Raw genomic sequence first — 144,179 nt, 5'->3', positions numbered from 1 at the left:
CTACCTCTCTTCAAAAAAATACCCAAGGAGTGTTATGCTATATTAGAATCTTGTGAGTCAGAATTTAGCTGGTAAACCCACTTCTCTGCCTGCTGGCTATAAGAACTTGGACAAATTTCTTGGTAGAGTAATTTTCAATGTCTTCATCTTCATTCTCCATGTCTCTCCCCCCACACACACACCATCCATCTGTTTGTATGCAAACACTGTATCAGGCCCTATCTATATATTGTGATATATGTAGATAGTGCCTGCAACATAGTAAACACCCAACATCAGTCACTTACTCCTCTCTCATGTTCTAGTCCACATACTCATTTATTTAAGCCATTTTCCTCTTTTAAGACCCAGATAAAATCCTTCATTTTCCACTTGAATTTTGCCAACACTCCCACATCATAGTAATCTTGCCTCACTTGCCAATTAGCATTCACTTTTTGACAATGTTTGCTGTGTTTGTCTTGGATATATAAATAATCACTCTCTGAACTCCATTCTAAGCATCTTGAAGAAAAGGTTTATATATTTTAAAATTCATATAGCTTAGTCTAATATAGGACTTAAGGTAATTGCTCAGTAAATATTTGAGACTGAATTTAAAGAAAAGTTTACTTATTTGTACGAAAGGATCTATATGGAGCTTAGACCAAGATCTCTATTGTGCCCAGACCGAGGTCGTGTCTTTCTAGATTTACTTTCTTATTTGACTCACTATTTATTCAATGGTTTCTAAATATCAGCATAATGAAACTAGTTAACATTTACTGAGCTTCTACTATGAGCCAAGCCCTTTGCATGTATCATCTCATTTAATGATCACGGTAATCCTATGGGGATCATTAATCCCACCTGCAAATCAAAACTCATAGAGGTTAACAAAAATTTCTCAAGGGCCCTAGCAGTAAAGCCTGAATTAGATCTCAATCTGCCTGACCTCCAAGCCCAGGTTCTTCCCACCATACTGCAGTACTGCAATGTCTACTTATACTCTGGTTACCCAAGTCTGTTTTCATTCCAGGTTTCTTATAAGTGTGATTTGCACAGACTTCTTAATTTTACAGTTGTGCAGCTCTGGGTCAAATGCACTTAAGTACACACACACACACACACAATACACATTCCAAAGGTAACTATTTGTTCTCAAAAACAATAGAGTAATAAGAAGGTAAATATTTACCTGAAGATCCCCAAAGTTTACATAGAATTAGAACGCATAAGTATGCAAATTATTTGTACCAAACCCTTAGAATCTCATTCTCGTTTCAGCTAGTATTTCCTTTGCCATGCTGAGAATGAAAAATAAGCCAATTGCTATACCTCATCCTTCTTCAGTGCTACTCAAATATCAACAGAAAGTTCCAGTCAAAATGAAATGATTGTTTGTGCTGTTTCCACATCTTAGTATCCAGCCTACTTTCAGGTGTGTGTGGGGGAAGTAGGGTTCACTGACCCTAGAAACCATCGTTTTTTTACCGTCTCCATAGTTTTGCTTTATCCAGAATGTTGTATAGTTGGAATCATACAGTATGTAGCCTTTTTAGACTGGCTTCGTTCACTTAGCAAAATATATCTAAGGTTTCTCGATGTCTTTTTCTGGCTTAATAGTTCATTTCTTTTTATCATTGAATAATACCTCATTGTATGGATGTACCACAGTTTGTTCATACACTCACCTATTGATGGACATCTTTTTTTCCAGTTTTATTGAGAATAATTGACATACATCACTGTACAAGTTTAAGGTGTATAGCTGAAGGACATCTTGGTTGCTTCCAATTTTTGGCAATTATGAGAAAACTGCCATAAATATTCATGTGCAGGTTTTTGTGTGAACATAAGGTTTCATCTCCTTTTGGTACGTACATACATAGGAGCAGAATTGATGAATCATATGGTAAGACTAATTTAAGAGATTGTCAAACTGTCTCCCAAAGTGGCTGTACCATTTTGCATTCCCACCAGAAATGAATGAGAGTTTCTGTTACTCCATATGCTCACCAGCATTTGATGTTGTCAGTGTTTTGGACTTTAGCCATCTGACACATGTGGTAAGATGGAGTTTTTATATATATATATCTTTGTTGCTTAAAGCATTTTTCAATGCTATCTTCACTGTTGAGGGTCTAAAAATACCTGTCTCTGCCAATATTTTAAAGCTCTGAGTTTCTGGGATATCTAGTCCTGTTATTTATTACTTGCAGAGCCAACAAATTCTTTTTTGAGCGCATGTCTTTCTGCAATTCCTGGGCAAATGCAATCAACAACAACCAATATATACATTGGCATTCTGTTTTCTGACTTCTTCCCCTCAAGCTAAGAGTTCTCTGTGTACATGATTTGCCTCCCAAGTTTCCTCAGGAGACAGATTTACCAAATATTTTCCCACAGGATAACATGAATTGTCACCACATAACATTGATCGCCTTCTTAACCACCAGCTGCTAAGCCAACAACATGTATTACTTTTTAGTTTTTATGGAGGACTCCTACTACTCATGATCAATTCCTATATTAGTAAAAATAGCTAGTTTCTTCTTTTTTAAATGAATCTCCAAATCAGAGTGATGTAAAAAAAAAGTTTATTTCACTCATGCTGCTTGTCTGTCTTGGGTGAGCAGGGGGGTTTTGCTCTACTTCATCCTCTTTTAGGGTTGTAGGCTGCTGGAGATTCCACCTCCTGAAATGTTGTAGTTTGCCACAACAGGAAGAAAAGAACACAACAAACGATATCTCAGTTCTCAAAGGCTTCTACTCTCAGGTGACGCATGTCACATCTGCTCACACTTCATTTGCCAAAGGAAGTCATATGTCCATGCCTGTCATCAAGAAGGCTAGGACATAAAAGCCTACCCTGTGTCTGGAAGGAGAGCCAGAAACATTGGTGGACAGCACCAATTATAATCACAGCAACACAGGCTGAATTTAGGGCAAGAGAAAAGCCCCACTTCAAATTATATTAAATGCTATTAATTTTTAAAATTACAAATGTCTTTTCTTATCTCAATCTTGTTTCTCTAAGATAAATGTAAATGTATTAGGGTGAAACAGAACCAATGGGATATATATATATGTATATACATATGAGATTATTATATATAATAATATAATTATTATTATATTAATTATAATCATCTCTTATACATATATAGGAGATTTATTATAGGATGGCTTAGGCTGCTATGGAGGCCAAAAAGTCCCACAGCTTGCCGTCTATAAGCTGGAGAACAAGGAGAGCTGGTGGTGTAATTCAGTCTGAGTCTAAAGGGCCAGGAACCAGCAGAGCAAATAGTGTAACTCTTAGTCTGAGACCATAAGCTTGAGTAAAAGGAGCTCTGATGTCTGAGGGGAGCTCAAGAAGAGAGGAAAGAGAATTTGCCTTTCTTCCACCTTGCCCTTTTGTTTTTTAGACCCACAAGGAATTGATGATTCTCTCCCATATGGGTGAGGAGGACCTTCTTGCTAATCTATTCCAGGATAGATTGCTAATCTGTTCTGGAAACACCCTCACAGACATAACTAGAAATAATGTTTTACCAGCTATGTGGACATAGCTTAGCTCGGTCAAATTGGCACAGAATCAACCATCACTGTAAACTCTCCCTGACAGGTGCCCCAAAGAAACTGTATTACCCACTATAACTTTGGTTTCTGCTCTAAGCGGAGGCCAAGTGCAATTACAGTAACAAAATTACACTTCTTTTTATCTACTTCCTTATATTCTAAAGGATCTCCAACACTTTGCAATTTGAAAAGAAATCTTTAAGGAGTTTGCTTTTTTATTTGTCAGAAAGGGCCTATCAAACAGATACAGTACTGCAGGATGGTTTAATAATAACAGGAGATAAAACCAGACATTATGAAAAAATTCAGGACCAGGGTAACCTAATAGACATACAATAAAATAAAGCCCATTCTAGATAGCTGCTTCTGCCTGGCTTAGATTAATTTTCCAAGAGAATTAGGGAACAAGAATTGTTCTCTGCCTGATTTAAAGAAGAAAGGTGCAGAAAGTGAACACTAGCATTTTAAAAGCATGTGTATATGTATTTTTTCTAAAAAAAAAAAACAAACCCAAAGGTGTTGATCAAACAGAGCCACATTTTAATTGTAGCAATGTAAATAAGCCACTTTGTTTTCAAACCCAAGATTATTGCTTTAATAGTCATGCTTAGTTTAAAACTTGCAGCTGTTAAAATCATAACTTATTTTAATAATGTTGGTTGTTCCAAAATAAGAAAATTGTGTCAGACTATTTCAATTAATTCACTTGGAAATGAAAATTAGAAGTAAACATTGAAAGATATTCCCTATTATTGTAATTCTTTATTCACACAGAACACTATTCTTAGAATTTAAAAGAACATCAAATACCTATTATCTGATTCTCTGTAGTGTGTGAGGCAGAATCCATATTGTTCCTTTCCCTGCAGAATAGAAAGGTTTCAGCAGAAAAAACAAGTTCCTCTTCCTGAAAATGTGTCCTTCCTCTTGTACTCTGGATCCTGCCCTCTCCCAAACTGGCATAAATTATCCACCTGTTCATTCATTTATCCATTCTTTCACATATTCTGCAAAATTGTATTGAGATCCTACTATGTACTGAGCCCTGTGCTTGGCATTGAGAAAACAATAATCCTAGAGAATATGCTTGAGAAAACAGGAGAAACTTGCCATACAGTGGAACCTGGCAGTCGGCTCCTGTCCTCCATCCAGCTGCCCTTCTCAAACTGAAGCAGATCAAAGCTTTTGTTTCCTGGGGGGAAGAGAAGTATATGGAAGGTGGTTGGAGTCAGGCAGGTAAACTGCAGGCACTGCAGATTTTTATGTTTTCAGTTATTTTTCAGTCCCGGTCTCTCAAGGGCCAGATGACTAGGAATATTGGAATTGCAAGTGCTGTCCTGGAAGTCACAGCCAGATTCAGGTCCTAGAATCATCTTCATGCATATTTAAGCCAGAGTAGAGAGCAGCTATAAGATGGTACCAAACGATAGCCAGAACAAATTGGATTTGGACCTTGCAGACAGACCCCTGGAATTTAGGATGGTTGCTGTGCAGGCTGGGACTTCATTTCATTAATCTTGCTACAAAGTGACCCCCACATATTAGGTTATTTAATTTGGGGATCTGCTTATAATATTAAAGTCGGGTAAATTACCCAACAGACACATTTTTCCTTTGTGACACGATGCAAAGAAGAACAAAGGAATGAATGAAGATGCTGATAGTGCCAGCATTGGTGGCAAGGAATTGAGGAATTTTCTATCTACTGAGTTCTATTTTCTCTGTGATTCAGGAAGCAAGTTCATCTGATGAGAATGGGGAAGCAAATATATTAAAACATACTCAAGTCTTTTACAACTTAAAAGCAAAACAAAACCAAAACTTTCCCAGTCCCTATGCTTTTCCTTCCTCAACCTTCTCCAACAGATGCTTCTTTCCCTGCTGAGACTCTTTAAACTCTTCTACTTCCCGACTTGTCCCTGGCTTTATTTTTACTTAATTTGTTTTACTTGTTTGCTTTGACTCAGCATGGCATAAGTGGTATCTGTGTCTCTCAGTTCTAAATTTCAGTTTATTAGAAACAAGAACCTGACAGGGCCAGCTTGGCTCAATTGGACCCACTAAAGCATTCAGCTGTGGCCGGAAGTCAAGTTATATAATCCTGGTGGCCATACCTGAGTATAGAGACTATTTCTGGAAATAAAAGAAATTGTTGTAAATCAAATAGCCAGAAAATGTATATCTATGGCACATTCAACCTTTCCCATGGCCTCTGTGTTCCTAGTATTATTTATTTTCAGGAGATTCTCTCTCAGTCTTTTTATTGGGCTCTTTTGCCTCGTCCTGAAATGCTAGTATTTTCCAGGATTCTCTTCAAGGTTCTCTTCTCTTCTCACTCTGGGACCCTCTCCTGGGTGATTTCATCCTTTCTCAGGGATACAATCAACACTAATCCAGTGATGATGCCTAAATCTATACCTCTTTTACAGATCTCACTCCTAAGTGGCAGGCTGTAAAACACCACCAAGAACAGAGCTGAGAGGTTGTAGAGCAAAATCTTGATGACATCAGAAGGGTCAAAACCCTGGATTTAGCTGGCCTGAAACTAGAGCTGTCTCTAGGATGTTTTGTAATAAGAATTATTCTTGCTTAAGCCAGATTGAACTGGGTTTCTGTTACTTACAACCGAATAGTTATTTGACTGATTCAGCGATATTGTTTTAAGCTGGTTTCTTCCTCAGTGCTTCCTCTTGCCATTTGTCCAGAGATCCTTTCTTGGTCATTTCTTTCTTTTTCTCCCAAGGTCAGGCTAATAGCAATCACAGAAAACATTCTTAATGCTCTTCCAAAAACATTCTCACTTTCTTATTATCATGATCTTCCTTTCCCAAATCAGCACACACATTCATACACACACTCAAAATGCTAGTTATCATTTCGCTCTTAATTAATAAACAGTTCATTTGAGAATGTGTAGCTATCAAAGTTAATCTAAACACAGTTCTCTGTTTTCACTAGAGAAAGAGATAAGGTTTTAGCATGACCTGTAGTAAAACAAAAACTCAAGAAACCTGAGACTCATCCCACTTATTTTGACAATAAAACTAGATGGGAAAATACATGTTTTTAAAAGTATTTGTGCCTTTTTAGTTCTTCCCTAATAAAAATTATAATACCTACTCCTCATAGTGTTGTTACAAAACTCTAATTAGTAAAAGCTGTGAAATGCTTTGAACCATGAGAAATTGCTCTTTGACAATGACATCTTAAAAAATGTAGATACACATTTAAAAGTAAAATTAGGTGATATTAAATGAACAAGATCTTAAAATAAATACACATATAAATACTTACCTATATGCCCTTTTTATCTTGAAATATACAAGAATATTTGCATTCTTGTTCATCTAGACCATAATTTTGTAAATAAAACTTTGCAAGTTCTTTTCATGTATTTACAAATATAGCAAACTGCAAACTGTATGGAATTCATATACATTATAGCACTTCAACATGTGTACAAATGATTTAATTTAAAAGGAAAGGAACTCCGCCATTATTTAATACTATACAGACATATTTGTATCTTGACTGCATGAATATTGATCTAGCCAGAATTGCAAAGTTGGATTGATCATAAATATATCTGGTTTCAGTATATAGATTTATTTTGTTTTAGATACTGAGTGCAACGTAATAAGAAGTTGTAAGCAGATCCAGAACAATGCTTTAGAATACTCCCAAGCGATTCCTAATGCATCAAGTAAAAATAAAATTCAATACAAATTAAAAATAGACAATACATTTTACTTCCAAAATATGTCTTGCCTATAGAGTATATCCCAAAATAACCTCTCAATAAAACTTACAATCTTCATAGCAACATTAATTAAATATTAATTTCTTTTTTATTTATGTAAAATACTGTCAAAAAGAGAGCTTTTTAAAATTAGGACTGGATAATAATTGTCTTGCATTATAAACAAATCCTTCTTAAAACTAATTTCATTAAGCTAAATTTCTCATTGCTTTTAAACTGTATAGCTACCTTTAAAATAATTAATTCATAAGAATTCAGAAAGATAACACCAAAAGAGCACGTAGAATAAAAAATATATTGATGTAGTGGAAAAAATAGAAAGAGACTGAAATCTTAGTACCTGGTTTAGTTCTTGAATTAGATAGCTTTGTCGACTGAAAAAAAAAAAGTACAACCCAAAAGTTGAGAATTATATTTTATTTTGCAAACTTACTGAGGACTTAAGCCCAGGATACTGCCTCTCAGATAGCTGTGAGGGATTGTTCCAAAGAGGTACAGAGAAACCAGGATACATAGGAGTTTATGATGAAAAAAAAGAAAGTAGTCAAACATCAAAAGATTACTATTAATCACAAAAACAGACATTTAAGATTAATGATTTTAGTGCTTTTCTATATATGGGAAGATGCAAGATTCTAAGCTTATTGAAATTATTCCCTTGATATGTACCTTAACTATCTAGGACCAGTATTCTGCTTTTCTCCATCCTGAATTTCCCTCAGGGTACATCGTCAGGGGCAGCTGCAGTGGCTGATGGCTTTATGGCTGCAACATCCTTTTTTTACTGAAATGACAGGTGACATTCTTTGTCCACAGTTGTATGACCTTGTCCTAGTCACATGCTTTCCTTGGGCCTCTGTTTTCTCACCTGAATAAAGAGGATGTGAGTTTTCATCAAGAAAACCTCTACTCATCCTAAGTTGCATTTTAAGTATGTCAGTTATTATTTAGTGCAGTAAGGAGAGGAATTAATACACGATGAAAGCACATGCTCAATCTTAGGTAACATTACAAAGAAAAATAAAAGATAAAAATTTTCCCAGAAGAAGTTCACTCGTCTTTTGAAATTATCAAGTGTATTTATGAAAGGATTAGCTCTAGTTTAATCTTAAGAAATGGGGAAATGTGCTTACTCACATATTGTGGATTATTTTTGATGTTCTGCTGTATTTTTCTTTACTAAATTATGTGCTTTTTTGTTATTCTTCCTCTAAATAGTTAAGAATTTAGAAATTTGGCCTATAGCTGGGAAAAATGGAAAAGCCCTAGGTGACCTAAAATTGTTTAGAATGCATGTGTATTCCACTTTAAGAAAGACAGTAAATCAAGGAAGAGTAAGTAAAAAGTGGCCTGGGGCAACTTTAACTGATGCACCAATGGCACACACAGGATTCACGAGCTGCTTTGTACAACTATCATTTTTCTTTCTATTGAAAAGCAAATGCTGCAGGATCCACTTAAACATTAGTCTTATCAAATCGATGCTGGATTTCTCTTTTCCTGGAGGCACTTATACTAACAAAATATCATTATTATTATTGAAGAAGCTGAGACTGGCTCTGTGCTCAAGATGCCAAAGTAATTTAGTCACTACCAAATGAATCGTTTGGCATCATACAAACATAGATTTATTTGGGGTAGTCTAAGTCTTTTGAAATTGTTCAGGAATAAAACATAATCCACCAGTCAAAAAGAAATGAAGTCAAGCTTTAGTGCAAAAAAAGGTTAGGACAATAGTCATTTGGGGATAGAGTAACACCAAGCTTACTACCAAGAGTTATTTTAACAACAAAGAAAGTCAATTTAGTCCATTTAGTGGGGGAAAACTCTAATGAGACTTCAATAATAGAAGAAATATACATCTCCAGGCTTAAGTGGGATACTCCATCAAATTCCTGGCAATGAATTTTAAAGCTACACTTCCTCCATACCTGCTATCCTGCCTGTGTTCATTCACATAGTAATTATGAAACATCTACTATATGCTAGATGCTTGCAGGTCATATGGAGATGAAAAACGTAGCATCTGATTTGTAGGTTGATAATTGTTGTGACATGGTTATGCACAGTATGCTAAGAGATAAAAAGAGTGACATTTGGCTAATGTTGGAACTTCAAAGAGGATGTCCTAGAGAAGGAAATTACTGACCTAAGCCTTAAAGACAGGAGTTTCTCCAGTTAAATAAGGGACATCTGGCTATTCCAAGGGAAAAGGACATCTTTCAGTAAATAATAATTGAGTCAGAAAACTCCTGGAAGATAGGTTACATGTACCAGAAGAGTGATAGATGAAGTTTCAGAGGCAGGAGTCAGATCATGGAGAGCCTTGTAGATTAAACTAAGAAACTTAAATTTTATTTTGAACACTGTGGGGAGCCACTGGAGGAATATAAAGAAACAGAGTAACAAGATTTTGATTTTTCTAAAACTTTATTTGTATGCAGAGTTTAATCTTCTGTTCATACACTCAGCAAATATTTGTGGAACATCTGTGAGAATGTACTGTATCAGGAAATAAATATGCAACTATAAATCAGAATGTCAGGGTCCCTGCCCTCATGGAGTTTATAGTTCCTCAAAAGAGATAGATAGCTAGTTGCTTATTATTTAAGAGGTTATTTCAATAAACATGGTGAGAAGTGATGTGGGGGGAGTCACAATTCAGTCAGTAGCAACAGGCGTTGTTGAGAAGATAGAGAAGAAGAAGTGAAAAATAGGAGTAAAAGTAACAGAATTTGGTTATCCTGATGACCTAAACACAGGTAAGATCTTTAACAATAATTATGAAGCTGATAAAGAGATGTCTATTGGGTGGCTACTCTTTGTCAGGCACTGAAACAGACACTGTATTTTACTCAATGCTCATGAAAACTCTGTAAGGTATATATCATATGCTAATTTTATCAAAAATTAAGGATGTATAGATTTCAAAAATAACCTCAATACTTCGCAGCTCCTCCCCTTAAGAGATGAAGCTTATTTCTCCACAAGGCTTGGTCTTGTGGCTTTCTTTGACCCGTAGAAGGCAATGGGAGTGATGTCATACCAGTTCAGAGCCTGGACCTCTGTTTTGTGTGCCCCCTTCATCCATATGCCCGTGACTCAAAGCAAACATTAAAGATAACAGGATGAATGAACAAAACTGGGAATGGACCCCAACCATGAAGCATTCCTAAATTTGGATTTGGTGGACTTACTTTCAGATTCTCAGAAAAGATCCTAATCTTTGCACAAGTTTCAAATCTCATATCTTTTGTTTCTGGGCACACTCCCCGCCTTTACCACCATAGCATTTCATTCTTCAGGCAAATTCAGAGACCATTTGGATCAGGAGCAAATGTTCATGCATGTGAATAAATCAAGATTTACTAGCATTTTTTAGGATTCTCTGCGAAGTTCTTGTAGTACAAGTGTCTCTCATTGACAGTGAACCTCTGATGGTGTTTCACAGACATTTTTAAATGTAATTCTCTGGTCATGTAATTGTTTACCATAATAACTGTGAAACAAGAATCATGCCACAGAGCCATTCATAGAAGAGTATATCAGAGCTAGAAGGGTAATTAAAGAAAATATATTGTAATTCCTTTCACAGATGAGAAAACTGTGAGGAGTTTCAGAAAACAGATGAGGTTCAGAAATACCGTCACCAACCCAAAGTCATACAGTTCATTAGTCAGAGGGGTAGAATCAAATACAGGTCTTCCGAAGTTCTGTCCAGTGCTTTTTCAACTATAAAAAGTACTGCTTCTAATCAATGATTGGTTAATAAAAGGGGAAACCAAAACAGGCACTTTCATTTCCCTAGGAAATTTTCAAGCCCTACAACATTAAAGTACAACTAAATGAGAAGAATCAAACAATGCAAGAGAACATGGGGAAGGAAACAAAATGAAACAGTCCTTTCTTAACAAGCTACATTTTCAACCCTTTTCTTGAAAAGCAAAAATCAATTTTTATATAGGTCATGAGAGAGGTAAAATTCAGTCAAGACTTTTTAAACAAAATCAAATATTCAAGAGTGCAGTTAATACACACTTTAAAGAATTTTTTAAAAATAAGTGTTATAGAGCAATAATTAGTGCCTAAAAATAATCATTATTGAAATAAAATGATTGTGATTATCTTTCCCAAGGTCATATTACCTGCAATAATCATTCTATGTTTTTAAAAATAGTAACAACTTTTGAAGTTTAAACAACTACTCCTATTTCACCTGAATTTTCATATATACAATTGAACTACCTAAAAATACAATGAAATGAGCTTTTCCTAAAATTCTCAAAATGGTGCATACAATTATCTCATTTATTTTTACAATGAGAATTTTTGTAGTTTTGCAATTGTGGGATGAAAAGTTTCAATGGCTTTTTGAAGGTTACTTAGAAGACCTGGAATAAATATAGAAATAGAAGAAAGCTGGTGATTCTGTAGGTATACTATGGGATGCCTTCCCAGCCAACACTTCTCTGAGAAGCATCCCCAGACCCAGGCTCTGATAAACGATTGAACTGCCCTCTTATGCACCTGTGACTTCCCTGCAAACACAATTAATGGGAACAAAAATGGGCATATATTCCAAAATAACCTAATCTTATTGTTTCTCTTGGAAATTTATGTTTTCTGATTCAGGGACTTAGTTTGTGGGTATTGATTCTTTAAGTTATAAGGTATTGTTCAGTTGGTGTTTAAACCGGTGCCATAGAAACCTAGAGTCACCATGAGCTACAAAGAGACTCATCGACAAGCTTGTCTATCTAAAGAGAAAGAATGAAGCCAATGTGCAGCACACAGCCTGAGAGAAATAACTAGGAGAGAGAATTCAAGTGTAAGAAAGAGAGAATAACAAAAGAACAGGAGGGAGGCTACTTATAAACCTAGCACGTATGAAATTAGCTGTATTCTTTGCAACTGGGTTCTTTGAGAGTCCTCTGGTTCCTAAGTGCTTCACAGACATATCAGTTAGGATTGTACAGAGCTAATAAATTGGGTGCCTAGTTTGGAACCAGTGGAGAGACAACCTTGGAAGCATAACAGAGATCAAATTGTCAGCTTTAATTAGTGATCAAATCTAAGTTGGAGAAGGGCAATCTTCTAATAACTTATCCTAAATTTGTCAGATTTACATACCCAGTCACAAACCTAAAAGGAATTCTGCAGGTCTCACCCACGAGTACCTGATCCTGAAGAAGGCGTAGATAATATAGTTCTCTGTACTCAGAGGGCAGGAAGCAGTGGGTGATCTGCATACATTCAATGTGTTCTTCCAAATTCACTAAATAATGTCATGTCTACTTCTCTGTGATGTTAGGTCTCATCCAAGATATTCTTCTTTAATTAGCCTGGGTGTTACCAAGGCACTGGTACTATCTAAAGCTCCCCAGGTGATTCTAATGGACAGCCCATCCTAGGAACCTCCTTTCTAGGGAAGACTTGCTAAAGAAAGGAGTGGCTATTGTCAACCTCCGAGGACTTATTCAATCTCAGCTATAGGACTTGATCATTTGACTTATGATCTACCTAGGATGTGATTTTCCCTCTCAGGTGAGCACATCAGCATTTTTCTCAGAATTATCCCACTGCCATAACCAAAAGGCTCCAACCAAAATACCAATGGCTCCTTTTTGGACTATCTTTGATCTGGTGATGGGTAAGATATATCCCACAAAAAGCTGCACAACCCATCCTAAAACTATTTTAATATATCAGTCAAATTACCTCCAAGTGTTGCTCAATCCAGTGTAATACCCTTTACTATTTCCCAACCCAAATTATGTCAGTTCACGTCATTATAGTTCATCAGTTTCTGCAATAAGATTAAATGAGTTTAAGTTTACTAGTGATAAGATAACAACTAAGATATGCTCCATATTTGAATATAAATCCCTTCCATTATTAATTCACGGGAAGATATGAAAAAAGCAGTCCAAAGAAATTTTATGTTCAAAATTGAAATAATTTATTCATATGAAAGAATTTAAAGGCTGATGAATTTAAAGTCCTACCCAATTTCTTATTCCATTTAATCTCTGCAAGAAGAGGTCTGGATACTTGCAGCTATAGTATCAGTTTTTGTCTACTGAGAAAACTATAAATCCCATAGCACCGATAAAGTTGAGCTTATCTCCGCCAAAGTCTCCAATGTGCCTTATTTTAAAAAATGATATGTATCCACCATTATAGTATTATACAGAATAGTTTCACTGCCTTAAAAGTCCCCTGTGTCCCACCTACTCATCCCTTCTTTCCTCCAACCACCCCCTGGAGACTGCCGATTTTTCTACTGTCTCCACAGGTTTGCCTTTTCACATGAATACCCTAGTTGGAATCATGCAGAGCATAGCCTTAACAGATTGGCTTCTTTCACTTACCATTATGCATTTAAGATTCTTCCATGTCTTTTCACGGAGCTCATTTGTTTTTATTGAAGAATAAAATTTCAACATATAGATATATCACAGTTTGTTTATCCATTTACCTATTGAAGGACATCTTGGCTCAGGGTATTTTAATGTCCAGTCAGAGTTAAAAATCACTGCTGTAGACCACAGAAGAAATTCAATGGTTTTTGAAGGAAGGAGAACAAATGGGAAAAATATTTATTTTAGCTATGGTGAGAAGTCAGACACTCAGTGTCAGTGTATATTTAAACATACTTTTAAGAAACACAATCAGGAGAAAGTTCTCATTGAGGAGTTAATGTTTTTCACTAAATGTTTTTCATTTGGAGCTGGGAAAACCACCTACTCATACTGTTTTCTCATGCAACATTTGAGCTATTGTTGCCTTCTTACAAAGTCTAGAAGTTTGCACTGCTACCAGTTCCAGCCACCATATGCTGTTTTACTCTCTCCCCATCTAGCCTTTAAATTTAATTCAATCCTTTCTAATTTATTTCTCTTTGGAGCTCTATGCTTTCACACTATTATGTCAGCAAGCATTTTAGTCCTGTGCTTTAGGTCATTTAATAAGGGTAGAGACTTTTGAAATCTGTGGCATAAGAAAGGCTTCCTCTAGTCTTCTCATTTGTTTCAACTGGAGAATCACCGTCAGCATATTTCTAAGGTAAAACACCTCTGTTTTCTTCTGTACCTTGTGACCCCAGAGGCTTAGGATGGACCAATTTCTGTCAAGTGATCTTAAATACATTATCCTGTACAGCTTCAGAAAGTCCCTGGCCTTGTATGTCATTGCTCTTTTTGTTGTTGTTTTTGTTTTCAAACAGCTTTATTGAGATTTAATTCGCATACTGTATAATTTATCTGTTTAAAGTATACAATTCAACATTTTTCAGTATGTTCACTAAATTCTGCAACCATCGTGAAAATCTAATTTAGAACATCTTCAATCCCCCTGCTATATAATGCTGTTATGAACATTCATATACAAGTTTTTGTGTGGCATATATTTTCATTTCATTTGAGTGTGTATCTAGGAGTTGAATTTCAGGTCATGTGGTAATACTGTGTTTAAATTTTTGAAGAACCGCCATTCTGTTTTGCAAAATGGCTGCACCATTATACACTATCCCCAATGATGTATGAGTTCCAGTTTCTCCACATCCTCGCCAAACTTGTTATTGTCTGTCTTCTTTATTATAGCCATCCTAATGAGTGTAAAGTAGTATATCATTGTGCTTTTGATTTGATTTGCATTAATGATGCTGAACATCTTTATATGTGCTTATTGGTCATAAGTATATCTTCCTTGGAGAAAATGGCTGTTTAAATTATTTGCCCATTTTAATTGCATTATTTGTCTTTTATTATTGAAAAGTAAGTCCTTTTAAAATATCTGGATACAAGTCCTTTGTCAGATATATGATATGCAAATGTATTTGCCAGTCTATGAAACTTATTTTACTTTATTTTCTTGATGGTATCATTTGAAGCACAAAAGTTTTAACTGATGTAGTCCATTTTTTTTCTTTTAGCATTTGTGCTTTTGGTGTAGTACCTAAGAAACCATTGCCTAACTCATGGTTGTTAAAATTTACTCCTATGTTTTCTTCCAGGAGTTTTATAGTCATAGTCCTTACATTTAGGTCTATGATCAATTTTGAGTTATTTTCATTTTATTGTACTGTGTTGTATTATATTGTATTTTTTTGCATGTGATTTGAGGTGGGGTCCCACTACACTCATTTGCACATGGTCATCCAATTTTCATAGCAACATTTGTTGAAATGACTATTTTTTTCACCATTTAATTTTCTTGGCACACTTTTCAAAAAGAAATTGACCATATGTTTATAATTATGTCAGTACCACTGGAATAACTAACTGTCTTGATTACTATAATTTGCAGTAGGGTTGAAATCAGAAAGTTTAAGCCCTCCAACTTTGTTCTTCTTTAAAGAGTTTATTGGGTGTACACACATGCACACGCATGTGCGCGTACACACACACATCTTCTTTATCCATTCATCTATTGCTGAGCACTTGAGTTGCTTCCATTTCTTAGCTATTATGAATAGTGCTTCAATGAACATGGGGTACATATACATTTTTGAATTAATGTTTTCATTTTCTTTGGATAAATTCCCAAGAGTAGAATTACTGGATTGTATGGTAATTCTATTTTTAATTTTTTGAGTAACTGCTCTACTGTTTTCCATAGTGGCTGCACCAACTTATATTCCCAGCAACAGTACACAAGGATTCTCTTTTCGTCACATCCTTGTCAACACTTATTTGTTATCTTTTCGATAAAACCCATTCTGACATGTGTGAGGTGATATCTCATTGTGGTTTTGATTTGAATTTCCCTGATGATAAGTGATGTTGAGCATCATTTCATGTGCCTGTTGGCTGTCTGTATGTCTTCATTGAAAAAATGTCTATTCGGGTTGTCTACCCTTTTTTAAATTGAGTTGTTTGGTTTTTGATATTAAGTTGTATGAGTTTTGTGTATATTTTGGATATTAACCCCTTATCAGATATATCATTTGCAAACATATTCTCCCAGTTAGTAGGCAGCCTTTTAATTTTGTTGACTTTTTTCGCTGTGCAAAAGCTTTTTAGTTTGATATAGTTCCATTTGTTTGCTTTTGCTTTTGTTTCCCTTGCCTGAAGAGACATATCCCCTAAAATATTGCTAAGACTAATTTAAAAGCATGTACTTCCTATTTTCTTGTAGAAGTTTTGTGGTTTTAGCTTTTAAATTTAAGTATTTTATCCATGTTGAATTTATTTTTGTAAATGGTGTGAAAAAGTAGTCCAGTTTGATTTTTTTACATGTAGCTGTCCAGTTTTCCCAACATGTATATTGAAGAGGATGTCTTTTCCCCGTTGTATATTCTTTCCTCCTTTGTCATAGATTAACTGACCATATAAGTGTGGGTTCATTTCTAGGCTCTCTATTCTGTTCCATTGAACTATCTTTCTGTTTTTGTGCCAGTACCATATTGTTTTGATTACTGTAGCTTTGTAGTATACTTTGATATATCCATTGATGTAACTGGGGTGTTAAAGTCCTCCAGCTTCTTCTTCTTTCTCAAGATTATTTTAGCTATTTGGGGGTCTTTTGTATTTTCATACAAATTTTAGATTTGTTCTAGTTCTGTGAAAAATGCCATGAGTATTTTGATAGGGATTGCATTGAATCTATAGATTGCCTTTGGTAGTAGTATGGTAATTTTAACAAAATGAATTCTTTCAATCCATGAGCACAGTATATCTTTCCACCTGTTTGTATCCTCTTCTATTACTTTCATCAGTACCTTATAGTTTTCTGAGTATAGATCATTTATCTCCTTAGTTAGGTTTATTCCTAGCTATTTTATTCTTTTTGATGTAATTGTAAATGGGATTGCTTTCTTAATTTCTCTTTCTGATGGTTAATTGTTAGTGTACAGAATAGAAACAGATTTCTGTTAATTAATTTTGTATTCTGCAATTTTGCTAAATTCACAGATAAGTTCTAACAGTTTTTTTGCGGCATCTTCAGGGTTTTCAATATATACTATCATGTCATCTGCAAACAGTGACAGTTTTACTTCTTCCTTTCCATTTGGATTCCTTTTCTTTCTTTCTTTCTTTCTTTTCTTTTCCTTCCTTCCTTCCTTCCTTCCTTCCTTTCTTTCTTTCTTTCTTTCTTTCTCTCTCTCTCTCTCTTTCTTTCTTTCTTTCCTTCCTTTCCTTTCTTTCTTTCTTTTTTTTATCTGATTGCTGTGGCTAGGACTTCCAATATTATGTTGAGTAAAAATGATGAGATTGGGCATCCTTGTCTTCTTCCTGATCTTAAAGAAAATGCTTTCAGCTTTTCAGCTTTGAGTATGATGTTAGCTGTGGACTTAGCATATATGGCCTTTCTTATGTTGAGATGTATTCCCTTTATAGCCACCACTTTTTTGAGTGTTTTTGTCATAAATAGATGCTGAATTTTGTCAAAAGCTTTTCTGCATCTGTTGAAATAATCATGTGATTTTTATTTTTCAATTTGTAATATGGTATAACACATTGATTAATTTGCAGATATTGAACCATCCTTAGTTGTAGGTTTTTTCCTTTCATCACTTTAAACATATTGTTTCACCTCCTTCTGACCTGCAGAGTTTCTGCTGAAAAGTCAGCTGATAACCTTTTGAGAGTTTCCTTGTACATAACTAGTTGCTTTTCCCTTGCTGCTTTTAAGATTCTCTCTTTATCTTTAATTTTTGCCCTTTTAATTATAACGTGTCTTGATGTGAATGTCTTTGGTTTAATCTTGTTGGACTCTCTGTGTTTCCTGGACTCAGATGTCTGTTTCTTTTCCCAGGTTAGGGAAGTTTTTGGTTATTATCTCTTCAAATATGTTCTTTGCCCCTTTCTGTCTCTCCTTCTGGGACCTCTATAATATGAATTTAGTACACCTGATGTTGTCTCAGAGATCTCTTAAACTCTTCTATTTTTTTAACTCTTTTTTTCTTTTTTCTGTTCAGCTTGAGTGATTTCCACTACTCTGTCTTCTAGTTTACTGACCTGTTCCTCTGTATCATCTAATTTACTATTGATCCTTCCAGTGCACTTTTTATTTCAGTTATCACATTTTTCATCTCTGTTTGATTTTCTTTATATTTTCTAGCTCTTTGTTAAACTTATCATTGTGTTCATCCATTCTTCTTTTGAGTTAGTTGAGCATCTTTATGATCATTACCTTGAATGCTTTATTGGGTAGATTGCTTATCTCCACTTTGCTTGGCCCTTCTTCTGAAATTTTATCTTGTTCCTTCATTTTGAAAATATTTCCCTGTTGCTTCATTTTGCCTGATTCTCTGTTTTTCTTCCTAAATATTAGGTAGGTTGGCTACTTTTCTCTATCTTGGAGAAGTGGCCTTATGTAGAAGATGTCCTATGGGGTCCAGCAGCACACTCCCCTCTGTTCACCCAAGCTATATTTCTAGAGGTGCCCCTTATGTAGGCTGTGTGGGCCCTTCTATTGTGGTGGGGCCAATTACTATGGGTGCACTAGTAGTTGTGGCTTATCCCTGGTCCTGTTGGTTGTCTAGTATATAGGTTACCAGCCACTGGTGTTTGAGGCTGGTTCCTGGGGTGGCTGGCTATGGGGCTCAGGATCTCCCAGAGCCAGCCCACTGGTGGGTAGGGTCAGGTCCCAACATGGCTAGATACAGGGTCCTGGAGGTTCCAGGGCTAGTACTGACCCACTCATGGGTGGAGCTGGGTCCTGGGCCATCTGGTGGGCAGTGTTGAGTCCTAGAAGGGTGGGGGTCTGGGGAGGGGTGGGCTGTGACTGCTTCTGGCCTACTGATGGGTGGGTTTGTGTCCCTGTGAGGCTAATTGCTTGGCCTGGAAAGTCTTAGAATTTGTGCAGATAGGCTGGTGGGTGGTGCTGGATTCTGGCACTAATAAGCTAGAGGGAGAACTCCAAAATGTCACTTGCTAGCACCAGTATCTTCATGGTAGAATGAGCTTTCAAAAATGACTACCACCAGCATCTGTGTCCCCAGTATGTGTCCCAGTTGTCTCCTGCCTCTCCAGGAGGATTTCCGAGATCAGCAACTGGGGCTGACCTAGGCTCCCTTTGAATTACTGCTTCTGCCCTGGGTCTCAGAGCATGTGAGACTTTGTGTGCACCCTATAAGAGCAGAGTCTCTGTTTCCTACATCCTTCTGGCTCTCTCCAAAGCAAGTCCCACTAGCCTTCAAAGCTAGACATTGTGGGGGCTCATATTCCCAGTGCAGAACTCCTGGGCTGGGGAGGCTGATGTGAGGCTTGAACACTTCAGTCCTTGGGGAGAACCTTTGAAATTGTGATTATCCTCCTGCTTATGGGTTTTCTACCAGGGGATATGGATCTTGACTATACTGCATCTTTGTCTCTCCTGCCTGTCTTGTTGTGGTTCCTTCTTTATATCTTTAGTTGTAGAAGATCTTTTCTGTTAGTTTTCAGGTATTCTCATCAACATTTGTTCTGTAAATAGTTGTAATTTTGACATGCCCATGGTAGGATGTGCACTCAGGGTCTTCCTACTTCCATCTTTGTCACTCCTCTATTGACTTCTTTTACATTAAGCAGATTTTGTTTAGTGTAACATTTTTAATCTCAAGCAAATTTTAATTACAATTTGAGTCATTTAAAGCAGTTTCTCAAGGATTTACAATATACATCTTAACTTATCAGAGTCTACTTCAGATTTATACTGACAATTCTTATAATATATAGAAACTTTATTCTTATATAACTCCATTTCCTCCTTATATTTTATACTATTACTGTCATATATAATCCATTTATACATTTTACAAACTGAACAATACAATGTTATAATTATTGCTTTATATAATTTATATATTTTAAGAAAGCTAAAGAAGTAAAAGCATGTATATGTGTTTAGAGTTTGTTGTATGAACTTTCTTATTTACCCTTTCTGGTTTTCTTTATTTCTTCTACCTGGTGTAATTTCTTTACTTCACCGTAGTTTTGTTCCCATCCCCTTCCTTCATACTATTATTGCCAAATATATTACATTCCTCTGTGTTATATGCTCAATAATATAATCATATACACGTTGTGTTATGCAATTGCTTTTTAAATCAGTCAGGAGAAGAAAGGAGAAAAACTATACAATTATACTGTATTTTATAATTACCTACATAATTACCTTTAGTGGCACTGTTTTTTCTTATGGCTTTGAATTACTCTCTGTCACTTGCTTTCAGTCTTTTAATATTTCTTTTAAGGTTGATCTACTCACAACAAATTCTCAGTTTTTGTTTATCTGGGAATGGCTTTATCTCACCCCCATTTTTGAAAAATAGTTTTACTAGACATAACACTCTATGTTTGACAGTTGTTGCTTTTGTACTTTGAATATGTCATCCCACTGCCTTCTGACCTCTATTGTTTCTGATGAGCGGTCAGCTTGATGTTATGATTCCTTTTTCTCTTGTAGTTTGTTGAAGTTCTTGACTGTCATGTATGCATATTTTTCATCAAATTTGGGAAGGTTTCAGCCTTTATTTCCTTAATTGTTTATTCTCTCTTGCTTTCCTCTCCTTCTGGTAGTACTATTACATACATTGGTGTGTTTAATTGTGTTTCGCATTTCTCTTGAGACTCTGTTAATTTTTCTTTTTGTTTTTTTCACATCTTTTAAAAAAATTTTATTGAAGTATAGTTGATTTACAAAGTTGTGTTAATTTCTGCTGTGCAGCAAAGTGATACAGTTATGCATATATATATTCTTTTTCATATTCTTTTCCATTATGGTTTATTACAGGATATTGAATATAGTTCCCTGTGCTATACAGTAGGACCTTGTTGTTTATCCATCCTATATATAATCGTTTGCATCTGCCAGTCCCAAACTCCCAATCAAACCCTCCCAGACCCCTCCCCCTTGACAACCACAAGTCTGTGCTTTATATCTGTGAGTCTGTTTCTATTTTGTAGATAAGTTCATTTGTGTCATATTTTAGATTCCATATATAAGTGATATCATATGGTATTTGTCTTTCTCTTTCTGACTTACTTCACTTAGTATGATAATTTCTAGGTCCATTTATGTTGCTGCAAATGGCATTATTTCATTCTTTTTGATGACTGAGTAATATTCCATTGTGTGTGTGTGTGTGTGTATATATATATACACCACATCTTGTTTATCCATTCATCTGTTGATGGACATTTAGGTTTTTTCATGTCTTGGCTATTGCAAATAGTGCTGCTATGAACATAGGGGTGCATGTATCTTTTCAAATTATAGCTTTGTCTATGTATATGCTCAGGAGTGGGATATCTGGATCATATGGCAACTCTATTTTTGTTTTCTGAGGAACCTCCATGCTGTTTTCCATAGTGGCTGCACCAATTTACATTTTCACCAACAGTGTAGGAGGGTTTCCTCTTCTCCACACTCCCTCCAGCATTTGTTATTTGTAGACTTTTTAATGATGGCCATTCTGACTGGTGTGAGGTGGTGCCTCACTGTAGTTTTGATTTGCATTTCTCTAATAATTAGCAATGATGAGCATCTTTTCATGTGTCTATTGGCCATCTGTATGTCTTCCTTGGATAAATATCTATTTAGGTCTTCTGTGAATTTTTTGATTGGGTTGTTTGTTTTTTTGTTGAGTTGTATGAGCTATTTGTATATTTTGGAAATTAAACCCTTGTGGGTTGCATTATTTGCAAATATTTTCTCCCTGTCTGTAGATCGTCTTTTTATTTTGTTTATGGTTTTCTTTGCTGTGCAATAAGCCATTCTGAGTTTATTTTTGTTTATGGTGTGAGGGTGTGTTCTAACTTCATTGATTTGCATGTGGCTGTCCAACTTTCCCAACATCACTTGCTGAAGAGACTGTCTTTGCCCCATTTTATATTCTTGCCTCCTTTGTTGAAGATTAATTGACCATAGGTGTGTGGGTTTATTTCTGGACTCTCTATTCTGTTCCATTGATCCATATACCTGTTTTTGTGCCAATACCACACTGTTTTGATTACTGTAGCTGTGTAGTATTGTCTGAAGTCTGGGAGGGCTATGCCTCCTACTTTGTTCTTTTTCCTCAGGATTGCTTTGGCAATTCTTAGTCTTTTATGGTTCCGTATAAATTTTAAGATTATTTGTTCTAGTTCTGTGAAAAGTGTCTTGGGTAATTTGATAGGGATTGAATTAAATCAGTAGACTGCTTTGGGTAGTATGGCCATTTTAACAATATTAATTCTTCCAGTCTATAAGTGCACTTCTATAAGTGCATGGGATATCTTTCCATTTCTCTGAATCACCTTCAGTTTCCTTTATTAATGTTTTATAGTTCTCAGCAAATAAGTCTTTAACCTCCTTGGTGAGGTTTATTCCTAAGTTTTTTTTTTTTTTTTGATGCAATTTTAAAAGGGATTGTTTGTCTACATTCCCTTTCTGATATTTCATTGTTAGTCTAAAGAAATGCAACTGATTTCTGTATGTTAATCATGTTTGCTGCTACCTTGCTGAATTCGTTTATCAGTTCTAGCAGTTTTTGTGTGGGAGCCTCTGTTAGTTTTTCTTAATTCCTTATTCTCTCTTTTAGATTACGTATCTCTATTGCTCTTTCTTCAAGTTCTTTGATTTTTTGAAGTTCTGTCATCTCAAATCTATTGTTGAGCCATTCTAGTGAAGTTTTCATTTCAGTTATTGTATTTTTCAACTATAGAAATTTAATTTGGTTCCTTTTAAAAATTTCTATTCCATTATTGATGTTCAGTGTTTTATAAGATATAAAAGAGATACCGTCTTTTAATTCTTTAAGCTTTGCTTCCTTTAGTTCTTTGAATATATTTGCAATATCTGCTTTGAAGTTTTTCTTCTGCTCAGTCTACTCCCTGGGCAATTTCAAAAACCTATTCTACTGCTAATTTTTTCCTTATGTATAGGTCACACTTTCCTGTTTGTTATCATGTTCCATTATTTTTGTTGAAAACTGGACATTTTTTGATAATATATTGTACAAGTTCTAGATACTTATCACCCCTGGGAATTGTTACTTGCTAGGTCATTAGTTTATTTGTTTAGTGACTTGAAAAAAATGATTCTATAAAGTGTATTTCCCCTGCAGTGTGCAGATTCATGTTTGTTGCTCATGTCCCCCAACCCTTTATTTTCTTAAGCCTGGCCACTTGGGTCAGCATAACCACTTATTGGACAAATGTTACACATAAGCCTCCTTAGCCAGTTAGGTTTTTGTTGAATGTGTTTGTGTGGTTTGGAGACTATCACATTTCAGGGAGTTTATATTTCTTCCCATGTTCAGCCAGGAATGATAGCTTGAAGTTTCTCTCTCTGATCACTACTAAGAGAATGCAGCCTTGGGCATGCACATGGTCTTTGAAATTTCCAGGGATGACTGTGATATTATTTTAAAACTTGGCTTTTGAGGAGTCACCCCTGGTTAGAGTAACTTATTCTGTCAGTGTTCAGTCAGAAGTTGTGTTTTAGCCCCTGTGAAACTTCAGACAGATACTGTTGATCTGTGTGAGGCTTGGGGTATGCTTTCAATTCTTGCCCTGACTGTTCTTGAGTGGGCTCAGCCTAGTAGTATATGTGCTTTCCAAATCCTAGTGTTGTCTATGATCCCAGGAGGGCTTTTATTGACTGCCTCTTTCCCTAGTTCTCTTTACTAAGCTTCTGACTACCCTGCCATTTTGTTTGTATGAGAGCTACTGGTGTCTTATCCTTGAAGCTTGCAATAATGTTATTGTGTTTTTTTCCACTATCACAGCCCTGAAAGATGGATTTTTGTTAATAATAGGAAATTATTTCCTTTTATTTGTTTACAAATAATATCTATCACTTCATTGTGAGTGGAATGACACATTGAGGCTCAGATATCCAAAGCTATATTCAAAATTCAGTAATTACAATTCCAGAGCAGGTTGGTTGAAGGTTACTCTTGACTTTGAGGCATGTATGCCTGGCATGAACAATCTTAGTTTAAAATGTCATCAGAGCTCTATAGCACTACTTGGAACTCAACTCTCTTTATGAATAAAAACTTAGGCCTCAGTTTGTAGATTCAGCTGAGAAAAAATTTAAGAAGCTGAAAAATTATTTCTCACCTTAATGTCTAAAGACCTATTTAGGAGAGATTCCCTGAAGTAAGCAGAAATGATAAGAGTAAGATGGCCTCTCCCTGACTCCAAGATTTCTGACCCCTAATGTATACAACTTCTCTCAGTTATTCAAACACTAATATAAGTGCTACTGTGAAAGGATTTAGCAGATAATTAAAATCCCTAATCAACTGGCTTTAAATTGGGGAGATTATCCTAGGTGAGTCTGACCTGATCAGGTAAGTCCTTTAGTAAAGTGAAGTGGCAGAATTTCCTTTTTATTTAAAGGCTGAACAACATTCCATTAATGTATATGCCAGATTTTCTTTATCCATTCATCTGTTGACAGACATTTAGGTGGTTTCCATATCTTAGATATTGTGAATAATGCTGTAATGAACATAAAAGTGTACATGTCTCTTCAACATCCTGATTTCAGTTCTTTAGGACATATTTTCAGAAACAGGATGCTGGCTCATATAATAGTGCCTTTTTAAAATTTTTTGAGGATCTTCCACATAGTTCCCATAGCATCTGCACCATTTAATGTTTCCACTAATAGCATTTAAGGATTCCAGTTTCTTCATAAACTTACCAATACCTGTCTTTTTTATATATATATAATTACTATCCTAACAGGTTTGAGATGATTTCACACTGTGGTTTTGATTTGCATTTCCCTGAAGATTAGTGATGTTGCGCACCTTTTCATACACCTGTTGGCCATATGTACGTCTTCTTTGAAGAAATATTTATTCAAGGCCTTTACCTATTTTTCAGTCAAGTCATTTCTTTTTTTTACTATTGAGTTTAAGAGTTCAATTGTATATGTTTTGAAAATTAACCCCTTACCATGTACATGGTTTGCAAATATTTTCTCTCATTCTGCAGGTTGCCTTTTCACTTTGTTGATTGTTTTCTTTGCTATGCAGCAGCTTTTTAGTTTGATGTGGTCGTACTTGTCTATTTTTTCTTTTGTTGTCTTTGCCTTTGGTGTTATATCCAAACCATTGTCATAAGGCTTTCCCCTGTTTTCTTCTAGGGGTTTTACAGTTTCAGATCTTATGTTTAAGTATTTAATCCATTTTTAGGTGATACTGTGTATGGTATAAGACAAGGGTTCAGTCTAATTCTTGTGCATGTGAATATTCAGTATTCCCAACACTATTCACCAATGGATGAACTTGGCGGACATTATGCTGAGTGAAATAAGGCAGTCACAGAAGGATAAATACTGCCACTTATATGAATATCTACAAAAGCCAAGCTTAGAGAAACAAAAAGTAGAATGGTATTTGCCAGGGGTGAGGAGAAGGGGGAAATAGTGAGTTGCCAGTCAACGGTTGTAAAGTTTCAATTATTCAGTAAGTTGTAGAGATCAGCTATACAGCATTATGTCTGCCATTAACAACACTGTATTGTGCACTTCAAAATTTGTCAAGAGGGTAGAACTCATGTTAAATATTCTTACCACAATAATAAATAGGTCACAGATAGATATATACGTAGATAGCAAAACAGATAGCTGGATGGATAGATTGATATATGATAGATAGATAGATAGATAGATAGATAGATAGATAGATAGATAGATAAATAGATATATAGATACAGACAAAATAAGGTGAGGTGTGAGAGAGACATTCTTCTGGGTTGGTCTAAAAGAAAAATGGAATCTTCCATGAGTTCTGCCAACAAACTGAATGATTTTGGAAGAGGTCCTCAAGCCTCAGATATGAACACAGCCCCTGCTTCCACCTGACTGCAGCAGTGGGAGACCTGAGTAGAAAATCCAGCCAACACTTGCCTGGACTCCTTACCATGGAAACAATGAAATAGTATTTGTATTGTTTTAAGCCATTAAGGTTATGGAAATGTGTTACACAGCCACAGAACTCTAATACACTTTTTCTCTATAACCAAATCCTTTGCCTCTGCCATGCATGATTGCTAAAGGCAGTACTGTCCACCTACATTTGCTAAGGCTGCTGCTGTAGTCCTACTGATTTAAAAATAGCCAATTGCCTGCATAAAACTTGCTCACCTAAATAAAAATTGCTACAAGCCTGTGAATAAAGCTTTCATAAAGGGTAGTAACCTGGCAAGTTCGTAAATTCATGTGGCCAAGCCTTACAAAAGGCTAAGATCAAAGCAACCTCCCCAGCCTACATGGTAAATAGTCAACTGCAAAACAGGAAACACTGACGTCAAGAACCACATAGGCTTCTGAATACTATCAAGGTCAAAAACTACCACAACTCCCACTTACTAACCTAAGGCTTAAAACTGCAATCAAGGCTCAACCAGAAGACGTCCAGACCTTGGGAAGCGTACAAATCTTAAACCTAGTAATACAATAAAAAAACAGATCTTTACAATTCTTAAAGACTGAGTTAACAGTTTTAAGCATGATTACATTCATAGGTGTGTATATATACGTATGCGTATATGTGTGCATCAGCAAATTTGTTGGGAAGGAAGTAACCACTGCATATGTAATTAGGCAATAATTCTTAACCTTGAGATCAGATATCTTATTTACCATTCCAGAAGAGTATCCATTAGATTTTAAAATGACCTCTGAAGAAGCTCATTTTACTCAGGTTACACATTAAAAAATCATTTGGCAGATGAATCCTTTGAACATCCCTATAATGTGAATATATACACAGTTTATTTTGAGGAAATAGTCCAATTTTAGTATTTAAAAGTGTTTTCCATACATTATCAAACTTCAGAAAAATTAAACTATATGAAACAAACTTGTTTTCTATACCTCTTTAGAAATTTGTGATACCTGCTTTTCCTTAATAATCCTGACGTTATTAATTAGAGCACAAGCTAAACTACTATAACAAAGAAATCCAAAGATATAGAAACAAAGAAACAAAGAAAATAGATGGTTCTTATATCTCTCATAAATCCTTACCTCTTTGGAGGTAAGGAGCCTGAGATTAGAAGGCAATCTGTAGTCCTGAATACATGACTTCCATCCTTGGAGCAAAAGATGCTGTTCCAGTACTTGCTATCTGCCACAAGCAGGAAATAAGAAGGCAAGGGACCACGAGTACATTTCATTTTATGAGCATGACTACAAATGTCATTATTTATTTCCAGTTACGCCCTATTTGCCAGAAATTAGTCACACAGATACACCAGCTGTGGAGAAAGCCGGGAATGTAGCCTGTAGGTGATAACCATATAGCCTGTACATGATAGCCATAAGCTCTGCTAAAACTTGGGAGCTCTAATATTAAAGAATTAGGTAATGGATAGATATTGTTGGACTTTTAGTATTTGTCCTTAGCTCTTTCCTACATCTGACTACACATAGTAACCTGTTGTGTTCGCCTTCTCCTATTTTCAGTGGTTATATTCCAAAATTACTTTTCCAGAATCTGCAAGCCATTTATTATTTCAAAAATAAATTAGCACGCAAAGTTTAAAACTTCTACCCTTCAAAGGAAACTATAAAGAGAATGAAAATTCAAGCCACAGACTGAGTGAAAATACGTGTAATTCATATATCTGATAAATAATTTATATCCGTAATATGTAAAGAATTCTCAAGACTTAGCAATAAGAAAACAAAAAACCCAAATTTATAAAAAATGGGCAAAAGATTTTAACAGACACATTACAAGGGATACACAAATCTCTATCATATACACACACAAAAAAATGCTCAGCATCATTAATCATTAAAGAAATGCAAATTTACCACAATGATATACAATCACACCTATTAAAATGGCTAAAACTAAAATGAGTGACCATAATGCTGATTAAGATGTTGAGGAACTAGAACTCTCATACACAGCTAGTAGGAATGTAAATGGTATAACTACTTTGAAAAAGTATAGCAGTTTCTTAAAAATGTAAACATATACCAACCATATAATTCAATTATTCTGCTCCTGGGTATTTACCGAATAATAAATGAAAATGTATGTCCATACAAGTCATATACGCAAATGTTCACAGTGGCTTTACTTTGTATTAGTCAAATACTTGAAACAAACAGAAGTCCACCAACAGTGGAAAGTATTAACAAACTGTGGTATATTCATACAATAAAATATGACCAAGAATAAAAGTTAATGATCTATTTATACTTATAACAAGATGAATAAATATCAAAATAATCTTTCAGTACAAAAAGCCAGACCTCCACCTCCTCCCAAAATAGTATCTCCTCATTCCCTGATTTCATTTGTTTAAAATTTTAGAAAATTCACACTACTCTCTAGTGATAGAAACCAGATCAGCAGTAGCCTGAGGATGGCATAATATGATGGAGAAGTAGAAAAGAGGAATTACAAGGAAGCACAAGGAAATTGTTGGAATTGATGGATATGTTCATTATATTGATTGTGATAATTTTAAAGGTGTATACATATGCTGACACATTAAATTGTACTCTTTAAATATGTAAAGTTTATTTAAAGTTTATCAGTTATTCTTGAACAAAGATTTTTAAATACATGAAGAACAGCAGGTTCAAGAGTATCATTGGATTTCAGTATGACAGAGAAGGATGTAAGTTACCATTTGGACATGGAATAACTCATAATCCTATGTACCCCTTTGAGTAGGTGTTATGAATGTGAAGGTCATCTGTCATTTGTGTCTCAGTAGGAAAAAATTGGAACTTCTGTTTGGGCCTTATGCTTGGCCTAAGGACCATAGGGCAATAAGAAATGGTCCCTGTGCTACAGAACTCTTATAAGAATGGCAGCCAATGCCACTCTTCTCATTTCACATCTCAATTAAATTGTGAATTCCTTAAGGAGCACAGTAGACTCATAAAATATTAGAGATGAAAGCAATTTAAGTTTATGTAGTCAAGCCTAACTATTTTCAGAAGATGGAATTGAACTTACACAATAGTACACAGAAATATATAGGCATAGCTGGGACTAAAAGCTACCTCTTCTGGCTCCCTGCACAGGGTTCCTCCATTATATCATTTCGCTTTTACTGAACACTATACTCTGAACAAAGTCAGTTATCAATAAATTTGCTTAGCAACTGATGATCAGAATTGACAGAATGCACAGAAAGAGTCCCTTCACAGTTATAGTCTGTTTAGAGGGTTGAGGGACAAACAGTTCACAAGAACAAGACAGGGTGGAAGATTCTGAATCTTCGTGTTTATTTCTTCTTTTTCTCTTTCTTTAAGAGTAGATATTTTAACATGTAAGTGCTGTAAAATAAACAAACAATAAATGATTAAGAGCCAATCCCTACAAACAATAAAAATTAATTGGCACTTTGATGGGAAAAAAATTTAGAGAGGACTGCTAAAATGTCAATTTATGAATTAAGACTATCAGTAGAGATTAATCTGGTGAACAATCAGTGGGAGACCTTTGAGAAATTCCATGCTGTTTATAGTAAAGGCTCTGAAGCTATGCTGTTCATTTTTATTAGGTAACAAAATTACTACTGCAGCAGAAGCACTTTGTAAGATCTATGGCACTTGGCAGGAAGAGACCATTGATTCCAGGCCAAGGAAATGACAGTACAGTATACCTGCTGCTGGATTGAAGTAAGCAAAAAAAAAAAAAAGAATAGATAATAATAGATGCATATGGGCTGTAAGAAGAAGTGCCATCAGCTCAGATTAAGTACAAGCCCAGTAAATATGCAGAGACAAATTTTGAAGGAACCCAGGATAAAAGGGAGTAAGCAGGTAGGGTGGCTGTAGGGAATTGACATTCAGACAAAAAAGAAAACTCTAATTCACATCAGCTAAGATAAAGGACCTGTCACAAAAGGGACATCATGAATGACTCTGTAAACAGGGCGAGGTAATCACAGGCCCTGGCGCAGGGAGACACATTTAATCTGCTCAAGGGAGTTACTCTTAGTTCTTGTCAGTATGTGATGTTCATTTTTCTTAGGCCATTTTGGGAAATGTATCATGGTGAACAGGAGTACTGATGACTTATTAGGAAAACAAATGCTGAAAAATTTTAATAGAAACAAACTTTAACTTCTAACTAAGTCACACTATCATATCCCAAAGTCACATATGCAATATATTCACCATTATAGATTGTAGTCCATAGTTACAAATATGAAGAAAACAAAACCAACAAAATCGCTTTGTCCAAAATGGATATCACAAAATCCATGCCTTCTGATCATATGAGACATCCTCATCTTCAGTATGACTCTTGGTTTAGATTTGATTTCAATAAGGTTGTGTTTTCCAATAGCAAATGTATAGCAGATAGTTCTAGAGGGAAGGAACTGCTATAAATAGGTTAGTAGCAGAGAAAATGTATGTAAAACCATACACACTAAGGGTGATTCATAAAAATTATGAGACAAAGTAAATCTTAATCAAAGGTCAATCTATGTAGAAACATACATTTCTACACCTCAACTGATCATGATACCAGCACATTATATGATGGAAGATGTTTAGAGTGATGAATCGAAAATCACTGAAAGAATGAAAAATCAACTTCAGTACACTCTACAACAAAGACATGAAAGTGAAAAGTACATTATAGAAATGCCTCCATGCAAAAGTATTAAAATTTAAAGAAGTTACTGCCTTGAATACAGAAGCCATCTGGAAAATTCCCTTCTGTGAAACATTTCATTGGTCATGAGGCATTTTCTAGACAGGACACAGTAAACTCACTGGCAAAGAAAAGAAATATATATTTGGCATATGGCTTTTGCTTGGAAATGAGAGAAATCCAGCTAAAATGATTAAAGAATTTTTCAGTTCGTGTACCTGAAAAGCCTAGTGTATGGACATATAGCTGGATAGAGGTATATAAAGTGCCAGGAATCTATTGTTCTTTATCTCTTGACTCCATTTCTTTCTTTGTTTTTTTTTAACTTTTAATTTTGAAAGTTTTACACTTACAGAAAATTCAGAAGACTATTACAAAGAGTTCACATGTATTCTTTATTCAGTTTTCCCTAATGTTAACTATTTAGATAGCCAAAATACAATTTTATGACTGGGAAATTAATGTTAGAACAATAATATTAGGTAAACGGTAGACCTTATTTGAATTTCACTAGGGTTTTTTTTTTCTCCTAAAGTCTTTTTTTCCTTTCCCAAGATCCATTCCAGACAGCTATCATGCATTTAGTTGTTTTGTCACTTCAGCCTCTTCCTATTGTGAAAATTCCATTCTTTCCTTATGTTCATTACTTTTGATGAGTACTGGTCACTTATTTTGTAGATGGGTCTCAATTTGAGTTTGTCTGGTATTTCTTCTTGTCTAATGATTAGATTGAAGTTAGGCAATTTTGGCAAGAATACCACAGAAGTAATGACTTTTTATCTTCTCTAAATGCATAATATTGAAGGAACACAATGCCAATAAATCTTATTTCTGGAGATGTTAACCTTGATAAGTTAAGGTTTCTCTGCCAGGATTCTCCATTATAAAGTTAACATTTCTTCCTTTGTAACTGATAAATAACTTGGAAGAGACACTTTTGAGACTATGCGAACAAATTGTTTCTCCTCAAACTTTCACCCAATGATTTTATCACCCATCTGTGGATATTGTCTGGAATGATTATTCTGTGATGTCTGCCTTGGCACTGTTTCTTCTTCATTAGCTTCAGTCTCACAGGGACACTGCTAAAGAAATAGTGACTACAAGTAGCTCTAGATTAAGTCCAACCAGCTCAGCAATCCCATTGAAAGGAGAAGTTCCTCCAGTTGCAAAAAAACATCTAGGGCTACCAGTTGTTTCCTTTGTTTGGGTCATATAGTCATTGCTGTATTGATTACCACAGGGATAGCCAAAGGGAAGGCCACTGTCATAGACCAGGCCTGGATCGTGTTCCCACACCTGCAGCTGGAGGATGGACTATCCCACTGTAATCACATCAACTGAGAATGGAAGGTAGGAGGTGCCCCAAGAAAAAAACAGAATGTTGTTACCAGAAGAGACAATAGGTGGTGCACAGGCTAAATCAACAGATACCTGCTACACTAAGATATAAACAATTATTCTTGCTGTGTTTTGAGATCTGAGTTTGTGAAAAACAATAGCTAAACCCATCAATCTTAAGAGTATAAGCATTTAAATTTACCTTATTTATCACAATATGGAAGACTGCAATTCTTGGTCTTCTACTTCAGTGTTTCCCAACCCTTACAGTTGCTATAATGTAAGATTTCTTTCTCCTCTGTCCTTGATATAAACAGGAAAAATAACCATACTTGCCTCTACAGTTAAAAGAGAGTACTTGGTATAATACATGACACATAGGTAACTGCTCAAAAATGTCATGGTTGTTATTATGATTATTACTATTATTAAATATTCAATTTGACACATTTATGGAGTGTCTGTTGTATACAAGATATACTAGATGTAGGAACTCAAAGATGAATAAGAAAGGGTTGTGATTTTAAGGAACACAGAGACTAGTGTGGAGGATAAAATACGCACAAAACTCTAATACCAGGCAGAATGTTACAAGTTTCTACAATACAAGTAAGTACTATGCATATAATACATGTTTATGTGTTTTAAATATTAAGTCCCTACTTAATCCCTTCTTCAGGCAATACAAAAACAGAAAATAAAGGAGCGCATTTTCATATAGCTTTTTCTTAAAAGATTAGGCTCTCCACACACACTTAACCTTTTGGATATAAATTGGATGTCACATTAACCAGCAACTGAACAGAGTGAAGAACAGTTGACTTCATTGTTATTAATGTCTTAGATAAAAAGACATAAAATAAAGATCACAACAAATAATCTAGTCAGAATGTTATTTTTCAGCATTTCATACTATAGCCCTTTATATATAACAATAGACTTCTGCTTTTTTTCCTGTACATGAAAAAAAACAGACTATTTGATTTCTGTTTGACAAAAGACTTTGTGATTTAGAGATCATTTTTGAACTAAATGACCAGACTGTTGCTAAGCAACTACGTAAAACATTTCTTAAATACAAAGACACGTCTAAAATATGATCATAAAAGGTCTATGGTAATATGTCTGACATTTTTGTATAATCAAGTCTATTATTTTAAAATAAATATTTTCAATATTCTCTTTCAAAAATGAATTGTATGTGTGAGTGTGTGTATTCAGAGAAAGTGGATAGATTGAATGTGAAATAGAAAGCAAAATCTCAACCCTATTGTGTTAATTTTGAATAATAATTTTTCAGGTCTGCATCGGCCCTGTTGGCCTGCCAGGGCCCAGAATTTTTCTAAATACTTTTGGTTTCTTTGTTGTAACTCTTGAAGCTTCTAAACAGACAATTATGCAGATGTTCTGGATCAATGACTCTGCTCTGGAAATAGATTTTATATTTTACAGATATTATTTCTGGGAAAATAGCAAGACAAGAAGGTATTACCTGATTTGATAACACATATTCCAATTTAGAAATTATTACATAATTAATATAATTTTATTATGAGGGTAGATACTAAAAATTTAGCAATTTATTACTTAATAAATGTAGGTTTTCATTACTAATACTACAAATGTCTGGAATATACTTGTCACACAGAAAGAGAAGACTCACTTTCCTTATAATGCTGTGATAAGTGGTAAGTCTGGTCCTTTGAAACCAGAGAAAGAAGCCCTTGAATTATTTTCCTATGAAAATACTGCTTTACTTTTACAGAAGTAGCTCTACCATAGGGTAAACTTGGTGACTGATGAAGCTACCGCTCTGTGAGGAGCTAAGTTAACCAACCATCTCAAGACGCCCCCTGTGGTCCTAACTACAGATTGTCAAACCCTCAGCTATTACAAGTGAACCATTTCTGCTTCATTCACATAAGAACGTTGCATTCACAAAAAGTCATATGGGCAAAGCAAAAAGAAGAACTTACCCTGGAAGGGAAAGGTCTTTGAGTATTTTCCCTGCTAACCTACTTTCTGTAGAGGTTGAGTCCTCTGGACGTTAGTATCAGGAAAAACCAAGATACAATGTGACTAAACTTTTCTATTAAGAGACAAGGGTAGGCATTTGTTTTGCTCTTGAGAGGGAAGTGTGTGGAGACAAAGAAAGAATAGAGAGAGAGTCAGAAGAACCAGGGAGACAAAGAAAGAATAGAGAGAGAGTCAGAAGAACCAGAGAGATGTGTGTGGCAGGAATACCTGTGAGGAGTATCCAGTGGAAATTATTTACTGTCTAGTTACTTCTGTTGCTTCAATATACAGCTTCTCCTCTCCCAACTCTAGCACCTCATCATAATATGCTTTCCATCATAATATGCTTTCCAATTTGATGGACCACCTCAGTTACGAGTGATTTTTTGTAGGATATTTTCCCCAAAACATTGTGAATGGAAATAAGCTTCACTTCTGAGTTGTATGAGGTAAAACAGCATGTACAAAAGCATAAGCCCAAAGGCAGAGACCATAACCACAGAAGCTCCAATAAATTCACACAATGTTAGAGAAAGGGCTTAGGTTTCCAAAGGTTATGTTTGGAAGTTTGAGCCTATCTTAAGTGATTTCAAAGGGGTGGGAGATTCCACCCAGAAGATATCTAGCTTATAGATATAATGTAAATGAGTATAGTGTTTTGGGTTATTTCATCTGCAGAATTTGTTGAACTGCCATTTTAAAAAATTATATAGAACAAATATAGGTTGTCACATATCATCTTAAATGTAAAACTCAGACAGTATTACATTTGCTGCAGGAATATTTTATGCTCCCTGCATCTTTGAGATGTGGATCACTGCCTGTCCAAATCAAATAAAACCAATCAGAACTCTATGCAATTACATAATTCTCTAATTACATTAAGGTCACATACAGGTTGCTTTTTACACCAGTAATCTTGGTACAAGTTAATAGGATACTTTGTGTAAAATGTATACCGATTGAAGTAGTATTTAGTGACTAATAATAATATAATAAAATTAGACCCATAGCAAAAAACTCAATAAGCAAGAAAGAATAGGACATTTATTTATATTATTCAAAAAGGCAAAAGCAGAACACTTTTGAATAGCACAGCTTGCTCTAGCCATGCATTTCCTAACACTGGGCACTGGTTTGGAGTAAAACTCTTTCCAGGCCCAAATATTTCCTCACCCAGAAAGCAAAATGATATAGCAAATATATTTTTATTTTTAAACCTTTTGCCTCTGGAATCATATTCAAAATTGAAGATAAATTATAGGAGAAATAATTAACTGAAACATCCTGTCAGAGTACTAAGGGAGTACTCACACCTTCATAGATTAAACATCATTAACCATGTAGTCTAGCAACCAAGTCATGTGAGAGAAGATGTGGCAATTTTTAGTATTTTAGCTAATATGACTAAGTATAAGCTACACTTTTTCTATTTAATTCAGAAGCAAATTTATCACCACATCTTAGGGTATGATTTTTCAAAGGAGTTTAGTGTAAACTGTATTCATAAAGCAAAATTTTGTACTTGGTTCAATTCTACTTCTACAAATTCACTGTGACTCTTGGAAGCATTTTCAAATACAATGTGTTCCTAGGTAACTGCAACAAAAAAGTTACGTACATTTAATATTATAGAGTGCTATAAAGCTGCCCCAGGAATATTATCCTTGAGTTTGATGATATGAAAAATAATGCATGCTCTTATTTGGGCATATTTATGGAATATAGCTAAAGGTCTTGGGAATAAACCTTTGTATGACTATATTAAATCTATTTAGAGAAAGAAGAGATATTTCCTCATGAGAATTTGCAATTTAATACAGAACAGCAGTTTAGCAGAAACCCTAGAATGCATATAGTATAAGACAGGGAATCAGATGATATAGGGAAAAATATAAGGGTTATATGCAACAATGCACACATAGGTGCACACATGCACAGGCACACACACACACACACACACACACACACACACACATACTACACCAGTGGTTTTCCACAAAAAGATTTTGGTCAGTGCAAAAATAATGATACCTTAAAGGATTAAAATATCTTTGGTAAGCAATGGAGAATAGAATTTCATTACTGGGGATTATTTATTATTTTGTAAATATCTTCCCACATTAGAACACATTTTAGAAATAGTCTATAGCATGTAATTGAAGAGAATAATAATATAAAGCAGTTTAAAAATTTTACCCAGGTTCCATTTCTGTAGACCTTGAATTCACTTTGAACTGGATTTGTTGCATGAACTGGGTTTCCTTTGTTTGCTTTTATGTTTGTATTTCCAGCTTGCTATACACAGTATGACAATGCTCATTCTTGCTTACCCTATTAGTAAGATTTATCTTCACAATGTGTATCGACTGAATCAAATGACATACTTTGGACAGTTTTTCCTTTCATTATGCTATTCTTCTTGACTGTCCAGATGGTAATGGAGTAAAAGCAGATACACAAACCTCAAAACACATCAAAAGGTGTGACAAATATTTAAGCTTGACACTTCAGTGCAGCTCTGACAAGGAACCTATTAATTTATAATATCTTTAGGGGTGGAACTAGCATCTGTCTTTTTCATTGTTTTATCCCCACCATGTACTAGAGTAAACTCATAGTAGGTGCAAAATAAAACTTGCTGAATTATTTAGGAATTTATCTCCTGGTTCAGAGATGTCACCTCCAAATAAGTAGAAAATTGTTTTCTTATGTATTTAATTTGAGATTTAAAAACCATCAGATTCACATTTATTTACACTGGATGTTTAATAAATGAACCATAAGAAAAGATATTCAAGACCATTCTACTTTCCAGTTTGGTCAATCTCAACAAAATGCCTTTTGGAAAGCAAAAGATACCTTCTTGCAGAAATACCATATTAATGGAAAACAAACAGGAAGTAAGTAAACTAATAAAAAACAAACAAATGAATTAGTGTAATCTGTATAAAATAAACAAAAGAATGAGGTGATTGGGTGGGGACACAGGGAAGTAGTCTATTATAAATATTATAGACTATTATTCATAAAAGTCCGCTATTTAGGTTTACTTATAAAGAGAAAGACCCATTTCAAGATTCTAGGGGAAATTTCCATGAAAAGGGAGGAGTGAGTGCAAAAGCTTGAGAGGAAACCCATATTGGTTATTAGAGGAATAAAAGAAGACTTGTATTACTGGACTCAGAAAACGAAAGGGAGAATGGTAGGAGGTGAGGTCAGAGAAGTTAGGCAGACATCAGACTAGGGGAGAATTGCAAGTCGTGGTACAGATTTTAGATTCATTCTAAATTCAGTGGGAAGCTTTTGAAGGGTCCTAAGCAGTGGAGATGTGATGTCCACCATTTTGAAATAGTGAATTTTCCTATGAATGTTTAACCTGTTAGTAGTCTAATTAAATATAGGCTACATGAATGGCATTTTAAGTTGTAATACATGAAATAGCAGGAGTAAGTTTATCCACACTGCAATAAAACAGTATAGAGTTTTCAGAGAAAAAACTGGAGGAATCAACAATCATTACATGCAAAAAAAAATTTTTAAAGACAATATCAACTAAGGTCTGAGTTTTTTATGAGAGGTTATTGATCTAAGACAGAGTTGAAGCCTCAGAAATTTAATGAAACCCTAGCCTGCTTATGATGTTCTTCTCTGTATCCCTATCTAGACGGAAGAGCAGCAAATTATTCTGTACAAATGTCTAGGTTTAGAAGGTCAAATTATTTCTTCAGGAAGTCACATCTCACAGGACTATCTTGACACTGGTGAGAAGCAGGGATTGAAGAATGTCAGCCTCTATGTAGAGCCACACTTCACAAGTTTTCTGCTGGTAGACATAACCAAATTTCACTCTGTGCATTCGTTCTGCAATGTGCTTTCAATAAATGTCGCCATGTACTCAGGAAACAACTCTAAAATTAATCCCACCTGTGGTAATATGTCAGAATTGGGCAGGCTAAAGGCTCTCATAAAATCTTACATGATATTTAAGCCTCAGATGTGGCCATTCAGTGTAATTAGGAACTTGTTAGTTGGAGGAGTGTTTTGACTTTTTGTGCAATGTGTTTATATGTTGCTTTGGTCCAGAAAAGACTTTTAAGAAGATATACAATGAAAGATGTTATGCCATATAGCAAGGTAATATTAAATTCTAAAAAGAGAAGAAATACAAGGCAGAGAGAAAATAAGCATGGAAGTAAAATGGAGCCAGCATGAGCTTAATACAAAATAAATACCATTAACCTTTTTGAAGGGTTCACAGGTTGGCTCCAAGCTTTCCAGAAGAATGGCATTTATTCAGTTACATTCTCAGTGTGTTAAGATAAAAACAACTAGTTTCTCAAGGAAGCAATAACTCTTCCTGGTCCTGAGATCAGAGTGAAATTTATTCCATGGACCCTTTCAAAAGACCCTCTTTAATGCACTGAACGACATCCTCAATAACATTCTTACGGGAAATGTAAGCTTTGTGGCATTGTTTTTATAAGGAAATGGATGAATGAGACTTCTACATCTACACATGCTAAAATAATAACATTTCTTATTTCTCAGTTTAAACTGCTTTTAGCATTGAGAATAAGCAATTGAGTAGTTTAGATTGAGGTTACTAGGGGTTGAAAATAATGCCTGCGAATGGGACTCAATCTCTCTAAATTCTCTTTCTTTGGATGAACACTTAAGGGAAGAAAGGTGGAATGATGCAATCACGTATTTCTTGAGTGGGACTAATTCTAAGAGAGGAATGGTTAGGGTGTGGAGGAGTGTGCAGGAGAGAACATTTACTTCTCTAAATTTCTATTATTGGTGGATGAGAAAGTCATGGATTTGAAACAGAGAACACAGAAAAGTGCCCTAAGGGTGCTTGAGGCCAACTACATTTCCCTCATAAAAGAGGTTCTGAATCAGAAAAAAAACAAAGAACACAAATTTTCATATATATTTTATGGGTCAAGGACTCCTTTAAGATTCAGATGAAAACTATGTATCTTCTCACTGGGAAAAAAAAACACATTCTAATGAAGCAAACATCAGCTCTCAGCCCATTCTAACTTTAGAAAAATTTTGATGATGAGGTTCTACAACAAGGGGAAAAAAATTCCAGGCACTTTTATTTTCTCAGTTTGCCCATCTGCATTAAGAAGAGAGCTGGCAAGTTACAGGTACATACATGTGGAAAGTATTTTGTCTAAAGAAAAGAGTGTAATAGTGTAAAAGTGACTATTAGTTTTAGAGTTGAAATGGTAACAGATATACAATGGTGGCAATAAGCCTGGGAAAGATCATTGGCAAGGGCCAGAGGAAAAAAGAGTGTATCAATGGAAACTAGTAGGGAAGGGTGGAAGGCATCCTTGGCAGTCACCATGACAGTGGTGCAGCACAAGAGGGCAGAATTTTCCTCACCTGGTTGTCCTAAACCTTTGCCTTTGTGCAGCATTGCCAGGAATTCAAGTACTAGAAGGCACAGAGAATAAAGAGTAGGTGATGGAGTTATCCCATCTCACATTTGGGACTGCAGAATGAGCTAGAGCATTCTCCCTGTAGTATGTAAATAGAAAGGAAGGTGAGAAGAATGAATCCTCTACTAAGATTATATTAAATGGAAGAGTGCATATTTGAAGTCTTTAAAACAAAATCAACTTGTTAATGCCATCTATTGTGCTAGCCCAATAGGTTTTTGTAAAATTAGTTTTCAGTATGTAAAACTAATATCTATATAAATATGTACATTTCTGGCTTCTTAAAAAAAATATATCAGATGACTTGACAATGGTGGACTCCAATTTCTCCATGCAACAGTCATTCCCTCACAAGCACAAAACTTTGTTTTTCCAACACTGAGGCTCTTATCTTCAAGCTTGAGCATTGTTTCTTTCCAGTAGCCAGGTTGCCTACTTTGTTAATTTATATTACCTGCCTCACCTCTGTAGCTTTGAGTTTGTAATCCACTCCTCTCCACCCCTGAACTAATGTGTTATATTTTATTCATCTAATGTGGCAGCCATGAGGATGCACCTACAAACCTCCAATTCTAGGGAGCTTAATTGTCCACACGTATCAACTGCTGCACTCTGAATCCACCACCATATCTTCACCAAGGCCATACTCCTTATTGGCTGCTCCCCACCAATGATTGAACACACCAGGAACCCTAAAATAGCTCCAGGACTCTCTAGTGACTTCGTTGAAGCTTCTGAACTTGCAGGGCAGACTAAGATGCTTTCCCCTAACTTTCCTGTACTATGGGTCAGACTTGCCTCCCCCAGCTTTCTCCAGCTCCCTCTCATTTTCTGTCTTAGAGGCATTTTCTCTAGTAAAACCCTTGCTTACTTAACGCATCTCAATGTCTGCTTCTTGGTGAACCTAGACTAATATAAGTGGTATCAGAAGTAGGGTGATGTAAGAAAGCAGGCAATAAGATTAGGATTTGGGACTGGCTCACCCACCACCCAAAAGGTGAAGAGAATGTCATTGTGTTTGATAAATGAGACATGGCTAGTCACTGGCACAAAGTGGCAGTGTACTTGCTAGCAATTTTACCTGTAGTGACTTGAAAATTTAAAAAGAAGAAAGAAAACAGTCCCAATGGAGACTTTCACTTGGCAGGTGAAATGATGTAGACATTTAAAAAATTGGGGGATAGGGGGATATCTAGAAAGGCAGTGGAGTTTACTGGGTACTGCTAAATTATATTGATACCTTATGGAATGATAATGAGAGATTGAGGGCTATTTTTAAGTTAATTTTTATTGGAGTATAGTTGATTTACAATTTTGTGTTAGTTTCTGCTGTACAACAAAGTGAATCTGTTACTATTCATATACATATATCCACTCTCTTTTAGATTTTATTCCCATATAGTCATTACAGAGTATTGAATAGAGTTCCCTGTGCTATACAGTAAGTTCTTATTAGTTAGAGAGATTGAGGGCTATTAAAAAAGTAGTCAATGGCTAAATACTTGGGACAGAGAACCACTGTGATAGAGCTTCTTATTACCTGCAGTAGAAGGACAGACATAGTAGACCATCTGGTTGAAGACTGTTGAAGTCACAAAGCCTCATAGATATCTGAATGCTCAATCAAGTCAAGTATGTTATACAAAGTTTAGGGCCTGGTAGAGAAAACCTGAGATGGTAAACTATGATTTGGGGACATTTGGATGGAGACTCCTGACCTTCTCAGACTCTCTGGTCTAGCAGAGAGGTGATCCACTCTTCCCTGGTAAGAGCTAACATTTCACTCTGCTGGAATATGCTGCAGGAGCCTCTCTCTCATGAAGCATCAAGTGTTCTTCCACCTCCTCTCCTGGACACCAAGCTGATAACAAATGTTACATCCCAACATAATCCAGCTGAGGATGTGCTCAGCCTGATAAAGAAGGATAGAAACTATATACATCAAGGAATTGCAAGATTTAGCAGGCATTTACCAGCAGGAGCCGGGGGTGCTCCCGGGATTGCATTTTAAGAGTGCTTGATAAAGAGTGCCAGAATGTAAGACTGCATAAGGAAGAATTCATTGACTTGAGGAGGTAGGGCATTCTCTCAGGACATGAATTTAATACTCTACCTAGAACACCATCAGGTGGAGTAAAGTATTTGCTGGAGTGGCTGTTAGATGCCTGGAAAAAATGATAGTTGAGTCTAAGTGAAGTAAAAATGCCTGAATTACCCTGGAAGATGATTGGGAAAGGAATTAAGAGGCTGAGAGGAGTGGGCACACTGAAATTTCTATATTATGTAAGGGCAAAAAATCCACCAGAGAATTAAGATCGATGAGAAGATCCAAAGAACACACCATTCAGCAAGTCCTTCAGGGATGTGTGGTGAGAGGGGTATCATCACTAAGAAGTCCCTTGGTGGATATCCTCTGTAGTCCAGGGAAGGTATAAGAGAGGAGGTCAGAGAGCTGGTGTTGCTAATGTTCATGGAATGATGGGGACCTGGAAATAACAGATGCTAGAGGTAGTACTTAATTGCCAGAAACCAAGAGGCAGTAATTACTGTAACTACTAGTAAGGTCAGGGAGCAAATTAGCTACATGATCCACCTTCCATCCTGGAAAAGCCAGGGGTTTTTCCTCACAGGGTGAGATACTTATTGTGGATTGGGTTTGCTTTTCCTCCCTGCAGAGCCTCAGCCAACCCTACTGTGAGGGGCTTATGAAATGTCTAATTCATAGGCATGTAATCCCACACAGCATAGCATCTGACCAGGGGACCCCCTTGACAGTGAAGGAGGTATAAGAATGAGACCATGACCATAGAATCCAGTGATCAAATCTTGTGCCACGCCATCCAGAAGCAGCTATTCCCATAGAAGGCTGCAACAGTCTTCTAAAGGCATAACTGAAGGAAGCACTCTGAAAAGATGATGTGTTATCCCCTCAGGACATAGTGTATTCGTTAAATCAGAGACCATGGTATAGTGTTATATTCTCAATAGGAAAGATACACGGGTCCTTCCAGGAAGCAGGAGTTATCCTACTTATCATGCCTTCCAACGACACACTGGAGGATTTTGTGCTTCCTGGCCCCATGACTCTGGTCTTGTCAGTTCTAGAGGCCTCAGTGCCCAAAGGAGGCACACTCTTGTCAGGAGATGCCACAAGGGCCTACTGAATTTTAAGCTATGGCTGTTGTCAGAGCTTTAGACTTCCTGTGTCAAGGGAGCAACAGGCAAAAAGAGGCGTTCACCATCCTCCCTGGGATACTGACTCCATTCAGCAGGAAGTAGAGATGCTTTCACACAATGAGGACAGGGAAGGATCTGTGTGGAAATCAAATGATCCACTTGAGTGCCTTCTGCTGCTCTCTTGTCCATTGTTTCTGTAAACAGACACATACAGAAATCCTAATCTGAAAAGATATGATGATCAAGGGCTCAAAACCTCCACTGTCTTGAAGAAAAGTAAAGTATGGTAATGACCTATATCACAGTGGAACTGATCTGTAGCATTATCCTGACCCCTATAACCCTCTGACTTTATTCTGATCATCACACTTAGTAAGCATTTACTCTGTACCTGAAATGATCTTTCCTAGGAAACTGACACAGTGTTTTCTTTTTTTTTTTTTAACATCTTTATTGGAGTATAATTGCTTTACAATGGTGTGTTAGTTTCTGCTTTATAACAAAGTGAATCAGTTATACATATACATATGTTCCCATATCTCTTCCCTCTTGCATCTCCCTCCCTCCCACCCTCCCTATCCCACCCCTCTAGGTGGTCACAAAGCACAGAGCTGATCTCCCTGTGCTATGCGTTGCTTCCCACTGGCTATCTATTTTACGTTTGGTAGTGTATATATGTCCATGCCACTCTCTCACTTTGTCACATCTTACACTTCCCCCTCCCCATATCCTCAAGTGACACAGTGTTTTCTAACCTCTTTTTGTCTTTGTTCAAATATCAACTTCTTAGTAGGAGCTCCATGACTGCCCTATTTAAAACTTCATCATTGCTTCCTATTTATCTTTCCTTCATTCCTGCTTTATTTTTCTCCATGGCACTTATCATCACCTAAAATACAACATAATGCACTTTTTATTTTCATATTATCTATTGCCCCTCAACCCTAATGTAAGCTTCAAAAAGACTAGGATTTTTGTCTCTTCATATATTGCTGTATCTCCATCTGCTAGAACAGTGCCTGGTGCATGTTAGAAGATCTTATTGAATGTGATGAATGGTTATCATTATAGGCAGCAATTGTTATATATGTGAAGCAATGCAGGTAGAAGCTGGGTTGCAAAGGTGTTGCAGTGTAAATGCACATTGAGAAAATATTTAGCATCATCATCATCATTGACCTCATCATTATTCCAACAACTGACATTTATTGAATGCTAATGTGCTAGATACTTTGCAGTCTGTTTTACATGCATTTTATTATTTAATCTTCCCAACTTTATGACATGGATTCTAGTATTATTCTTATTTTCTCTACAGCTTAGAAACGTTAAATATCTTAATCAAGATAGAAATAATTGGCAGAGATGTTATTCTAACTGGATTTGACACTAAAGCTTCAATTCATAATTTGAACTCTCTGGGGAAGACAGAAATCACAGAGAACAGTTTTAAACTTTGTAGTAAACCAAAGAAATGGAAAAGGACAGAGAAATATTAAAGTAACTCAGCAATAAGAAATGTAAACATTTCTTATTTTTAAAGTGTGATTTAATAAAAATGTGGATAATGTTTCTTAAAGAGATCAGAAAAAATAACACAAATTAAGATAAGAAAATTGTGTTTTATGCCATATCTTAAATAATTGCCTTTATTTAAAAAGTAGACGACTTTGTTCCTCCATCAGTCTTTATAATCAGTTTTAACAGAAGCTTAATTAAGAGTTGTTACAATAATAGAGCAGAATCATCACAAAGACAGGCAATAGCAATATTCTAAGTTCAGCAAAGAAAAATAAAGGTTTTTATGGAGGCCTGGGTAATAATATATGTTCTAGAATACTACACTGAATTTTCGAGTCACTAGCTTTAGCCCACACTATTTAAACAAACACACACACACACACACAGACACACATTCATGCACAGAATTAAAGTTTATTGTGTTTTTTGGCTTTGTCTTTTGAGGTGTAATTGAGACCCAGGTGCAGGATATCATAGAAAAGTCTGTTATCTCAGAAACAGACAGCTAAAGAGCTCAGTTACTTTAAAAACATTGAGATTTCAAGGACAGTTCTGTTGTTTAAATGAAAAGCAGGTGAAAACCCTACAGAAAAGTAGCAAATCATAAAAGAACCACAGATATGAAAGGCACTTGGGTCAAGGCTAAGGAACAATGGTAGATACATGTACAGACTAATCTCTGCTAATATGGAAATAAAGGAACCATTTCCTTTGAAAACTCTCACTGCATTTTTTGTTTCTCTCTATACTTTCACATTTGTTGAAACCAATCTCCACTACATGAAAAAGTACAGGAAACATTTACCATGCTTTGATGTGCACATATTTGAATTTGAATTTTACCACACTGCTAGCTCACTCATTTGTTTCTACACACACACACACACACACACACACACACACATTAGTTGAAAATCTCTTGAGTAATAGATATTGTTAGGTTTTGCTGCAAATATGAACAAGAATTTTCCTTGTCCTGGAAGCCAAGGTCCAGAAACATACACAGGCACTGAAAATTGATATACAGTGTGAGAAGTGTATGGATCTAGGTAGAATCAAGATGAAAAACAGTAGATTTTAAAAGAAGGATTTACATCCTATATAAATTTTCAGGAGTGAGGGATAGTAAAAGATGGATGTTAGTCCTGAAAAATCTTGAGGGACTGAAAGAGCTCAGTGAGACATTCATGTGTCTAGAGCATGGGCTGCTGCAGTGAGGCCAGAGGCAGAGGATGGTATTGGAAAGTGAAGTGTTTGCATGAAGTAAAAAGGAAAACTAAGGACATTTTCAACAGGAAATGATGTAATCAGTTTGGTTATTTAGCCGACTAGTGTAGAGGCGTGCAGAGTGTACTTGAGTTATTGGAGGTGGAAAGCAGAGACAATAGTTGCTACAGGTTAGACAAAGTGAGGATACAGTCTAAACAAAGTTGCTAAAACTAGTCTCAACCAAGGTGTGACCTGTTTGAGCTGTTTGTTATAAGCAGCAGTGAAATTAGGCAGATGCCATGCATGGGATTCATAAACACATTTATTGTCTGTTATTCTACCCTCTTTACCCATTTATGTTCCAGTTCTCTCAGGCATTTATGTTTGTGAGACCTGGACTAAATTTAGGAGTAAAAGAGAATTAGAGAGAAGGGGCCAGAAGTCTTTTCTTTGCTGTCTCAGATAAAGCTGATTTTCCAACAGGATATTTGTGATGTTCTCATTCATCATTAATATACACATTAATTTCTTCCATAGTTTAAATAACAATATTTGAGCAATATTAAAATTATGATTGTCTGTGACTATAAGCCCTTTTTAATTATAAGGGTTTCAATGGAATTTGCTAGTTTCAGTGTTATTTATGTCATGAAAGTTATCAATATTTCATTATATACCATGCATTTTATTATTGGGTCATCATGGATATCGGCCAATCCTACACAAACTGTTTAGCATTTAATGTGTAAGCCACATTTTCTGGCAAACAATTACTAGAAGAAGCACAGAGAGAGGTATCACAATCAATGAGCCAATTTCAGGTCAGGCAGTAAAATCCAAATATAAGAAATCAGTGTACAATTTGAAGAAAACAATGGACAGCCTGATGCAAGTTCATTTTATGGTAGCTACTTTGTACTTCACAGTAAGAAATAGTTGAGAAATGTGGAGGTCATCACTAAAGGCATAAAATTTCATTCATCATGCACACATTTTTAGAGATATTGATTTTGATGGAAAAAAAATCCATTGCATATTTTGAAACCAAAATCGTCCCCAAATAGTTTACGCTATCAATTCAAGACTTGCAGTGAAATGACGCAAATGCTATAATTCTGTGTATGATCTCTAAATTGACAAAACAATTACCCAGTTATTTTCTGCTGTGAGACCCTCTGTAATTGCAAATGCCAATAAACTTTTTTTTTCCAATCTTTTTTTGCTCTTCTATTGGAAGAGAAAATGGACCCATATTTCCATTAATATTATCATCTTTAGCAAATATTTAGTGACAGGTAAGGAGAGAATTAAGATGTTTTAGAAAAGGAAAAAGTTCTGTCTTTTCACCAAGCACAACATGGAAACATTATTTCAACCTAAATTAAGTTGCTAATTATATACATGCTTTGCTCTAACTGCAAAATCCATAATGTGAGGGAGACAAGAAAAAATATAATAATTTGGAAGAAAAGGGTGAGGTAATTGGGAGCTAAGACAATTTAGCATACAATATAACTACATCTGTGGCATATCTAAATGCTTTAAAAAGGAGGTTTAATGAGATTGACTTCTTACAGTTAAAAAACGAGTAATTTTTCAGTGGGTCATTAATATAAAACTGGTCCTTACAATTTGTTCATAAACCTTGATTATAAGTGGTTCTTTTCTCTGTTCACTGAATAACTGACTAAATGTCTACTTCAGTTTACATTGACATGACCTAAAATAACAGAAATCTAACATTTTGAGGTTATAAAGGACTTTAAATTTTACAGTTGAAGAAGCTAACATGTAGTTTCCTGAATATCAAAACATAGCATTTATTGAAGGCTTTCTCTGTCACCAACATTTTACATGTTCTATCTCATTTAAACATCACATCAACCTCTGATCAATTACCATTGTTATCCCCACTTTACATGAGGGAAAATAGAAGGTCAGACATAATCTACTAAAGGCCACAAAATTTAAAAGTGGCACATTTAACATTTGAATATCTATAGTTTAACTAAAAAGTCTAAATTCTTTTTTTGTGTGTGAAGTGTGCTACTAAGGAATGTCCTTTTTTTTTTAATGTGTCAATTATTTTTTATTTATTGAGGTAACATTGGTTTATAACACTGTATAAATTTCACATGTGCATGGGGCTTCCCTGGTGGCTCAGTGGTTAAGTATCTGCCTGCCAATGCAGGGGACATGGATTCGAGCCCTGGTCTGGGAAGATCCCACATGCCATGGAGCAACTAAGCCCATTCACCACAACTACTGAGCCTGCATGCCACAACTACTGAACCCCACGCACCTAGAGCCCATGTCCACAACAAGGGAAGTCACTGTAATGAGAGACCTGTGCACCACAACAAAGAGTAGCCCCCACGCGCCACAACTGGAGAAAGCCCACATGCAGCAATGAAGACCCAGTGCACCCAAAAATAAAATAAATTAATTAATAAAAAATAAAATAAATGAATAAATTTCACCTGTACAATATTATATTTGACTTCTGTATATACTACAGGGTACTCACCACCAAAAGTTTAGTTTCCTTCCATCCATCACCATATAGTTGACCCCCTTTACCCATTTTACCCTTCCTCCTACCCTTCTCCTCTGGTAACAATTAATCTGTTCTCTGTGTCTACCTGTTTGTTTTTATTTGGTTTGGTTTGTTCATTTATTTTTTGAAGCCTAAATTCTTAACTATTATATCATACTACCTCCCAGCTCACAATGAAAATCACAAACAGAATTCAGTAGCATGGGAAAATTATTTAAAAAGTTGATATTTGAAATCTCTGTCAAAAGAATTTTTCAATTCTTTACCAGGTACTGCTGAAAAGACTTGTGAATGAATGACAACATTTTTACTTAAAATTGATTAATATTTAACCAGTCATTTAGTTACCCCATGAGCGAATTAACTAATTGGAAGTTAGTGTTATTTATGGATCTGTCTGTCATACCTCATGGCAAGATCACTGCATAAAAAGCAAAGCAGGAGGAGACCTTAAGGATAGCGGAGGAGTAAGACGTGCAGATCACCTTCCTCTGCACAAATGCATCAGAAATATATCTACGTGTGGAACAACTCCTAGAGAACACCTACTGAACGCTGGCAGAAGACCTCAGACCTCCCAAAAGGCAAGAAAATTCCCACATACCTGGGTAGGGCAAAAGAAAAAAGAAAAATCAGAGACAAAAGAATAGGGACGGGGCCTGCACCTCTGGGAGGGAGCTGTGAAGGATGAAAAGTTTCCACACACTAGGAAGACCCTTCACTGGTGGAGATGGACGGTGGGCAGAGGTAAGCTTTGGAGCCACGAAGGAGAGTGCAGCATCAGGGGTGCAGCAGGCAAAGCGGAGAGATTCCCGCACAGAGTATCGCTGCCGACCAGCACTCACCAGCAAGCTACAGTGCTGGACACCCTATGCCAAACAACTACCAAGAGAGGAACAAAACCCCATCCATTAGCAGAGAGGCTGCCTAAAATCATAATAAGGTCACAGACACCCCAAAACAACACCGGACACGGTCCTTCCCACCAGAAAGACAAGATTCAGCCTCATCCACCAGAACACAGGCACCAGTCCCCTCCACCAGGAAACCTACACAACACACTGAACCAGCCTTACCCACCTGGGGCAGACACCAATAACAACGGGAACTACGAACCTGCAGCCTGCAAAAAGGAGACCCCAAACACAGAAAGTTAAGCAAAATGAGAGGACAGAGAAACACACAGCAGATGAAAGAGCAAGGTAGAAACCCACCAGACCAAACAAATGAAGAGGAAATAGGCAGTCTACCGGAAAAAAGAATTCAGAGCCATGATAGTAAAGATGATCCAAAATCTAGGATATAGAATGGAGAAAATACAAGAAATGTTTAACAAGGACCTAGAAGAACTAAAGAGCAAACAAACAATGATGAATAACACAATAAATGAAATTAAAAATCCACAAGAAGGAATCAATAGCAGAATAACTGAGGCAGAAGAATGGATAAGTGACCTGGAAGATAAAATAGTGGAAATAACTACAGCAGAGCAGAATAAAGAAAGAAGAATGAACAGAATTGAGGACAGTCTCAGAGACCTCTGGGAACATTAAACGCATCAACATTTGAATTATAGGGGTCCCAGAAGAAGAAGAGAAAAAGAAAGGGACTGAGAAAATATTTGAAGAGATTATGGTTGAAAACTTCGCAAATATGGGAAAGGAAATAGTCAATCAAGTCCAGGAAGCACAGAGAGTCCCATACAGGATAAACCCAAGGAGAAACATGCCAAGACACATATTAATCAAACTATCAAAAATTAAATACAAAGAAAAAATATTAAAAGCAGCAAGGGAAAAGCAACAAATAACACACAAGGGAATCCCCATAAGGTTAACAGCTGATCTTTCAGCAGAAACTCTGCAAGCCAGAAGGGAGTGGCAGGACATAATTAAAGTGATGAAAGGGGAAAACCTAAAACCAAGATTACTCTACCCAGCAAGGATCTCATTCAGATTCGACAGAGAAGTTAAAACCTTTATAGACAAGCAAAAGCTAAGAGAATTCAGCACCACCAAACCAGCTTTACAACAAATGCTAAAGGAACTTCTCTAGGCAGGAAACACAAGAGAAGGAAAAGACCTACAATAACAAACCCAAAACAATTAAGAAAATGGTAAGAGGAATATACATATCAGTAATTACCTTAAATGTAAATGGATAAAATGCTACAACCAAAAGACATAGACTGGCTGAATGGATCCAAAACCAGACGCTTATATATGCTGTCTACAAGAGACCCACTTCAGACCTAGGGACACATACAGACTGAAAGTGAGGGGATGGAAAAAGATATTCCATGCAAAAGGAAATCAAAAGAAAGCTGGAGTAGCAAAATAGATTTTAAAATAAAGACTATTTCAAGAGACAAAGAAGGACACTACGTAATGATCAAGGGTTCAAACCATGAAGAAGATATAACAATTGTAAATATTTATGCACCCAACATAGAAGCACCTCCATACATAAGGCAAATGCTAACAGCCATAAAAAGGGAAATCAACAGTAACACAATCATAGTAGGAGACTTTAACACCCCACTTTCACCAATGGACAGATCATCCAAAATGAAAATAAATAAGGAAACACAAGCTATAAATGATACATTAAACAAGATGGACTTAATTGATATTTATAGGACATTCCATACAAAAACAACAGAATACACTTTCTTCTCAAGTGCTCATGGAACATTCTCCAGGATAGATCATATCTTGGGTCACAAAGCAAGCCCTGGTAAATTTAAGAAAATTGAAATCGTATCAGGTATCTTTTCCAACCACAACGCTATGAGACTAGATATCAATTACAGGAAAAAATCTGTAAAAAATACAAACACATGGCGGCTAAACAGTACACTACTAAATAACCAAGAAATCACTGAAGAAATCAAAGAGGAAATCAAACAATACCTAGAAACAAATGACAATGAAAACACAATGGCGCAAAACCTATGGGATGCAGCAAAAGCAGTTCTAAGAGGGAAGTTTATAGCAATACAATCCTACCTCAAGAAAACATCTCAAATAAACAACCTAACCTTACACCTAAAGCAATTAGAGAAAGAAAAACAAAAAAACCCCAAAGTTAGCAGAAGGAAAGAAATCATAAAGATCAGATCAGAAATAAGTGAAAAAGAAATGAAGGAAACAATAGCAAAGATCAATAAAACTAAAAGATGGTTCTTTGAGAAGATAAACAAAATTGATAAACCATTAGCCAGACTCAGCAAGATAAAAAGGGAGAACACTCAAATCAATAGAATTAGAAATGAAAAAGGAGAAGTAACAACTGACACTGCAGAAATAGAAAGGATCATGAGAGATTACTACAAGCAACTCTATGCCAATAAAATGGACAACCTGGATGAAATGGACAAATTCTTAGAAAAGCACAACCTTTCAAGACTGAACCAGGAAGAAATAGAAAATATAAACAGACCCATCACAAGCACTGAAATTGAGACTGTGATTAAAAATCTTCCAACAAACAAAAGCCCAGGACCAGATGGCTTCACAGGAGAATTCTATCAAACATTTAGAGAAGAGCTAACACCTATCCTTCTCAAACTCTTCCAAAATTTAGCAGAGGGAGGAACACTCCCAAACTCATTCTATGAGGCCACAATCACCCTGATACCAAAAGCAGACAAAGATATCACAAAGAAAGAAAACTACAAGCCAATATCACTGATGAACATAGATGAAAAATCCTCAACAAAATACTAGCAAACAGAATCCAACAGCACATTAAAAGGATCATACACCATGATCAAGTGGGGTTTATCCCAGGAATGCAAGGATTCTTCAGTATATGCAAATCAATCAATGTGGTAAAACATATTAACAAACTGAAGGAGAAAAACCATATGATCATCTCAATAGATGCAGAAAAACCTTTTGACAAAATTCAACACCCATTTATGATAAAAGCCCCCCAGAGTGTAGGCATAAGGGGAACTTGCCTCAACATAATAAAGGCCTTATATGACAAACCCACAGCCAACATCGTTCTCAATGGTGAAAAACTGAAACCATTTCCTCTAAAATCAGGAACAAGACAAGGTTGTCCACTCTCACCACTATTATTCAACATAGTTTTGGAAGGTTTAGCCACAGCAATCAGAGAAGGAAAAGAAATAAAAGGAATCCAAATTGGAAGAGAAGAAATAAGGCTGTCACTGTTTGCAGATGACATGTTACTATACATAGAGAATCCTAAAGATGCTACCAGAAATCTACTAGAACTAATCAGTGAATCTGGTAAAGCAGCAGGATACAAAATTAATGCACAGAAATCTCTTGTATTCTTATACACTAAGGATGAAAAATCTGAAAGAGAAATTAAGGAAACACTCCCATTTACCATTGCAACAAAAAGAGTAAAATACCTAGGAATAAACCTACCTAAGGAGACAAAAGACCTGTATGTAGAAAACTATAAGACACTGATGAAAGAAATTAAAGATAATACCAACAGATGGAGAGATATACCATGTTCTTGGATTGGAAGAATCAACATTGTGAAAATGACTCTACTACCCAAAGCAATCTACAAATTCAGTGCACTCCCTATAAAACTACCAATGACATTTTTCACAGAACTATAACAAAAAATTTCACAATTTGTATGGAAACACAAAAGACCCCGAATAGCCAAAGCAATCTTGAGAAAGAAGAACGGAGCTGGAGGAATCAGGCTCCCAGACTTCAGACTATACTACAAAGCTACAGCAATCAAGACAGTATTGTACTGGCACAAAAATAGAAATATAGATCAATGGAACAGGATAGACAACCCAGAGATAAACCCACATACCTATGATCGCCTTATTTTTGATAAAGGAAGCAAGAGTATACAATGGAGAAAAGACAGCCTCTTCAATATGTGGTGTTGGGAAAACTGGACAGCTACCTGTAAAAGAATGAAATTAGAACACTCCCTAACACCATACACAAAAATAAACTCAAAATGGATTAAAGACCTAAATGTAAGCCCGGACACTATAAAACTCTTAGAGGAAAACATAGGCAGAACACTCTATGATATAAATCACAGCAAGATCCCTTTTGACCCACCTCCTAGAGAAATGGAAAGAAAAACAAAAATAAACAAATGGGACCTAATGAAATTTAAAAGCTTTTGCACAGCAAAGGAAACCATAAACAAGACGAAAAGACAACCCTCAGAATGGGAGAAAATATTTGCAAATGAAGCAACTGAGAAAGGATTAATCTCCAAAATTTACAAGCAGCTCATGCAGCTCAATATCAAAAAAACAAACAACCCAATCCAAAAATGGGCAGAAGACCTAAATAGACATTTCTCCAAAGAAGATATACAGATTCCCAACAAACACATGAAAGGATGCTCAACATCACTAATCATTGGAGAAATGCAAATCAAAACTACAATGAGGTATCACCTCACACCAGTCAGAATGGCCGTCATTAAAAAATCTACAAACAATAAATGCTTGAGAGGGTGTGGAGAAAAGGGAACCCTCCTGCACTGTTGGTGGGAATGTAAATTGATACAGCCACTATGGAGAGCAGTATGGAGGTTCCTTAAAAAACTAAAAATACAACTACCATATGACCCAGCAATCCCACTACTGTTCATATACCCTGAGAAAACCATAATTCAAAAAGAGTCATGTACCACAATGTTCATTGCGGCTCTATTTACAATAGCCAGGACATGCAAGCAACCTAAGTGTCCATCGACAGATGAATGGATAAAGAAAATGTGGCACATATATACAATGGAATATTACTGAGCCATAAAAAGAAACGAAATTGATTTATTTGTGGTGAGGTGGATGGACCTAGAGTCTGTCATACAGAGTGAAGTAAGTCAGAAAGAGAAAAACAAATACCGTATGCAAACACATATATATGTAATCTAAAAAAGGGTTCTGAAGAATCTAGAGGCAGGACAGGAATAAAGATGCACACGTAGAGAATGGACTTGTGGACACAGGGAGGGGGAAGGGTAAGCTGGGTCGAAGTGAGAGAGTGGCATGGACATATATACACTACCAAATGTAAAATAGATAGCTAGTTGGAAGCAGCCGCATAGCACAGGGAGATCAGCTCGGTGCTTTGTGACCACCTAGAGGAGTGGGATAGGGAGGGTGGGAGGGAGATGCAAGAGGGAGGAGATATGGGGATATATGTATATGTATAGTTGATTCACTTTGTTATAAAGCAGAAACTAACACACCATTGTAAAGCAATTATACTCTAATAAAGATGTTTAGAAAAAATAGCAAAGCAAACGCACTTCTAGTTTTATTCTTTTTATTCTACACTCAACTGACATTTTCGTTGTTTATTTATGCCTTTTTAAAAAGTTTAAGCTATCTTACATGGTTACATAAATGCAAGATACAAAAATTTTATAAATGAGGCGATTTATAAAATCTGGTACAGCTATTCAGTTATTATTGCATCTTCTGAGTTCAGTAGGGGATCCAGATAAGGAGTAGGATGGTGGGCACCACTACACTTTCCACAGAATCCACTTTTGATAGATCCCACCCAAAGCTTATGGGTTACTCAGTGAGTGAAATGTCACCTCTGATATCACCAACATCCAGAGAAGCTCAGCAGGTATTGTGCCTCTTTGTTCATGGGTGAGTTGTGTAAGGTATAGAAATTTGTCTTTTTCTTTAAAGAAAGTACCCTGACATGCTGCAGACTTCTGGGTCCCTGGGATCAACACAGATATGGCAAGCTTCCAAGGTTTATGGAGTTTATCTCTCATTCTCTGCGACTCATAGTTTTTACTAATCATTTAGGTACTTCCTACTTCCTTCTTACCACATCCGGTGAATCTAGGGGTGGAGAGAAAAGAGAGAAAAATCCAGCACACTCTCTAGGACTACTCTCATGGAGACAAAATTAAAATATGAGAAAAAATGAAAGGGGGAAAGTCACGGTATTGACTTTGCTACAACAGAAAGAGATCAAATTTGATTTGATATCTTACTTTAATCGGTTTTCTAAACAAAGCAGGATGCATATTGTGCAGTTGTCAGAAAAATAACTTTGGTGTTGGTATACTGGCTCAACTGAAATATTTTACTTTCTTTCTAGACAATGGAAATCAATATATCATGCCTGTAGGTAATTCATGTCTTTTAGACCAATGGTAGGTTGAAAAGAACCACTGAAATGGTACAACTGATGAGTGGATTCTGATCTAGGTTACATTTATATTATAATGTCAGGTAATTTTTACATGTGTGACTGTGTTCCCTAATCAGTTTTCCCCATTATCCCTTACGGCAATGTATAACACAGATTAGTAGAATTTGGTGGGAACTTTAATTCAGTATATGAAATGAAACATTTTTTCTTTTTTGGTGTTTGAAGTTTTCTTTGTTCGAATTTATATGTAGCCCAAGGTTACCAGGCTAAAATTTCAGACTGCTGTTTTGACTCTAAAAATGTGGGTGTGATTTCAACTACATTTCCATTATATGTGAAGTCTAACAATGAGCTAATTATTTTATCACTCATAAATCTGACTCAAAAATAATTTCAAAAGCATGCTGTAAAATATTTTAAACATGACAAATACATAGTCACCAACGGTGATTATTTTCTAAGTGAAAACTCACTTAATACAACTATTTTAATTCCATTTTTAAAAGTCTCATGTCTTCACCTTCTCACCTTGTCTACTTCTTCAGATAAAAAAATCAGAATCACAAATAAAACTGTGTGATTGTTGAAGAAGTCTGATGGTGTTTTTAATTAGTTGAGTGAATCATAAGAATTTGCTACATATATACATACGTATGTACATATTTATACATAGAGGTACTCTATGCATGGTTTTCCAAATGCACATAAAAATGTAAAAACCAGTGAAATGGAGTGATTCACAATTAAATTTCATCAGGCTAGTTCTTTTATTGCTCATAAACTTGACTTTAAAAAATATATCAAAAAGGTGCTCAAAATATTTTACATGATAATACCTTTTACATGAATATATAGCAAACAATTTACAACTTCATAAATTATAACCTAATAAAATCTAAGAATCTTAGAGCATTTTCCCGGTAAATAAATATACCTCTATTAACTAGAAGCAACGATTATTATAAGTGTGGTACCATTTTTGTAAATTAAATATTGTAAAGAGCCCATCCAAAATATGTAGAATATAATCCATAAAGAAAATAAGTCAAAAAATTCAAATAAACTTTGCAATAATCTGCCATTAAAATTGTGCAACTAGAATTGCCCATATTGTTATTTTCTTACAAGTTCCACATTTAGTTTGTGAGTTAGCAGGACTCTATTTTGAGCTGGCCAAAGATATCTGTGAATTATTTATGGAATAAGCAGGCATATGACTTAAATGAGATATTTCCTCCCTATAGAATAATGTGTACCATTTATAGTACTTCTTAAGATCAACTTCCTTTTCATATTTAACAGAATTCTTAAACAAATATACTGATGAATCTGAAACACAGCAATATGTCCTTTTTCTATAAAGGACATGTGAGGACAGAAATAACAATTGGAATAAAATCTGTTTACAGGATCTTGACAAATAAATTCTTGTAAGAGTGTATTTTCTATTGGGTAAATTTGCAACATCAGGTTTACCAATTATTTTATGGAATAGTATTTAGTTTTTCATTATGAAATCAAGGCCTAAAAAGATTTTTCATAAGAAAACTGTGTACAACCTAAGAAAAATGATTAGAAGCTAAAATATGTAAATGTGTGGCTAAGTCTGGGACAAATCATATTCTACTCTAAAAAGAACTAATTTGAAATAGTGAGTTTTCCCCCAGCTTTATTGAGATATGATTGACAGGTAAAATTTTATATACTTAAAGTGTAAAACCTGGTGTTTTGATATACGTATACACTGTGAAATGATTACCACAATCAAGTTCATTAACACATTCATCACTTTACATGGTTACTTTGTGTGTATGATGAGAACACTTAAGATCTACTCTCAGAAAATTTCAAGTATATAATACAGTATTATTAACTATTATCACCATGCTGTACTATAAATTCCTCAGAACTTATAACTGTAATTTTGTACCCTTTGACTAATATCTTCCCATGTCCTTCACCACCCAGCTGCTGGTAACCACCGTTCTATTCTCTGTTTCTATTAGTTTGACTTTTCTTGGTCTAGATTCCACGTATAGGTGATACCATACAGTATTTGTCTTTTTATGTCTGTATACTTCACTTAGTATAATGTCCTCCAGTTTCATCCATGTTGTCACAGGTGGCGGGATTTCCTTCTTTTTTTCACACTGAATAATATTCCATTGGGCATATTTATCATGTTTTCTTTATCCATTCATCTGTCAACAGACACTCAGGTTGTTTCCATATCTTGGCTATTGTGAATAATTCTGCAGTGAACATGGAAGTGCATGTCTCTTTGAGATAGTGATTTTGTGATTTTGTTTCCTTGGGATACATTACTAGAAGTGGGATTGCTGGATCATATGGTAGTTCAGTTTTAATTTTTTAAGGAACCTTCATATTATTTTCCGTAATGGCTGTACCAATTTCTATTCCCACCAACAAAGTACAAGTGCTCCGTTTTCTCCACATCCTCACCAACATTTATCTCTTGCCTTTTTGATAATAACCATCCTGACAGGTGTGAGGTGATATCTCACTGTGGTTTTTACTTGCATTTTCCTGATGATCAATAATGTTGAACACCTTTGCATGTACCTACTGGTTATTTGTATATCTTCTTTGGAAAAATGGCATTAAGGCTAATGGGGAAAGAAATATTTTCAGACAGAAGAAATAACAATATATTTGTATACAATCCACTAGCAAGTAAAAAATCATATTGGAGATGAGAGGATTTCTGGAACAAAAGCATTGAGTATGTGACAGTAGATGGCATCTTGTGCATAAGCAGAGGGGTAGTCTTTAAATAGAAACACTATGAATACACATATGGCGACAAGCAGGAAGACTGGAGTATGAACGTGCTAACATTGGTAGATTGTTAGATGTAGTAGTGGCTTTCTGTGAAAATTCACTGGTACTTGCTACAATTCTCTCAGTGAAGTAGTTAGTAAGGTGAGGATGAAGAGGTGTTGAGAGTTTGAGGAGGAGAGAAAATAAATAGTCATCTAGAAGAGGAAATATGAAATGACTAGGGATACAGAGTAAGATTGCTGGGCATAATGAAGGATCCATCTGTGATTCAAAGTCATGAATTTAAAGTGAGACAAGTTAGCATAGTTGTGCTTTTTTCCCAGCCTTATGTTGCACAAGTGGGAGCCTGGTATATAAGAGAATAGTTTAATTAGACAAGACTTATGTTTTGCTAAGGAAGTAAAATAAAGCAAGAATAACATAAAGTAAGGGAGTAGAGAGTATACACAAGGAATTAAAATCAGAGATCACAATTTTAAGCCGAGTGGAAGAAAAAGATTTGAGGAGGGTGAAGAACAGTGAAATAATGGCCATATGAATGCAGTGAGGGTACTAGTTAGATTGAAGGAGGCTTGAGGTCTAGGTACTCGAGGTAAATAATAAAAAGAGGATGTGGTTAGAGAGTGAAATACAACAAAATTGAAATCTGGAGTGGCTGTAACTGTGGTAAGGACAGGGCCTTAGGGGTATTTCCATGGAAATATATGACTGAGGTAGGGTAGAAGACAAGATAGATGAATGAGAGGTCAAAGCCAGAGAGCATCAGTTGGTGGAAAGATTATCTATTTTTATTTAAAAAAATTTTTTTAAATAGTTAGCCATTCTTTTTTTTGATATTTATTTATTTATTTATGTGGTTGCATGGGGTCTTAGTTGTGGCAGGCAGACTGCAAATTAAGTCACAAGAGAGTGACTGCAAAAGAAAAAATAAAATTCTTGAGAAATGAATGTCATATGTAACATTATAGGTTCTAACGACTGATGCAAAATTTGTGTTCTCCAATATCCATCTTAATTTAAAGCTTTGTTGTTGGATGAAAAGCTAATTTAGTTACATTATTTTGGACCTTATTTTTAAATGTTATTAAGTAAAACTTTATGACTTCGTGGAATCAATCCCCAAAAGAATTTGCTATATTTATAGTCAGTGTTGCCAGTTGAAATGAAACAAAGTCTTCCCCCATGTTATAAACAGAGGGAGGGAAAAACTTCTTTTCCTAGTATGTGAGATCAGAGCACCTTCTCAGAAGACGATACATCCCTGTATTATAAGCAGTGGCATGAGTAGGTATCAGGTACACCAATTTATGCAAGATGTTTATTAATTTTAAGAGTCAAACATATGGTCAGTGGAGGCTCTCCTTAATGTTAACTGCTAAGGTTGTATGACATGACAGCTAAGACAATAAAATCAGAGAAGATATGAGTATGATCTGAACAAGTGGTGGCATGGAGAACCAGGTACAAATTCTCTTAGAAGTAGAAACAAGGATGAGAATTTTGTGGAATGTAATTTAATGATATAACACCATATGATGATTGGAATAACAAAACTAATGTGTTCCAACAAGATATTTTGATAGAAATTTTAACAAATTAGAAATCATTCAGCAACCATGGGGATATATCTGGAAGAGAGAAATCATGAGTATTAGGGTAAGCAAGGCCGGCTAAGTTACGCTGCAGTAACAAACAATCCCCAAATCTCTCTGGTTTGAGACAATAAAGGTCTGTTTCTCCCTCATGCTACATGTCCAATGCAGGTCAGCAGAGAGGCTGTTCACGGAGGTCACTTACAGACCTACGCTGATACTGTCTGCATCCCACACTGGTATGTTAACACCTGGAAGTTATGCATACAGTATCTACTCACAATTTCTCAGCCAAAGCAACAAAGGCAGAGAAACAAAAGATTTGTGAATAGCCCTAATGACCACAACAAAATTATAATGAAATAATCCAGCTAAATAACAACAAATTTTCTCAAAAACTAATATACATATATATACATATATAGTGTGTGTGTTTATGTGTATATATATATATATATATATATACATATATATGTGTGTGTGTGTGTGTATATATATATATCTTTGAGAAAGGGAAAGACGTACTTCAACTAAGCAGGCAAAATCTCTAGTTCCTAACAAATCTATAATACTATCTTATGACTTGCACCCTCTGAAAAATCTAGAAATTGACACCAAGTAGTCCTACCCCTCTAGCTCATCATTATCAAGTGATTAAAATTGAATGTAGAATACCATATATAGGATCTCCCCAGTCAGGTGAGAAGGACCAAATCAGGCTTCTAGACCAATATTCTTCTTAGAATAATTTTAAGAACATCTTCCTGTGGCACCCCTCCCTTTTCTTTTCTTTTTCTTTCAGGTGACTCTTAATTCCTTATTAGACATACTCTGAGGGTTTGATTTCAAAAAGAAGCTGAGATCTTCCAAAAAACTTTCAAAATCTTAGTTATTTTTCTTTTCAGCAACATTGTTTAGCTTCTGCTATGTAAGGACACCTGGAAACTGTATATAGAAATATTTTGGTCTAGCACAGCTGTACTCACACACAGTTAGCAAAACGTTGCTATTGGGGAAGATAATGTGGGTCAACACTTCCACAACACTGATGAAGACTTTTTAGTAAAATCATGATTACTCTTTTAAAGGAAGCTTTGGTCCCAGAAGAGTTAACATATCGCTAAAAGATTCTTGATTTTGATGGGAAAGTAGGAGAGAAGCCAGGAAGAAGAGCCCAATAGCTATCCAAATGTCACTGAGCTGAGGCACACAATGCTGAGAGACAAGAAGTCAATTTCCAGATGGATCTGCATGAGGCCGGAAGCTTGATGTTATAACTTTGTTTTTTCAATGCAATTTCTAGGAAAGTTGTGAAATGGCCTTCTTTTTATAGTGTTGAAACTGTTGACTGTGTATATTAAAGGAACACACTTCTTTTCCATCTTTTATTTTTAACATCTTTGCATCAACCATTATCTAATTTTAAACTTGTCATGCAAAATTTCTTCAAGGATAGCTATTTTAAATCATTAGAGTTAACCCTAATATTTGGGGATATTTTTACTTTTACCTATGTCCTATAAAAAGTATCTTAAGAGATATAAATTGCTATTTTGATGGATTCATTAGCCAAAACATTGTGGAAACCATGTGCAGAATTAATTGCTTTATCTCTCTCAGGACAATCAAGCCATGTATGTTCATGAAAAACCTAATGAAGTTATTTTAGTAATTTTTAAATCATGCCAATTATGGAAAAAGACATTTTCTGACTGTATAGAAATTTCAATGATCTAATTCATATTTTTCTATATTTATAAGGAAATGGAATTTACTGTGAAATAAACTACATTTTAGTAAGTACAACTTAATGGTTGAACTGTAATAAATCTTTGTCTTTTTTAAAAGACTTTTTTTTTTTTAGAGCATTTTTAGGTTTATAACAAAATTGAGAATGTGCAGAGATTTCCTGTATACCCCTGCCTCCACACATACATAGTCCATCCCATTATCAACATCCCCCACCAGCGTAATGAATTTGTTACAATTGATGAACCTACACTGACACATCATAGTCACCCAAAGTTCATAGTTTGCCTTAGGGTTCATTCTATGAGTTTGGACAAATATTTAATGACATGTATCCATCATACAAAGTATTTTCACTGCCCTAATGTAATAATATTTTGCATCCTCTGAAAAGTTTAGTCACAAAAAAACTTACATCTGACAATACTATTTGAAATACAAATTCCAAACTATTATTTATTTAATTAGTATCTTCCTCTAGCATAGTAATATATAGGTTGAATATAATTCCCTGTACTATACAGTAGGTCCTTGTTGTTTATCTGTTTTATATATAGTAGTGTGTATCTGTTAATCCTAAACTTCTAATTTATCCCTCCCCCTTCCCCTTTCTCTTTTGGTAACCATAAATTTGTTTTCTGTGTCTGTGAGTCTATTTCTGTTTTGTAAATAAGTTCATTTGTATCATTTTTTTAGATTCCACATATAAGTTATCAGATGCTATTTGTCTTTCTCTGTCTGACTTACTTCACTTAGTGTGATTATCTCTAGTTCCATCCATGTTGCTGCAAATGGCATTATTTCATTCTTTTTTATGTCTGAGTAGTATTCCATTGTGTATATATACCGCATCTTCTTTAGCCATTCATCTGTTGATGGACACTTAGGTGCTTCCATGTCTTAGCTATTGTAAATCATGCTGCTGTGAACATTGGGGTGCATGTATCTTTTCAAGTTAGAGTTTTTGTCTTTTCCAGATATATGCCCAGGAGTGAAATTGCTGAATCATATGGAAAATCTATTTTTAGTTTTTTAAGGAACTTCCATGCTGTTCTCCATAGTGGCTGCACCAATTTACATTCCTACCAACAGTGTAGGAGGGTTCCCTTTTCTCCACACCCTCTCCAGCACTTATTATTTATTAGTTGATGATGGCCATTCTGACTGGTATGAGGTGATACCTCATTGTGGTTTTGATTTGCATTTCTCCAATAATTAGAGATGTTGAGCATCTTTTCATGTGCCTATTGGTCATCTGCATGTATTCTTTGGAGAAATGTCTATTTAGGTCTTCTGACCATTTTTTGATTGGGTTGTTTGTTTTTTTGGATATTGAGCTGTATGAGCTGTTTGTATCTTTTGGAAATCAAGCCCTTGTCAGTCGTATCATTTGCAAATATTTTCTCCCACTCCATAAGTTGTATTTTCATTTTGTTTATGGTTTCCTTTGCTGTGCAAAAGCTTTTAAGTTTAATTAGGTCCCATTTTTTAATTTTTGCTTTTATTCCCATTACTCTTGGAAACAGATCCAAAAAAATATTGCCATGATTTATGTCAAAGAATGTTCCTCCTATGTTTTTCTCTAGGAGTTTTATAGTATCCAGTCTTACATTTCGTCCTTTAATCCATTTTGAGTTTATTTTTATATATGATGTTAGAGAATCTTCTAATTTCATTCTTTTACGTGTAGCTGTACAGTTTTCCCAGCACCACTTATTGAAGAGGCTGTCTTCTCTCCATTGTATATTCTTGCCTCCTTTGTTGTAGATTAACTGACCATAAGTGTGTGGGCTTATTTCTAGGCTTTCTATCCTCTTCCATTCATCTGTATGTCTTTGTGTCAGTACCATATTGTTTTGATTACTGTAGCTTTGCAGTATAGTCTGAGGTCAGGGAGCATGATTCCTCCAGCTCTGTTCTTCTTTCTTAAGATTGTTTTGGATATTGTTTTGGCTCTTTTCTGTTCCAATACAAATTAAAAATTTTTTTGTTCTAGTTATGTGAAAAATGCCACTGGTAGTTTGACAGGAATTGCATTGAATCTGTAGATTGCCTTGGGTAGTATGGTCATTTTAACAATATTGATTCTTCCGATCCAAGCAAGGTATATCTTTCCATCTTTTTGTGTCATCTTCAATTTCTTTCACCAGTGTCTTACAGTTTTGGAGTATAGGTCTTTTGCCTCCTTAGGTAGGTTTATTCCTAGGTATTTTATTAATTTTGATGTGATGATAAATGGGATTGTTTCCTTAATTTCTCTTTCTGATATTTTGTTGTTAGCATATAGAAATGCCACAAATTTCTGTATATTAGTTTTGTATCCTGTAACTTTATGGAATTCATTGATAAAACTATCACTGTTTGCAGATGACATGATACTACACATAGAAAATCCTAACGATGCCATCAAAAAACTACTAGAGCATAGTAATAATATAATAATATCAAAAGAAATGATTAAATATTAAAGCCTTTGAACAAATTGCTTCTGGAGGAAAATTATTGGTGTTACACAAGAAACCTCATGGCACTGTGCAGCCTAAGTCCATATTTAATTCAGACTTGAAGCAGAAAATTACTCTTCCTTCCAAAAGAGGTTTAAGTAACCCTTTAATTACCAGCACTTGCATAATGCTAATTATGCAGGAGAAAACAATTATTAGGTCAGAGGTAAAAATCAGTTACTAAGTGCACTTATAAGAAAGATGCTAATATATTTATTGTGTAGCCATTTGTGATAACAAGTAAAACAGGCCATTACTATTTTTACGTAGACTCCTGGAGCATGTCACACTTTTGCAAAGTCTGTGAACCTTGAACATGTGCTGTAACAAAATCAGATACAGTGTTAACTCTAGGGGAATAACTGACATGAAGTCCTGGTTACCTTGTGCATATCCAAATAGACAGAGGTTTGAATCACAGCTTATCTGAGTCTTGGCAGGATGCCTTATGATTCTCTTGGAGTACAAGAGGATAGGATGCCTCTAAGGAGCTGTTATGAGGCCATTTCCTACTCACCTTTTTTCCCCTGGGAGGCAATCTACAAAACAGTTTCTCATGGTCTCTGGGTTTTGATGAAGTATGGGGCTTTCTACCCAATCCCCCTCAGTATAGTGTCAGAATATAAACCCACATAGCTACAGTCTGTCTTTGGTTCCTCAGCAATGGTGTCTCCAACAGATCTCGTTGCCATCATCCAGCCCCTTTTGTTTCAATATTATCCTTCTTAGTGTGTGGAACAAGAATCACAGGGAACTGGCACCTTTGGTTTAATCTTCTTTCCATTGTCTATGTAAGTAATAAATGGTCTAAATCTGTAAGTGGCTCATTGTATCTTTACCAGTTGGATCAATCAAGCCTTGGGCTTGGCCTTGCCAATCTTATGTGTTAGCTTGACAGTAACAAGATCTCCAAATTGACTATGTCACATTTAAGGACAGAACATGAGATGTCACGAGGAATATGGAAGGAGTCCAGGAGAACTGAAACAACAAAATGATAAAGATATTTTGGATGGAGATCCTGTAGTGGCCATGTAATATATTCTAGTTGATTACAACCATCACTTTTAAATAATGAAATAGAAACAAAAAGAGGGGAAAATAAAAATAGCATAATTATAGAAAAAATCAGAGTACATAGTATTTAATAACGTTAAGCTAGCATACAAAAAGAGTTGTTATGTGAAACTTATGTTTCAGTTATTTATGTAAGTATTCCTCTATATCTGTTAACTACGGCCACAATAATTCTGCATTTATAAAAAAGCAACTAAATTTCAGCAGCATACAATAAATTTTTTTTTAGCCCACAAGTTGTGGGTTGGCTAGAGTTTGTCTGTTCTAGTCTAGGCTTCACTGAGTGCCTCTGCTGGTCTCAGCTGGGCTCATTCACTGGAAAGGATGGGGGTTGGCTGATCTGGGGTCAACCTGGTTTGGTTGGCTCTGCTCCATGTATCTGTCATCCTCCTCCTGGGACCAGAGTGCTGACCTGACATGTTCTTCCCATGACAGTGGAAAGGAGGCACAATCACACATATGTTTTTCATGTCTCTGTTTGCATTATATCTGCCAATATCTGGCCAAAGCAAGTCACTTGCTGAACCCAGATAAGGGACAGGGGAGGACAGCCTTCCCAGAGTGGGAGGGCACTGTAAAGTTGCATGGTAAAGGGTATGGATGTTTAATCCTGTTACTGGAGAGAGAGTGAAGAGCTGGAACAAAAATCCAGTTAGCTATATTCTCTGTAGCTGAAGTTTCTCTATCTGAATATATGCTTCCATGGAGTACTGTCATGTAGATTCAATTTTCTGTATCCAAATCAAAAAGCTTTACAGTGAATCTATATGCATGTGTTAACAAAAACATAAATTGCCTGTGAGTCTGAAAAGAAAATGTAAGATTAACTTGTCATCATATCTCAGCTTTTCTTCCAACAGGATCATGTTTTGTACTTCTGTCATTTAAATGTATTTTGTATTTTGGCTATAATCTCCCCCACATTTTTAAGTTTAAAAAAGTCTTCAAAAACAGGTAAAAGGCTTTAAGGAAACTAATTGAATTAAGAGCCCTAGAAAAGCTCATGTGTTAGAATAAAAACTTATATTCGAAAGTTAATTTAAAGTTGAAAGTTATAAAGATAGAGGAAAGCACATGAAAGTGGTAAACTTGGACCTACATATGGGTAAGAAAGTTAGCAAAAATTGTAGAAATATATTTGATTCTAGAAAGCTTTACCATGATACCAGGGTACAATATAATCTTTTTGCAGTAACTAGGGAACATTGTGTGCTGTGTACCAATGGCGACAATTAGCATAGAATGCCTTCAAGCATCATGTTCAGACAGCAGAATATGTTGAACATACTCAAAACTCTGAGGAAGGAGGAAATGGAGGAGGGAGTTGCTTTAGTGAAGGAGTTGGGTTTCAAAGGGAAAACTGGATGAATCAAGGGACCTAAGAAATTTTCTAAACATGCATCCCATGAAGAAGCCTGTAGCTTAATTGACCCTGTGCAGAATGACGATTACCTCACCTTTTTCTTATCTCCAATCATCTTTCCCCATGCCTCAGACCACCCTGCTTCTTAAACTCATACATAATCTTGAGCCCCTCTCCTTTGGGGAGGCAAATTTGAGACTTGTTCTCCCATCTCCTCACTTGGTTGCCTGGTGAATAAACTCTTTGCTGCAAACCTCGGCATCTCAGTTTGGCTTGCTGAATGTCTGGCAGACAAACCTGTTTGGCAACGCTATCAGTATTCCCTCAGACATAGCCCCCTTACGAACCAAACACAAGCAGTCTCCTCAGCTGCCATCAGCAGCACTAGATAACTTTTTCCCCACTCGCAAATGCTTTCAAATCTTCCATCAGCCCAATACAGGGCATTTATAAGCATTTAAAGATAGGGTAAATTCACTGGTACTTTCTAGGACTACATTCTTTAAAAATTCTTTAATAAGTACAGAGAATCTGCTCAGGTTATAAAACTGGAGCTCCTTACCTTAGTTCAATAATTTGAGATTTGTATGGTAGTTTCTTGAAGCTTGTTTATGCTTCAGAGAACTCATGCTCAGACAGAAAGGTTTTCAATATCCTTTAAGCTTTAAATCTGTTCCAGTGGAATTTCAACAGTAAATAGCACTAACTAAAAACTAGGCTTCCAAAGATCAACAAGCAGTTTTTTCCTCTCTCTCTGGCTATGAAAAGAAGTAAACTGGAAAAAAAAATGCTATGAATAAAAATGTCAAGCATATTAAAATGTTCACATTCCCCAAGATAATTTCATTCAGAGCATTATAATTTGTATTTGACTATTTACCTATGAGGGTTTCTACTTAAAGTCTATTAACCTAATAATCAACTTGCTGCAAACTGGGAGCAATGCTTGCTCTATCAGCAATCATTTCATTTTTAGTAAATTCCTAATAAATCAATATTTGTAATTGAAAACATTATCTAAACTCAACCAAGACTCAAGCTGATATAACGGAGGAAATATATATATATATATATATTTTTTGGCTGCGTCGGGTCTTAGTTGCAGCACGCGGGATCTTCGTTGCAGCATGTGGGATCTTTTGTTGCAGTGTGCAGGCTTCTCTCTAGTTGTGGCGCGCGGGCTCCATAGCGTGCGGGCTCAGTAGTTGCGGCTCGCAGGCTTAGTTGCCCCGTGGCATGTGGGATCTTAGTTCCCTGATCAGGGATCGAACCCCCGTCCCCTGCATTGTAAGGCAGATTCTTAACCACTGGACCACCAGGGAAGTCCCAACGGGGGAAATTGTTTAATGCAAGAAATTTAGATTTAATGTTGAACTCCAATAAAAGAAAGTAGTCCTAACATTATTCTTTCTTTTAAGACTACTTTTGAAGGACAAAAACAATAAGTCCCATTTCTAGTTCAAAAATAAGCTTCTCCCCAAACTATATGGAGGCCTGTTAGAAATATGTATTTGTTTCTTTTTATTTGTGAAAAGCTACTTAGAGTTCATCTCTCAAACCACTGAAAAAGATAGGTCCTCTTTGTTTAAAAAGAGATTACTTTAAATATGGCACTTGGAATAATCCACTAGTTCCTGTGATCTAGGGCAATGAGGTGTGCCATGTTGTTTGGCTGAATAAAGCTGTGCAAAATCTGACAAATGGCAGAGGACCATACTTGGGTTCTTATGCTTATTGGATTCACTGAACCCTTTTCTTTAGTACCACAGCGAGGCATGGTGGGGAAACCTTTGTTCACAGATGAGTTACCAATATAGACTGTCACCTCCTATCCTACCACTGGACTCTAATGAAAACAATCTGAATTGTAATTTGATTCTTCACATTTTTCACAGTGGATGGTATTTCTTTTGCATTTTCAAAGAATATACTAACTCAACAAAAATGTAAATTAAAAGGCATATTTCAAAATGTATTGAAGTTACCTGTATCTGAGACTAGATCTGCTGTTAGCCTCCGCAACTGGAGTGGTGTAGCACGTAACTAACATTCAGCACCTAATTAGGCATTTAATGAGTGCCAGTGGAATTGAAAATGAGTCACTACATTTCATCATTTTTTTAAGCATAATGATGATATAGGAAAAAAAATAGGATTTAGAGTCAGAACATCTACGTTTGAGTGCCACCTCTGATATTTACCAGCTTGGTGTTGTCAGAAAAGTCACTAAACCTCACCAAGTCTCAATTTTTCTCTTACATAAAATGATGATAAAAATAATTTTCTAACAGTATTATTAGTAGGATCAAAAAAGGTAAAGATATGAAAGTGTTTATCAAATGAGATATCCAAATACTCTCAAAGGTAGATAGAATATAAATAAAACATCAAAAACAAATTTAACTCACCAATATGATGAAAATATTCTAATTAGTGTTACTATACCACTGGTGTTTGCCTTCTATTGTACCCTGGAATAAGCATTACTTCAAATGACAGTAACTTGGATTAAATAACTAATACTGGCACCAAAAGAGTACACTGCAATTAAATAACATAACAATATTCATAATCATTTGTCCTCTCATTGCAATTAGGTTATTCATTTCCCCTTTTCTTTATTGGCAATTTTTCTATGTAATTTACTTTCATTCTCAGGACATTAGTGTATAACGAGACAAAATATTTACATTCATTAAAGAATATGTGCTGAGGTTTGATGAAATCATGTTTGATTATGTTTAATTTTAGTTTAATTTTCATCTTGTACATTTCACCTATAAGGATAATGGAATAATCTGAGGGAAAAAAAGAAAATGTTAATGCAATAATTTGTAAAGATTCGAGGTTTGATAGCAATGAGGAAATGAATAACAAATAAGAAAGAAGGATTTCTGGGTAGTACTAATGTCTCATAGCAACAAGAACATATAATAGCAATGAAATACATATATTTAAAAACACCACATCACATTCTACATTGTCAGAAAAATGTTAATGTAGCAGTTAGTTAGGTTTGAGCTAGCCAAATCACTGTGTATAAGAAAGAATCACTGTCTTCCTGAGTATCTTTGGCTAAGTAAATATTGTTTGTAAATAAAACCAGGAATGGAGCAAATTATGGCACTTCAAAAATCTCAAACAGCCTTTACATGTTGATCACATCTGAGGGCCATTTTAACATTTGATGTGTTGCCTAGAAATTATTTTTAAATAGTGTTTATAAAATATTTCATTTCCACTGTGTAACTTATCAGGAAATAACACCTATAATTATAATCATCTTTGCATTTATTATGCTTTAATATTTTCTTCAAAAATTGTAGCTTCAGGTTGCATATGGCTGGTCTACTGTTTTTAGTCTGCGGTACTCCTGAATCTCTGCATTCATTCAATCACAAAGTCCTGCCGGTTCCACCTCCAGTATCTTTTTAACTTGTCCACTTGACTGGGCTATCTGCTTTTAATCTTAACACCTTCTGCAACCCAATGCATCCTCCAAAATTGAGCCAGAGTAAAATAATCTTTCTCCTACCATGTTCTGAGTATCATACTCCTCTTGAAGTATCCGAGCAGTTCACTGACTTCACAACTGAGTCCAGTCTTTTCAAAAGCTGTATAACCATTCCCCTCCACACAACTCAGGTCTTTTCTCTCCCCATTTCCTATCACACACTCCCAAGTCCCACTCTATACCAACGCATGTATTCCGCTTCAATAATTCTCCATGCTCTCCTAAACCACTGAACTTCTACACATACTTTTTCCATTGTTTAAAGTGCTCTTCCTCTATTTTGTCTAGCTAATCCTCATCCATCAGATCTCAGGTTAGGTGTCACATTCTCTGGGAATACTGCAAACTAGAATGGGTTTCCTGCCTGTGTGCCCTCATCTTACCCTCACTTAGTTGCCACCATATCCCCAGTCTAGCAAAAAGATAATAAATTAGGCAGTTAACAAATAGACACTGAAAAAATGAACAGTGAAGGAAATGAATATTTTAGACAAAATTTTCAGGTATAATCAATCAAAACATGACTCTCATTACATTTTAAACTAGAATATTTATGAATCACTTTCTAAACTCACTATTTTATAGGATCACTTAGTGATAAAATAGAAAGGTGTGTACTGAAAAATTCTCAAGGTAAAAGCGGAGATTTTGAGGGGGGACCTTCAAGATGGCAGAGGAGTAAGAAGTGGAGATCACCTTCCTCCCCACAAATACATAAAAAATATGTCTACATATGGAATAACTCCTACAGAACACCTACTGAACACCGGTAGAAGACCTCAGACTTCCAAAAAGGCAAGAAAATCCCCACATACCTGGGTAGGGTAAAAGAAAAAAGAAAAAACAGAGACAAAAGAATAGGGATGGGACCTGAACCTCTGGGAGGGAGCTGTGAAGGAGGAAAAGTTTCCACACACTAGGAAAACCCTTCACTGGTGGAGACAGGGGGTGGGTGGGGGGAAGCTTCAGAGCCATGAAGGAGAGTGCAGCATCAGGGGTGCAGAGGGCAAAGTGGAGAGATTCCCGCACAGAAGATCGCTGCCGACCAGCACTCACCAGCCTGAGAGGCTTGTCTGCTCACCCACCGGAGCGGGCGGGGGCTGGGAACTGAGGCTAGGGCTTCGGAGGTCAGATCCCAGGGAGAGGACTGGGGTTGGCTGCGTGAACATAGCCTGAAGGGGGCTACTGCGCCACAGCTAGCTGGGAGGGAGTCTGGGAAAAAGTCTGGAACTACCAAACAGGCAAGAGACCATTGTTTTGGGTTGCGCGAGGAGAGGGGATTCCTTCCCTGTCTGCCCACAGAAGGCAGAGCACGGCCTAAAAGAGCTCCAGAGATGGGCGCAAGCCGCGGCTATCAGCTCGGACTCCAGAGACGGGCATGAAATGCTAACGCTGCTGCTACAGCCACCAAAAACCCTGTGTGCAAACACAGGTCACTATCTACACCCACCCCTTCCCCCAGGAGCCTGTGCAGCCTGCCACTGCCAGGGTCCCGTGATCCAGGGAAAAGTTCCCCGGGAGAACACACGGTGCACCTCAGGCTGTTGCAACATCACGCCGGCTTCTGCCGCCGCAGACTCACCCCGCATTCCAATTATAAATACCGTACCCCTCCCTCCCCCCGGCCTGAGTGAGCAAGAGTCTGCTAATCAGCTGCTGCCTTAACCCCATTCTGTCTGGGTGGGAACAGAAGCCTGAGGGTGACCTACACACAGACGGGTGGCCAAAACCAAAGCTGAACACCAGGAGCTGTGCAAACAAAGAAGAGAAAGGGAAATATCTCAGTGCAGCCTCAGGAGCAGTGGATTAAATCCCACAGTCAACTTGATGTACCCTGCATCTGTGGAATACCTGAATAGACAATGAATTATCTCCAAATTGAGGCAGTAGACTTTGGGAGCAACTGTAGACTTGGGGTTTGCTGTTTGCCACTGATTTGTTTTTGATTTTTATGTTTATCTTAGTATAGTTTTTAGTGCTTGTTATTGCTGGATTTGTATATTGGTTTGGTTGCTCTCTTCTTTTTTTTTAATTATTATTTTTTTATTTTAATAATATTTTTATTTATTATTATTTTTTTCTTTTTTTTTTCTCGCTTTTCTTCTGAGCCATGTGGCTGATAGGGTCTTGGTGCTCTGGCCTGGTGTCAGGCCTACGACTCTGAGGTGGGAGAGCCAGGTTCAGGACATTGGACCACCAGAGACTGCCCAGCCCCACGTAATGTCAGTCGGCAAGAGCTCTCCCAGAGATCTCCGTCTCAACGCTAAGACCCAGCTCCACCCAATGGCCAGCAAGCTCCAGTGCTGGATGCCCCATGCCAAACAACTAGCAAGACAGGAACACAACCCCATCCATTAGCAGAGAGGGTGCCTAAAATCACTAAGTTCATAGACACCCCAAAACATGCCACCAGATGTGGCCCTGCCCACCAGGAAGACAAGATCCAGCCCCACCCACCAGAACACAGGCACCAGTCCCCTCCACCAGGAAGCCTACACGAGCCAATGAACCAACCTCACCCACTGGGGGCAGACACCAAAACCAACAGGAACTATGAACCTGCAGCCTGCAAAAGGAGACCTCAAACACAGTACGTTAATCAAAATAAGAAGACAGAGAACTATGCAGCAGATGAAGGAGCAAGGTAAAAACCCACCAGACCAAACAAAAGAAGAGAAAATAGTCAGTCTACCTGGAAAAGAATTCAGAGTAATGAGAGTAAAGATGATCCAAAATCTTGGAAATAGAATGGAGAAAATACAAGAAACGTTTAACAGGGACCTAGAGAACTAAAGAGCAAACAAACAATGATGAAAAACACAATAAATAAAATTACGAATTCTCTAGAAGGAATCAATAGCATAATAACTGAGGAAGAAGACAGATAAGTGACCTGGAAGATAAAATATTAGAAATAACTACAGCAGAGCAGAATAAAGAAAATAGAATGAAAAGAATTGAGGACAGTTTCAGAGACCTCTGGGACGACACTAAACGCACCAACATTTGTTGGGGTTTATAGGGGTCCCAGAAGAAGAAGAGAAAAAGAAAGGCTCTGAGACAATATTTGAAGTGATTATACTCGAAAACTTCCCTAACATGGGAAAGGAAATAGTCAATCAAGTCTAGGAAGCACAGAGAGTCCCATACAGGACAAATCCAAGGAGAAACACACTAAGACACATATAATCAAACTATCAAAAATTAAATACAAAGAAAAAATATTAAAAGCAGCAAAGGAAAAGCAACAAATAGCATACAAGGGAATCCCCATAAGGTTAACAGCTGATCTTTCAGCAGAAACTCTGCAAGCCAGAAGGGAGTGGCCAGACATATTTAAAGTGATGAAAGGGAAAAACCTACAACCAAGGTTACTCTACCCAGGAAGAATCTTATTCAGATTCAATGGAGAAATTAAAACCTTTACAGACAAGCAAAAGTTAAGACAATTCAGCACCACCAAACCAGCTTTACAACAAATGCTAAAGGAACTTCTCTAGGCAGGAAACACAAGAGAAGGAAAAGACCTACAACAAACCCAAAACAATTAAGAAAATGGTAATGGGAACCTACGTGTCTTTAAATGTAAATGGATTAAAAGCTCCAACCAAAAGACATAGACTGGCTGAATGGATACAAAAACAAGACCCATATATATGCTGTCTACAAGAGACCCACTTCAGACCTAGGGACACATACAGACTGAAAGTGAGGGGATGGAAAATGATATTCCATGCAAATGGAAATCAAAAGAAAGCTGGAATAGCAATTCTCATATCAGACAAAGTAGACTTTAAAATAAAGACTATTACAAGAGACAAAGAAGGACACTACATAATGATCAAGGGATCAATCCAAGAAGAAGATATAAAAATTGTAAATATTTATGCACCCAACATAGGAGCACCTCAGTACATAAGGCAAATGCTAACAGCCATAGAAGGGGAAATTGATGGTAACACAATAATAGTAGGGGACATTAACACCCCACTTTCACCAATGGACAGATCATCCAAAATGAAACTAAATAAGGAAACACAAGCTTTAAAAGACATATTAGACCAGATAGACTTAACTGATATTTATAGGACATTCCATCCAAAAACAACAGAATACACTTTCTTCTCAAGTGCTCATGGAACATTCTCCAGGATAGATCATATCTTGGGTCACAAAGCAAGCCTTGGTAAATTTAAGAAAATTGAAATCATATCAAATATCTTTTCTGACCACAATGCTATGAGACTAGATAGCAATTACAGGAAAAAAACTGTAAAAAATACAAACACGTGGAGGCTAAACAATACGCTACTAAATAACCAAGAGATCACGGAGGAAATCAAAGAGGAAATCAAAAAATACCTAGAAACAAATGACAATGAAAACACGATGACCCAAAACCTATGGGATGCAGCAAAAGCAGTTCTAAGTGGGACGTTTAGAGCAATACAATCCTACCTCAAGAAACAAGAAAAATCTCAAATAAACAACCTAAACTTACACCTAAAGCAATTAGAGAAAGAAGAACAAAGAAAACCCAAAGTTAGCAGAGGGAAAGAAATCATAAAGATCAGACCAGAAAGAAATGAAAAAGAAATGAAGGAAACAATAGCAATGATCAATAAAACTAAAAGCTGGTTCTCTGAGAAGATAAACAAAACTGAGAAACCATTAACCAGACTCATCAAGAAAAAAAGGGAGAAGACTCAAATAAATAGAATTAGAAATGAAAACGGAGAAGTAACAACTGACACTGCAGAAATACAAAAGATCATGAGCGATTACTACAAGCAACTATATGCCAATAAGATGGACAACCTGGAAGAAATGGACAGATTCTTAGAAAAGCATAACCTTCTGTGACTGAACCAGGAAGAAATAGAAAATATAAACAGACCCATCACAAGCACTGAAATTGAGACTGTGATTAAAAATCTTCCACAAACAAAAGCCCAGGACCGGAGGGCTTCACAGGTGAATTCTATCAAACATTTAGAGAAGAGCTAACACCTATCCTTCTCAAACTCTTCCAAAATTTAGCAGAGGGAGGAACACACCCAAACTCATTCTATGAGGCCACCATCACCCTGATACCAAAACCAGACAAAGCTGTCACAAAAAAAGAAAACTATAAGCCAATATCACTGAAGAACATAGATGCAAAAGTCCTCAACAAAATACTAGCAAACAGAATCCAACAGCACATTGAAAGGATCAGACACCATGATCAAGTGGGGTTTATCCCAGGAATGCAAGGATTTCTTAATATTCGCAAATCAATGTGATACACGGTATTAACAAATTGAAGGGTAAAAACCATATGATCATCTCAATAAATGCAGAACAAGCTTTCAACAAAATTCAACACCCATTTATGATAAAAACTCTCCAGAAAGTGGGCACAGAGGGAACCTACCTCAACATAATAAAGGCCATATATGACAAACCCACAGCCAACATCATTCTCAATGGTGAAAAACTGAAACTATTTCCACTAAGATCAGGAAGAAGAAAAGGTTGCTCACTCTCACCACTATTATTCAACATAGTTTTGAAAGTTTTAGCCACAGCAATCAGAGAAGAAAAAAAAGTAAAAGGAATCCAAATTGGAAAAGAAGTAAAAATATCACTGTTTGCAGATGACATGACACTATACATAGAGAATCCTAAAGATGCCACCAGACAACTACTAGAGCTAATCAGTGAATCTGGTAAAGCAGCAGGATACAAAATTAATGCACAGAAATCTCTTGTATTCCTATACACTAATGATGAAAAATCTGAAAGAGAAATTAAGGAAACACTCTCATTTACCATTGCAACAAAAAGAATAAAATACCTAGGAATAAACCTACCTAAGGAGACAAAAGACCTGTATGTAGAAAACTATAAGACACTGATGAAAGAAATTAAAGATGATACAAACAGATGGAGAGATATACCATGCTCTTGGATTGGAAAAATCAACATTGTGAAAATGACTATACTACCCAAAGCAATCTACAGATTCAATGCAATACCTATCATACTACCAATGGCATTTTTCACAGAACTAGAACAAAAAATTTCACAATTTGTATGGAAACACAAAAGACCCCGAATACCCAAAGCAATCTTGAGAAAGAAAAATGGAGCTGGAGGAATCAGACTCTCTGACTTCAGACTATACTACAAAACTATAGTAATTAAGACAGTATGGTACTGGCACAAAAATAGAAATATAGATCAATGGAACAGGATAGATAACCCAGAGATAAACCCATGCATATATGTCACCTTATCTATGATAAAGGAGGCAAGAATATACAATGGAGAAAAGACAGCCTCTTCAATAAGTGATGCTGGGAAAACTGGAGAGCTACATGTAAAAGAATGAAATTAGAACACTCCCTAACACTGTATACAAAAATAAACTCAAAATGGATTAAAGACCTTAATGTAAGGCCGGACACTATAAAACTCTTAGAGGAAAATATAGGCAGAGCACTCTATGACATAAATCACAGCAAGATCCTTTTTGACCCACCTCCTAGAGAAATGGAAATAAAAACAAAAATAAACAAATAGGACCTAATGAAACTTCAAAGCTTTTGCACAGCAAAGGAAACCATAAAGAAGATGAACAGGCAACCCTCAGAATGGGAGAAAATATTTGCCAACGAAGCAACTGACAAATGATTAATCTCCAAAATATACAAGCAGCTCATGCAGCTCAATACCCAAAAAAACAAACAACCCAATCCAAAAATGGGCAGAAATCCTAAATAGACATTTCTCCAAAGAAAATATACAGATTGCCAACAAACTCATGAAAGGATGCTCAACATCGCTAATCGCTAGAGAAATGCAAATCAAAACTGCCATGAAGTATCCCCTCACACCGGTCAGAATGGACATCACCAAAAAATCTACAAGCAATAAATGCTGGAGTGGGTGTGGAGAAAAAGGAACCCTCTTGCACTGTTGGTGGGAATGTAAACTGATATAGCCACTACGGAGAACAGTATGGAGGTTCCTAAAAAACTAAAACTAGAACTGCCATATGATCCAGCAATCCCACTACTGGGCATATACCCTGAGAAAACCATAATTCAAAAAGAGTCATGTACCACAATGTTCATTGCAGCACTATTTACAATAGCCAACACATGGAATCAACCTAAGTGTCCATCAACAGATGAATGGATAAAGAATATGTGGCACATATATACAATGGAATATTACTCAGCCATAAAAAGAAACGAAATTGAGTTATTTGTAGTGAGGTGGATGGACCTAGAGTCTGTCATACAGAGTGAAGTAAGTCAGAAAGAAAAAAAACAAATACCGTATGCTAACACATATATATGGAATCTAAAAAACAAAATGGTTCTGATGAACCTAGGGGCAGGACAGGAATAAAGACGCAGACATAGAGAATGGACTTGTGGACACAAGGAGGGGGAAGGGTAAGCTGGGACGAAGTGAGAGAGTAGCACTGACATATATTCGCTACCAAATGTAAAATAGCTAGCTAGTGAGAAGCAGCTGCATCGCACAGGGAGATCAGCTCAGTGCTTTGTGACATCCTAGATGGGTGGGATAGGATGGATGGAAGGGAGATGCAAGAGGGAGGAGATACGGGGATATATGTATACGTATAGCTGATTAACTTTGTTATACAGCAGAAACTAACACATTGTAAAGCAATTATACTCCAATAAAAATGTCAATAAATAAATAAATAGATAAATAAATGAGGAAAAAAAGAGTAGTTTTTTTAAGGGAGAAATGGACCTCAAAATTTGTTAAATGTATAAAAGAATTGTTTATAATGCTGAATAAGCTCAGCCAACATGTTGATAGAATTTCAGTGACAAATGGCCCTTGAGGGAATAAAATAATATACATGGCTCAATGGGAAGCTAAAAAAAATGACAAAAATATGACTATTAAATTAGTGTTAATCTGAGTAAAGAGGAAATAAGTTGGAAAATGTCTGAACCTTGAAGCCAAAGAAATATAGGATCAAATTCTAACTCTACCAGTTTTTAATTGAATGACTTTGGAGTATGAAAATTCTTTGAGCCTCAATTCTTTCATAAATAAAATGAGAATGATAGTAATGCATCCTCCCATATAAATTTGGAGAATAAACTTTTCTAAAGCACTACAACAATATCTAGCACAAAGTGGAAATGGATTCAGTGTTAGTTATATAGTTAATATTATGAAATATAGTGGAATGAATGAGATCACTGTGAAGTATAGTCATGATAGAAGACCTCATGTAGGAAATTATTTTCATCTGGGCTTTGAAGATGGGTAACACTGAGAAAGTGATGGAGACAGGATGGGCAGGCTGGGTCCATAATTCATTCACACTTTTACTATGGAACCTATATTACAGATTAGCTTTTGCCATTGTTACTCATGAATAACAAATATTCTCTACTACATTGCAAATTTTTAGAAGAAAGGGAGCATATTTGACCAACTCTGTGAACTTCTTGGCAGCTAGAATATAGTACATTCAAAATATTTTATTGCTGTTATTAATTTAAATAGCTGTGTGAGTTACTCTAAGGAGAAGAGTCTGATTGATCATTGAGGCAAAGTTAAATAGTTTGAGTGAGGTTCTATTGTGGAGGGCCTTCAAAACCAGGCAAAATATATACTCAGTTCTAATAAAAGTCTTAAAATAGGCCCTGAGTAACTGAGTTAAACAATAGAACTACCTAGTTTTACTAAATTAATATAAAAGATCACATAGAAGAAGAAATATGCAAGTATTGGCAGTAATATTTTTAAAGAAAAATGCTGAAAGGAAGTATATACTAATATTTATTAAATTGCCATGAAGTAAATATAATCAAAACCACATGACATAGACCAATAGATGGAAGATGTCTAAAGCCCAGACACAGATCCAAAAGTGGCCTATTTTAGCCACATTCTGAAAGACTCTGAAGGTCAGAGACTAAAGAAAATTCTTTCAGCCGGCGGAATATTAGCCATATATCTCATTGTCCACTTTGTCTGCAAAGATAGATGGCTTGAGGGAAGGAGCTGTACCAATTATTATTGGGCTGTGGCTAATGATTAGGGACTTGTAAGAAACAAGATTAAAGACTTGTGACTAGAACATTAGGGAAGAAATACTCAACAAAACACTTTCACAGTGAAGCAGACCATTAATAATCTGATGCACATGTTGACCTACTCTGGAAGTAGGTTAGCCTCCTTCCCAGCAAACTAGAGCTTGCTCAGTGGACTCATAACAAGGTGGGTGGCCATGCTGGCATGGATATAGAACACACATGGGCATAGCACCATGGAGTTCTCTTCATGAAGACTTATCTCTCTTCCACCACTGTCACCTAGTTATATAGAAGTGGTGACTAAATCTAGAACCTCATCATGCTATCAAGCCTTAATAAAATCAGCCAGCTAGAAGATGACAGATTGACTACACTGGATCTCTTCCATCATGAAGGAAGCAGTAAAAAATCTTTGTGGAAATAGACACTTATTATGCTTTTGAATTTGCTTTCCTTACCCATCATGCTTCTATTTGAGCCACCATCTGTGGACTTACTAATGCATCAACATTTTGTCCCACACAACACTACTTCTAATCACCAGACAAATGGCAAAAGACATAGACAAAGGGCTAATGTCCATGGGATTTATTGGTTTTATCACTGGTAAAATGGTAGAAAGGCCTAGTGAAGACTTGATTATGTCCTCAGCTAGAGGACATAATATCAAGATATTGCTATCCACCAACTCTTAGTAATTACTCACTCTATACTTCTAACAGAATTAGTTTCTGGATAGAGGTTCCTTAGATAGGAGATTTATTCAGGCTTAACTCAGACACTGAATCTATATTTCTCAATGTAGAGCGAACCCTAAGAATAATGGGAGTAAATGGAAATAGCATCTATTGAGTACCTATTTAATAATATGTGCTGGGCATAGTGTTAGGTCTATTTTGCAGGTGAGGAGATAAGCTTATGAAAGTTAAGTCACAAATACGATGTGTGCTTGAGTGCAGATAGGAACCCAGGTGTTTTTTATTCCAAAGCCCACAGTTTTCTAGTGTGCAATGCCAGAAGAAGGCTAGATAATTCCCTTACTAAAGAAATTTCTACAAACTTTAAAAATATTGAAGAATAGGGAATTTTGCATGTACTTCAAGGAATGAGTAGGATCTCTCAGAGTTGGGTAATTAAAGGTTTTAAGAATGAACATATCCAGGTAAATACATTTCTTGTTTATTCCTTTGTCTGCTTAATCCCTACTTATCTTCTCTACATGCAAATGCTAAGAGAAGAATTTTATGTCTTGTACATTATTATAACCCCAGCGCCTCAAACAATACATGGCACTTGACAAATACTCCATGTATATCTGTTATATGAATGAATGAATGAGGCAAACCTCAAATGATTTCCAGTCAACTATCTCCCACCCTGCCACAGATTCCACCCTTCTACAAATTGAGGTTCAAAGAGTAACTACGTAAGGGGCTCTTTGGTGCCTAATAGACCAACACCATCTATCTGATGTTAGTGTACAGTTGAAGGACTTCCTGTTTTGAGTAGTGACTATATCTGTACATTTAGGAATATGCATTTGGGATCATGAGAAAACACTGAATATTGGGAGCCTGTGACCCTAGTACTGACTGTTCCTAATAAGCTGTGAGATCTTGAACAGGTAACTCAATGACCTGAGCTATCTGTTTCTTTATCTGAGAAATGAATAGGTTTAAGCAATTGATCTCTCAAACCATCTCTGTAATCTAGAATTCAATGACTCTAAGAATTACATTGTCAATTGTTTTGTTTTTCTGATGAGTAAGATATTTTTGTTTAGCCTATATTCTAACATGTAAGCACATTTATGGAATAGGACATATCTATTTGCATCTTAGTTTTTATTTATAGTACATAACAATAAAAATATATCATATGTAAATATAAAATATGAAAATAGAAAACATAATAGAAAATAGTACAAGACATGACATACATTTAATTTCATTGGCTAAGATTATTAGCTTTCCTTTTTTTCTGATTATATATTTTAGTCACATATTTTTTAGTTTCTGTCCAAAAAATTACTCTATAACAAAACTGCTTAAGACATTCAATTCTCCCTTAAAGATAAATTAAGAAGCAAGCTCTTTTCACTACCTCTTAGGGAATCACATAATACCTTCACTTCAACAGACAAAGAGCTTGATTACTGTGATTCAGTTACTAAATTGATAACATTTAAAGGTCCATGGCATTTAATTTTTTTAAACGAATTAAAAATACATGGGAGATATTTTATTTTTACTGACTTTACAAAAATCCCTGATTAACACGCCAGATGCCACAGTTCTTCAAGCCTGATGAAGGCTCCCTGGAGTTAATATCCTTTCAGCCGTTGTTGCCAAAGAACTGAAGCAGATTGTGAAGGCTGCATAATCATATGATTTTTCTCCTATTGAGGAACTACTGACACAAGAAAAATCAACTGCCTTGATGAAAAAGTTTAAAATAATAGAATTCTGAATAATGAAAATTTTTAAATGCAGGTCAGTAGTATGGTATCCTTTGACATTCTAGTTCTGAAGCCTGTATTTCAATTCCTTCTCATTGAAATGAAAATCATACATTTTATCGTCATGGAACCAAAAAGCTCTACGGCAGTCTGGCTAAAGAGAGGTGCTTTAGTTGGTACCGGTTGTGTGTATGGATGATATAAATAAAAAAGGGAGATAAGGAAAATTAAATTGCTTGAGAAACTTTATTTTTTAATTGAATTTTCACATCTATTTAGGTTATATATTCACTAATTAAGGCTATCACAATCATGGACATGAATCAGCCAATGAAGCAGCACATTTACACCTAAATACAGAGAGAGTCACAGAAACCTATTTCACTGTGCCACTGTGGTCAAAATGGCTAACTGTGGAAGACACTGTTAATTTTCCCTTCTTCTTTACTAACATCATGATTTTAATTAGGAAAGCAATATGGCACCCTAGTGATGGATCATGATAATAAATCATGACCATATTTTTCCCTGATTTCCCAACCTCCCCTCAAGCTAGGATGGCTGTGGGATATAGTTCTGGCCAGAAAGACTTAAAAGGAAGTCTGCTGAAGGAGTTTCTGGGAAAGCTTTTCCTTTCATGATAAAAAGGGATATATGTACCTAGCAGAACCCTTTTCTCTTCAGCCATTATCCCACATCACTTTTGTATTCAAGAGAAAACAAACATGAGATTTTCCAAAGAACTACAAAGACACTGGTCCTTATATCACTGAGATCCTGAACCAACATTAGCCACCATCTACTTTTAGGAGTCTGCTAAAAAAAATAAACTAGATATTTACCACTGCAAGATAGGTTTTCTACTACTTGCAGCCAAACATTGCCATATTACTTTATTTATATTACTTTCTAGTTAATATACCAACTGTTCAGAATTGCATCCCACTCTAACGATTCTTATTAACAAACCAGCATCTCTTGCCCGGATCAGCCATATGATCAGACTTATTGCCTCTAGTTTAATCCATTTGCCATCAGATTATCTTTCTATAATCTAAAATCTGTTCACCTCCTCTTTAAGACCCTTCAGTGGTTCCCCAGTTCTATTAGGATAAAATTCAAAACCTTGTCATAACCTGAAAGACTGGCACGTGATTGCTTCTCCAGTTTCATTAATTCATTTATTAATTTTTTATTAATTATTTTATTTTTAAATAAATCTAAAAAATTTTATATTATTTTTAATTTATCATATATATATATATTTAAGGATCTAATAAATAAGGGGCCAACACAAGCCTACCTCTATGTGGTTTCCTTTTTAATCACAATTTCCCATTCTTTGGCTCAAAGTATGTACCTTGCCCCAGATCCCATGTTAGAAGCCTTAACCAGTCAGCTGCGTGGGCTCTAGTCTTAACTCATTATGTGTAGATACAAAATAAATTCCTGGTCTTCTATGTCATGGAACTCAAAATAATTTCAAAAAGAATTTAACAAACATTTCTGTAACATATAAGGATACTGAGATCTAATCTGTGGCTCATCAGTATTACAAAGCAATCATTGAGGGCCAGCCAAACCTCCATTTTCAGGTTTTTTTCACTCGATTCTTCATTTCCCTATAAGAAACCAATAGCTTGCACATAGAATTATCCAGTTGTTCCCTTATTTAACTAGCTATAGCCATAAGTTAGTAACCTTGTTAGTAAATATGGCTGCTTTTAGAATTGACACTAGTAAAGCAGTAAAACAAAAGTACAAACATGCTACCAACACATTAAGTTGAAAGGAACAATTGCAAATCTATTTTGGTATTAATGGAAACAAATCATTCCCAGAAATGCACATTGGTAATGCCTCAGCTAACATTAAGCAGTCACAAAATGATATACATATCTAAAAACCAATTGGCGAATATAAGATAAAGTAACCAAAGCTGACATTAACACATATATTTTCAGCAATTTAAAACTATTCCATCTACACTCTTGCACTTCAGACAATGTAGAGTGGTAACATTCTATACACTCAACTTGAAGATTATTTTTCTCTCACAAATTTTATATACATAGAAATATTTCAAAAATAGATTCTCAATGAAAGAAATAAATATATATTGGGTACATGTAGAGAAAAAAATTTAAATCTATGCAGTCATGTAGAAACGTGCATATTATCAAGCTAATGTGTATTAAAAACTCATTTTGCATACAAAATGATAAAATCTACTTCTGTTCAGCAGCTTTATCCATGAACAGATCATCCATCACAAGACCTATAAAAATCACACCAGGTCTTATATTGCCTTGTGCTTTGCAGTGGTGAAAGCTTTTTTTGCACTTGCTTTATCATTTTATCCATACAACAAATCTGTCAATACAGATATTTTTCTCGATACAGATATTTAGAGTGGATTCCCCAAATATTTTAACTGAACTGGACAAAATAGCATTCACACATTATGGACTTAAGTCTTTGATGTTTTTATTTAGTAGCTTTGTATAATGTAAAATCAGTCATTGGACTCAAGGATAGCCATGTTTGAATTCTGGTTGTGAAGTGTTTTAGCTGCATGATGTCATCTAACTTTTCCAAGTAAAAAGGTGTTGGCAAGATTTGTTGACATTGTTGACAAGATTAGGTAGGTTGCCTAAAACAGTCCTGAAATATAGCAAGCACTCAAGATGCTGCCCCACTGTCCCTCTTTCATGTCCTCTCTCCTTCTTTTCCTTCCTTAAAGACATGTCCATGGGTTTAAGAAAAGGAAGCCTGAAAAAATAAGATGACAAGCATTTTCTACTTCATGAAAAAAAATGGCAAGTCCCTATAAATTTTCCTGAGTTTTCCCTAAGAATAGATTTCAATTATTGAAAATTCATTGTGCTGAACCCATGGCCTAGTTTATAAAACCAAAAGACAAAAATAATTTACAGGTGTTTTAGTTATCTATTACTGTGTAACAAAATACCCCCCAAATTATCAGCTTATGTTGACAAACATGTATTATCTCGGCTCTGTTTAAGAGGGTCAGGAATTCAGGCAGGGCTTAGCTGCATGGTTCTGGCTCAGAATCTCTTATGAGATTGCAGTCAAGTCAACCAAAGCTGCTATCCCCTTAAGGGGCTGAAAATCCATTTCCAAGTTCAGTCATGTGACCTCTGATGGAGGTTTCAATTCTTTACCACATGGGCCTCTCTGCAGAGGCCTCTCCTGCTCACACAACATTATGACTTTCCCTAAAGCAAGTGGTGATTGAGAGAAAAAGACAGAAGCTCCAGTCTTTTACACCTAACCTTGTGACGTACCATCATTTCTTCTAATTGCTATTGATCACAGAGACAACCCTGGTGCAATCATAAAGGTATAGATACAAAAAGGCAGAAATCACTGGGCACCATCTTAGAGGCTGGCTACCAAACTGCCATGATGCACCTTGTAAGCTGAGCCCTACTTGTCCCAATGGCCCAGACAAGGTGTGCTGAGCAAGCAGGAAATTTTAGAGGCATAGGTTTTGTTTTTTAAAATAGATCTTTATTGGGGTATAATTGCTTCACAATACTGTGTTACTTTGTGTTATACAACAAAGTGAATCAGCCATATGTATACACATGTCCCCATATCCCCTCCCTCGTGATCCTCCCTCCCATCTTCCCTATCCCACCCCTCTAGGTCATGGCAAAGCACCGAGCTGATCTCCCTGTGCTGTGCTGCTGTAAGACAGACAGAGGCATAGGTTTTATTCTAACCTAAGAGTATAATGCAAAACCAGCAGAGATATCTGAAAGCTTCACTGTTGCAAAGTTGAAAGAGCAGAATAGCACAAAATGTCAGTTTAGCACTACGCCTCTCAGTTGTTACCAAGTAAGTAAATATTAAAGCAAACTTTTTATACTGTCTCATGTCCATTTAAGTCTAGATACTCTTGGGGGTTCTCCAGTTTAGTCATATTTATCCTCTGGAAGAAACATCCTTTTCCTCTCTGCTCTTTAAATCTCTGAGCTACAGAATCCATCTCAGTTGTACAGAAGGATTTCCAAACAATCATAGAATTTTTTTTTCAATGAGATAGCTTGCTGAGACTCTAGCTGATATTTTTTAATAATGTTATAGTTATATTCTGATTTTAATAATTGAGAGTAAAGAGCACACAGTAATTGGCACACATTAGGCATTCTAAATATTTATTGATTAAATAAATACACCCTTCTACCGCTTTTTATATAAAATAACAAAAGAAAATATGGTGATATATTAGATATTTTTGTTAATATTGCAAAGGAAAGTGGACCTTCTAAAAAAAACTATACATCAATAAATATGTACGTAAATTTTAAAAGAAGCACATACACAAGAAGCAAATATTGCTGTCAAACTAAAAACTTATATTTCCAAATACCTATAATTTAAAGAAATGGAAGTTTTTTGTATCTTTTTAAAAGGTCAACATTCATAAAAATAACAACAAAAACCTCTTTCCTTTATGATAGCATATGTATCTAGTTTCAATGAAAATTATATCAGGACTCAAAAGCTGAAATTACGGTAATTTAAAACAACTTCAAAGATGTTATGAACTACCTCTTTTTCAGTCTTGTCTCATAGATACTTCTATACTATAATTTATAATTCATGATTCTGGAAAGAAAATGAAAAAGTTACTTTGAGATATCATTTTAAAGACAATTTTAAAGTGACAACTTGTTCAAAGATATGATTGAGGAATTTAAATATTCGTAAATAATCTCTAGGATTTATTATTTTAAGTTATAATAACCTATACTTTAATAATAATCTGAACTATTCAAACACAATGAATAAAAGGCTAAGAAGGTGGCTAACAGATTCTTAGAAATATTACTTCATAACGTTATTGCTTTAAAAATATAGACTTGGAGGGAGGTTTAAGAGAAATGTTGGGAGGTGATGATTAAACAATGCTCTTCCAACTACTGAACATTTATTTTAAAAGGTAAAGCATTTTCTTTAGAAAATAATTGTTAGGGACAGTTTAAATGTGTAAAAAAATTAATAATCAGAAACCTCAAATAAATAGAGTCAGGAGACCAGAAGGGGGACCTCTCACGCCCTTTAACAATAGCAGAGCCCAACAGCAAGAAGGAAGACTCTTCTTTCCAGCCAATGAAAAGCCATGGATTCTGTTTGCTACAGCCCTCCCAACTTCCTTTTCCCCTCTATAAAAGTGTTCTCCTTCCTTTGCCGTGGGATTACTTGCACATAGCTGGCCATGGTTGCATACCATAAACTGCAATTTTCTACTGATCCCAAATAAACCCATCTTTGCTGGAGAAATATCTGGCAATCTATTTTAGGTTGACAATGACCAGAACAATTAAGTTTCTTAAATTAGCATAATAAAAATATACCATAATAAACATAAAACAAAAGCCCAACTTCTTGAAGTTTATTCATTCATTTGCTCTGCTTTCCCCCTGATTTATTCATTTGCATAGCAATTATCACCACCTAACCTATTATATATTTATTGTTTTATTGGTGTATTTTTCATATCAACCCACTAGAATATGAACTCTACGAGAGGAGGACTCACTAACCTCACTAACTCACTAACTTCTAAACCCAGATCTTAATATAATATCTGTAATATACACAGTTCTAAACCCAGATCTTAGAAGAGTCCCAGGTTTATATTAGGTACTTTATAAATATTTACTGAGTGAATGAATAAATGTTTATCACGTGCCATGCACTGAACCAGGTGCCAAAGATGCAGTAACGAACCATATAGACATGATCCCTATCATGAAAGCACTTAATTTTACTGAAGGTACAGACAAGTATATAATTACAGGAACCAATATCACAAATATTGTGAGAGAGGAGAACAAAACAGCGGTACCAACTCTGAAATTGGAGGAAGGCTTTCTGAAATCAAAACTCAGACCTAAAAATGTTTGGAGATTAGCCAAGTTTTTAAAAGGTGAACATAAAAGAGAGAAAACTGTTCAACAACGGCGAGCTATATGTGCAATGACCCAGAAAGGAGAGAAGGAGTGACCTGAATGAAATTCTATACAATTCTATTGTAGAGATTAAATTAAGGGTAAGAGGTATCAGTTAAGATGCTTTCAGCACCAAGTAACAGAAAAATCACCTCTAAATCCTCAGCTGGGTGGGCAAACAATTAAAGTAAGACCCATTTTATTCTTTCCTCTCCTCAGATCCAATACCTTGCCACTGATTCACTTTTGGCAACCCAATACCTGTACTGATAGTCTTAAAGTAACTGTAAGCAGCTCTCCAAATCTACTTGCTTCCTCTTCACGGCCAGCATTAAAAAAACAAAAAGGGAAGGTGAGTCCTATTTACAGAAAAATTCTGAAATTCACTTTGGTTGGGTCAATTTAGGTCACATGAAAGCTAGGTATTAGAAGGGACTGATTTGTCTCACCCATGTCTCCTGCTCAGTGCTGGGAGCCTGGTTGGAATCAATATCCCTAAAACCATAGGGAACCAATAGAACCAAGGGTTTTTGGATATGGGAAAAGGAAAATTGAATGCGTGGGCAGCTGAGCTGTTGTATTCACCATGTAACATTAGATTGTATCATAAAAGCAACTAAGAACCATTGAACTGAGTAAAGGAAGAAGCCACTTAGATTTTCATGTTAAAAATATCCCTCTTTCAGTGTGAAGAACAGAATGAACAAAATCAAGACTAGAAACTGGGAAGCCAGTTAGCAGGTTGTTGCAAGGTGTTATCAGTAGGGATAGACTGACAATAAAAGATTCAAGAGATATTCAACAGTTAGAATAGGCAGACACTGGAGAAGATTTGGATTTAAGAAGTGAAGGAGAGACCAAAGTCAAGGATGAACCCATGTGTTACAATTGGTCAAGGGAACATGTATGGTAGTACCATAGAAACCAAGGAGGAAAAACAACTTGTAGTAGGAATGATGAGTTGGGTTTTGGATATGAGTTTGACATGTCTACAGGTTATAACCTTAAAGTTGTTTGAGTTCTCAGGGTCTTGCCATTTCAGAAGATGTTAAAGATGTTATTTAATTCTATAATAGATGTAAAACTATAAAATTAGATATAACATTTACTAATTATTAGCAAAGGACCCATTTCCTTTTTGTATTTAAGTTCTTGCTCCATAATTACTAAATCTTGATGCTATTTGCCAAAGCCAAAGGTTAGGAGATAAAATTAAGAGACCAGAAGCATATAATAAGTCATCTGTGTTTTCCTCTAACAAGAAACATAAATACCTATCAAATGCCACCTGCTGTAATGGTATGGAAATCAAGTAGAATAAGAATTAGAAATATCCTGATTCAGTAAACAGAGAAGCAAGCACTGGATTAGATAATATCAAGGTCAAGTAATGACACATACAAAGAGAAAGTAAAGCAAGATTTTTTAAATTCAAGATGGAAAAACATTATTATTGCAACATGGACACCCTAGATGCTTGTAAAAAAAGGGGGGCATCTTTGTGTAGGACAATATCTACCTGAAACATCACTTGGAGGAAGAGGGCTAGGCAGTAAGATTAGCAGCTGCAGCATGGAACTGATTCAGCAGCAGATGTGAAGCAAAGCTCCTTGTTTCCAAATTTGCTAGAGGGATGTAACCTCATTAGGGAGGAAGCTGAATCTAGGTTATACAATAATGAAGTAGACAAAAGCCATAGCTAAACTGAACTTCATAATAAATCGATGAGAATTTCAAGGTAAAAGAGCAGAGAAGAAAGAAGAAAGGGGGAGGACCAGGGTGAGAAGGAGGAGGAAGTTAAGAAGGTGGCGGGGGAGGAGAATGAGACGGGGGGATTGGTGGGGGGAATGGTGCAGAGAGGGGAGGGAAGAGATGAGAGAGAGAGAGAATGAGAATGCAACAGAGTAACCAGAGGAGAACTTTCTTGTGGCTAAAGGGAATGTTTTAGAACAAAGAGTATTTAATATTCAATTATAAGCTATTTTCATTGGTATAGTATTAAACCCCACATTTTCAGAAAAGTCTAAAACACTGAAATGTCCACATGTGGTGATACTGAGGAGAATAAGAACAGGAACAATAGCAGGAAATGTGGTCAACCTAACAATGACCCCTTCTACCGATTCCTGGATAGATGATCACCATCTTCTCAAGAAGAAAGATAGACAGGTGTTCCAGGTTCCATATGTCATGGCAGCTTCCCTTCGATTAGCTTTAGGTTTTATTCTAAATGAATTCAAAATGAAATTATGTTTACATAACATCATTCATGTATTCAAAAATACAATCAATGGACTTGAGGACACGGGGAGGAGGAAGGATAAGCTGGGACGAAATGAGAGAGTAGCATTGACATATATACACTACCAAATGCAAAATAGATAGCTAGTGGGAAGCAGCTGCATAGCACAGGGAGATCAGCTCAGTGCTTTGTGACCACCTAGAGAGATGGGATAGGGAGGGTGGGAGGGAGGTGCAAGTGGGAGGGGATATGGGGATATATGTATACATATAGATGATTCACTTTGTTATACAGCAGAAACTAACACAACATTGTAAAGCAATTATACTCCAATAAAGATGTTAAAAATAAATAAATAAATAAAAGGAAGCTAACATTTATAGAGCAAAAAAAGAAAATACAATCAAGAGCAAACTGAATGACTGCACATAGCATAAATGAGTGTTTTGACAAAGAAGCTACAGTGCAGAACTGAGAGTGACCGTGGTACAAATACACATATCAGTAGGTGAATTAATTACATTAATGACAAGTGAGCCTAAATGAGGCAAGTCTAACATGTTTGTTATAGTAGAATAAATCTGTACAAAGTACACAAAGTTTTAAGGGCCATTTTTCTCAACATCCATTAATATTATATTTTTTAAGGACATAGGACCAAGGTCCTAAACCTAGCTCTGATGCTATATGTGTGATTTTGAGCAAGGCACATGGCATAGTCAGAACTCAGTTTCCTCATTTTATCTTGAGAGCTTTGATTGGATCATCACTCAAGTTCATTCTCAGCCCAAATAGACTATGGTTCTGATGCCAATTATAGTATCACCTTTTTCTAATATATGGCATTTCTACTATAGTTGTTTTTCTTAAAAGATTTCTACTGTCATTTTTTAAAATAAGACAAAATTAAATTTGAGATGTGCCATCCCATGAATGACCTTTTTTAAAAGCTATGCAACTTTTTTCCAGAAAAAAAGATAGTCCCAATATGACCTCTACTGAAAACAATGATCTTTTCTGGTCAGTGTCTTTTGCTTTTATCCTTCTTATACATGGGATTTCTACACCTTCTCAAATATGACTGTTCTGTTAGAAAAGTGAAAAAATACAATTCTCTTTATTTGCCATGACAGATCCCCTTGTGATAAAGTTTTGTTATAAAATCACTTTCAGGAAATTTATTAATTTACTTATTCAAAAAATATATAGTATGTAATTATCAGGAGTAAGAGCTGGTTTTAGCATGATGCAAAACATGACATATTTTCATTGTCCAGGAAGCTCATAAATAATATCTGAACATCCAAATAATAGAAGATATTTTACAAGAAAACGTAGCAAAGTGTAGAAAAAATGGCAGGGTCTACTCTGGTTGGATCACAACACTTCTGTAAATGAAACAAGAATAATAATAACTAACACAGAGAGTTGTTATGGTTATCAAATAAGATAATGTTTGTAGAGCACTTGGCACATGTAATTGATTAGTAAATTATTTCACTGCATCTTCTCCATAGGTCCAAATATGCCAGTTTTACAGATGAGGAAACCGAGGCTAAAATCATTAGGCTAGTAAGTGGTGGAGCTGATACTCAGACCCATCAATATGACGCCAGAGGTGATAGACTTAACTCATGTACTATAACACCTTCTAAACATATTATTACCATGCCCACAACTTTGAGCACAGGGCAACAAAGAGTTTTATTGACAGCTAACTATTGGATGAGACACTGAGAGACGGTAGAGCCTTGAAGACATACATTGCTGAGTAATTGGAGTAAACTAATTTTATCACTCCAGTGAACATGGTCACCTACTGGTTATTTGTGTTTACACACAGATAGCAAAATTCTTTGCAGCAGATGGTGAATCTTAAGGGCTCATGCCTTATTCCAGTATGGGATGTCAGCACTAGAATGACCAAACCAGGTGAGGAATTAGACATATTCAATGGAGTAGGGCAAACCTATTACAGGCAGCAGTCAGAAGCAAAAGCAGGCTGGTATAGTATTCACAGAGCAACAGTTAGGTGGCAATTCAGGCAGGTGATACCTACATAAAAGGTAATAACAGATGTTATCAAGGCAAGTATAGAAACAGAAGCAGGAATCCCGGTGTCAGGAAAAAATGAAACCGTAATAAGAGTTAAAATAGAGCAAGTACAGTGAAACTCCATCATAATACCATATGTGAGATCCAAAAAATATAACCTGTACAATGTGAAGTTAAAATATTTGAAGTTAATGAAATGACTGGGCTAAGGCTGCTGCAGAGGATGGGAACTGATTGCCAATCGCATTTTATCCAAAATTGCATTATTGTAGGATGCACTAATCTCAGTGTTTCTCTGTGCCTACCACACACCCAGAAAACCTAAGAACTTTACTTGTATTAACTCATTTAACCATCAACAACAACTCTATAGCTAATATTATTTCCTCTTTCACACAGATGAGAAAACTGAAATACAATGAGGTTAGTAACTTTCCCAAGATCAATCAACCAATAAAGGGCAGATCTATAATTAAAATCCATGCTGTCCAGCTCTAAAGCCCACACTTATAACTACTAGGCAATCCTGTCTCTACAAAGTCAGGTATCAACCAGCTAACATCAGAGACTCTGGCAGAGGGTAACAAGACTCATGTCACAAGGTTGGCAATCTAAAGTGTGGGATCAGAGCTCTAGTCTTTATGGCACAGTAGAAGTGAAGCAGTTAGAATAGTGTCTGGTCTCTAATAAGCGCTCAATGAATGTTAGCTATGAAAATCATAATAACTGTTGTTGCTGTTGTAAAAGGAGAAGAAAAGATGGGAACTTTTATAGGCTGAATTATAGCCCTCCTCCAAATTTATATGTTGAAATCCTAACCCCAGTACCTCAGAATGTAACTGTATCTGGAGATAGGGTCTTTAAAGAGGTAATTAAGTTAAAATGAAGTCGCTAGGGTGATCTCTAATCCAATATGACTGGTATCCTTATAAGAGGGGAAAATTTCAGCACAGACATGTACAGAACACAATACAGAGGAAGGACCATGTGAAGACACAGGGAAGTGACAGCCATCTGTAAGTGAAGGAGAGAGGCCTCAGAAGAAACCAACCCTGCTGACACTTTAATCTTAGATGTACAGCCTCCAGAACTGTGAGAAAATAAATTTCAGTTGTTTAGGCCACCCAGTCTGTGGTGCTTTGTTATGGCAGCCCCAGCAAACTAATACAGGGACCAAAAGGTGGGAAATACAACATAACCAGAAAATACAGTAAAAGGTCAGTGTTAAATTCAACATGAAAGAGATTGGCACAAAACTGTGGCAGGAACCCACCTAGGAGAGATGGACTTCAGGCAAGAGCTCAGATGTATGTAGGCTTTGAGGCAAAGATTAGAGCATAACTAATAACAAAAAGTAGTCAGATGCCAAGCTGTTGCTTTAAAGCTTCTTGAATATCCTCTGCTAAGGATATTGAAGGAGCTTGGGGATGGAGCAATCTTAATTCTAAATTTTTCCAAATTAATTTTAAGCCTAAGTTTTCAATATATGTTAAGCCTAAACTAGGTTACTACAGCTGCATTTTGTCTGTAATCTTGCTTATTTCAGTGATGAATGGCCCGAAATAATGGTGGCATTTTTCTAAAAATAAGATCCAGAAATCTGTAAGACATGTAGGGAGCAAATACCTGCTTAGAACTTCCTTTTCATCTATTAATCTGCTTTAAATAGACACTAATTTTTCTGCTGTTCACTTAGATGTTATTCCTTTTTTGTAAATATCCATATATCTTTAACGTTAGGCATGTCTAGATGTGGGTAATATGCATTGGGTTGAATTGATGACATTGTTCCAGAAGAATGGTATCAATAATAGTAGCTTTCTTTCCTATTTGACCCCACACATACACACACCTACTGCATTTAATAGCAATAGAATTTAAAAAGCAAGATCTAATTCGTTAGTTAGTGAGATCATTGCTTTGCATTCTTCATTTATAATTCATATTGCATGCACACAACATCAAAATAGCTCAAATGAACACAAGTGAACTAAAAGTCAGTTCTTGATGTTATAACCAGTTACAATTTCAAGAAAGAATAAAAAGCATACAGTGTGGAGCAATTGGCATTTGAAGACATTTTGAATGTAGAGGCTTTCAGTTATCAAAATTCAATTACAACAAGAAAAGCAGCTAAAAGACACCCTCCCTCAATTTTTGAGCATATTCCACCTTCACAGGTGATTCAGTGCATGGTGTACTGATATATTTCACGGGTCTGATGGTGAGACTCAATAGAAACGAATCCCATTTGCCAAAAAGTGCTCTCCATTTCAGATTAATTAAACCTAAAAGTGATGATCATTATAACAATCAAAAGCATAGAGGCCATTGCCACTGTTTCAGGATTTCTAAGTAAGAAAGTATTTAGGGAATTATTTTAAGCTATACTGTTCAAACAGTGATTTTAAATTAGTTGATGGGAAATTCCTATGCCTATTAGTCATCAGCAATCAAGGGAACAATAGCTGTTGTCCAGCTATGCATTCTTCATGGTGCAACTCATCTATCTATTTTCCTTTATTCCTTAGAAAAGGAAACAAAGTAAACTCTCTAATATCAACTACACGTTGCCAGTTAGCATGATGTTAATGTTCAGGTTGAATCTTTGTGATAAAGAGGATCATGACATGCTCTGGGGAGGACAGTTTTGTACTTATTATTGAAGTTGACACCATCTTCACGGGCATCTGGGACTTCATGGGTAGCTGGGACTTTATGGGTAGCGGGGACTTCATGGGTAGCGGGGACTACAGTGGAAAAGAGCAAACCCCTCAATTTATGTCAGATCATACCGACAGCTGTTATCCTAATGCAGTCCAGTGTAAGGTGAGAAACATGTGGCCAAAGTTTTAAGATACTAGTTGTGTGTCATTATATACTAATGACATTTTAAATACAAAAACATTAAAAAGATTTTTTAATTTAAAGGAGTACATATTTTGGTTATTTTAATCTCAAGTTCAAATAAAATTACAGACTTTCTTTTATTCTCCTCCGGAATATGCCAGACCTCTGCAGAGATATATCTAGCTTTTAGCTACAAAGGAATTATACATTTTTTTCAGACAGTGGTTGTTATTTTAAGATAAAATACGCCAGAGAATGAGGGTTCTATGTATGTATAAAAGAATAATCTTAGCCCTCAAAGACTTTCCAAGGAAAGGTATGATATGAACAACTCTCAGCATATTTTTTATTAATATGAGTTAGAGTCCTACAGATAAATTAAATATCCAACATTTTTCTGTTTGTTATACAATGTACATAACTTAAGAATAAAAGAAAAATCAGCATTATTCTACATGCTTCAAATATTTAAGTTATGTTTCCTGTAATCTTTGAGCCTTTGAGAGTGCTACTTTTAATATGAAAAAAATGGAAATACTCCAAGGAAATTAACCCCTCTAAGTTCACTTCTAGCCTTTCTAGTGGGAAGTCTCTAAACCTAAACCCAGATTTTTCTCAGAATCTTCAAGGCCTCTACACAAATAGGGAAGATAAGAAAATCCTAGGAACTTCTATACAGACCCTGGCAGGTTCTAAGGCCAGAGCAACATCACTATAGCCAATCAATTTTATTTCAGTAAAATCAACTAAGTTCTACAAAAACTTATTAAGCCCCTACTGTATATAAACACTAAGCTAAATACTGGTGCCTGGCACCCCAGAGGTTCCTTTCTTTGATAAAGAAAAAATTAAAAAGGACAGGAGACAAAGTCTACATATTCTCCAGCAAAGTCTACATTCTCTCCAGGTAAAGGTTGGGCCTTTACCCAACCAGTGTAAATCAGGGCCAGGACCTACGATTTCTGAAATTAATTTTTTAAGTCACAGTAGAGTCAGAAATCATGAATTAAATGACGAATTAAAGCTCTACAAGCAGAAAATCTAAAAAACTTTCTTTTTCATTCATGGATTAATTAATTTATATATTCAACTAATATGTATTAATTATACATTTCTGCCAGTAACTCTTCTAAGTACTTTATAAGAATTATCACAGTAATATTTTTTACATCTTATGAGAAAGGTATTATGATATATACTTTACATTTAAGGGCTAGGACCCTAAGTTAAAATTTTGTCATGATTAATTAACCTTTCATGTGTGTGGCAATCAAGTTCCAGTCCATTCCTTCTTTGAATATTTATCAAGTGTTTGGCACTGAGGAAACAGTGAAGAAAACATACTCTTTCCTACCCTCTTGGAGTTCATAATGGAGACCAGTAACTCCTTTAGATCCAGGCAAGTGGGGCCCTTGCCTCAGGCTCTGCTCTTCAAGGGGCCCTAGATATTAAAGGATCTTTCTCAAAATTGTCAAAGTCCTCCTCCTGTGCCTGTGCCAGCTGAAGTCTGCAGTGATATACAGGTAGAAAATCTCAGGCCTAGATTAGGACCTGTATAGCCCCTGGTCCCCGTGTCTCCTTTCCAGGCACTTTCCAAATTTCAATCCTATGCATGGGTTCAACCAGAGGCCCCAAGGAGCTCCAGGACTCATGCCGATGAGGTCATTTCAGGGCCCACTGGGCTGGGCCTTATTTCCTAGGGAGTGGCCTAAGGAGACAATTGCTCCCTGCAAGCCAGTGTATTATTTCTTTCACAGGATTATTTATATAAGATTGAGCTTCCAGAATTGCCTTGACAAGCTGATTGTGTGTGATGCTCACTGACATGGGGCACATGGTGAGTTCAGGGCTTTGAGCTACCAACAGCATACTGCTGACCAACCCTTTGGCTTGAGCTCATGTGTTGGATTTATGTTGGAATCATGTGTCATATCTCATACATCTGTGTTCTGGCCACTGTGCTGCAACCTCTGAGGGTGATGACAGGCACACTTTCCTCTGTATGTTGCTCACTACTGGCACCCAGAGAATCACTACCCCCTCCATAGGCTCTATGCCATGTATGAGGGAGTCCTCTGGGATAGTCGCACTTAATCCATCTCCATTCTTTTCTTAGGTATCATAATTTAGATTTTTCATGATGTTTCTGCTCTCTAATTTTTACGTTCACTGGGTACATCTGTTCATGTGCTGATACCATCAATTGTCAAATATAACTTGCTAAATAAGCCTAGTATTTGGGAACTGAGGGCTAATAGTCAGCCTACATTACACCAAAAAATAGTTTCCAGTCTCTCAAAATTATTATTATTCCTTCCTTAATTTTCTACCTACCTGAAGAGCAGGTCCTCTAAAATCCATTTCATATGATGTGAACATGCTTTCAGACCATATGAATTGACCCAATATGCCCTTTTCCAATAATTCATAATGAGAGAAAAGAGGGAGACAGACAGACAGACAGGTGAGCTGGGTTTTATCTATCTACCAGTAACTAACTCTATGGATTTTCTGTAACTCATCTGTCCCCACTAAACCCCACTTTCCTGCATAAGCCAGCTCTTACATTCATATCCAAAAGATCACTAATTCCTAACAAATAAAACATTGTCCAGTCTAGAATCCTGGTAGAAACAAATAAGTTTCCCCCTAAAAATTCCCAAAGTCATGCCATCATATAATTTCAGGGTATGAATTTCATATATATATAAAATTCCATAGGTGCCTAACAGAAGCAAATATTCAATTGAGTCCTGTAGGATTCCCATAGATAAAGCTCTCATGAAAATAAGCATAAATATGCAAATTTCCATAATATAGGAGGAAACAAACACTGTGAGTGAGAGTCAGTGGAAACAACACATATGGTAATTACTCTCATGAATTTCAGATTATGTAATTGTTAGTTTAAATATTATCAAATGGATGTTTTAAATAATTATACAGATAAAATTGAAAATATGAGAAAGAAATTCTATAGAAAACAAAACCAGGCAACTTTGGAAAAGAAGCCAAAGGACTTATAAATATTGAAAATGTAGTCATTGAAATAAAAATAAACTTTAATGACTTGGTCAAATAGTAGACCAATTGCTCAAGAGATAATTAGTTGTATAGACATAACGAATCACTATGTTGTGTAACAGGAGCTAACATAGTGTTGTAGGTCAACTGTAATTCAAAAGCAAACAAACAAGCAAACAAACTCATAGAAAAAGAGATCAGATTTGTCATCACCAGAGGTGAGGGATGGGAAAGAAGGAGAATTGGATGAAGGTAGTTAAAAGGTATAAACTTCCAGTTATAAGATAAATAAGTACTAAGGATGTAATGTACAACATGATAAATATAATTAACACTGCTGTATGTTATATATGATAGTTGTTAAGAGAGTAAATCCTGAGTTCTCATCACAAGAAAAAAACATTTTTCCATTTCTTTAATTTTGTATCTATATGAGAGAATCGATGTTCACTAAACTTAATGTGATGATCACTTCATGATGTATGTAAATCAAATCATTATGCTGTATACCTTAAACTTATACAGTGCTGTCAACTATATCTCAATAAAACTGGAAGAAATAAAAGAGATAATTAAAATGGAAGTTAGAACTGGAGAAATTATCTGAAATGTAGCAGGCAGAGATAAAGAGAAAAGTTTTCTATAAAAAGATTAAGGACTCTAAAAGACAAATTGTAAAGGTATACAATGTAAAAAGTAGAGAGAGTGGGGGAGAGGCAAATTTTCAAGGAAAAAAATAGCTAACAAATATATAGAATTGATAAAGGATATCAAAAATCAGCAATCAAAAAGTATAAAAACAATTTAGGAAAAATGAAACAAAACCAAATCCATACTTTGATACTTCAAAATTAAATTGCAGAATGCTAAAGACAAGGAGAAGCAACCAAAGAGAGAAAACAGATTATCAAGAAAATAGGAACGATTAATAGATAACAGAACTCTCAACAGCAACAAAAAAATTCATGACAAAGGAATTATACCTTTCAATATCTGAAATAAATTAAGAGAATTTTATTTATAATAAAATTATATTGTTTTTTACCTAGCTAAACTATCATCTAAGTGTGCCTGTAAAATAGAGGCATTTTCAGACATATAAGAATTGAGGAAGTTTACCTTCAACAGACCCTCACTGGAGGAAATTATCTCTAGTAATGCATTTCAGGAATAAGAAAACTGATCCCACAAACAAGCAGAGATTCAAGAAAGAGTACAACTCTGCCTGGAGCCAGCTCTGATCTATAACAGGTATTCAAAAATCACTTGCTAAAAAATGAACACATTATTTTAATTTACAATGTGAAATAAAAAATGGTTACTAAGTACAAATTGTTCAGGACAAGAGGAACATGACACAATCTTTTTTTAATTACCAAATTCTGGAAAAAAAAAAACTATAGGTCAGATCAGAGAAAATTTATTTTCGCCATTCTGGTTAAAAGTTTTTGGTTCCTTAATGTGGAAAAACTAGATTGATATGAGAACTTGTTATATATCATCTTTATATTTCTGTTTCACACACACACAAAACGAGTCTGCAGGCACTGTCAATCCTCCCTTATCTTTTAAAGAATATTATCTGGCCACCATTTGTGTCCACATCAATTTATAACATCTGAATGAGTATTCATTGTTAGTTTCCAATAATAAACATTCAAATCACAGTTCTGGGAAGGTTTAATGTGTGTTAACTTTCCCCTTCCTAATTAAAGAACAAGATAATTCTAAGCAAACCTTTCTGTATCCTTGTGTAAGTCCTTGTCTAAAATACTAAACAGAACAAGACAGAGTCAATGCTTTCATGCTTTGTATTTCTTGAATCTCTCCCATTCAATATGATTTCTCAAAGATTATGTCTGGTGTTTTTTTTCTTAAATCCTCTCACTGCCCTAGCATATAATTCAGCTAGAGTAGGTCAAGATGCAACTCATTTGAGCAGCTAAAACGATTATTTCTTATATTTCCTGATTGAATTGTTTTCCAGTGTGAAGATAATTTATTTTAAAGGAAAAGTTTCCTCATCTCTTGGATATTCATTAATACTCTTCTTTCAGCTGGCTCCAAGCCTAAAATTCTCTATCTTCTTAATGAAAATATAAATGTAATTGTCCTTTCGGTATTTTTTAAACATTTTCAGATGCATAGCTCATTTAGGGTATTAGTCTTCCTGACACTATTCTTAAAATGTAAGTTTCTAAAAACTTTGTACACATATTCTTTAAAATTTTTAGCTCAAGGGAAATTTTATCTGCACTTTCCGTGCCTTACTTTGATCCTATGTATTGTTTAAATCTTATCAAGAAAATTCTCATTTAATGTGCAGAATGGCTGGCCCCTAAAGATGTCCATGCACTAATCCCTCCCCTTTTACATGAAAAAAGGGACTTTGCAGACATAATTAAAGTTACAGACCTGAAGAAAGGGTGATTACCCTGGGTGATCCATGTGTACCCAATCTAATCACATGAGCCCTTAAAAGCAGAGAATTTTCTCCAGATGGAGTCAGAAAGATGCAGCACAAGTCAGAGGACTCAATCTGCTGTTACTGAAAGGAGCCACATAAAAAGCAGGAGAAGGAACACAGGCAACCTCTAAAAGCAAAGACTAGCCCTTGGCTGACAGCCAGCAAGGAAATAGAAACCTTAGTCCTATAACCTCAAAGAAATGAATTTGGTCAACAACCTGAATGAGCTGGGAAGTGAAATTTTCACCAGAGCCTTCAGGTAAGATTTCAGCCCAAACAACATGTTAATTTTGACTTTCCAATGCCTTGAGCAGAGAATCCAGTTTAGCCACACTGTGCCCAGACTTCTAACCCACAAACCTGTGAGGTAATAAATGGACATTGCTTTAAGCCATCAATTATGTAGTAATTTTGTTATAGCGGCAATCGAAAACCAATACACTCAGAACTCTCTTCCCTTGTAGAGCTCTATCTCATGGAAGTGAGCCTATTTTCCCCTGACTTTTATGGAGCTGGCCTTCACAATATCTAGATTATAGGTCAGTTTAGGCCCAGTCTTCCCTTCATGGCACAGTAACTTACAAAATAATATTGTTTCTTTTCCTCAAGGCTTTCCATCTCTTCTATTCCACCAATTCTTTTGAAGAGAGGGTCAAAATTGGAATAGCAGTTTCTGTTCTTGCTCTCTTTACCCGTTGGGAGATGAAGTCACCAGCAAAGCAGGTCAAGAACTGGTCAGATACTCTGATTTTAGCCAACTGAGACTTCCAGCAGATGTCCAGAAAGTCCCTCAATTTGCCTCTGTGCCAGTTCTGTAGTTTGTGTCAGGAATGCATCATCCATTCCTTCCATCTGTTAGTCTGTCACCTTCAAATGTAAGGATTGTAGGGAAGCAGCATTTATGTACTTGGCTCTGAAATGATAATGATATTTCTTCAGCACTTCTCTCCTTTTACCTTCTCACAAATGCTCCCTAGTTTGAAGTCACTTTAACATTAAATCATAGAGACTTAGATTTTGCTAGCTCATTTATCCCACATATGGGGCCTCAGTTCATCTTTAGTTCAAATAATAGCACTGCCCTCCTCCAAAGGGCACAATTCTTAATCAGACTCACACAGAATAAGTCTTATCTAGCACTGAGTTTTACTCCTAGTTCACAAAGGTCACAAGAGAGGAGCCACAATCAATGCCAAATCAAAATTTGGGATGCCCTAACCCCATCAGATTCACCTTCCTAAAATCGCTTTCACTCTGAAGTGTGTTTTAGGTTAGAGTAACCAGCACTGACAAAGACTGTTACAAATTTTACAGAGAAGCTACTTAGCTTGGGGTTCTCTCAGGCTTTATATCCTATTAATCATGTAACTACAAAGATTATGTGACTAACTTCTGTTCTCCAATACAGTCACGTCTCATAAATCCATTGTAGGTTTATTTATAATAAACAGTCCTAAAAAAACAGAAATTATCTGCTAAAAGGATACCTGGTCAGTATACAGCGGCTTCTGGAAGACCTTCATTTATCTTCCAGCTGGCAAATTTCACCAGAATATTCACAAGGAGACCTGGTCCAGTCAAAACTGCCTGCCTTGGGGGAAATGGGAGGAAGTGAGTTACAGATTCACTTTTCTTCCAGTTCCCAATTATAGTTTAAGCCACTGCTGTCCTTTGATGATAAGAAATTTTCTTTCCTTTAAAAGAATTTTTCTCAGGTGCCAAACATTCCACTCCCAGCCCCCTACTGCTTTACAATCTGTCTTCTGATGCCTCAGTTCACCAGTAGTGCTTATCTAGCTGACATCCTAAGTACTGAAAAAGTCAAGGCTTGCGTGGTTTTTAATTTGTTTCATTTTTCTATAGTTGATATTGTTTTCTCCAAGAAGCTCCTAACCCCATGAAGATGAATGGATGTAAAAATATATATACTGCCGTTAGGAAGAGAATGTACTCACATCTATGTATCAGTAACAGCCCTAATCCACTCTACAATCCAACAGATTAGCATATGTCTTCCTGATGTTGGTTACTGCTGGTTCTCCTCTCCTGATTTGTATTCGCTTTTTAACTAGCTCCAGTTACTTATTTCCTTTGTGAATCCACTCCAACAACTCTTTATGACATCACTGAGGTTAAACATTACACCTTATGCAATAATCTCATGTTTAGTTTTTTTATTATCCATATGCTAAAAATTGGTATATTATAGACATCTGAGACCATAAAGTTTAATTTTTAGCCTCTTCTAAATAATTATTTATGTTTATTAATAGCCAGTATTTCTATTCTCCACAGTTTTGTTCCTTTATCTTAGAATTTGAATCTCTCCTCTCTATTCAGCTCAGTGCATTCTTGGACAAGCCATGCAGTCTGCAGGCAAAAAACAAACACATTCTTCTGATTCCTGTGAGGTGAGCTAATTTCTTCACCAAGGATTCTGACATTATGATTTAGACTCCAAATGCCCTTTTTCAGTACCTCTTGTAATACCTGAATTCACTTAAAAAATCACTGTTCTTTGAAGTACTTCAGTTTTCTGTTCAAAGTCACTTTGCACAGTTCTTTAAGATTTTGGGAGCCCTTCTCTGGAAATATCATTCACCTCCTTGTAAATTAGCAGGGGCAACTAGCGTCCAGCAGATTAGATTAAGGAGGGGCAGGCTGTCTGTTACATCCCATTGTCAATGAGCACATCTCCCAGCCACTCATGTTAGGTCTACAACCCTCAGTTGGGAGTCAATAATCAACCATAGGTACTTTCCAGGAACTAGACTGAATTCTTGGAATCAGTGTCACTCAGGGGATTTATTACATTGTTACATTGTTTTTCCCAGAAATCTAGATTTCCTATAAGAGAACATGCTTATTGATTTTAGAGCTCCAGTAGAACAGTTTGTTTCTCTACTCTCCTACTTACATCACTTTTTAAAATTCTTTATCTGTGTGGCTTTGTTTTGATTTCCAGATATTTTCTCATCCTATTTCACAAAGCACATTTTCTCCTGAGTGTCTCCCTTGATGCAACAAGTCGCATGTGTACTAGTTAGAAATTTACAGAGTTGTTCTCTTCATTCCTGAGTCATCAGTCTCCATTCTCTGAATGCTTGCTGTGGATTTTTATATACTCAATTTCCTTAGACTTTTGTACTATTTCTTCTTTCTCTAGTGGTTACTCCATTGTATGAATCATGTTTGGCAAAATGAACATTTATCCTAGGATCAAAACTCCACAGACCTGATATTTTCTACAAATGTGGCTCTGGGCATGTCGAAACTATTTTGAGCACCAATTTCTCTAAAAAATGGGAATAATGATTTCTATACCTCAGAGTCATTGAGAAGTAAAATAAGACAATACATGTGATTTTTTGAATAATAACACACTATAGAAATCCTTGCTATTCATAGTTTGGTAACCATTCATTCATTCATTCATCCATTCTTGTATTCAAAAATATATATTAAACTTTATATAATGTCCTTTTCATTTTGGTCCAAGTCCTTGATACTTCCTTGTCTTAGAGATTTTTGCTCACCAAAACAGGAACTATTGGAAAACAGTGCTTTTTCCTATTTTAATTAACAACGTATTTCATTAAAAATATTATATCTTCAAAGAGCATGAAAATAAAAGGAGATATTTCCCACAGACTAAAATAAATTTGGAGGGCAGAAGGTACGTTCCACCCCTAGGTACTTTAGGGCAGTAGCGGGGGATGTTGGTAAGACTCTGAAGAAATACTTGTGATATGCACCCAAAGAATAGGCACCCAGGAGCACCAATGAGTGCTGTAATGGTTAATTTTATGTGTGGACTTGACAGGCCTAAGGGATGCCCAGATAGCCGGTAAAACATTATTTCCAGGTGTTTCTGTGAGGGTATTTCCAGGAGAGATTAGAATTTGATTCAGTAAACTGGGTAAAGAAGATCCCCCCTCACCAATGTGGGTGTCATCGTTCAATCCACTGGGAACCCTAATGGAAAACAGACAAAGGAAGGGCAAATTGACGTTCTTATTGAGCTGGGACTTCTATCTTCTCTTGCCCTCAGATATGAAAGTTCCTGGCTCTCGGGCGTTAGATAGGACTGAGTTATTCCACAGCTTTTTTGGTTCTCCAGCTTGCAGATGACATATTGTGGGACTTCTCAGCTTTCATAGCCACATGACCCAATTCCTACAATAAATCTCCTCACATTTATCTCTATGGATTCTATTAGTTCTACTTCTCTGAGGAACCCTGACTAATACAAGTACCAATCTTTCAGAGTAATTTTTAAGCATCGGAGGAGCTCCTGTAGGCTGGACAAGCGAGCATTATACCTCAATCAGCACTTACACATAGAAAATATCTTGATATTGCATTGGACTATGGAAACACTGCATACCTGGGGGAAAGGGAATTCCTAATAATGACTGAATTTATTTATAACTCAGAAAGATAGATCTAGGTGAGACTCAGATTTAGTTATTAAAAAATAAAGAAATTCTCATTTCCTCAAGTCTGGGTTTTTGACTGATTAATATATACAGTAAAAACATAACATATGTCCTACAACACTAGACTTGTTTCTTTGGCTGCATAGGCCCTCATTAGGCTAAAGTATATCAAGTGAAATTACATTATCTGACTGCTTTGAGAATCACTCCTCCTGGATTCTACAAAGAATTTCAGGATAAATTGCCAGTTTGATTACCTTTTTGCTCCTGGTTATATACTCCACAACCATATAATAGAATACTGTAGTGCCATGAAAAATAATTCTTCTGAAAACTAAAGATGGAAAATGCTGAGGATTGATTTTTAAATAGAAAAAAGTGGAATTCAGAGCTGGAAAAACAGAACGACGCTAGATTTTTAGTAGAAGTGGTAGTAGTGATGGTGGTGGTATGTATGTACATATCAGGATATGTAAGGAAAGGTGATGGAGAGACGAGAAATTCACTGAAATTATGCAAAAATTATGCTTTTCTCTGAATAAAAGGATTGTGTTTAAATTCTTACTCTTTCCTTTTATTTTTCACGTTTTTAAAACTTTCAACTGTAAGAATGTATCACTTTTTATAATCAAGCAAAAACAATAAATGTTATTTTTGCAGTTCCCTTCTGACACTTTATGTTATCTCCCTCCAGTTGTCAAGGAACAATTGGTTGCCAAATACCAGGAAATTAACAGCAATTATCACCAGCTGGCTAGCTGCTAGGAGTAGTCGCTGGACTGTAATCCACCCAGCATGAGATAGAAAACCTTGAAGGAATAAAGTCGATGATTAATCAAACTTGAAAAATTAACTTCCCGGGATAGCATATATCAAGATGGCTTACTCACTGAGCACTAGACATCATTCTCGAAAGTCCCATCCTAATGATTTCAGCAGCATTAGCTCTTCAAAACAGGTTGCTAATAGTCCACTCTACAGAAAAAGAATTTCATGTGTTTGAGATAACTTCTAAAATTCCAGCTAACAATGAAATATTTCATTGTCTGGGAGGTGACAATAATATTTATCTGTAAGATTTTCTTTAATCAGCATCGGGTTCAAGTGCACAAAGGGCATTACTGGATTGCATACTGACTTTACAAAGATAGAGAACTATCATCCTTCTCTCTACATTTCCTAAAATCCAGGCAGGTAGACTACATGAGGGCATAGATACTAATTTTGAGATTCTGAGGAGAGGCAGCAATAGCACCCTTCTTTCCTGCTCAAATTCTGATCGAGTTAAAATATAGACAAAATGTTAAGACAGCTAGAAAATCAAAATCAGGGAGAGCACTTCCACTTGTGACAAAGGAGGCATTCGTATATTGACCCAGGATTGGCCAGACACCAACCTTGTTAGAGGTAATCCTAGTGCTGAGCCTACCACAGGGGCAGAAGCTGCCTTTGCGTAACTGTTGGTGGGGGAGGAGCAGAGCAGAATGTGCGCTTTCTTTGGGCAGAGCTGTATTTCAGCAGTGGTTCCCAGAGTGTTGTTCCTGGCCTGGCAGCATCAGCGCCACCTGGGAATTTGTTAAAAATGCAAAATCCTGGGCCCACCTTAGACCTACTGAATTAGATCTCGGGAAAGGGGGACCAGAAATTTTTAAAGAGCATCTTTAAGTAATTTTAAAATCACCTGCATTAGAGAGATAGAGAGAGAGAGAGAGAGAGAGAGAAGGGAACTAAAATACACACGCACACTACCTTTTTCCGAGCTCTCCAATAAGATAACTCACTCCACATTTGTGGGAAGAAGTGAGTGAGGGGGAGTAGGAGAGAGGCTAGGAAGGTTACACTTTTGGAACTCCCTCCAGATAGAAGGAAATATCAAGAGTAGGGAAGAGGCATCCCCCTACTAATCTTCTTTAGCCATTAATTCTCCTAACCTATTGAGTTTAAACCTTAAGCTTATGATTAACTGGGGATTTACCTGTCCCCTTTGATGGAGATTACAGGAGAATCCTGACAGTTTTCCTCTTTCATGAGGCCACTTCTCCCTTTACCAAACTTTACTTCTTTTAGTACCTTCCTGGAATCATTGGTGGACAGTTGTAGATTTTGTTCCTCAAAATTTCTGAAATGATTTAAAATACCAATCAATTAAATTGGTTGAGAAAAATTTTAGAATTATGACTAATCCCTCCAAAATGAAAAGTTTAGGGCTAATCTAATTATTATGAAATAGGGATATTTACAGACTGCTTTTGATGACAAGGAAGAAAAATCTTTATTCTTAGGCCCAGAAATTTTTAAAAACTTAACTCAGAAGATTTATCTAAAAGGCTCACAGCCAAACTTGCAAATCAAACTTGAAGAATCTACTCGCAAAATTTCAGCTAATGACCCACTTAGCCAGGCAACTACTCTTTTTTATTTAATCAGAGAAATGATCTATGGTGCAAAATACTTTTAGTAGTCCAATCATTCATGTGATAAGTAAAATTATATAACTGTATAAAACTGCACAATGTCCAAACTGAAGGCACAGTACTATCACAAGTTGAACTTGATGATTTTCTCCTTGTGTACAACTAATTGCAGTGGAGGATTGCTCATTTCCTGTTCCACTAGGAATTAACTCCAAGGCCATTTGGTACTTAAATCCAACAGGACCCTCTCATTTCTATTTCCCATCTCAAATTAAACCCACTCATATTGTCCAACATAAACTATCTAAGATTCTACAAATAGAATCAAATATCAAATTAGGATATTCCAATAATAGTAGCCAGTAGAGATTCCCAAATGTGAAATAAATTTTCTCTCAATTTTATATTCCAAGGAAGAAATTAAGAGACAAAAATTAAATTCAAGACATCAAAATCCAAATGAATTAAAGCCTCAAATTGAGCCATCTTGTTTTGTTTTTCTTTAAGTAAAAGGCCTAAAAAAATAAAATTATTCTCAAACTTTTTATCTTGTTGGGTCTTAGAGAGGGTTATTGATGCTCTTATGGAATTGGGGCTCCCTCACAGCCACCAAGGAAGTGGTGTAGCTCCTTTAGGACCACAGAACATGAATCTGTCTCTCATAAGGACCATTTCAAAATCTCTGAAGAAACAATAGAAGGAAATTATGCAATATGGCAGATATCTGAGAGGCTCTCTCCTAAAAAGCACTTCCAGATAAAACATACTTTTTAATACATTGTTAAATTTATAGGGACTGAGAGAAATCTCCATGTTACCCCCTCTCTGTCCAAAATAAGAAAAAACAACAACCCATGAGCTGAAACCTGAATAGGGAGTAGCTAGTGGTAAGTGAAGGTGAAAGGGGGTGTTGTTCGTATAATTGTTTAGACCAGAGTACTGAACTTTGGGTCTCTGGTGAGCTCTTGTGAGCTAAAATTGAGACACCTGCATTAAATCTGGGACCTGGTTCCAGCAAACTTTCTCTCTCCCTCCAGGAGAATAATTTCAGTTCTGGTACTTAGGATTCCCACCTGTTAAAAGCAATCGGATATGAGTATGTCACCAAAGATGGCCAAAGCCAGAAGAATTTAGAAGGAATAACAACAAATTTAGACCTACAAAGACATCAGGATTTTTTTTCAAATTTCAAATTTATTTTAATTATTAATTGTTACATAAAAAACCACCCCAAAAGTTTTGGGCTTAAAATAAATCTTTTTTTTAAACTTCTGTGTGTCAGGAATCTGAGAAAGTCTTAGCTGGTAGTTGCAATCACTGGGGCTGGAGGAGCTATTTCCAAGGTGCCTTGTTTATTCATATGTCTTCTGCCTCATTGCTCCTTGGCTTCTCTCTCTCCAAATGGTGTCTCATCCTCCAAGTTCTGGCCACTCAGCTTGAGCTCAAGGATGGCAATTTCATGTTAATCACACTTCTGGTATGTCTGTTGGCTTCCAAGTAGGGTTGCCATATTCAGCAAATAAAAATATAGGATACCCACTTACATTTGAATTTCAGGTAAACAAACAATTTTTCTTTAGTATAAAATATCCTAAATATTGCCTGAGGCACACTTATCCTAAAAAATTATTAACAACCTTAATCCTAAGAAGTAGTTAAGTGGAAGACTTTCCAGCCATTTAAGGGCCTTGCTCAGAATTGAAAGTGTCATTTCCAACATAGAGTATTGGTCAGAGCAGTCACAGTATTCACTCAGATTTGAGTGGAGAGAGAGTCTCACTTCTTGATGAGGAAGTGGAAAGGTCACATTGCAGAAGAGCATGTGGGATGGGATATATTATGATGGCCATCTTTGGAAAATACAGTCTGCAAAAGAATAAGCATAAATATGTGAGAAAAGGTTTTAAAAACACAATGTTCTAATGCTGGCCTTGTAAAATGAGTTTGGAAATATTTCCTCCTCTTCAATTTTTTGAAAGAGTTTGAGAGGATTGGTATTAATTCTTCTTTAAAAGTTTAGTTTACCAGTGAGGCCATCTGGTCCTAGACTTTTGTTTTGGAGGAAGTTTTTGATTGTTGATTCAATCTCCTTACTCATTACGGTATTGGTCTGTTCAGGTTTTTTATTTCTTTATGATTCACTCTTGGTAGGTTGTATGTTTCTAGGAATATATTAATTTCTCCTAGGTTATCCACTTTGTTGGTGTATAATTGTCCATAGGAGTCTATTTATGATTCTTTGTATTTCTGTAGTATCAGTTGTAATGTTTCATCTTTCATTTCTGATTTATCTGTTTTTCTTCTCTCTTTTTTCTTGGTCTAGCTGAGGGTTTGTCAATTTTGCTTATCTTTTTTCAAAAGTAACTTAGTTTTATTGATCTTTTCTGGGTTTTTTTCTATTCTCAATTTCATTTATTTCTGCTCTGATCTTTGTTAATTCCTTCCTTCTGCTGACCTTAGGCTTAGTTTGTTCTTTTTCTGATTCCTTGAGGTGTTAGTTTACTTGAGATCTTTCTCTTTTCTTAATTACAATAAACTTCCCTTTAGAACTACTTTTGTTACATCCCATAAGTTTTGGTATGTTGTGTTTTCATTTTTTTTTGTTTCGAGATATCTTTTGATTTCTTCTTTAACCCATTAGTTGTTGAGGGGTGTGCTGTTTAATTTCCATAAAACTCAAAACTGGATCAAAACATTATTTTAAAAACTATATTACAATATCATTGACAAAAGTACGGGAAGAAAGAATTAGAAAAAAATTAAGCTTTTAGGTAAGACTATAGATGATAAAAAGAAGCACAGAAATGTGGCAAAAGAGAAAAAATAATGTTAAAACAAGTCCAAAATTATCAACAATAACAATAAAATTAAATACACCGAACTTGCCAGAGATTCTCATATTGGAGAGGAAAACATTCTACCCTATATGCTCTTTATAAAGTACACCTAAAATATAATAAAATGCATAGTTTCATCTAAGAGGCTGGAAAAAGTATACCAGGAAAATACTAATGAAAAGAGAGCTGGGGTGATTCTCTTACTATCACACCAATTTGACTTTAAGCCAGTGAACTTGGTTAGGGTACAGCCTGAGATGCGGAAACAAGTGAGACTTCAAATACAGCTGCTCTATCCTGTGTCAGCCCAGGGGCAAGAGATCAGTCAGTCCAGGGAAGGTAGCAGCAATGACAACAAGGTCAATAGAAGACTCAGAGTCCTTCGGCTTCATTGGTCCACCACCATCAGGAGTGTTGTTCATCTTTTTTTTTTTTTAGAGCCTAAAGCTGGGTCACCAATGTGTCCATGTCTCGGCTGACAGAACAGAGAGAAAGCAATCATCTTCCTTCTAACATAAGTTGTTACATTTTTACTCCTATCTCATTAGTTAGCACTTGGGTACATGGATACAACTGGTTGCAAAGGAGGCCAGAAGAGGAACTCTCTTACTAGGAGGCTATGTGCTGTCTAATTCAATAGAACAGGAAGACATAACAATTATAAAACTGAAAGCCCTTGATAAAATATATTCAACATATGTAAGGCAAATATAGAGGATGAATCTGATGATTTGACTATTATAATGAAGTATTTCAGTATGCCTTTCTCAATGATTGATGAGTCATGCAGAAAAAAGTTAATAATATAGTAAGTTTGAAAAGCACAACTAATAATCTTTATTTAATGAATACATACGGAGTTCTGCATCCACAAATTAGAAATACACATTCTTTATAAGCACTTATGACTTATTTACACAATCTACCACACACTAAACTATAAAACCACTCTCAACAAATTTCAAATATCACTCTTATTAGACATTTTGTGACTACAATGTTACTAAATTGGAAGTTAATATCCAAAAGATACACTTGGAATACTAAAAATACACCATTCAAAACTATGAGTCAAAGAATTTATCATAAAACTTCCTAGGAAGCTAGGTTATTTGGGGCCTAAACAAATCCATAGAAGAAGTTTTGAAAACGTGTGAAAATGAATGTCTTCTCACGAGAGATTGTAGATGCTATTACACTAGACAAAACTCACATTTTAATGAATACAAGGCTCCTGAAGTATGGGGCTCAAGGAGGAAATGGAACTTAAGATATGTTTAGTATAATGGATGAAGGAGACCCAGCAATTAGATGACCTCATTTACAACTCTTAAATTTTGCAAAGAAGAGGTAGTAATAGCTTGTATTGTTTCCAAATATTACTCCTACTTTCTGTAAGTGAATTATATGAATCTCATCATTGCCATAAGACTTGCAGTGCCTCCTATGGAAGAGTATACATATGTCACATTGATGTTGGGTTTGGCCACGTCACTTGCTCTGGTCCAACAGCATGTGAGCAAATGTGATATCCATCATGTCCACACAACAGCTTTAATAGCCACTGCTCTTTTGTGTGTGTGTGTGTGGCCATCTCTCTTACTCTTTTCCCTCTGCCGTGAGAACAGCATGTTCCAAATAAGCAAAGATTCTTCAGCCCAGATCCTGGAATAAAAAAGAAATGTGGGGACTTCCCTGGTGGTGCAGTGGTTAGGAATCCGCCTGCCAATGCAGGGCACACGGGTTCAATCCCTGGTCCATGAAGATCCCACATGCCATGGAGCAACTAAGCCCGTTCGCCACAACTACTGAGCCTGAGCTCTAGAGTCTGCCGTGAGCCACAGCTACTGAGCCCACTTGCTGTAACTACTGAAGCCCGCACACCTAGAGCCCGCGCTTCACAACAAGAGAAGCCACTGCAATGAGAAGCCCGTGAACCGCAACGAAGAGTAGCCCCCGCTCGCTGCAACTAGAGAAAGTCCGCGTGCAGCAACAAAGACCCAACGCAGCCAAAAATAAATAAATAAATAAATAATTAATTAAAAAAAAAAAAAGAAATGTGGAACAGACCCAGGTGATCTAAAGTGACTAGCAGCTAACATGTTTTTAAAAAAAGATTTTTTTTTAACCATGGAGACTGTGGGATAGTTTGCTATAGCAGCAGACTAAGCCAGACACTGTGCCTGACACCTCACTCATAATGCATAAACAGGAAGCATGAGCATATTGTTCCTAGGTATGATAATGGTATGATGCCAAAATTCACATGCTAATGTGAGAATTTCCCTTATTGTGTGTAGATTCACAGTCATGAATCCCAGGTTTCTGGTATAAGCTAACTAGGATCCTAGTGAGACTAAACTGTGGCGGTAGAAGCTTTTCCTATTCTACTCCCCTTCACTCAAATAATTGAGGCTTTCCTAATGGTTCTTGGCAATATAATTTTGCCTGAAATAACTTCTGTTGAATGGGGAATGGTTACTTTTCTAAATTCAAAAGGCTTGGGAGCAGAGGTATACTTATGTGTGTTCTATAAAGTATTTGGACTTTAAAAATGTGAACCACTTAGAGACTTGGCATTCAATTAATTAACTTCTGAGTTCTTCTAGGGTACAGCTGTTGAAAAAGTCCAGAATCACCCCCAAATACAGGAAATCCCCCCAAGCTCAGATGCAAAAGAGAAAGAGAGAAGGATAAACGTTCGATTTTAATTTCTTTGAAATTTAACAACCAGGAACAAGAGTTTTTGATATTTAAATTCAATTTCTTTACATTTTTACATTTTTGAGTTTAACATGCAAGAGGATTTAATTTCCTTGAATGTCAACTTCTCCCTAGTGATTGATAATATGAAGGGGCTCTTGTTGAAATTTGGGGTATCTCCATGTTGACTTCATTATTTGAATAGCTTAATGTGGTCATTTGACGCTGTCGTGAACTCCTGATAGGCTATGTTGGAATCATCTGGGAAGGGAAATAGACATGGAAATGAATTTTCAATGTTTTACAAGTGTGACCTAAATGTTAATTTAATATTGAAAGTTGTCCGATTTCAGAGCCTTGTGGCAACAAAATTGTACTGCCCATCAGTGGTCTGAGAAAAATACCCAAAGGAGCAGTAGTTTATGTAGAAGAAGTGGTCTCATGAAGGTAGAAGCAGGAGTGTCATGTAGGCTAATGACTTCTTCCTCCAAAGGGAACACTGGTAATCCACAGGCTTATTAGATAAACCCAGTAGACTAATAGAACAAGAGTAGCTAGATGTTAGGGGAGTTGAACTCTTTTTCACACTCTTGCTATTTATTTATATGTAGCACGAGCTCCACTATCATTGCATCTCTTCACTCATTCCACCCCACCAACGATCCATGAGTGGGTGGAAAGAAACTGGGCATGTTTAGCCCAGCCATTTGGTGTCCTTTCTCTCTACAGAAAGAATGTGTTCCACTCTGCTGCCCCATTCTACAAGTTGTATACAGAACTAGCTGGGAATGAGTTTTTGTTTTGTTGAAATAGGCAATGCTGAGGTAACAAAATCCCAGTGACTTCATGCATCAAAGTCGGCTTGGATCAGCAGCTCTCCAGAGCTACTCACTTCCAAGCAATGAGTCAGAGATCCAGTCGGCTTATGTCTTGCCATTGTACCACTTGAGCATATGAGTTTCTGGTAATGTTGCTAAGATGAAGACGAAACATTGCACAGCAGCTTTTAGATGCTTTAACCTGGAAGTGACATACCGTATATGTCATAGGGCATTGTCTAGAACTCATCACATTATTCAGTTTAACTGCAAGGGAGCTAGGGAATATTGAAAGCATGTGCAGATTTGGTAAGCAGCTGGTATCTCTGCTACAGTAGATTTATAATATTCTGGTGAACACTGTTAGTAAACTTTTTTGCCTGTAAGATATAAGACACATTTACCTATATCAAGTTTATCAGTAATGAAGACGATATTTTTTATCCCCTGTCTGCCCCATTTGTCTTGTTTTTAAATTGCTTCAGAATTTGGGTGGGGTAGAGATGTGATTTCTATTGCCACCTCCAGTGGCCTCAACAATGAGTACTAAACAATTAGTAAAGATAATTGATATTTACAATTATCTGAGGATCTCAACAAAGAAAGATTACTGTAAATCAGACAAAGATTTGGGAAGTAGGTAGAACTTTACCTCGGATTTGAAAGATAAATGAGACTTAGAGTTATAAACATTTTTAGTATCTCTTCTAAGTAAAATCAGCAAAAAATTTTCTGAAACTGTATCTTCTTAATAAAATAAAGACAAAAGAGATATGAAAAGTCAATGAGCTAACCGAGAGGTTTTGACAGTCTAGAAATGTTAAGTCCTGAAATGTAAGGTTCCTTGCTTTCCTGTAATATGAAACCATTATTTTTCTTGATGGCTTAACAAGGATGTGTTGAACATATGCCAGATCCATGCACATACAGACATATTCCATTAAACAATGTGGCAGTGAAGAGGCCTTGAATGAGATCCAATATGCCATTATGTGATAGCAACATTTTAAGATAGTCAATCTGATCCATTGTAAGCCTTCTTCTTCTAAGTCCTTTTTCTTGCAAGTGCACAAAGAAAACTGAACTTTGTCAGTTACTTTGAATGTCATGTTCTGCATTCACTGCCATAGTAATCATCCTAGTAGGTTTTCCACGAATCTTGGTAAATGCCAAGATATCTTCTTTGAAAACTGTTATCAGATAATTACCTCACTCCATTTGGCTGTTGTGAGTCTATAAGTATGTCATGTATTTTTAATCATAAGTCCAAGCCTACAAGATTCCAAACTTGGTATTCTTTACCTTTGTAAATATTAATCTGATGCTTATGGGGGGAAATCAATGACTTTTTCTTCAGTGATTGATTCTCATCTAAACAAGAAGCTACGATTTACTGAAATTCAATTAATGACATTAAACTTCAATATGTATAATACACAAGAGTGAATTCCTTGAATAAATGTTTTCACATAATGATTTCCTTCATAATAAGCAGAAATAAGTTCAAGAAGCGAGATAAATTTCGTTATATAAGCAGGCAATATTTAGGGTGATTTTTGTCCTATAAATAATTTTTATCAAGCAATATGCCCTACTGTTTCACAGGACTGATTCAATATTATGTAAAAAAAACCAATTACCTCAAATTCCAGTGCTGTGTCTGCACTGCATTAGTCCCCATTCAAATCTTTTAAATCTATATTAAAATTATTATTATTATAATTTCTTCATTATGTATTGGTCAAATGGCAAGTGATAGAAAACCAATTTAAACCAGCATAAATAAAAGAAGAGAGGAAAAAGAAAAGTAAAAGGAAGAAGGGAGAAAGAGAGGTAGTAAGAGAGGGAGGGAAGGAAGGAGGGAAGACAGGAGGGTAGAAAATTAATGGCCCACTAACTAAATGGTCTAGGAGTAAATTGTGCTCCCTTCTGGCATAAATGGATTTAGATATTCAAGTATTATCAGATTCTCTCTCTCCCTCCCCTCAGACCCTCTCTCCTTGCTCTCCTTGGAAGATGGATACTAGTGGTACAATCCCTAAGCTTGAATCTCAGTTTAAGAAAAATAAAGTCCAGAAATAAAATAAGTCCACAGGAGACTCTGATTGGTCCATTTCAGATCATATTTTCAAACAAACCCATGAGTGCAACAAGAAGAATGGAATATTCTGATTGTCCAGCGTCGGAATTACCGACCCACCTCTGTTACCAGATTTAACAGAGAAGCTAGTAAAGAAAGCATGGTTAATAAGCTAACAATAATATGTAACACTACTGTTTTATTTAGTGTCAGGCACACTGCTTGGTATAATCTCAAGGACTGATTAATATAATAAGCCTAACACAGAAGTACTACTGTTATTCCTCTTTTACAGGTGAGGAAACCAAGGGCAGAAGGACTGAGAAAGTGACAGAGCAATGAGGAGCAAATTCAAGACACAATTCAGGTAGTCTGACCTTACAGTACAATCATTAAATATACATGGTGGACAGATTAAAAAAAAAAAAAAAAAAAAAAATATATATATATATATATATTTAGATCCTTCTACAAACTGCTTTGTCCAAAAATAATGATTCCTGAAAAATCTAAAACTCTGCCTTTACTGTATGTTCACCTTTACTGGTGAGCTTTTCCATTTTGTAATTTTCTTGTTTCTAAATGTGACCTTTTCTTTTCTGCCTAGGGAAATTCCTTTAGCATTTGTTGTAGAGCTGGTTTGGTGGTGCTGAATTCTTTTAGCTTTTGCTTGTCTGTAAACCTTTTGATTTCTCTGTCAAATCTGAACGACAGCCTTGCTGGGTAGAGTATTCTTGGTTGTAGGTTTTTCCCTTTCATCACTTTAAATATATTGTGCCTCTGCTTTCTGGCCTGCAGAGATTCTGCTGAAAAATCAGCTGATAACCATACTGGAGTTCCACTGTATGTTATTTGTTGCTTTTCCCTTGTGCTTTTAATATTTTCTCTTCATCTTTAATTTTTGTCATTTGACTACAATGTGTCATGGTATATTCCTCTGTGGGTTAATCCTGTATGGGACTCTCTGCACTTCCTGTACTTGGGTGACACTTTCCTTTCCCAGGTTAGGGACGTTTTCAGCTATCATCTCTTCAAATATTTTCTCAGGCACTTTCTCTCTCTCTCCTCCTTCTGGGACCCCTACAATGCAAATGTTAGTGTGCTTGATGTTGTTCCAGAGGTCTCTTAAACTGTCCTCATTTCTTTTCATTCTTTTTTCTGCTCTGCAGTAGTGATTTCCACTACTCTGTCTTCCAGCCCACTGATCCATTCTTCTGCTTCATTTATTTTACTATTGATTTCTTCTAGTGTGTTTTTCATTTCAGTTATTGTAGTCTTCTATGATACATTGGATATGTTTGGTTGTTCTTTATATTTTCTAACTCTTTGTAAAAACTTTTAATTTCTCTCTCTGTGCATCCATTCTTCTCCCAAGTTCTTGGATCATCTTTATGATCATTACTCGAACTCTTTCTCAAGTAGATTGCCTATCTCCACATCACTTAGTTCTTCTGGGATTTTATCTTGTTCCCTCATCTGAAACACATTCCTCTGCCACCTCATTCTGTCTAAATCACCTCACACCAGTCAGAATGGCCATCAACAAAAAGTCTACAAATAATAAATGCTGGAGAGGGTGTGGAGAAAAAGGAATCCTCCTACACTGTTGGTGGGAATGTTGGTGCAGTTACTGTGGAGAACAGTATGGAGGTTCCTTAAAAAACTAAAAATAGAGTTACCATATGATCTAGCAATCCCACTCCTGGGCATACATCCAGAGAAAACTATAATTCGAAAAGATACATGCACCCCAATGTTCATAGCAGCAATATTTACAATAGCCAAGACATGGAAGCAACCTAAGGGTCCATCAACAGATGAATGAATAAAGAAGATGTGGTACATATATACAGTGAAATATTACTCAGCCATAAAAAAAGAATGAAATAATGCCACTTGCAGCAACATGGATGGTTCTAGAGATTATCATACTAAGGGAAGTAAGTCAGACAGAGAAAGACAAATATCATATGATACCACTTATATGTGGAATCTAAAAAGATGATACAAATGAATTTATTTACAAATCAGAAATAGATTCACAGACATAGAAAACTAACTTATGGGTACCAAAGGCAAGTGAGGGAAAGGGATAAATGAGGAGTTTGGGATTAAAATATTCACACTACTATATATAAAATAAACAACAAGGACCTACTGTATAGTACAGGGAACTATACTCCACGTCTTGTAATAACCTGTATTGGAAAAGAATCTAAAAAAGAATATCTATCTATATATATATATCTATATAGATAGATAGATAGATAGATCTGAAACTAACACAACATTGTAAATCAACTATATTTCAATAAACATTTTAAAAATAAAAAACTCTAGACTTTAGACCTCCAGCTATCACCTATATTTCTTCTCTCTAATGTATGGCATACTTTATTTTGTACTTTTCCACTGTGCCCATGGGAGGAAATATTTTATTTTAATCTCCTTATTTTAACCATAAAAACCACATGGAGAAAAAATCCAGTACCCCAAAGAATAAGAAATATTATTTAAAAAAATTTAGGAATGGAAATTAATTTTATGATACATTCACTGTTGGGTTAACAGCATCCATACCCAGAAATGTTCTAAACACATCAAGCAGCTAAGCTCGACTGGCACCCATTTGGATTCCTGTCAGATATGCAACAGAGGTGTTAGGACAGTTTTGAAATCATTTTGAAAAAACTACTTTATTTGACCCCAAATACACATGCTGGGTGATCATTTGCTTTCATCCTCCACCACAAACTGCTTTTATTTTCTTTCTCAGCATTCACCAGGAAGAGAATGACCATCTATTTTTGAGATTATGTTTGAAGTTGGAAGTATATGAGCATATGGTTTTTTATGAAAAAATTAGTAGCATATAGAACAGCAGTTCTTCACCAGTGTGTTGTCATTTATAGCAATCTGCTATGTTGGTGGAAAAAGTGGGGGAAAAAAGAGAAAAAAATAAGAAGAGGAAATGGTGTGTGAGTCATCTAGTCTTGTATAAACATTATAGGCATTCCAATAGCATCTTTTATGGCATCCTTTAAAAATCACAGTCATTGTAGATTTTTTTTTATATCTTGGAGTATAATTGCTTTACAATGTTGTGTTAGTTTCTGCTGTGCAACAAAGTGAATCAGCTATATGTATATATATCATTGTAGATAGATGCAAAAATCTAGTTTTCATTGTAGAAATAATTATATTTCTATAAGAAATATTTATGTTTATTACTTTATATATTAAATACAAATATAAACAAAACTATATACAAATGTATATTATATATTTATTTCTATAAGGAATATTTATATATTTTGTATATATATGTATATATTCATGTTATATGCATATGACTCCTTCCATAAAATAAATATAATTGATAGATATTTTATAAATATGTTGCTATGGACTAAACTGTATTCCCCCCAAATTCACATGTCATAGCCCTAACCTCCAATGTAACTGAATCTGGAAGCAAGGTCTCTAGGAGGTAATTAAGGTTAAATGAAGTTGTAAGGGTGGAGTCCTGATCAGATAAGACTGTGGCCTTGAAAGAAGAGGAAGAGAGAGAGAGTTCTCTTTGTCTCTACTATGTGAGGACACAGTGAGGAGTCAGCCAACTGTAAGCCAAAAAGAGCTCTTTCACCAGAAACCAAATCAGTTGCACCTTGATCTTGGACTTCTTAGCCTCTAGAACAGTGAGAAATAAATTTCTATTTTTCAAACCACTCAGTCTATAATAATATTTTGTTATGGCAGCTCAAGCAGACTAAGATATATGTATGCATATATAATACTGGTAACAATGGTTGACATTTATTTAATGCTTACCAAATGCCCCAGGTGCTATTTTAAGCTAGTTACTTGCATAATTTCATTTGCTTTCCACCACAATTTTGTGAGTTATGCATTATTATTATATCAGTGTCATATATTAATCAATTGTTCACATTCACATAGCTGATGCTCAGTGGAGCCAGGATTTGAACTTGTACAAGATAAATAAGTTCAAGATAAACTAACAATAGCAAAAAAGAAGAAAGCAGGAAAAAATGGGTGTAAATAAACTATTCACCATAAAATATATTTTTTTAAAACTGAAAGAAAGGCATTGTAGAAATTGAGACATAGAGAAAAGATATTTTATGTATATTTTTAAATCAGCCATAGGTATCACCTTATAAATTAAAAACTGGTGGTTAGATAAATTTTTAAAGGATAGAATTTTAAGTGTTTCCTTTTGAAATGTATTTTATTAACTTACTACCAACCTCCTTTAGTGCTTTACTTAAAGGCATCTTAGTGCTTTTATAAGTAAGTGCCTCCCATTTCAGCACAAATGCAAGTGTTGAATATAAATCAATGGAAAATATTATCCTGCTCAATATCATGTCTTCTATTTTTAGCATGTAAGCAGATTTCTTCTGCATAATGTTACTGAGCACAACTTTCTTATCATTTGCTTTTCTTATCTAATGAACATACTCTTAGACTGAGTTATTTTTTTCCGTTGTATAAAAATATTGTACTCATTTGAAAATCTTTAGTGGATTTTTCCACTTCAAATGCACATACTTCAAATACACACACATACTCACACATACACATACACACACACACCATTATCAGAAAATTTATAATGTTGAAAATTTATTTAGCATTTATAATATGGGGAAAGACTAATAATATAATAAGTATGTCAAACATAAACATTACCAAAATATTGACTATATACTCAGTCCTCAAATATTTACACTAATAGTAGAATACATTGTTTAGTTAATTAAAAATGCTATACAAATTTTATGAGGTTTAAAAATCTGTTTTTCTTTTCTGATATGATGAAATATGCTTAAATATGAATTCACATCTACCAGTTATCAACTGAGACCTAAAATGGTTAAGAAAAATTAAAGAAATTCACATTTAAGGAACATATATATTTGTTTTAAACTAATAATTGAAATATTTTAATTTTATTTTTTTTACTGTGAAAAAGCATATCAGCTAGGACAAATTTTAGCTTCTTATGAAGAGAACTCAAAATAAATATGGCTTTTAAAAAGACACAGAGAGCACCAATTATAAAAGGAAAAATTGATAATTTGGACACCAACAAAATTTTTAAACTTCTCTTCATCAAAATCCATCATTAAGAAAATATACAGGTGAATCAGAGATTGGGAGAAAATGTACACAACACATGTATATGACAAATGACATATCATATATTTATAATGTATATCTTATATACATCACATATATGTTTATCTTTTGCCTGTTTCAAAAATAAGCAGAAGATTTGAGCAGACACTTCACAAAAAGCATATACAAATGGTCAATAAGTACATGAAAAGTGTTCAACATTATTAGATATCAGGGATATACAAATCAAAACCACAACAAGACATCAGTATATTTCCACCAGTGTAGTTAAAATGAAAAATATTGACAGTACCAAATGTTGGAGAGGACGTACAGCCACCAGAACCTCCAAACTTGCTGGTGGGAATACAAAATAGTACAACCACTTTGGAAAACTAACAGTTTATTTAAAAATAAAATATATTTAACCTATGGGCCAGCACTTTTCCACTCCTACATATTTTTTCAATGGGAATGAAAACATACACCTATGTAAATCTATGGATAAAAGTATTCCTAGTAATTTTACTCATGAGAGCCCCAAGTGGGAAGCATCCATTAAAAGGAGAATGATTAACTAGCTGTGATTCAATGGAATAATAACTCAGCAATAACAAGTCTAATATTGATACTCTTAATAACATGGACGGATCTCAAAAGCCTTAATCTGAATAAAAGAAGTCAGATACAAAATAATACATAGTTCATGACTATTTATATTAACAAAATAATACATAGTTCATGACTATTTATATTAAATTCGAGAATCAATGAAGCTGATCTACAGTGATAGAAATCAAATCAGTGGTTGCTTCTTGTGGAGGTCAGGGAAATGATTGGGAAGATACAAAAGGAAACTTTCTTGGTTGATGGAAATGTTCTGTATCTTGATGGCGGTGTGGGTTACATGAGTGTATGTTTGTCAAAACTAATTGAACTTTACACCTACAATCTCTGAATTTTAATGCTTATAAATTATATCTCAATAAAAAATTACTTAAGGAAAGACAGATTTTTTTTTTCTGTCTCTTATACAAGGAAGTCCAGAGGAATAGAATGTAGCAGTTCACTTCCACCAGAAAGCAGATTCTGAGACAGAGTTTGGTGTGTGAAGGATGTTTATTTGGGAGTTCCTTTGGGATCGACACCTGTGGAAAGGAGAAGGGGGAAGCAGGATTCAGCAGCAGAAGTATTTGAATGTAGCAGAGGCCCAACAGCATCAGCTGACCCCACCAGGACCTCTCAAGCTGAAGTGTCCTATCAGAGTTGTACCCGTCTGGTAAAAGTGACCAGACTTTTATCTATCTGCTCCAGTGAGTGATGGGATGCGAGACATTCCTGGAGGGGTGTGAGCTCAGTTGAGCTGAAGTCTCTGTATCTGAGGCAATCTCTAAAGGGGCCAACAGCTGAAGGCATCTGCTGACAGCATTTCCAGCACCGGGGACAAGTCTTCTGATGAGACATCTGGGAGGCACACAGGCATACCCCATGTCCACCAGAGGTAGGGTTACCATTTTTAGCAAGTGAAAAACAGAATACCTAATAATTTTTGTATAAGTATTGCATAAAACATGCTTGTAATAATACTAAAAAAAAAGGTTTGCTGTTTATTTGGAATTCAAATTGTACTGCAGCTGGTCTCACACAGTAACTGACACTTATCTCTCATCACCATCCATTCTAGATTCCCCTTACGCTCATCTACGACCTTTGCTGGTTTATATGGTGGCACAACCCAGACCTTACCTTCATCCTAAGTGGGCTGAGACCCTAGTCACCAAGATCTTCTCAGGTTGGGGATGCTGAACTTAGCTATTTACCCTCACAACAGACAGGAGAGTCAAAAGAGGCACCTAAGCAGATTGCCTGGGTGCCAAACATGTTCTCCCCACTTCCACTGAGTAACAGCAGCCCTAACTCTTCCTGATAATTGGGGCAAATAACCCCTGCAAGATGGTAACTCCTCTTCTTGCCTACTGGTCCCTGGACACAAACATCCTGAAGTGCCGTGGCAGTCATAGCTTAGAGTTCAATGCTTCTGTCATGTGTCCCCTGGTGAAAGTGTTCCCTAACATGCAGAGCTCATAGTTGTTGGTACAGGCAGCACACATTCCCCAAGTGGGCCATTGGGAGTTAGAGTAAGCATGGCTGGTGCCATATAAAGGTCTTTGATTCATGACGTGCACTGTGCCATGGAGTATGGTGTCCCGTCATTGTAAGATATCAACTCCCAGCTGGTGCCTCAGGTATGCCTCCAGCAGGACATTCCAGTTCTCAGAAAGGTGCTGCACGGTGCAGTATGTGATACAACCAGTGGATCCCATGGTCACAGTCCTCATTTGCAATAAAGTGGGTCCCCTGGTTTGATGCAATGTTATGTGAGATCCTAGGCCAGAAATTAAATGCTCCATAAACTCTCAGATAGTGATATTGGTTGAGGCTCTGCAGGTAAGAAAGGCAAATCATACTCAGAAAAGGTATTTTTCCTGCCAGATCGAATTGCTGGCCTTTCCTAGAAGAAGCCTCATGTAGAATGGTGTCATATTAGAGGCTCAAGAATGGTCTCTGCTGCTGTAAATTTGGACATTCATTAGCTAAATCAGACCTCATGTTGTTGGGCTCAAAAATAGCCTACAATATTGCCAAAGTGACTTTTTTTATTCATGCACCCATGGTATAGCACTGAAGTTAACCAGTATCAGGGGCTGGCTCATACCAACTGGCTGAGTTATTTCGTCTACTTGGTCTACTTGTTTAGTGCCTCATCCATGGTAGATGCTCTCTTGCAGGAATAATACACGATATAAAAATCTTCACACTTTTTTCCCACTCCCATATATCTATGAATATGCCTCTACCCCAGTCCTTTTTTGTTCCTGAGCTTCTTGTCTTCTACAGGACCTTGACCAAAAGGCCAGGCCATTTGTCACTGCCCAGGAGTCTATATGTACTCTTATCTTGAGCCACACACATACACTGTGCAAAGGTTCACCTATTGGGAAGATTTTCCCCTACCGTGCCTTTCAAGACCACCCCTAAATGAGACTATTGTGCTGCTCTCCATTTTTTACTTGCCCCCAGATACCAAGCCAACACAGCTCAGGAATTTTTCTTCTCTATCAGCTCCTTATAAGGGATCCCCTTAATGGCTATAGGGATCAGCTGAGGAAGGGGACCAGACAAGAGTGGGAGATGATGTGGGGGTCTGTGCTGCCTGCTCATGCAGATTGCTTGTGCTATGGGGTTCTGCTCATGTTCAATCTGGATTTAGAACTTCCTTCTTCTAAGATTAGTACTGGTCTTGCCTGATCTGATGACTCGATAGATCTCATATGTCTCACAATGGACAGTTCTGGATGAATGGTCACTTGATGTCTTATGGTCAGAGACTCTATCAGGGATCAAATGCATTTCAGAAACTACCTTTCAAAAGGAATATAATTATCCACTGTATACAGTGGATGCCATATACATGCCATATATGGCATGACCTTATTTCAGAACTCCAAGAATTTTTTTTGTGATTCCCCAACTGGGGCTTCCCACAGACTTAACAGAACATCTTTTCCCAACACAATTTCCTTAACATCATAGGGCCCGACTGTTACAAGTGTTTTTACTGCTTTATTTTTTCCACATTGGTTCCTCTTGTTTAGGCTTTTAATGTCAGGCATTGTATTTGAGAATTTGTTGGTAGAAACAATTTGGATGCTAAAATTATGTTACCTTCTTCTAGAGAGGATTAAGGTATACTGTTTCTAGTCTCCTAAGGGCACAGGCACACTGAGATCACCTTAGCCGAATTTCAGAGATTAGCATCATTCAAGCTAAACTGCAATTCCCAGCAAGGACCTCTTTGCTTCAACTTTATCCTTACATCTATATTGCAGCCCTTAGAAGTTCTAATGTGTAGGTAGGTTCAGAACACTAATATCTTTCTTCATATCTCTGTATGGCTGTTAAAAGCTGCACTAAGCACCTCTAGCGCCTGACACACAGTATACACTCAATATATTTTTGTTAAATGAGTGAATATATGAATGACTGAATGATGAATACTGAAGTACCCATAGTGATAATTGTAATTGATAAACATCACTGACCAAAAAGACAATTGGTTCAAAACGTGTTTGTGTGTGTGTGTGTGTGTGGTGCATGTATGTGTGTGACTGAAGTGTAATACTGCAACAGTTTTCTCTGGGGACATTCATTTTCTGAATAGCTCCTGCTTAACCCTTACTACATCCAAAGACACAAGCCTCTCCCACCATAAAACACACATGTATTTCACTAAGAGATCTTAATAGTAAAAGAATACAAAATAATACTCATTGGAATATTTATATAATTATCTATCAATATTGACTTTATCCATTTTATATATTCACTACAAACACAAATGTGTATGTACTTGAGAAAGAAACTGTTAATATATATTTGATAGGGGGATTTTACATGTATTAAGTTTAAATTTGATGAGAATGGAAATCTTTGGACTGTGAGCATGGGTGGGTATGGCCAATCTCCACTTTGTTGCTAGAAAGTTCTAGGACCTCAGTCCAGTTACTTTGTCTTCTAGACTTAAGTTTCCTAATCTATAAAATGAGGATGTTTGACTGGATGACTTTTATATATCTTCTCATTCTCAGATGGTTTTATTTTTATCAAATTATATATTTGGACCCTTGAAACTTCTCACTGTAACAGTAGAAAATCAACCAAGTATGAGTAACCACTAACAAACTTATTTATAATCCTACTTATTTTGCAACTCATGGACAAAATGGCACTTGCATACATCAGAAAGTCACAAAGGTGATTTTATTTTCTAAAATGTTACAGTATCATGAAAGAAAGGCACACATACTACTTCCAGGAAAAAAAAAAAGCCAACAGATGTTTTCCTGGTTATTTGGTTATTTCAGGTAGAAACTTCCTGTTTTCAAACAGCTTAAAATGTGATTATGATGTGGGCAATGACATTTGTTAGAGATGTATAAAAGAAAATAGATTTTAACATATAATTTCTTTGATGTAACAAAGATTAATTTACAGTGAACTTTTAAAAATAAAAAGATTAACGTATTCTAGTATTATATTCAGAGAATGAATAAGGAAATCATGTAATGCTGTAATGGAAGATTAACTTTAATGATTTGTGAGCATTTAAATGATGATTATATTCACATAGATTGTCATATGCCACATTACTCATTCAGTTTATGACTGTAATTCAGCTTTTTATTCTGGTTACAAGGAATTCTGTACTATAACTAATTGAACCCAAGTCCAAATTTGTATATAAGGAAGAAAAACCACCCTAACACTTAAATTTTGCATTGACTACATTATAGGCAGGAAAAAAGAAGCAAAATTAAAGTGTCTACATTACTTGTGTCTCCGTCAGTAAGTAATTGCCCTTGAACATTCTTCGTTCTTTACCTAACTTAAATATCTCAACTAACCAAACACCCAAAACTCCATCAAACAAAACACCAAGAAAATACTCACCTTCACAAGAAGGAAGAGATTATGTTCTTAGATGTGTCCTCCTTTTCCTATGAAATTTAAAAGCACTATTCATTCATTTATGCACAAAATTTATTAGAAATTGTGACAAAAATTGCTACATGCTCACCCATTTCCTCCTCCTCCTGTAGAGATAGCTATGTCACATCTCCCAGACTCCTTTGCATTATGCCTAAGTGAATGGAACATGAGCAGAAGTGATAGCCTCTACCCCCAGGCTTAGAAAATAAAACCTTCCCCATATGATCCCCTTTTTAATTCTCTTCCTTTTAAAACCCTAAGCTCCATGAGGGCAGATACTGTCTTTCTTGTTCACAGGTATATTTTGGAACATAATGTATGCCTGTAGATGGCAGATGGCACACAATAATTACTGTTACTTATTGTCTGAGTGCTTCCATGTGCCCATGTTACAGTATGAAGAAATGTCAGAAAACCAGGCCAGTTAGGTATATTGTAAAAACATCAAAAAGTCTTTATCCCTGGGGAGCTATCAAAGGTTTTTAAACAGAGAAATAATGGATCAGATTTGTGATTTTAAAAGATGTCCTTGGCAATTATGAGGTAATATCTAGTGAGGGGCAAGGCTTCAGTTGTTTTTTTTTGTTTGTTTTTTTCCTTAAATTACTATGAGACTAAAAGACATGCTTGGTTTTTTGTTTGTTTGTTTGTTTTGAGTTAGAAATTTTGATATTCTTACATCTGTAGAATAGGACTTCACACCTCATATATTTTCTAAAGCATAAATCAACTCATGTCACGCCTTTGCTCTCAAAATTCCAGTGGCTTCTCAGGACCCTTAGGAGAAAATCCAATAAAATCTATGATGTAGAAGGTTTCACACATCCAGTTCCTGTCACCTCTCTGACCTCACTTCCTCCGTCTCAATCTCTTGCACAGTGAGCTCCAGCCAAGCAGGAATCACAGCTCAGCCTTAAAGCAGTGAGCATAGTTCTGCCCCAGGGCCACAGTTCTTCTGTTTCTTCCTCCAGAAATGTTCCTCCTTATTGGTACTACTTAGGATACAGTTTCAACAGCTGTAATGAAGACCCACAATAAACAATGTCTTAAGCAAAATGGGTATTTAAATTATATCTCATGTAAATGTCCATATCAAGAGTTCAAGGTAAGTATACAACTCTGCAATTAACAGGGACCAATATCACCCTGCCATCCTTACATAGTTTCCATCCACCTGTCTAAAGTGACAGTTCACAGCATCATATCTGCTTCCACCAGCAGAAAGGGAAGAAAAGCACAGGGAAGGTACACACTTGCATTTTACCACATGACACAATGGTTGGACACGTTATTTCCATTACTCCATTACTATGGAGTAATTCCTTGGATAGCTCATTTGGCACCTCCTGGTTCTACTCTCTGAGAGAAATTTCCTTATCACTGTCCTCCATGGCCCCTGGCTTTGCATTTAGAAGATTCTTCCTGGTTTATTATCTTTCATGGCTACCTCTGAAATGTGCTTAGGAGAGTATGTTCAGTGTGTTATTTAAAGGAAAATGTGTAGACTTCAATGAAATAATTACTAAGAAGAAAGCCTAGAATAGAGAAAACTCAATATCATTTTGAAAAATTAGAAGGTATTTAAAAGAAAATATATAGATAATAAGGATAGAGGCTGAAATTTAGGAAATAAAAAACAAAAAATGTAGAAAAGATAAATTAAAATGAAGGGTTTCTTGTTTTTGTTTTTGGGAAGACCAATAAAATGCTATACCAATCAAGTGTTTAAAAACTCAGAAAGAAAAAATAAGTATGGAGAAAAGAAAGGAAACATACAGTCACAGATAGATAAAATTATGAGTAAATACTACATATAAATATATGGCAACAAATTTCAAATTCAAATGATTGTTTTCTTGTAAAAAGCTACACATACGTATGTATATATTCGCAAGCTGCTACTCAAGACGACAGTGTCCTGTCTAAAATGCACTCAACTCTATGCCTTTCCCTGCTTTATTTTCCTTCATTATACTTGTCATTGCCAGATATTATGTTATATATGTATTTGTTTTTCTATTTATTATCTTCCCACAAACACAAATTTAACTTGCCTGAGGGCTGGCATTTCATTTGTCTTGCTCACCAGTTTTTCCAGTGATTAGAGCAGTTCCTAACACAGAGTAGGCACACAATGAAATACTTACTAAATCAATAAAAACATATCCTTTGTGTTTTCTGATGCATTTTTTTAAAAAAATATGTTCTTTCCTACTAATTGACACATTGTAGAAAATAGTTCATGTGTAATTTGAAAGCCTTAATTTTGCAAAACTGCCTCCAAATTGAGATATGAAAAAAATTTAGGAATAGACTTCTTCAGTTCCCAAAGAGAGGTTAAAATCATATTTTACTTGAATTTCTCTTCCCATATATAATGTAAGTGCACTTTTCTGCACAGGCTAAAGCAAACTGCCTCACACCCCATATTAGAGAATTGGGCCTATTTAAGGGAAGAAAATCCATTAAATGAGAAAATTAGTATTGTAAGGTTCATTTCTTTCCAGATAAAAATAGAACTACTATTAAAATCTCATAGAAAGCATATTCCTAATAAGAATTCTACAAACATTGCTTCCAAAAGAATTCAAGGAATTTACTAGACATGACCTTCACTATAAATAACCATTAATGCCCACAATTCAGCATTCAAATGAGTTGTTTGTAATATTTTCTTTCAAAGAATTGCAGCACTTAACTTACTGAAAAGGACACTACATGAAATTGGGGGGGGGGGTACTCCCCTATTGAAATGTGTAAAATTTTCTTCCTTTCAGAATGTCTAAAAATAGGATAAAACTGGTAGACACCTTAATAGAGAATATTCACTACCCATTTACACACAAAAAAAGCTGAAAACAGTTACTGTTCTTTCTAAATGAGAGATAAGGAAGATGGCTGTTTCAGGCCTTGGACAAGGCCCAACATAATCCCTCTACTCTATCCCTCTCAAACCAATAGGTTCCAGTGCCTGGAGGAGGAGAACAAGGCTGTGGGCGCCAGTGGAATCCTGAAGGACAGAGATGTATAGACGAGGGTCAAGGTAAGAGCAGCAGAGAATTGAACTGAGAATTAAAGCCAACTCTTGATTTCAAAGAGAGCCTGGCTTACACCTAGTCATGGTACTGTTTGTTCCTTGGAAAATAAGCTAATTTCCCCCAAAGAACAGAGAAGCCAGATGGACAAGTTGAGTTCTCTTTGTTATTGTCACTGAAAGAGTACCAGCTTTTGAGGAGAAAAGGGAACACAGTGAACAAACTGCTTGCAAGTGAACCACTAGCCCATGAAAATAGCAACCACTGTGCCTCTCATTGTAACTATCAGTGATGTTAAGGCACTCTGGACACCAGACAAAAGACCCAGAGACTGGAAAGTGATCCTGTATACAAAAGAGAGACAAAACAAACTTATCCTTAAATAATTTAGACTGCTCAAGTATGAATGCAGTATCTTAATACCCTCTATCCTCACCTCCCCCCAAAAGGTTCAGGAAATTCAAGTTCAGCTCACAAACAAGTTTGGAAAAATAAAGCATATCACAATTTCTGTTCAACATTGTACTAGCAGACATAGAACACTAAGGCAAGAAAAGTAAATGCAAGGTATAAAAAATAGAAAAATTGAAAGAAGAAACCTGAAAAATCGGAAAAGGAATATAACATTATTTGTAGATAATATGATAGTATTTTATAAATTCCGTAAAATCTACAGAAAAAAAAATTTAAGCTGTAAGTAAATTTAGCAAGATTGCCATAGAAGATCATTTTTTATAAGTATTGTGTTTCTATGTGCCATCATCTGATATTACAAAATAAAATATTTAAATGGTACCACTTAGATCAGCATCAAAAATCAAATACATCCATAGAATATAAAGCACCAAGAGTAATGATGTGTCAATATAGACTCATCAATTGTAAAAAATGTACCACTCTGGAGAGGATTAGACATCAGGGAAATTAAAACCTAAATGAAATACAACTGCACAAATGCAGTATGGATAAAATGAAAAGATTGACAATATCAAATATTGGCAAGGTTGCAAAGCAATAGGAGCTTTCACACTCTACTGGTAGGAAGATAAATTGGCACACCACATTGGAAAATTGTTCGGTGGTATGGACTAAAGCTGCACATGAACACGCCCTATGACAATGCTATCACACTACTACATATATACCCAGAAGAAATTCACATATACGTACATCTAGAGACATATGTAAGTACATTTATAACAGCATTATTTGTGAGAGCCAGAAACTGGAAACGAGTCAAGTATCCATCAACAGCAGATTAGATAAATAAATTTTAGTAAATTTATCCAATGGAAAACTAGAGAGCAATAAAAATAAACTAATAGAGAAATGTATTAACAAAACTCTAAAAGAAGTTAAAAACTATAGATTTGATATATTATTTTATGTAATTAAAATATTATCTAATTACATAAGCCTATTATATAATGTATAAAATATTGACTATTATTATAAAATATTATGTTTACAATATTATAATTATATACATGTCAAAGATTTTTTCAACATTGGACAAAATCATCTTAAAGACCATATGAAATAATAAATGCTAAAAAGAGGCAAAAAATTATGAAATAGTAAAAGTTAAGGGGAGATTAGCCTGACCAATTATTTAAGTGATTATACTGCCTTACTAGATGTTAAAACTAATATAATCAAAACCATGAGCTGTTGGTATAAGAATATGCAAATAAATCAGTGAAACAAAATAGAGATCCCCCAACACCCAACAATAGTATCTTAATTCAGTTAGAAAGAAGATAGTTTACTGAATCTGTGGTGCTGGCAAACTCCAAATCACAGCATAAAACAAACAAAAAACAAATTTATTAAAGACTTAAATGTAAAAATAAAAATATTAGAAGAAAACTTAAGAAACTGTATTTGAAACCTAGTGTCTGAAAAGACTTTTATAACCAAGACAGGAAATGGACTTTTTGCAACTTGGTATGAAAAAATCAAAAAGGAAAGAGGTGAGAAAGTATACAATTAAGCAAGAGTTTCTCAGAATTGACACTACTGACACTGTGGGCTGGATACGTCTTCATACAGGAGCCTATCTTGTCCAGCATAAGATTTTGAGCAGCATCGCTGGCCTCTACCCACCAGATGCCCATAGCACTTCCCACACTTCCTATAAGTCATAACAGTTGAAAATATCTTTAATCGTTGCCAAATGTGCATCACTGTGATAAATCCTTGTCATAGGATGTTAGCTAATCCCAAAAAGAATGCATTAGCTTGCCTGATAATATTTAGCTGGCTCAGATGGAATATCACAGCACAGAACTACTGTAACACGAGAAAAAAATGCAGAAAAATGTCCATGACATAATCTTATTTTTGTATCAGAAAGGAAAAAAAAGTGTGTGTGTGCTGTTTTTCATCCTTTATGTTTATATATTTTAAAAATAGATAGATAGTAATTATTGAGTTCTTTGTTTTTAAAAGAAGAAGCATAATATGAAATGTCAAGTTAAAGTTTTGGGGTATTTTTTGGAATTCAAAAAGAGGGTCTTTTTGGAAGTTCAATTCTGAAAAAGTAAATTGACCAGGAGTTAGTAATAACATACTAGCTAGTATGATTCTTTAATCAGTTTTTGACACTAAACCACCACCTATATTTGGGAATAAATATTTTATGTCCTAGGGTGTCCAAAACAATCCAATTTAATCCTCCATTAAATTATGTTTCTTTCAAACAAAGGATATTTAACTACCAAATGTTTTGATACTTTAAAAATATTTTTATAAATAAATTCACCATTTAGAAAAAACACATCTTTTATCAAGTCATGATCCCTATTTTGAATCAGAAAAAATTATTACCTGAAATTATTTTAATATACTTGCCAAGTTCTATAAAAAGACATCAAAACATTTGCTAACATTACCTGTGAAAAAAAGATGTTCTTAACTTGAATGATTGCTTAAAATTGCCAACATTTTTACAGTGTCTGTCTATCATATATCATGATTTTCTCAGATAATCTCCAATTTTCAGATGAAGGAACTAAAATTAATAAAGGTTAAATAACTTGCCCAAGAACACATACTTAATAAGTAAAGGGATTTTGATTGCTACCTAGTTCTGTCTGATTCTAATGTATAAATCATTGTACTAAACAAATATCATGACAAGAGGCATATTAGTTAGATTCTTTGTTCTCACCCTATAGGGATGGAACAAGATCCAATAAAATGAAAGTTTTAATAGAGAGGTTCCAAAACCCTCAGGAACCACTTGCTGTAGTGAATATTTGCCAACTGACTTCCCAGCATCCATTCTTCCATTCCATGTTCTCAAAAGCTACTAATTGCTTTTGGGGAAGTATATTAGTTTCTAATTGTTGAATTTAAAAAATGAGCACAGGAGAAGCTCTTTCAGAATGTCAGAGAAGAAAACCTTTCAAAATTCATGACTCCATAAAGGCAATGAGAACACTATCAGAAATTGTCAGAATCTAAATTTCAGAACTCCTGAAATTAAACAGAAGGCTTGTAATAATCCAAGGAGCATGTGTTCAAGAAAAAGGGCTGAATCTCAGTGAGAACAGTGAGTTTCATGGCCTCTTAACTTGCTTTATTCCCATGACCCTCTTTTTAGTTCCACCATAGCCTTGAAACTAGCAGACTCACACCATGGTAGGTATGCAAGACAAAAGCCTAGCAGACACTGAAGGGGGAAGAATTGTTTTGAAGCTTCCTCAAAAGTCTAATTCCCAGAGAATTGTCACTATTTGACATGTCTGTCATCTCTCTGGAAAAGCCCCATTCACAGGACTCATCTGTATTTTACCTAAGCTTGCTCAGTGGAAAGAGCCCTATCCTCAGGGAGTTTGTTAAAAAACAATCAAATGACAATAGATAGTAACTCAAATCCACGTGAAGAAATAAAGAGCACCACTAAAGGTAACTACATAGGTAATATAAAATACAGTATATATGTATTTTTGTTTGCACTCTTTACTCCTGCTATCTGATTTAAAAGATAACATAAAGCCATAATTATAAAATTTTGTTAATAGGCTTATAATATATAAGAAGTATTTTGCATGACAAGAATAGCACAAAGAAGTAAGGTTGGGAAAGGCACTATTTAGGAGCAAAGTTTTAGTATAGTATTAAAATTAAGTTGTTATTAATGTGAAGCAGATTAAGATGCTAATTATAATCCCCAGGGCAACTACTAAGAAAATAACTTAAAAAATATATAGTAACAGAAACAAGGGAAGTAAAATAGAACACTAAAATTTATCTATTTAATGGAAAAGTATATGATGACTTCTTAGATACGTTCTGTTCTACAGGTTTTACAGTTTTACATTTAGATTTATGATTCGTTTTGAGTTAATTTTTGTACACTGTAAGGTCTAGGTCAAGGTTAATTTTTCTGCCAATCAGTGTCCAATTGTTCCAGTGGCATTTGTTGAAAAGGTTATTCTTCCTTGAATACTTTTGCTCCTTTGTCAGAGAGAAATCGGTCATGTTTTTGTGGGTATATTTACGTTTTCTATTCTATTCTATTAGTACATGAGTTTATTCCTCCACTAATACTACACTGTCTTAATTACTGTAGCTACATGGTAAGTCTTAAAATTGAGTAATAGGATTCCTCCAACTTTATTCTTGTTTTTCAAAATGGTTCCAGCTATTTTAATTCCTTTGAACTCCATAAAATTTTAAAATAAGCTTGTCTTTATCTACAAATAGTGACATTTTTTAAGACTTTTCCTTAAAGAATGAAGAGGGAGTATAATATACATGAGTTTCAACATCTTGATGTAGAAAGTAGTGTTGTACATTAGAAAGCGCTTTAACAAAGAGCTAGTCAACTAAAGATTAAGATCTAGTTTTGTCACTTATTAGCTACCTGACTTTGGGCATATAATTTACTTTCTCTGATTTTCAGTTTCTTTATCTGGAAAGTGAGTAGGTGGGTAGTAGGCTTATAAAAAAAACTGAGCTCCTTATGTAATGGAATCAGTTTAAATACTATCTGTAGATTGATGGTAATCAACAATCCCTCACAGTTGCAGCTGAGGTCTGCAACAAGATACATTAAGCTTCTATCAAAATGTTTATGAAAAATCAAATAAAATAATGTATATAAAGAACTAAACTAACATGAAAGTAAGTAAAATTCTGAATAAAATAGATAGTGATTAGAAAATAAAGAATAGCAAGCTAGGCATGGAGAGTGGCAGATTATTCACTATTAGTGTGGTAATATTTGCAATAAGGTAATAAGGTGACCTGCTACCTCAGTTTATTGAATTGAAAATGCCAGTGATTGCAACAGCACTATCAATTTTATGTTCCACTAAGAAAGAAAAAAATGCTATTGATTGTAATTATAAAACATCATCTAATTTTTTTAGGTATTAAAATATGGAAACAATGTGCAACTTAAAATCAGCGAAAAAATACAATTCCTTCAAGCCTTCAAACCTGTCCTTGTAGTAAATCGGACAAATTGAAATCGTGGCTCTGCAACATATAAGTTGTATGACCTCTGGAAAATTATTTGATCTCTCCAAGCCTCAGTTTGTTCATCTTAAAAAAATGAGGATAATAAGAGTAAACTGCTTCAAAAAACTTTACAGATCAAAAAGTCAGTGCCTTCAAAATGCTTAACGTTGTACAGAGCTGTAACAAACAATAGCTAATTCACTGGTACTTTAAGGGTTATTATTAGAAAGAACCACTATTATTGGGCCCTGGTACAGATTAGTAGTTTTTCTTACTAGAAGCTGGGCATGTTTTTCCTATTCCCTTATCTCTGTCAGAGCTCAGGACCTCAAGCATTCTTACTTCCTCAAATTTTTTGTTTTCCAGTATCTCCTAGAAATCTAGCTCTAGACTTTAAAATCTCCAGGTAAATACCTTCACAACTTTATATCTCCTTTCAATCTTTATTTGGAGTAACATTTAGCCTTCAGTGAATACTCAGTGTACTCTTGTATGTTTTCTTTATTGTACTTACTTAAAACCTTCATACTAAACAGGAAGTAGCTATACAAGTAGTTCATAGGAGATTGTTTATGCTAGCATTTCCTAAACCTTGCTCTTTCAACAATTCTTGCTGTAAATACAAATACAGATTCTGGGAGCACACTGCTTTAGCTGATTGAGATGGAACCCTAATATCTTCCTTTTCTGGAAGCTGGCCAGTTGACCTTGCTAAATAGTCATGTCTGGTAACCCCTGGTTTAGGCCTCCCAGGATCTTCCCTGTGAAGTCCCCAGACCACCTGAATCAGAATCACCTAGATTGATAGGAACATTTCCAGGTCAGAGTGTTGGCTTCAGAGCATGTACTATATTTTTATGACTGTACATGTATTAGTTTTTGCTTACATATTGTTTGTATCCCCACTGCACTGTAAGCTCCATGAGGGTAGGGACTATGATTGTTTTTTTCACTAATTTTCTAGCACCTTTGCTCTAAGAAGGAAAAGGTGTGGAAACGGGGTTAGAGATAGTGGCACAGATTACTCAGGAAATGTTTATTCATAGGAATCATCTTTTGTTTGCGTACAAAGAAATCTGTAACTTATCACCATATAACTTATACAATGAGATACAATTTAATAATGTTAAGTGAGATGTGTGAAGGATACGTTTCTAAAAGAGAAGGCAAAATTTATTTACTGTTTACTAATTAGTCCTTATGATAATAGAGCTTAGCAGTTAAGGCAGTTAGCTTAAAATTAGAATTGAGTACATTTTGGTCTCTACCAATTACCAGCTGTGACCTTTAGTATTTTATTTAAGCTATCTAAGCCTGAGTTTGAATAGTCTTTAAAAAAGACCTATAGGATAAATATCACATGATCATCTTAATAGATGCAGAAAAAGCATTTGACAAAATTCAACACCAGTTCATGATAAAAACTCTTGACAAAGCTGGTGTAGAAGGAACACATCTCAACATAATAAAGGTCATTTATGACAAACTCATAGCTAACGTTATACTCAATGGTGAAAAACTGAAAGCTTTTCCTCTAAGATCTGGAAAATCACAAGGACGCCCCCTCTCGCCATTTCTATTTGACATAGTATTGGACATAGTCCTAGCGATAGCAATCAGAAAAAATAATAATAATAAATAAATGGCATTAAAATTGGAAAGGAAAAGGTAAAACTGTCCCTGTTTGCAGATGGCATGATACTATATATAGAAAACCCTAAAGTTTCTACTAAAAAAACTATTAGAGCTAATAAGTGAATTCAGCAAGGATATTACTCAGCCATAACAAAGAATGAGATTTTGCCATTTGCAACAACATGAATGAACCTGGAGGCTATTATACTTAGTGAAGTAAGTCAGACAGAGAAAGACAAATACCATATATTTTTATTTATATGTGGAATCTAAAAAATAAAATGAATGAATATAACAAAACAGAAACAGACTCCTAGATACAGAGAACAAACTAATGGTTACCAGTGGGGAGAGGAGTCGGGGGAGGAGCAAGATAGGGGAAAGATTAAGAGGTACAAACTACTAGGTATAAAATAAATAAGATACAAGAATGTAATGTACAGCACAGGGAATATAACCAATTATTTATAATAACTTTAAATGGAGTATAATCTATAAAAACATCAAATCACTATGTTGTACACCTGAAACTAATGATGTTGTAAATCACTATATTCAATTTTTTTAAAGTAAGACAAATAAACAATAAAAACTGTAAATGATAACTCATAGGTCTGTTTTTAAGAATCAAATAAAATAATTTATATAAAGAACTAAACATAGTATCTGGCACATGGTAAGCTCTCAAATGTTGTCTTTTATGATTATTCATCTTGGAAATTAATATATTTAACCATGCTGAAATTAAGCATTTTGGCCTTTATCTTATTTTAATTATCAGCATTATTCATTCTAATTGCCATCACAAATATAATTGAGTAGTGGTGAAATTTCTGGGAAAAGAGTTAAAAATGCCAAGGCAATTTGAGATCACTTTTTTCATACCTTATTTTTGAACTGTTTTTCTTTATGTACATATTATTAACAGTATAAAATTTGAAATCACTAGCAACTTTTTTTTTGCCTGGGAAACAAGAAAATTAGCCAATCTGATAATTATTGCTATTATAAATAATTTTGTTCCCATATGTATATCTGTGCTACTGTGTAAAGAAAAAGAAAAAAAATGAAGAAAAACGAAGAAGGAAAGAAAGAAATGAGGAAAACCAGTTAAGGATACCAATGACTCACTAGTGTCAGAATATATTACGAGATATTGTGGATCTGTTGTTGGGAAAATGAACTCCATTTGCAGAAGACACTTTCTCAGCATGGCCACTGCAGAGGAGATAATAACAGAAGCTTTGCATTCTCATTTTACAATATATTAAGTGGAACGAAACTCAAATAAGTGACTCAAAAATCTGCTCCTTCCACTATAAAATAATGTTTCTTAAATTCAAGAGCTTGTGTTTTGGGAGTCAGCCACTGTAGAATATTTTACCAGAGTCACTTAGTATTGATAAAATTCTCCAAAGAAGATTCATTGCTACTAAAATGTTTACAATTTATCAGATATGATGGATCCAACTATTCACCAGCTCTCTTATTTTGATTAACCTTATATCCTCCAACTAGGAATAATTTTAAGAAATTGAAACTAGTTGGCTATGTAGTTATATAAAAGCAGCAGCTCAACTTCTATCTCATTGTGGTAGATTGTTAACACTAACCACTCCCAGTGAGTCACACTTTCCAATATCCATAATCTTGTGTGGTCCCCACATTGACTCTGGGTTTAGCCATCGGACTTGCTTTGGCCAATGGATATCAGCAAATGTGACACAAGCAGAGGCTTAAGTACTTGATGCATGGAGCCTCCCCTCTTGGAATGCTACCTCTACCATGTGAGACAGAGACCAGCCTCCAGTCTGTCCTTGAGGTGAGTACATCTACATGAGTGAACCACAAGAAACCAGCAGAAGAACAACCCACCCAAACCACAGAATCATGAAGAATGGTTAAATTACTATATTAAGTCACTAAGTTATGGAGTTATTTGTTTGCAGCAATACATTACTGATACAGAATTTGGTACTAGAATTGGGGAACAAAACTTGGAACATGTGACATTACTTTTGAGACTGGGCAGTGGGCAGAGGCTGCAAAGGCAGCAAAGAAATGGTATAGTTGAATGAGTCACAAGGAATCCAATGCTAGAGACTGAAAGCATGGTGAGCTGTACTTTTGTAGTAGCAAAACAATTGGTAAATTTGTTATCCACAGTAACTTTAATATATAAAATATTCCTAGTGAACTTGAGGATTTAGGCTGACCAACTTCCAAGCTGAATGTTGGAATTGTCCATTAGCTTCTTTTAACAACATATGATAAAGGAAGAGAAGAAGAGCCCCAAGAAATAACTGCTTAGTGTGTGAACAGAATTTGGTGTGACATTTTAACTAAATTTTAAGCATGGGGTTAAACGAATGCATTTAATTCTGGCCCCAAATCCTCCTGAGGTCAGGCTTGAGGTTAGGAATTCTTAAGAAGTACTTTTTTGCACTCCACCAGAACAACTCCCAAACAGACAACTATCATCAGTGTACCTTTTTGTAGTGTGTTTTTGGTTTGGGGGGTTTTATTTGTTTGTATGTTTGTTTGTTTGTTTTAGGTTTACCCAATGAAGATATCACCTTTAGGGATCCTGATTTTGTGAAGGGATTTTCCTATCTAACTTCCATCCAAAGTGTGCTGTGTCTCTCCCCACCAGGGCCACAGAGGTTGCATAGATGTTTCCAGGATGAGTTCTGTTTTAGTGATATTCACCTTTCTGGATTCACAGCTTTTCCATGTATGTTACCTCTGAGATTTTTTTCTATGTTCTTATTCACTTATCTATGAATAGATACAGGGAAGGATCACTTGGTAGGACCTGAACATTGTATAATCTGGAGGAGACTTGTTAAGAAAAAGGATACCAACGAATAAATACAAATTTGCTAGGACCTTAGAAGGGGCCCTGAAACTTAAGCTTCAATAAACTTCATGGTAAATCTCCCTGTGGCTTATATTTTTTAAATATCTTATTTATAAATTTTAGGTTGCATATGAAAAGGATTTCTCTAGGCTTCTGATGTATTATGTTACTGGAAATGGAAGTATAGTTACTGTTCAGTATGTATTTTCCCTGTTTGATTGTATCTCTGTGAATATAGCAGCTGGGACTGTCTAGTTAACTGATATGTCCTCAACACTGGATGCTCAGTGAATGTTTGAATTGACAATAAATTGAACTTATTTTATTGGTAAGATATCTCTATACAAAAAAATGAAATGGAACATAGGAGTACAGAATTAAATAAGTAAAGGTAAAAATTCATTCAATAACCCAACGGTAGATTATGCCAGCTAGAAAGTTAGCAGATTTGAGTCAAGAGGCAAATCTTTTGAAATCATATTGTTCTAAAGAGGCCACCCTTAAATTCTTGGAACTATGAAGTCGGTCAATATACACTCCCTCAACATTTCCCATCCAAATTTTCTTCCATGTTATAAGATTAGGAGCTCTTGAGAGTTAGTGAGAATATGCAGTTCTTTTGCAGAGGAAAATAGGCCTCTGTAGACGTGCCTCCTACCCACATCCATAACAAAGTAAGTTAGCCCTTTGTTCAGGTAAGAATATTAACTCAGGTAAGAATATTAATTCAGGTTTTAGAATCATAAAAGAATGACAACTTTGCCCCTTCACATCTGATGGTTAAAGTTGTCAAGAGCACTTGTTAAAGACTATCTTAAAATATAGATATATGAGAATGACAGTTTCATGAGATGGTAAGTCACCATTCAGCTGGATTTGGTCAATTCTGTCTCTGTAATAAATTAGACATGGGTCACATGAAGTACCTGAACCATAATAGCTTAGTGTCCCATAGAAATGCCTTGACTGAGTTATTTGCTATTCCTTCCTCTGATTTAATGCTCTGCTCTAAACCTTTATAAGAGGTCAAACAAAATCTCTTTATCTGACAGTGTTTTTATTCCTTTGATACGAACAAAAACGAAGATATTATCAAATCTACAGGCTGCCCATTATGCATAAATCTCCATGATATATGTCTCACTAAATTTATTTCCAAGAAATAATTTGCCCCTGCAGAGGAATTTTTATGCCTTTGATATCAGACATGAATATTACTTAGCCCAGTATGTTTCCTTTTTTGCCTTAGCTGCCAGGAAACTAAGCCAAATTTTGTGCCCAGCAGTAGTAATGAGGTCATCTGAGAAATCTGGTGACATAAACTCCTTATGCTTCTCTAAGCTTGTCTCTCTTCTTTTTTTATTCTGTTATTGAATTTGACATAATTTAAAACTGTATATTTCATGTCTAAATCATTTGAAGGTAGGTGAGGTTCAGATAAGAAAGCAAATAATATACATTTTAAAGAACTGTATTAGCCATTATGTCTTCCGTTAACAAAAAATACAGATGGAATGTGACCTATCAGTTAAAATTTTCCTAATGTAATTCAGTTATACATCTCATATCTTTATATTAATATTATTCATCAATCTATTCTTTCAAAAATAATGAGTACCTACAACAGGCCTATTTAAAGAAGATTGTGCCAAATACTGTGGTGGGAAAATTATAAAGGTACTATTCAATCCTTTAAACTAAAAATCTAGTCAGAGAGATGGCAATCTAAAATTTAAGTAACACCAAAGGCATATAACTATCAGTCAAAGGTCCAACATGTTCCAGGAAATGAGCTCAGTAATTCAATCAGATCTATATGGGGTCATTATTTCCTAGTCCCCAGGGAGATGTATACCTGACACTGGAATTTATCCTCCAATCAACAAATTACACCTTTACTGGCTTGTGGCTTTATCTTTTCAGTATATTTTAGAGTTGTTCTAATGATAGAGCCCGTTAGACCTAGAGTACTAGCCTTATTAACCCAGCTTGAATTAAAAGCTTGTCTGGAAGAAAATAAGATATTAGTTGTAAAAAGAAAGACCCTAGCAGAATAAACAAACCAAATTGATTGGCAAGTGGCCTCTCAAACTGAGGAAAGCATGCATGATATGAGTCATTGACTCTCAATGAGGGAGAATCCAGATGGACTAGTGTTTATTCTACCGCACAGTGCTTTGATCTGGGTTATAACAAATCAGCTCAATACAAGGCAGCATATAATGCAATATGCCTATGTATGACAGTATATGATGACATTTTATTGTCATTTATTAGCTTGCATCTCTGTCTCCCCCCCACTAGATAAGGAGGGAAGAACTTTCCCCAGTCTTGCTCAGCATAGTATCCCTAATGCTTAGAACAGTGAAAGACACATAGTTGATAAATGCTGTTGATGAAAAGAATTACATGCTAAATGATTGATACAAAGAGTAAACAATGCAGCAGTCTGGAAGAAAAGAGGATTCTACTATCCTGGAGTGTCATCTTAGGTTAGAATCCCCCCACATAGACAAGGATTTGAGAGTAAATAGTGCCTTGGGGAGGTAATCACAAGAAGCACTGGTAAGGAGGCAGAAACATGAGATGGGGAAGAGAAGGAAGCCAAGAAGGGGTATGTTATCCAGTGGTTTCCCATGGCCAGTTCCCACTGTGATCAACTGGGGAGCTCTAAGAGACGCTAGACTATAACTCAGAATTATTCCTCCTGACAGGGGAGAAAAATGGAGTGTTTATCCTCCAACTGCCATCCAACCTTGGCTAAGGGTGGGTGCTGGGAATATTAACCACCACCTCCTCCAGGATGTGATTTCTGCCCTGTGTGAACTGAGAGAGAGAGAACCAATGGTTCTTGCACTAGGATGCAGTAGGGATGCATTGAAATAATCAGTGCAAAGGAGACATGAGTGGGGTACCAACAGTGTGTACTAAAAATGTTAACAAAATAGAGGAGTTAAAAGTAACAGTATAAATTAGCTATTTAACTCAATGCAGCTGAAAAATGAATAGGATTCAAATCGACAAAAGAAGAGGAAGGCAAGAGACAGAAAAAGCAAGGCATATTTGGAAAACCAAAGAGAAAACCAAACCTAATGGACTGGAGGATTGGTGAGAGTTAGTTTTAAAGATCAATTGGTTCCAAATCACGTGGGTCTTAAAGGTGACCAAGGACTTTGGACTTTATTTATCCTGTAAACAAAAGAAACCCTGGAAGATTTTCAAATATAAGAACAAAATGAAGAAACAGAATAACAAGGATTAATTTGTCAGCTATAAATAGGAAGAAATGGAATATTGTGATCTTGAAGTGTTGATCAAATGATACTATAATTCAGGTTTGAGGAGCCTGGATTGGAGTGGTGGAATTAAGGCAGGAAACAACAAAAAGGTGAATAAGACATAACGGATTAACTAAAAAAAGAGCAAGAAAGAAGGAGGAGCCTAGGGAGGAGCCCAAGATGGTCAGAGTTCAAATTAGTTGGTCATGGCAATTGTGCTTTCTTGAATTAGTCCTAAATTATAGGACTAATTAAAACCTAAATTTTACATTGGATATTTTTTAGAAATTTTACTAAATTTGTATAAATTGTCTGGTTTTGATATCATTTCAAAAAGTTCAAGTGTGGTTTTCACAAATTTAACAATATGACTCTGGTAATTAATTCACAGTTATGACATAATGATTAAGAAAGTTGGTTCTGAAATATTTTTCTATATGTATTTATTTATTTTTCTATATTTTAAAGTTCAATTATCATGGAATTCTTGAATAAGATTATAAAACTCCTTATATTTACCTTTTTTTATTAAATTGAGAAAACTTTTTCTTTGCAATGATATTAAGAAACATTAATTAAATACCTACACTGTGGCAAGCTCTATGCTAAGCTATAGGGTCACAAATGGATTGCTTGATTGGTTGATTAGAGAGCTAGTTGTTAAACATTTAAACACCCTCACTGAATAATTGGAAGCAACTATTTAGAAATTGCAACTAAACATTCTCAGATGCAAAACTATGAATGGCAAATGCACTACTGAATTTTTCAAATGTTATTTGGGATTGAGCAAAACAAATTCTTTTGGCTTTCCAAAATGCTCTTTAAAAACCATATGCATCTGTTATCATATGTGTATATTTGTACATTTTACAAGTAAATATGTACCTGAAATACTTGTACATGTTACCCTTTTTTCCCATTTTTCCAGGTGTGCCAAGAAGTGAAACTAATAGTTTTTGCTAAACTTACGTCATCTACCTCAGAGTATCTAGGGATTGTCATTTGGCTATGGTTTTTGTTTTCAGTATTATTGCAAATTTTAATTTTTCATTCCTGTCTTTATAAGTTTTTATAAAGAGGTGGGGAGAAGTTGCACTGGGGGCTTCTAGCCAGATGCCATTTCAAATGTCATATAACTAGCAAGTCTTTTTCATCTGTTTTAAACCTAAGGAAAATTTTCAAATAAGGCAAACATATTAAATTTTAATTGAGGTTCATATTTGACGTTGGTGAGTTTAGTCTGTGTGTGCACAGAATTACTTGGTGCCAATCTATTGTATCATAAAAATGAATATTTTAGGGCAAATAAAAAACTGTGCTGTAAAACCCCTTTACATGGTGAAGGTAAGTTATTGAGTGATCCTACTGTGCTATATTATTACATTATGGACTGTTAGCCAGCAGCCCAAACTATACCATTGAGGTATTATAATATTTTGTCTGCATGCAGGGTACAGAGCTGACACATTCATACCTCTCCCTTGACTCTATAGCTAGTCTTTCAGGTAGTAACAGATAGCATATCTTGAAGAGACACTACTCTATACTTTATATGTATTAGCACATTTAATCCTCCAAATAACCTATCAGGAAGTTGCTAGTGACCTAATTTTATAGATAAGAAAATTGAGACAAATAAATAAAAATAGGTTTTCCCAAAGTCACACAAAGAAGAAATGGCAGAATTAAAAGTAGATGACAGGCAGTCTCTTTCCAGAACCACATTTTCAACCCCTCTGCCCGAGCAAATGAGGTGTAACCCAGAGATTAGTAATTGGTGAAACTCATATTTGATATCCTAATATGGCTGACTCCTCCATTTATAATGGGAAAA

This window comes from Eubalaena glacialis, chromosome 11 (genome assembly GCF_028564815.1).
Source record: "Eubalaena glacialis isolate mEubGla1 chromosome 11, mEubGla1.1.hap2.+ XY, whole genome shotgun sequence".
Taxonomy (NCBI): domain Eukaryota; kingdom Metazoa; phylum Chordata; class Mammalia; order Artiodactyla; family Balaenidae; genus Eubalaena; species Eubalaena glacialis.
This window is presented reverse-complemented; position numbering follows the sequence as displayed.